The 103,510-nt window shown below is 40.6% G+C and overlaps 1 protein-coding gene and 1 pseudogene across 4 annotated transcripts; both read left to right on the forward strand.

Annotated features, from left to right (window-relative positions):
• Positions 1-31,218: 31,218 nt before the first annotated feature.
• On the forward strand, positions 31,219-88,382 carry LOC129500298 (solute carrier family 28 member 3-like). 4 transcript variants are annotated; one of them, XM_055310571.1, is made up of 19 exons: positions 31,219-31,418; positions 52,778-52,876; positions 58,116-58,198; positions 60,816-60,907; positions 62,478-62,667; positions 63,748-63,892; positions 65,128-65,241; positions 65,768-65,845; positions 68,102-68,182; positions 69,630-69,710; positions 70,970-71,095; positions 72,966-73,096; positions 74,238-74,406; positions 74,808-75,005; positions 82,650-82,731; positions 83,632-83,730; positions 83,969-84,089; positions 84,997-85,152; positions 86,026-88,382. In XM_055310571.1, the coding sequence occupies exons 1-18, from the start codon at positions 31,341-31,343 to the stop codon at positions 85,121-85,123; spliced, it is 2,094 nt and encodes a 697-aa protein (XP_055166546.1). In that variant the 5' UTR covers positions 31,219-31,340; the 3' UTR covers positions 85,124-85,152; positions 86,026-88,382. The 4 variants fall into 4 exon arrangements, 3 of the variants coding, with proteins under 3 accessions (XP_055166546.1, XP_055166545.1, XP_055166547.1); XM_055310570.1 differs by having other exon boundaries at positions 84,997-85,148; XR_008662534.1 differs by lacking the exons at positions 83,632-83,730; positions 83,969-84,089; positions 84,997-85,152; positions 86,026-88,382 and adding an exon at positions 76,035-76,175 and having other exon boundaries at positions 82,650-82,726.
• Positions 55,905-56,003, forward strand: LOC129501153 (U6 spliceosomal RNA; annotated as a pseudogene).
• Positions 88,383-103,510: the final 15,128 nt, after the last annotated feature.

Here is a 103,510-nt window from a genome sequence, read left to right on the forward strand (position 1 = left end):
TTTTCTCCTTAGCTCTGGATAACATATGAGCCTTATTTGCCTGACTGCCTATGGGCCTCATATTCTTAGAGAGGCACTGTATATATAATTAATCTTTATTTTCTCCCGTTGACCTGTTTCATGTTAGTTTAATTCCTAGACCATCCAAAAAAAATATTTAAAGGTAGAGGCAAAATTTTCCTACCTAATAAGAGAAAGTTCCAGACTAATTGGTTTAAAATTCCACTCCTTTACGGGCTGAAACCTTGATCAGGTGAGGTATTAAGTCTAGCAGTGGCTTAGCAAAAGTGACTCCATTATAGACATGTTGTCTCTTTTTAACAGGAATAAAAAGGAAAATTGGAATCTCGTTCTTTTTGTTTTCTAATTGGTCATATGTTTTTCCAGCACCAGGCACTAAATAAGTCATATTTTCTCAGCTAATATGATATGCCACCTTTTTCATGTAATAAATTTCTATATGTATCCAGGTCTGATGAATCCATGCTTTCTCATCTGCTGGACCTCATCTGCTATCAAGGGCAACTCGTGTCCTTAGAACATAGAGCTTGTCCAAAGAAAAAGAAAGCTTGCCCAAAGAAAGCTCATTAACATGGAGCTGCTAAGACCTCTCATTACAACTGTTTGTAAGATTAAATACAAAAGACATCTAGATATGGTCCAGCCTTCTCCAGATCCAGTGTGTAATGATCAAAAAGCCCTTCCCAGATTGGGTTTCAATCATTCCCTGCAAAAGACTGATACTGGATTAACAAAACATACCTTCTCCAGGCAACCAATTTGCTGCTGATTTTCAAGATTAGCAACATTTTAATCTATAAAGAGGGATATTGATCTCAACCCTGTGGGAATAGGACTTCACTAAGCACCGAACTCTGCTTTGAATCAGTTGTAATAGAAGCTTTTCTGAGGTACCTCTACCCACGGGAGCATTTTCTTCTTCCCTGGTCTTGTGGGTTAGCCTCGGAACCAACCTGAAATTCTTTTCTGATTTCTTGGCAAATTTTGCTATCAGCCAAGTTCTCTCATAATTACTCTTAAAACACCCCTCTTCACTATCAAAGGCTGTTAATAACCTTGAGAATTCAAAGTGTGCATATTAGACATTCTGAGTATCATGGACTCTATCACACAGATAGTATACCCCTACTATGTGTAAGATGCCATACCAAGAGCTATGGAAAAGATAAAGACATATGTGACATTGTCTTATTCCTCAAGGATGTTGGTAACCCACCAGGTAAACAAGTCACAATAGTACAAACTGTAATATGATCAGAACCATTCATGCAGATGTGAGAAGCTTAACTGGGGAGTCTTTCTGTATAACTGTTACTATGTGACTTAGTCATTCTGGGTGTCTCTCTTCTTACTTGAAAAATGCAGTAAAACCCATACTTCTAGTGTCAATGAGAGAAACAACTGAAACTTACATGTAGAAAAGTATGCTATAGTGCCTGGTGCACTTGTGGGCACTCATTACAGAACATCCTCATCATTACAAAGTGCTATGGGAATACATTGAGGGACCCCATCATTACTTCTTGGGCATTCCAGGATGAATAGCTTTCACAAAATTAAAGACTTAGAGTTCAGGTAAAGGCAACAGTTTGGAGAGAGTACAGAAGCTGGTTAGGGTGCCTGAAGCATGCTCTCCCTCCCAAGATCAGTCTGGGAAGGGAGTAGAAGACCAGAGAGGACCACGAAGAATGTAGTTAGAAATTCTGCTGTGAGTCCGTAGATGAGGCATTAGGTCCTGGATCCAACCAGAGAGCTCAGCAACCAGCCTATGCTAAGTAAGGGTGAGCATTCTCTTTTTCCTATGTAATCTTTTCCCACTGGCACTTTATCCCTTGTATTTGAAAGATGCATCTCCTGGGCTCTGCCAATCAGGACTGCACCTTCCCATGTGCATGATGCTAACCAGGATCTCGTTAGGGAATCATTTACTGTCCTCCCACTTTATTTCACTAAATACTAATATTCCTTTCCATCCTGACATAATAAAACTCATTTCCACCTTGTTCTTCCAGCCTCAAATATTCCATTTTCCTTCCTCTTTGAATGACAGAGGTTAAGGAAACACTATAAAAGTATACCTTAATTATGCTGTCAGACTGAAGCTTTTCTAAGGTATTTATCAGGTCTACAAGGGTGGAAGAGAACAAATATAGGGGAAAACCATGTTTTCAAGGATTTAAGATGCATGAAATTCATCATTATTAAGAAACAGATTTACTGTAACTAATTGAAGAAAAGTTTTTTTTAAAAATAACAAGGTTATTTTCAGTATCCCTAACTGGAACCTACCAGAAATGCCAAGTTTAAAGATGAGGGTTATGGGAGCAAAACCAAAGATAAATGGCAGCTACTAGGTTGACATCTGACATCACCTATAACCAGGCCAGACAGGGCCAGTATTTAGAACTCACTGGATTTGGAGAACCTAATCAAAAGCAGAAGGTGGCCCTAGAAGCATATCACCTCAGAGAGAATGGGTTCAGTAAGTCTACTTTCCACAGTAGCCACAATGATTTCTTTTAAAAGGTAAATCGGATCATGTCACATCCTCCTGTACCCTTCTCCGATCATCTTCACACTTCTGACCTCACCCTCAATCCCCTTGTCCACAACTCCATCACCCTGGCCACCCAGACACACCTCATGACAGACCATCATACTTTTGCACAGTCAGTGCCCTGACTATCCTTCTGCCAGACACCTGCTTGCACCATTCTCAGGGAGGCCACCCTATGAAGACTGAAGCCAGTGCTCCTACCCTCTGGTACCCCAATGCCCCTATTCTACTCAGTTTTTCCTTTTTTTTTTTCCATATCTTTGATCACTATCTAGCATTACAGGAAGTCCTAGCCATAGCAATCAGACAACAAAAAGAAATAAAAGGCATCCGAATCAGCAAGGAAGAAGCAAAACTTTAACTGTTTGCAGACAACATGGCACTCTATATAGAAAATCTGAAATATTTTCTAGAACTAGAACTAGAAAGATTTCTAGAACTAATACATGAATTCAGTAGTCACAGAATATAAAATCAATGTACAGAAGCCTGTTGAATTTCTACCCACAATAATGAATCAGCAGAAAGAGAAATCAAAGACCCAATCCCATTTATAATTGCACCAAAAAGCACATGATACTAGGAATAAACCTAACCAAAAAAGTAAAAGATTTGTACTCTGAAAACCATAAAACACTAATGAAAGTAATTGAAGATGATACAAAGAAATGGAAAAGCATTGCATGCTCACGGATTGGAAGAACAAATATTGTTAAGTGTCTATATTATCCAAAGCAATCTACACAGTGCAATCTTGATCAAAATACTAATAGCATTTTTCATAGAACTAGAACAACAATCCTAAAATTTTGTGTGGAATCACAAAAAATCCAAAATAACCATAGCAACCTTGAAAAAGAAAACTAAAGTTGGAGGCATCATGATTCCAGACTTCAAGTTATATTACAAAAGTGTAGTGATCAAGACAATATGATAAGGGTGCCTGGGTTGCTCAGTTCATTAGGAACCACTCTTGATTTTGCTCAGATCATGATCTCAGGTCATGAGAACAAGCTCTGCTTTGGCTCTGTGGTCAGTGTAGAATCTGCTTGTCCCTCTCCCTCTGCTCCTCCCCCTGTTCATTCTCTCTCTCTTTCAAATAAATTAAAAGTATTTTTTTAAAAAGTTCTTTAAAAAACACAATATGGTACAGGAACAAAAATAGAGTTCTGGATCAGTGGAACAGAATAGAAAACCCAGAAATGGACCCACAACTATATGGTCAACTAATCTTATACAAAGCAGGAAAGAATATCTAATGGAAAAAAGTCTCTTCCACAAATGATACTGGAAAACTGGTCAGTTATATGCAAAAGAATGAAAGTGGACCACTTTCTTACACCATACACAAAAATAAATTCAAAATGGATTAAAGACCTAAATGTGGGACAGGAAACCATTAAAATCCTAGAGAAGAACACAGGCAGTAAACTCTTTGACATTGGCTATAGCAGCTTCTTACTAGATATCTCTCCTGTGGCAAGGGAAACAAAGGCAAAAATAAACTATTTGGGACTTCATCACAATAAAAACTGCACAGCGAAGGAAACAATCAACAAAACTCAAAGGCAACCTACAGAATGGGAGAAGATATTTTGCAAATAACATATTTGATAAAGGGTTAGTATCCAAAATATATAAGAACTTATAAAACTAAAGCTCAGTAAAAAAAATAATCCAGTTTTAAAAATGGGCAAAAGACATGAATAGACATTTTCCAAAGAAGACAGGCAGATTGCCAACAGACACATGAAAAGATGTTCAACATCACTCATTATCAGGCAAACACAAAACTACGATGAGATATCACCTCATAACTGTCAGAATGGCTAAAATCAGCCACACAGGAAACAATAGATGTTGGCAAGGATGTGGAGAAAGGGAAACCCTCCCCACACTGTTGATAGGAACAACACTGGTGCAGCCACTCTGGAAAACAGTATATAAATATATATAAATAGAACTACCTTACAATTAAGCAACTGCACTACTAGATATTTACCCAAAGAATAAAAAAATACTAATTCAAAGGGATATATGCACCCTGATGTTTATAGCAGCATTATCAACAATAACCAAATTATGGAAAGAGCCCAAGTGTCCATTGACTGATGAATGGATGAAGATGTGTGTGTGTGTGTGTATATATATATATATATATATATATACACACACACAATGGAATATGACTCAAACATAAAAAAGAATGGTATCTTGCCATTTGCAACAACATGGAATCGAGAAAGTATTATACTAAGCAAAATAAGTCACAAAAAGACAAATACCATATGATTTCACTCATAAGTGGAATTTGAGAAACAAAACTAACAATCATGGGGTGGGTGGAGGGAGAGAGCTAGGCCAACCAAGAAACAAGCTCGTAACTATAAAGAACAAACTGATGGTTACCAGAGGGGAAGTTGTTGGGAGAATGGAAGAAATAGGTGATGGGGATTAAGGAGGGCACTTGTGAGGAGTTGGATGTTGTATGGAAGTGTTGAATCACTAAATTGTATACCTGAAACTAATATTACACTGTATGTGAACTAACTGAAATTTATATAAAAACCTATCTTTAAAAGAAAATCATAAAGTACATTTACAGTACCATACTGTATTTATGGGAAAAAATTTATATGTATGTGGGCCCAAGGAGTTCAAATTCATGTTGTTCAAGGGTCAACTGTAAAACCCTCATGTGTTTTCAACATGTACAAAACTGTAGTTCAACATGTTTTTAAAGTCTTATGGCCCTATCTTCCATTTTTGGAGGGACAAGATAAATGTTGTATTCATTATTTGTTAAAAGAACAAGCTGAAGGGTTGGGCCATAGCATTCTCCAAAATCAATAGGGGGGTGCTCATTTTGCCTGATCTTTTCATTCCTGTGTGTCAACAGCTTCCATAAAGAAAGAACATGTTTCTTTGGATAGTCAGGAAATTTCTGAATTTGACTTTCGCAGGGAGCAAACAAATCCCTTTGGACAACTGTACTGAGTTAGAAATTCGCCTCATTTTGTTTTTATTTTAATTTTTCATTGAAAAAGAAGTCATCCTTATTAAAGGTGGAAGAATTCTGTAATGCATACCTATATGTCTTCCAACTGGATTCACTGACATTTTACTACATTTCCTTTTCTCTCTCTCTTAGAATTAATTCTGTGAGAAGTTTTGAACATCAATTCCATCCCTAACTATTTCAGCTGTGTTAAAATTATAATGAGCTTTAAGGAGACAGCAAAATCACTTGACCTTCTTTGAGTTTAGTGTAGGTGAAGGTGGCTACCAAGCCAATAGTGTAGAGTTATACGAAGCTGTAACTAAAAGGGAACTAAAGGCGTAGCCGATCAACCCCCTTCATTTAATAGGCAAAGGAAACAAAGCCCCGAAATTAAGGGTATCATAGGTCTCATTATGGTAGGCCTGAAGTCAGTGTAAAGGTATCAGGATATGGGAGAAGTTGCACACAAGGTGGACAAACTGCAATGCATGCATGCATAAGTGGCCTTGGGTCCAGTCAAATAAGACATGACAAACTGCAGGCAGCAACGTGTCATGGATACAGGGTACAGGGTAATGAATCACCCTGGCTGGATACGCTTGTGTATTTGAGGAACTAAGGCCCTGAGCTTTGGTCAAGAACGAAAAGAAGTAGCAGAAACACGAAGATTCCCATATACCCCTACATTCAGATTTTTGGTGTGTGTGTGATACTGATGTTTGAGTACTTTGAAAAATAATTAAATTTAAGGTGGCAGATCTTTGCTATGTTCTGGCTTGTTTTATCTTTGGCACCGATCAGGAGCACGTAGTCAGCCACTTATGAGAAAGGCTTCTAGGCTATAGGAGAGCCATCATGGTAAACATAATAAATGTCTCAGATAGATTTTTCATTGGTGAAATTAGTAAGCTTAGTACTAAGCATAAGAGTTGTTAAAAGTGAGCTTTTTTAAAAAAAGAAAAAGAAGAGGTTTTATTTATTTATTTAAGAGAGCACGTGCAAGTGCGGGCAAGGGAGGGGTAGAGGGAATCTCAAGCAGACTCCACTGAGTGCAGATCCTGACACTGGACTCCATCTCATGACCCTGAGATCATGACCTGAGCCAAAATCAGGAGTCCATCACCCAATCTACTGAGCCATACAGGCACCCCAAAAGTGAGTTTTATTTAGGGAAATTAATGTTATTGGATCAATTAATGATATATGGATTGGTTCAAATATTTCAGAGACTCTACCCAATCAACAATAGCTCAAACAGAGGCACCTGGGTGGCTCAATGGGTTAAGCATCTGCCTTTGGGTCAGGTCATGATCCCAGGATCCTGGGATCAAGCCCTGCATCAGGCTCCCTCCTGAGTGAGAGGCTCCCTCCTCAGTGAGGAATCCGCTTCCATCTCCCTCTGCTCCTCCCCATCACTTATTTTCTTTTTCTCTCTTTCCCTCTCTCTTTCAAATAAATAAATAAAATCTTCAAAAACAAATAATAGCCCAAACAAATAAGGGAATCCAGGGAGATCTATTACCTGTGATCTTAAGGAAAATGCCCTGAGCTAAATCCTATGGGGTCCCACCATGATTTCAATGTGCTTGTTACCTGATGCCAATCATCAATCTAACAGACTCCTACCTTTGGAGCAGTTTCTCAACCTTGGCACTGTTGCTATTTTGGCCCAGATAATCCTTTTTGGTTTAAGACTATCCTAAGCACTGTAGGATTTTTTAGCAGCACCCTTGCACACAACCCTCTCTTTTGACAACCAAAAACATCTCCAGATATTACCAAACATTCTTGAGGGAGCTAAATTGCTCTCAAGTACTGTTATTAAATAGAATTCTCTGTGATGATGAAAATGTTCAATGTCTACACAGGTCCAACACAGAAGCCATTGTCACATATACCTTACTGACCTTTGAAATGTGATTGATTATTATGTCCAAGGAACTGAATTTTTAGTTTTATTTCATTTCAATTCATTCAAGTTGAAATCTGAATAGCTATATGTGGCTGAAGACTACCATGTTGGACAACACAGGTCTAGAATAAATCATATCTGTCTTGAGTAAACCCTTCATGGAAGGTGGTGGCCAGAGTATCTACAAAGAAAGAGAACTGAGACTTTATTAAGGTGCCAAACAAGTTGTATGAACTGTGTTTACAGCAGTTTACTACTAAATGTTTGTTTTATAGATTGAGAGGAGGAAAAAAACAAAAACAAAAACACTCCAACCAGATCTGTCCAGGGCAGTTTTCTTCCCGATTTTAGAAATAGGTTTGCTATTTTTGTGACCTGTTTCTATCCAACCATACCCTACACCATAATCAGAATCTTGCAGAGATTTTTTTCTTATACACAAAGGGAACAAAAGGAAATGAGCATAGGCTTTTTTGAGATTTGTTAGATCTGTTAGTTAGAGATGAATCCTCATCTTGCTTTTCCCTCACATTCATAATTTTTTCAGCTCACATTTTATCTATTCTTTATTTCTACTCTTGTAAAAAGTCTGTCCCCAAAGCAATAAAATTATTATTCAGCCTTCCATCTTTTATCAAAATAACCTTTCAATATAAACAAATAACTACACCAGGCAACTCTAAGTATCAAACAGTATCTGGATAAAGAGACTGACCCTTCCAGTGATAGAAACTGATGATTGGATATATTTGTAACAGTCATTCTGGAACTTTGAAACAGCTAATTATTCTAAGGTGGGGAAGAGGAAAGCCAATAGCACAATGAATCATGTCTCAATAGGGATTATGACAATTCTCATATCGTGAATGAGATAAAACTGAGATCCAGTCCAGAACTGGAAAATCACATCTATAAAAGGGACTGAACTTGGGTCTTCTGACCCATATCTAGTATTACTGCTTCTTCTATTTTCAGACATAAGATGGAAACAAGAGAATTGATCTTTATAATTGGTTTTCAGAATGTGTACTTTCCTGCATCCTTAATAACTGGTGAAATCACAGAAACAATCTCATTTTAGAAACGGAATTATCATAACACCCAAAGTATGAAAGGAATACTTTGTTGATTCTATTGTAACTATTCTATGGAAAAGTAATTTTTAAAATCCTAGCTAGTGCTAGGTTTAAAACTTTGGTCTATGCCAAAATCACTTGTGCCATTTACTTAAAAGCAGTGGTTCACGAGCATCCGACCATGCATTCTGACTCTGAATGTCTGGAGTAGGGCCTAGTCATCTTTCTTTTTTCTTCTTTGTTAACAAAACATTTACACAATTCTGATGCAGCCCAAAGTTTGATCATTAGTCTTCATATAGAGCATAGGAGAGAAAGAGCAGTGAGATAGAAGGGAAACCAGGAGAGTGTGATGGGTCAAAGAAACCGGAAGATGATGCTTCAAAAAAGTGGAATCAGGTTAAGAGAGAGAAGAGATAAAACGTCAACTGACACCAAAAACACAGGCAACAAAAGCAAAAATAAACAAGTCTACATCAAACAAAAAAACTTCTGCAAAACAAAAGAAAAACTCAAAATAAAGAGACAACCTAAGGAATGGGAGAAAATATTTGTAAATCATATTTTTGATAAGGGGTTAATATGTAAAATATATAAGAAATTCATACAACTTTTTAAAAACTCTGAATAGACATTTTTTCAAAGACAAACAAATAGCAAAAAGATACATGAAAAGGTACTCAACATTACTCATCATCAGGGAAATGCAAATCAGAACCACATTGAGACATTCCCCCGCACCTGTTACCATGACTATTAACAAAAAGACAACAGATAATAGGTGTTGGCATAGATGTGGAGAAAAAGGAACCCTTGTGCTCCATTGGTGGGATGTAAATTTGTTCAGCCACTATGGAAAACAATATGGCATCTCCTCAAAAAATTAAAGATAGGGGCACCTGTGTGGCTCAGTCAGTCAAGTATCTACCTTCACCTCAGGTCATGAGCCCAGGTTCTTGGGATCTAGCCCTGAGTTGAGCTCCCTGCTCAGCAGGGAGTCTGCTTCTCCCTCTTCCTCTGCCCTCCTCCTGCTTATACTCTAATTGTCTCCTGCTCTCTCTCGCTCTCTCAAATAAATAAATAATTTTTTTAAAAAAATTTAAAAACAGGACTATATAACCCAGCCATCCTACCTCTGGGCATATGTCCAAGGACAATGAAAGCAATACCTTGAAGAGATACGCCTGCAGCCCCATGTTCACTGCCACATTGTTCACAATAGCTGAGACATGGAAACTACCCTACTCATTCTTGAACAGATGAATGATCAAATAAAATGTGGTGCATGTATGTATACAATGGGATATTATTCAGCCATAAAAAAAATAAAAGGAAGAAAATCTCACCATTTGTGACAACATGGATGCATCCTGATGGTATTATGCTAAGTAAAATAAATCAGAAAAAGATAAATACAGTATGATATCACTTGCATGTGGAATCTAAAAAAGTTGAACTTATAGAAGCAAAGAGTAGGCTTGGTGATTGCTGAGGCTGGGTGGTGGAAAGGCGAGACGTTGGTCAGAGTATATACACTCCCAATTATAAGAAGAATAAGTTTGGAGGTTTCATGTACCATATGATGACTTTAATTAACAATATCATATTGTATACTTGAAATTTGCAAACAGATTAGATCCTAAATATTCTTAACATACACTCAAAAAATTCTAACTATGTGAGGTGATGGATGTGTTAACTAACTTTATTGTGATAATCGTTTCACATATATCAAATCATTATGAAACTTACACAAAGTTAAATGTCAGTTATATCTTAATGAAGCAGAGGTAAAACAACTTTAAATAGAATCATGAATATTCAAATCCTTAAAAAAAAAAAGATGTAGGGCTAAGGAGTCAGGTCTAAATCCAGGCTATATCCCTTTCTTTGGATAATTTATTTAACCTCTCCTGCCCTGATTTCATCTACTGAGTGGGAGTAATAATAAAAGAGTTGTTGTAAGAATTAATCATGAACATTGAGGGCGTGTCACAGAGTAATTGGCCATTACTTCTGTATTCCCAGAACACTTTGCTTGGTATTTTGTTGGAGTTGACAAAAATTAATAAACGGAAGGATTGGTGGATGGATGGGTGGATGAATGAATGAGTGGATGGATAGGTGGATGAATGAATGAGTGAATGAATGAATGAATGATGGAAATGGTCCAGTAGAGAAGAATCTAAAAGTTGTTCTACATAGCAAATCCCAATATGCAAACACAGGATTATAAACAATGCAGATCCTTGGATCCTCCCCCAGAGACATTCTCTTCACTTGGCTTCTCAACTCCGCCCTCTCCTCCACTACTCTCCTACCTCACTTCTGGTACCTTCTCAGTCTCTTTTGAGCTCCTCCTCCTCTTTTGCTCAATCTTCTAATGCCAGAATATCCCAGAGATTAGTTTTTAGAAACTTGTTCTTCTTCATCTATATACTACTAGTTGCTTTCATTGTGTTTTGTGGTTTTAAATACCAGTCAGGATATCTAGGACCTTGGACGGGAAAATATCTTATTTCCACTAATCTGTAACTGAAATTTGATATTTTTAAAATTCATGAATAAAAGACTTAAGTACTACCTTCAGTCAACTGAATTTGTCACCAATAGAAATCACAAACATTTTCACATGACATTACAGTTGTTCCAATTATCTGAAGACATTATTTATTTTTTTATTACTTTGAAACCATAGTCCTTAATTTCTCAGACCTCTGGTTGATAATTTAACACATATTTCTATTAGATCTGTTATTTAATGTGTTGATAAAAGAACACATTATGTTACTAATCACAATTTTTAAAACTTCTTTATATTTGATATGGTTTCCTGTATGATATTATGCATGTTATTTTATATTTAAAACATCCTTCCAAGAAAAATTCTAGGCTTCACTCGGTTCCCAAGGGGTCCATGGCATTAAAAAAGTTAATGACTCCTGAGTTAAGTGATTAGTCCTAAAGGTCTAACTTCAGATCTGAGTTCACTCTGGCTGCAACCTCATATATTAAGTTGCCTCCTTGGTCCCTCCACAAGAGGTGTCCAGGAGGCCCCTCAACATCAGAAACAGAGAAAACAACTCAAGGGCTCCACACTAGTTCCTCCCCCTCAAATCGCCAAAGCACAAAGACGACCACCTCCAGAACAGCACCTGAAATTCTCTAGTCTACAAGCTTCAGGAGAAAAAACAGAAGCCAGGTGTGCCCCCCCAAGAAAAGGTTAGTTGATTCTTATTTTGAAGTCAGAAAAGGATTGGAATAGCTACAATGAGCCTCTTCAGAAAAACCCCAAACCAGAAACCTCCCTTAGTAGTTACTAGGGATGAATTCCCCTGCACACACACCCTCCCACCCCCTGGATTGAAAATTCATATTGTCCATCCTTTTGAGGCCTACCCTAGGGTGGTACAAATCAGGATGGGTAGGGCAGAGTGAAAGAAGAAAACAAAGAGATCCTTTAAAACGAGTTTATCCACACCCAGCTGGTAGGACTCATAAGGCATTCCCAAAGGGTAGAAGGCATCATCACAGGTGAGCAAGATGGAGAGTCAACCTGGCTTCTGGCCCTCCAGTCAGATCCACCACGGAGGACACACCCTAAAGTGTAGAGATCATCTGTGGCCCCAGTGGGGGTACAGAGAACAGAACTTCCTTTCCTGAAATGCTTTTCTTTGTATAAGTCAGCAAGTACGTGATGGCTCATATCTTGAATAAGCCCCATCACCTTATTTTACGTTTATCCTTAAATATCAGTCTGGTTTCAGATTAATCATTGACTATGAGCTCAGTTAGCAAGTATTTCATGCGGGGAGGGAAACTAACATTTACTTAGTGTGTGCTCCATTCCAGGCACTATGCTGGGGTTTTTTCACGAGTGGTATCATTTAATCCCCAGTGAAATGTCAGATCTCTTGGGATTAATCCTGGACTACTGTCTCCTGTTCACCCTACATGTCTACACACTGTCAACTCATATTTCTACCCCCTGCTTGGCTTCTGAGGGCACATCCAAACGAACTTTAACTTCTTTCTCTTTTCTGCTCAGATCCCCTGTAAGAATCCCAAATGTTGCCAGGACTCTCCATGCCCTGACCTGGCCATCCCACCAAACTTCTAATCTCTGAGATTGCTTATCTAAGTAAATGATAGCCAGGTTACTTTTAAAGGCTTCACATTTTTTCCACCTTGCCACTATCCCTTGCTCCTGTCAGCAAATGCCTGCCTGACTCTCAACTGGTCTCCCAAGCTTCCAGGCCTGCCCCTTCGCACAGATCCATCCTCCCTCACTGAGAACCTCCCAGGGGTTTCTCACAGTTTCTTAGAACAGAATGCACATTCTATCTTAAGAGTTTGGCTTTATTTTCTGCCACTCTAGCCACAAAGGCCTTGTAGGTTCCAGAGCCCTTGTCAGAATCTTTACCTCCTACACACCCACAGAGATAAAACATGAGAGTAGTCTTTAGATTTCTTGCACTTCGATACTTCACAATGAGGTCCCTTTGTTTGCTCTTAGGTGCTGATACCAGCTGTAGCTTTCAGGTTAGGTTCAAAGACATTTTAATTTGGACACCCTGTTTTAGACCTTGATTTATATCTCATGTACATGCTTTCAAACACACCCACAAAAGGGATGACAGTACACATATTGTTCTCCAAGTTACTTTTTTTTCATGTATTTTGCAGAATCCTTTTATATCAGTTCTTATAGATGTGCTTTATTCTTTCTGGTGCTCACTCTCTCCTGGTATGAATGTACCAGAACTCACAGTTTCCCCGATAAGCAGTTCTACTGTTTTGCTTTTATTAATCCTACAATGAACATCTTTAGTACATGTGTCCCCGATGACTTGAATATTTCTGTAAGTCAGTTTCCTACAAGTGGAATGCTGGAGTGTGTATGAAATGTGCATTTTAACTGTTTTCTCTTTGGTCTAGCTGCCCTAAACTCAGTATTAGACAGTATGTGGTCTATTGTGCTTTGTAACAGGAGAGGAACATCTGGAACAAAAACACCTGGGGGCAGCTGGAGATGAAAACACGGTTAGGATGGGAGGAGGGGGCAAGGGAAGGTAGTTTGGAAAGCCAGCTGGTGGTGGTGGGATGGTGAATCCCCTGAGAGAGACTACCTCTAGAGGAGCAGCACCCTCCAAGATTGGGAGGAGAAGAGAAGACCTGGAGAGAAGGAAGAGCACCCAGGAGAGTGTCCAGCAAAAAGCAGCACCATCTGTAGAACCACAGGCCAGAGAAGTTCAGACTGGACCTGAGGGAAGATGCTTGCATTTGGCAACGACGTTTTCCATAGAGTGGTCTCTGAATTCTATTTTTTTTTGTCTTGTCTGTTTCAATTTTTCCTATTCTAAAAAGTTTTTATTTCAAATCTTAGAAGTTAAAATACCGTGTAATATTAGTTTCAGGTGTACAATACAGTGATGGTCTGGATTCTTATCAAGGACGTATCTGAGTTCGTGAATGCAGAACCCACTAACATGTATTGGCCGTTCACCCCTAAGCCCTCTAAGCCACCTCTGAGACAGAGAGGAGAGGTCAAGGACCCCCATCACACAGCTAGTGACGGGTTAAAGCCTCATGTGAGGGGATCCCTGGGTGGCTCAGCAGTTTGGCGCCTGCCTTTGGCCCGGAGTGCGGTCCTGGGGTCCCGGGATCGGGTCCTGCCTATCGCTCCCTGCATGGAGCCTGCTTCTCCCTCTGCCTGTGTCTCTGCCTCTCTCTCTCTCTCTCTCTCTCTCTCTGTCTATCATGAATAAATAAATAAAATCTTTAAAAATGAATAAATAAATAAATAAATAAATAAATAAATAAATACATAAAACCTCATGTGAACCACACAATGCTCCCTCAACACAGGAAGCGGTCTGTGTCCCTAGAACTAGCTCAGAAGACCCCAGCTCCCAACGCGTTGCGTTAGCTCGTCTTCCCCACCCCTATGCGGGCAGAAGCCTGATCCAACACCTCCAGACCATTTCCAGGTGGGGCTCAGGTCCCGCCCACCCTGGCCACCCACGCAGACCACGCCCACCAGGCACGCCCACTCCGGGCCACACCCACAGCCCACCCAGCTGACAGGTCCATTCCCGCAGGCAGGTGAGCCAGGCTCACCTGGAAGCCTAACTGGTTCCCTCATGGTGTCACTTCAGGGTATATTGGTCTCTGATTAGGCTACCATTGTTTGAGTTAAGAGAAAGGCAATATACATCGGGGTGGGTTAGAGTTGGGACTTGTGAACATTTGGCTTCCCCACTTATTGATCAAGTAATGAGGACCCAGTTACTTGCTGTCTCTGAGCCTGTTTCCTAGTCTGAAAAGAGAGGAAAATAGTAGAACCTGCCTCAGGGTGATTGCGAGGGCATGAGGAGGTAATATAGGTGCTAAGCTTAGGAAATTGCTCTTCATAGATGGATGAAAGCTGAAGGGGAGTAGCAGGAGCAGGGACTGGATGAAAAGGCAGTGTGGTCCAGAGGCTCGGAGCACAGACTCTGGGTTTTGTCTGTCTGGGTTTGAATCTGGCTCTAACGGGGAGCTAGCACGCTCTCTGGTCCACCTCATTGAGCTGCCTCTTTGATGAAGTGGGATCATGAGCAGCACCACAGACTGTGTGAGGATCCAGTAGGCAGTGGCATTAGAGCCAGCCTGGCACACTGCACCATCGAAGCATTTGCTGCCGTTCAGCATTCTCTCTCCAGCTGTGAGGAAAGAAGCCAGTGCCTGATGAGCACCCAAACGCACAATGAATTATCTTTATAAGAATCACTAGAAAATATCTTATTTTGGTTCCCCGTGTTGCACATTACTTCAGAAAATATATCAGTTTCTTATTACAGAAAAGAAATATGTCAGACAGAGAAAGATAAATACCCTATGATTTTGTCCTGTCCCCAGGTGACATAAGCCTGACCCCTGGGATCTGCCCACTTCCTAGTTAAGCCCACCTAGCTACATACCTCCAAGTTTCACACACCCCCAACTGCATTTGCATTTTCTACTGGAGTGAGGCTCTCCAACGTTAAATGATTTACACAAGCCAGCACTCTTGCTCTATATAGACAGAACCAGAGCAAGGTTAATGGAAGCAACACAAAGAAAACTGAGACCCAGTGGGGTCAGGGCATCCAAACCTCCCAAGCTAAAAGGGAGTGAAAAGGCTATATGGAAAATGTTACAATTTACATGTGGTGGTCACTCGTTTAATTTCATTTTTGTCATCCATCCCTCTATGACATGTTGAGATTTATTTGCAACTGTGGGTATTAAACAAAACAGCAATATGGTACTGTGCCCAGGGCTAAGCACACTTTGGGGTGATTATCTATTTCCATTACTTCCTCTGTTGGTCTATGACAGCCTCGAATGCAAATGCAATTTTTTCCCTCAGAGCCCAGAACTACCTAGGTAAAGAGCTCCATAAATTCCCTTTCCGCGAGGAAAGGATTCTTAACAACAGACAAACAAAGGTAGTACTTTTTTTATTTTTAAGAAATCAAGACCTTTTTTTTTTTAACAACTAGAAGCCTGTATCTCCCACTCCCCTTCATGTCCATTCTCCACCTACCCCCTCTGACAACTTCCAGTTTGTTCTCTGTGTGTTTATGTCACCTGGGAAAGCCAGGAGGCCTCACAGAGGAGGCATCCCTTGAAGGACAGGCTTGAAGCCTGGGGGAGCTTTGCCTTGTGGACATGGAGAATTAAGGGGGAGGTATTGAGGTGGAGGGTGAAGTTCCCTACAGAGAAGTTGCATGTACAAAGCAGAGTGAGAAAGCTTGGCATGTTCTACAGGCCACAAGAGGTTCAGCATTGCTGACCAAATCATGCTGAAGATAGAAAGATAACGAGAAGTGTAGGCAAAGACCAAGGCCTTCCTTAACTTGGTTCAGGTGCCTTTTCTGTGAGCAATGGGAAGCCACTGAAGAATAAGAGAAGTAAGAATGAGAGGCAAAGAAACTGTGGCTTTGATTTAGGTGAGTATGTGAACAGGGCAGATGCTGAAGGGTGGAAAGGAAGCAAGGACAGAGAGGGAAAACTGATTGGCCATGCATGAGGTGTGAGAGTAAAGTTAACAAGCTAAACTCTCCTTCAAGGTCCTGACTTGGGAAGCAGGGTGAAGGGCAATGCCATGCACAGGTGAAAGAAAACAGGAATGGGAACCTGTTTGCGGGGGTGGGGATAATTTAAGTTTTAGTCACAGTGAGCTGGAAACGCCTATGGGTTCGTCAGGTGGAGATGTCCAATGGACACTTTCCAAATATGGGTGTGGAGCATCTGCCACCTGCAAACTTGGATTTCATCTTCCCAATTTCCTCCCACCTTGTCCCCACTGGTTCTCATGGGGCCACGGATTCTTAAGAATGATGAGAGCTCCAGACCATATCCCCAGGAAAAAATATATGGACACATGCAGAAGAGACACCTGTTCTCTCCCTACACTTCCCCTTTACTCGACCACCAATCCATGACACTTCTGACACCAGAGGTGGGGGCTTTTACCCACACACCAAGCAATTCTGTGACACCATCTGGGTGTCTTAAAATTTAAGTCAATTCTGACACCATCTACCTGGTAGTAGCATCAGATTCCTCGGGTTAAGGGGACAGTCCCACCAGACTCCCCTACTCCCCATCCCTCCCCCAAACACACACAGACTTCAGATGCCAGTCACAAGTCCAGGTTGTCATCTGTGCTTCCCACCAACCTACAGGCTCTAAATCAGAGGTTTCCACAACCACCTTCCCAGGTTCATTTAAGTTGCTATAAGCCTCACAGAACTCAGGGAATCAGTACTTACTATTTACCAGTTTACTGGGAGACGAGATGATAAAGGATACAGATGAACATGCAGATACCTTGTATGCCTGAAGGGGTGCAGAGCTACCATGTCCTACCCACAGACACTATTCTCCCTGTGTGTCCATTTGTTCACCAGCCTGGAAGCCTTCTGAATCCCGTATTATTGGGATTTTTATGGAGGCATGATTGTATGCATGATAGATCAATAACTCCATTTCCAGGACCCTGTCTGGAGAATGGGAGTTGGAGTTGAAAATTCCAAGCTTCTAATCATGGTCAGGTCTCTCTGGGGGCCAGCTCCCATCCAGGAGCTATCCAGGAGCCCACCCAGAGTCGCCTCAATAGAAGAAAAGAAGTTCTTAGTGCCCTTATCACTTGGGGATTTACACAGGTCTTTGAGAGTTCTGGACCAAGAAGGAGAACAAAGCCCAACTCCATAGTTCTTATTTAAGTCACAGTATCACAGCATGCATGCAAAACGTTTGCATGATCTCAGGACATACTGTGATGGATCTATCTGTGAAAACTGAGTCACACATTCGAGGCAGAGCAAAAGGAAGCCCTAGGGACACTCCGAGGGTAGAGGAAAGGGAACCCCAAAGGCAACCAAGAGGGAGTGGCTGAGAAAGGAGCCCCGACAGACTGGGTGGCCAAAGTGCAGGACAATGTGGCCAGGGTGGGTCAAGGTTCAACATCACCAGAGCAAGGACTGCCAAGAGTTTATGAGCTTGCAAGGAGGAGTCGCTGGGGACACTAGAGCCAATTCTATAGTGTGATGAGGCACAAGGAACTAAGAAGTAACCTTCAGAGGAAGTGGATTGAATGAGGTCTGATGAGATCTGAGGTAATTATTAACAGATTGGCACTGAGCACCCTGCACACCATAGCTGCTTCCATCAGCCAAAAAATAACCAGTAACCAATATTTATCTCAGCAATTAAATTCTCTTAGGAAATGAAAGTCAGGGGGCACCTGGGTGGCTCAGTCAATTCTGCCTTTGGCTCAGATTATGATCTCAGGGTCCTGAGATCCAGTCTGGCATCGGAAACAGGTTCCCTGATCAGGTGGGAGCCTGCTTCTCCCTCTGCCTGCTGCTTCCTCTGCTCAATTTCTCTCTCTCTCTCTCTGTCTCTCTCTCTCTCTCTCTCTGTCTCTCTCTCTCTCCCTCTCCCTAACAAATAAATAAATAATATCTTTTTTAAAAAGGGGGGTTAAAATCAGGTTTAAAGTAGAAAATACTTTGAAGACAGATTAAGGAAACAGAGCAGAGAGTCAGGAGAAAAAAAATACAGAGAGATGTGATTACAGAAGGAATTATTCACTTAATATATGTGCATTCATGAGCATTTTTCCTTTAAAGACTAAACCCTGGGATGCCTGGGTGGCTCAGCTCTTGAGCACCTGCCTTCAGCTCAGGGCATGATCCTGGAGTCTCGGGATCGAGTCCCACATCAGGCTCCTTGCATGGAGCCTGCTTCTCCCTTCTCCTATGTCTCTGCCTCTTGCTCTCTCTGTGTCTCTCATGAATAAATAAAATCATTAAAAAAAAGGATTAAACCTGAGTTATTTGCTTTCTTCTACATGCAAAATCAGAAATTAATAAACATGCTGAGAGGGTCATGGCACTTAAGAGGCAATGTACAAGGAAGATATAATTTCTTCTTAGCAAAGGTAGTAGAAATGCATTTGGTTTGCAAACTAATTGAAGGAGAAAAAAATTTCTTGGCTTTAAGATAGACTTACATTTAAATAATCCACATCCACAATGAGGCCGATCCACTGCACACATAGATGGCAAGGGTCATCATTGAAAGTTTGACAATTTGGGGGTGGGGGAAGAGCCTTGTTGTGTAGAAGAGTGTGAAAACAGCCTTGTGTCTTACTTCTTGGAATTCATACTTCCTGTGTATACATTACTAATATAAGGAAAGGCCCTTTTTTTCTGGGATAGCACTGAGGGAATCAAGTAAATGGTCTGGGCATCGACACTGCTGGCCTTACCTCCACTCCTTGACTCCTTGCTCATGGTCTCGTGGGGCACTCTACACAGAGGCCCACATGGAGGGAGTCTTAGGGCCTTCCCAGAACTTCTCTGATCAAGATTGCAAGATTTCTTTGTACTTGTGTAATCCTGTGAATCCCTTGTTGATTAATTTATATTTACTTATAACTATGTTCTTCATTCTAAGAACAATAACAGCCAAACCTTCAATACACCTTAGCTCTGTGCTAAGCATTAGTCTATGAAACTCACACAGTCTTTATAACACACACAAAAAAAAGAGAGCCTGGCTGAGTCACTGCCCAAGGTCATACAGCTAATAAGTAACAGAACTGGAGCAGGACGCAGGTAATCTGTTCTTAACCACTACCACCTCGTTCTAATCTATATGCTTACCACACAGAAAATGCAAGGGTAAAATAATAAACAATCATGCTATCACCAGTCAGAAGTGGCTACTAACATTTAATCCAATTCATGCCAAGACATTTCTCTTTTGAAGAATCAAAACAGTACACACAATCAACCTTGTCAAGGATCCTTGGCCACTGACCCACCCTTCCTCCTCATGCTTGCAATGATTGTCACAAACTAATTCATATTCTTCTTATCTGATTTGTAGTGGTGCTGTGGGCATTTCCAGGTAAAATGGTCCCCTTTACTGTCTCCTGACTGCTGTATGTCTCCTGTTTCAAACACTACACTGTCACCCCCTCACTCCAAAAATCCTGCACTTGTTACTGCACTTGAAATGCCATTATCCAACCAAAGACTGAGATGAAACTGAAGTACAATGATTAATAGGGCTCCACGTGGAGGAGAGGTTTTAATGCTCAGGCAGACTGTGTACAAGAATATTCAGGGGTGAAGCAAGGAGTCCTTCTACAAGATGTTTAAAGAGTCTCTGTCCCAACGCTGCCCATCACAGATGCCCCCATCTCAGGCAACAGGGACTCCATTCAGGAGCTCAGGAAAAATCTTAGCATGATCTGTAGCTCTTTATTGAGAGCTGTATGGTCTAGCTCTGGTCCAACATCTCACAGATATTCTTATTACATCCTCATAAAACCTTAAGAGGTCTAGGAAACTGAGGCTAGGAGATGCTGCATAAACTGCTCAAGATCCCAACCCAGAAGTGGGGGAATTAAGAGTAGAAGTAGACAATCTCATTTCAGTGCTCTTGAGAAAAAAAAAGAAAAGAAAGAAACCAAAACATACACATGCAAAAAGAGAAGTGATAACTCATACATCATATTATCCCACATCAGAGGCTCATAATAGCTAGTGGCCCCACTTAAAAGAAATTTTGGGATACCAGGATGGCTCAGTGGGCCAAGCTTCAGACTCCTGATTTTGGCTCAGGTCATGATCTCATGATCTCAAGATCGTAGGATCGAGCCCCAAGTCAAGTTCCATGCTAAGCACGGAGCCTGCTTCAGATTCTCTCTCTTCCTCTCCCACTGCCCCTCCCCACTTACACACTCCCTCTCTCTAATAAAAATAAACTAAAGAAAAAAAAAGTAGACCCATTTTCATCAAAATTGACCTGATCTCCTTTTCCCACCCTTTCATGCTTCATGTGCCAGAATGTCACCTATGTGTAGACTTCAGCTCCATACCCTGTCCAGCACTACACCAACTACCCACCAAATAATTTAACGCCAACCAATCATCCTTACTCAAGGGGTCTCCAAATCACACCATTTGATTCTTATAATTTCTCTTATATTTGCTGCTAATATAAAGTATACCTCCTCATCAGCTGGGCTATTTGGTTACCTTGAATGCAATTCCTACAAGACAACGTAAATGTTTACTTTTCCCCTGTACGAACTTTCACAGTAAGGAATTAATCCTGCTTAAGTGATGACAAATGAGAGGTTTTTTCCTAGAGTTTTCTTTTTTAAAACTCATTATGGACTCATGAAATTTGATATACTTGATGTGTTTCCATTCCATTATAAACATTGTTCTTTTTGGTGTTAAATCACCTTGAGTTGGAGGCCTTTTGATGCCCTTTTCAGATCACTCCTTTAGATACAAACTCAGGCTTAAAAGCTTCCTTGTTTCCAGCACACGTTTTAGGGATACCTGTCCGGTTCTTTCCAGGGGGACAGCATTTAGAAGCCAAGATCTGAGCCCTCCAAGCTTCTGTTATAGCTCCTCTCTGCTGCCCCCAGGAAGAGTCCTGTGCCTGCAGGGGAGATTCAACAGTGCACGGACAGTCAGGCCCTTGGACTAGAGGCGGGCCAGCTAGAGGATTCAGAGGTTTGAGACAACCCACTTGGGAGCTGAGGACCAAGCAAGGTGAAAGAACCAGTCCAAGTTCAAGTGAAAATTCTCCAATCCAGAACAGAGTCTGAAGGGTCTGGAACATTTGTGAGCAAGGATGTGAACAGAACAAGATAGTCGAAGCCCAGGCGTTTCTGCCCTGTTCTTCTACCAACAGAGAACAATGGTGAACAACATTTCAGTATGTGCAATTCTCAGAAGAGGAAGCTGGGATTAGGATTTCTTTTTTTCTTTTACTCAAAAAAGTTTGAATGGAGTCGGGGTGCCTAGGTGGCTCAGTCAATTAAGCATCTGTCTTCAGCTTGGGTCATGATTCCAGTGTCCTGGGATCGAGTTCTGCATCAGGCACCCCGATCCATGGGGAGCTGCTTCTCCCTCACCCATTCCCCCTGCTTGTGACCTCTTTCTCTGTCAAATAAAGAGATGTTTTTAAAAAAATCTTTAGGGCAGACTGGGTGGCTCAGCGGTTTAGCACTGCCTTCAGCTCAGGGCCTGATCTTGGAGCCCCGGGATCGAGTCCCACATCAGGCTCCCTGCATGGAGTCTGTTTCTCCCTCCGCCTGTGTCTCTGCCTCTCTCTCTGTGTCTCATAAATAAATAAAATCTTAAAAAAAATCTTTAAAAAAATTTGCACAGAATGAATGAAGAAGTTCTGGAATTTTTATAAGTTTTGCATCCTTCTAATGAATGGTAACAAAGCAAATGATGACTAACACACTAAAGGTAGCATAAAAACTCAGAAACTGAGGTTTTCTTGCCTTATTTTACATAGTTTTGAGAATTTAGAATTGTGAAGGTTACCAGGCATATGCAGAATATAATCCTTTCCTGCTGCACAGTAGAGTGAATAGAATAAAATACAAATATTGCCTATTGTTCCCAAATAATGCTATAACTTCTAGATGTGCTCCCACCCAGTTTAAGAGCCCCAACACCATCTCAAGCTTTGATAATATGTGAAATTATAGCATAGTGATGGGTACGGCTGAAAATATAAGTGAGCTCAAGATCTCATTTAAACATTTACTTTTGCATTTAGAGCAAATGTTAGAACAATTGACAACATTTGGGGTACATGCTTAAGTTCTTTGAATTTAATGCCCCTGATTGAAATTTGATGTCACTGTTGGCATTCTGTAAATATGAGCCAGACTACTTGACCGAGTAATGACAGATCTTACCATTTTATGGATGTGTTATATGAGAAGAAACCCCTATACCAAATATCTTAACCCCCAATCCATAACAGAATTTTTGATGTTGTTATTAATAAATCCATCCCAACTCTGAACTCAAATGATAAAATTTGTATGGAATCTGCATTTAACCACATAGGAGAAAATATGTGGAATAATACAAAGATTCAAAGATTTTAAATATATATATAGGAGGAATTCTGGGAGTGGTGAAAAACAGGTCAGTAGCTGACCACGACAGGCAGCTCTTAGCTCCATCAGCTGGCTACAGCTCTGCGGCTCTACTTCTTCCAAGTGGGATATGAGTCCTTCAACTCAGAAGATACTCAGTGTTACATGACTGTCAAAACCGTTTCACAAGAGAACAGTGCAACAAGAGAGCCCTCGCCAGCCAGTGTGGGAAACCATTGCTCAACATCAGGTGAGGGCAGCCCAGTTGCAAGCCTTCCTTTCCTCAACCTTGAAAGAACCTACCATACATATAAGTGCAGGGTCCTCACCAAACTGCTTAGCAGCCTTCAGAGCAATGTCCACACCATCCTGCACATCACAGGCCACTGAGTGTCTCACAACAGAGCTCTAAGGCCAGCATGGCCCCCCTCCACTACACATGGATCCAACAGGAGGACAGCCATGTGGCTGACAGCAGCTCCCACTCTTAAGAAGCATAGACTTCGCTGACCGTGTCAGGGAAAAGGGAGGCAAGGTTTTGGGATCTCCTGTTCATCCATCATCTGCATGGCTTAGCTCATGAAGACCAAGTAGTCTGCCTGAAGGAGGCCTTACATTACCTCAAGCAGAAGAGTATGATCTCATCCAACTTTGGCCTCGTGCACCAGGTCCTGCAGGATGAATCTGGATCCTGCCTTCCAGAGCAACTGTGATTTTCTTTTTAACTCATGTGCATTTCATACCTGTGCCATAGTAAAGATTCACTCTGTTCCCCTACTTTGGAGGGCAGGGGAGGGGGTATAGTGAGCAGTCACCAGGCTTATGGATGAACTTCAGACCTACCTCCAGGGTAGTAGGTTCTCGAGTCTGAAGGAAGGTCAGGCCGTTATGAGAAGACAGTGAGTACTGACTCCAGCACTTCCAGAAGCCCTGCCTTCTGGACTACCTAGTACCTGCACCTCAGATTTCACATTTCATTTTGAGTATAAGGTAAAAAATATGAGGAATAACAGGGGAGATGGCAGCTGCTAGACCAGGAGAAAAGCCAGTCAGAAACCCAATTCATCTTGTCGGAAGCACAATTTCCATCTTAGTTGGGTTTTTTTTTTTCCATCTTAGTTTTTAATGTTGACACCCTCGGTGTCTGTCTCTGTTGCTTTAGGATATACATTGATCACTATCCAAGATAGTTAACCCTAGAGGGTTTGTAGGAACACCATATATATGCTGATTTGAGCCCTCAAAATTCTTGAGGTTCCCTCTTGACTCCAACAGAGACAGTTGGTTGAAGGAAGTATCCAGACATTGACATTCTGAGTTTCCTTTTCCCTATAGGTTCTTCCCTGACCCTGACCTTTGGCATGATTCTTACTCTTGAACATTTCTCCTTGCACAGCTCCTCAAAGACACTCTTGTGTCATTTGGGAAATGTTCTTCGACCATATATCAAAAATCATCCCTTTGTGGAACCTACTGTATATTCTGGATCAGTGGTGTTGAAAACAGAAATGACTGGTTTCCCCAGCTTGTGGTGCTTATGTGCTTGTCCCATCTTGTGACTCACTTGTGTGCTTTCCTGCCCTGGGGGTTGTCTTTGAGTGATTGACTTCTGTCATTCGCAGATTTCACAATGGGGTACTGTATTTTTGTCTGTAGGTTATTTCTCCAGAGGAAAAGGCAGTAATTTCCTAAAATCTGTATGAATGTGAAGAAAAGCATTATTATTGGTTCTTGTTTTCTACAGTGCAAAATAAAATAGTTCAAGGAGAAATATATATATGTATATATACATTATATATATAATGTATATATATAATGTATATATATATAAATTAACCATTTCGTTATTACAAACATAACTGGCAGAAGCTAAATTTATAAGTTCACATATGTGAATCATTCATAAAACATCTCTTTTTATAACTTTCTATTCTGAGATCATCTGAAACTTATAGAAATGTTGCAAGAATAACATAAACCCCTAGAACTTAATCAGATTCACCACTAACACATTGCCTCATTTCCTTTTTTTAATTTTCTCTCATACTTATGTATATTTATCATTTGCTTTTTTCCCTAAGCCATTCAGGAATAAATTACAGACATCATACTCCTCTAATTCTAAATATCCAATGTCTACCTAAGGACTTTCTCTTATATAACATGGCATAGTTATGAAGATGAAGAAATTTAACATTGGTATATTGCTATGTCCAAAATTTGGTCAATGTGTCCCTATATTGTCCTTTATAACAAACATTGCCCTTAGTCCAGGATCCACTCCAGGATCACCCTTTATCTTGGGTATCATATCATCTATAATGGTCTTTCTGCCTGCACTGCCTCCCACGACCATAACAATTTGAAAGAACACAGGCCATTTTAGTTTGTAAAATATCCTTTGATTGGTTCTAATGTCCTTATTGTTAGATTTGAGTCACGCATTTGGGGCAGGAATCCCTCGGAAGTGATCTGTGCATCATATCAGGAGGCACATGATGTTGCTTTGTCCCATGCTTGGTGATTATTTGGTTAAGAATGCATCTTTCAGGTCTCACAATTATAAAGTTTCAACATTATAAATGAGCTCTTCTCATCAAAATTTTCATCTATGTTTAACACCTGTTCAAGATTCTTGCCATGACAGTTATGAAGTGATGTAGAAAATATATTTGGGTGTTCCCTTTTCCAGAAATTGCAATTTTTTTCCCCCAGTAACAGCCCTATGTTAGCTGACTATCTAAAACCACCCACTGTTCCCTCATGAACTATGTCCTGGTTTCTCATCCATGATAAAGGACAATGAGTGTTTCCCACAGTAGAATGACCAGCACCGTGGTAACTTAGGAAATAATGCCTAAGTGTTCAGACCTTGGGCCAGGTCCATGGACCCTGAAATTGCATAAGATCCACTCACCTGATCATGTCAGAAGAACGCAGCTGACACTATTGCTAACCACTTTTATGGGTAAGAACTGTGGAGAATTTTTATGCAGACCCTGCCCAGCATGATGCTTTTCTGCAGACCACTTTTTTTCTCTAAACTAACAAAATGAAGGGGAAGGTTTTTACCTCTGGGAATCTCATATTCTCAGACTCAGGAACAGGCTTCCTCAAAAGCCTTTGTTCCTCCACAAGGATTACATTGGTATTACCATAAACCAGGCCAAAATCAATGTTTTTTTCTCACTCCCCACTCCTTTAGTTAACCTTATTTAAGGGACGTGTGATGGTACCTACCTAGCCTACCAGACACTTACTGAGCACTAGGAGTTCACTCCAGGCTGGCATGTTTCCCTCAGAATCTTGAGTATGCACATTCTCACTACCTAATGCCAGCCACTGTTCACGTAGTATTTCATTTAACCCCCACAGCAGGCCTGTTCTAAGTAAGAGAGGTGCCACTATACACCTCATTTTACTGGAATGTAGGGACTTCCATTTTCTTCCTTGATCAATGGACAAGCTATTCAGCCTCGAGCCTACTCTGTTCTAGAGCACAGAAGAGAAAGCAGAGACTAAGATGGGTACAGCTTAGATGGGGATAGCTTGCAGCCCAAATGTTCATTTCTGATGGAAACAATATGTCAAGCCATTACTTGGGCCTTCTTACAAATCACCTCAACTAAGCATTGGCACATTTTTTGAGGATTTCAAAATACTCAGATGGATGAGACTCTGCTGTTGAGCCCATCATTTTTCCATTTTATTCACTTTTTTGAATTTAGCTTGGGGATGGTTTGCTTTCTCAACTGATAGAATGAGTGCTTCTGGGTATTAACTCAGTTGTGCTTCCTCTGGACTGTATTTCTCCCCAGAACATAGAGCTCTTGATATGACCATCAAGAGGCATGGGCCCAATTTAGACTTTGCCACTTATTCATTATGTTCTTGGAAAAATCAGTGTGTCTCTCTGAGCCTCCAGTATTTCCTCTGTGAAACAGAGAGTGTAATACTTCATTTGCAGAGTTATGAAGATAAAATGGAAACAACATAAATACTTAAAAGACACATGGCAGTGCTCACAGATGCTAGTTCTCTCTCTTTCTTTATTGGTCATCCCTTGGGCCACAATCATCCTTCCCAGGATTCTAACTAAAGTGGTGCAGACAGACAGAGGCACCTGGCTGGCTCAGTGACTGACTCAGGGGGTCCTGGTATCAAACCCCAAGTCAGGCTCCCTGCTCAGTGGGGAACCTGCTTCTCCCTCTCCTTCTGCTTGTCCCCCCCCCCCCAATTTGTGCACTCTTTCAAATAAATAAATAAATAAATAAATAAATAAATAAATAAATAAATTGATACAGTCTGCCAGACAATCTTAAATCACAGTTAAGTATTCCTCAGGCCAAAGATCCTCTGACCCATCTTTGACTATAGGAAGTACCGTGGCTAGCTATCCTTAGCACAGCAGGAATGTTGAAAAGCAAAAAGTTTTCTTGTTTGAAAACATCCCAAAGTATTTATTTCAACTACATGTTATTGTGGGTTTTTTTTTTTCCGCTCTTGAATATCTGAATAGAGTTGGTTAATGAGATTAAGCTTTGTTAGCCTCCCAGGATTACATTTTTGGTTTATTAAACTACAAGATGTATAAACAAATGTCACTCTGTAATACGTGATGAGTCCCTTAGGGGAAAACAGCAGGGAGCAGATAAAACTCATGTTATAACACATTGTTCTTAATGTGGGACAAGTGTTACACATATTTTGAAAATTCATTTGACTCCTTCTGGAAACACTCTCACCAAAAAAGAAAGAGTAACCTTACTCTAGAATCACACTCACAAGGCAACATGTATTGTCATATATTTCATTTTCTTTACTTTCGTATTTTTAATAAACTTTGAAGTCCTTGCATTTTTTCCATTTGTTTTTCTTTGATGAGCTTGTGCATGCAGTCTTTATAAAGCCAATTCTTGGGGTATGGAATGTAGAAATTATTTGATTAAAAACACCAGTGACTGGTGGCCACACAATGGTTTATTTTTTTAATTATTTATTTATTTATTCATGAGAGGCACAGAGAGAGAGAAACAGAGACATAGGCAGATGGAGAAGCAGGATCCTTGCAGGAAGCTGATGCAGGACTCGATCTGGGGAACAGAAATCATGCCCTGAGCTGAAGGCAGACTCTCAACCAGTGAGCCACTGAGAATCCCCACACAATGGTTTCAAGTTTAAAATTGAGTTTGGGGATCACGGCAATGAAAATAGCTCAGACTCAGAGTTAAGGGACCATTCCTCTGGCCCGGGCACCAGCTATTCCTTACAGATAAGATTCTACATGGCCGAGGAAGGATTTAAAATACAGTCTTGTAAAGTTCAAAGGGTCCTTCACCTCATTTTCTGATCACAATTTCTATTTCCAAATTGGGCAAAATGAATCATAGATCTACAAAGCTATCAATCATTTTAACCAATGTTGCAAAGAAAATCTGAATTTCATTAGTTTTTAAAGCTTTTAGCAACAGGTTTGAAAGAGATACGTTTTAAGTTAAAACTTCTCTATGATTGACAATCACTTTTGCATTTTAGCATCATTGTTGTACATATAATTTTTTCTAATTAGCTCTCCATTTTTCCTTCTCACTGGTGTAGGTGGAACACAGAAGGGGCAAGTATGTGTTTTCCATTAACACTATAGTGTTCTTGTTTGCACAGTGATATATTCTCAAAAATGTTTGTACTCTTTTCAAACTGAAGTTTGAAAACAGCCTGGGGGCAAAGAAAACACTGGGTTGTATGTTATAAAAATTTCTTATAAGAGTATCTGCAGGAGTGTCAACCATGTCAGTCAAGCTACCTGTGCTTATAACCTCATATATCAGAATAAAATTTGAGTTTTGTTTTGTTTTGTTGTTCCCTCCAGAGAGTAAGACGTTACCTAAGCTCTAACTAGATTGAATCATGAGCTCATGGTGGTTTTGATATCTGGTTGTAGCAGCTGGTTTCTTCCAACAAATTTACAATGAAAGCTCCCCATATGATCTGCTTTCTGTTTATCTCACCTTTCTCAATCACTTCCAATTGGACTTTTAGCATCTGGTAACATGGTGCCTACTTATGACGGCATATCACAATTATGGGGAAGAACTGATCAAAATTCCCACGTCTCCATTACTCAGTGAGAATCAATAAAGAGCATGTCCATAAAGCAAGCTCTGATGGTGTTGAAACATGGTGAGGACTTGGAACAGGGGTGTGTACAGGAGCACACAGTGAGAAGTCAGAGATCACCCTTCCCACACTGCCAATACAGTGGGGCTTTGGGGAGACTGGACTGACAGTCTAGTGGGAGTGCTAAGCCTTCCTGTGTAAGCACATGTCACCTGCTCAGCCAGAGGTGTACCTGGCCTCAGGGAGAAAATTGTCCCTAAAATACATGCAAACTACTGTTTAGAGATCATCGTGGTTTTTTTTCTTTTTTTCTAACATCTTAAGATAAGTATTATCATATCACAACAAATTTAGTATGTGCCCAGCACCAGTCTATTTTTAGTTGTACGTCTTGTCATCTCAATTATATACTGTAAAATGACAACTATTATCCCAATTTTATAGATGAACTATTGAGCACAGAAAACACTGTACCTTGTCCAAATTCACATGGTTAGTCAGTCAAGGATCAGCACACATTTTCCATAAAGAGTCAGGTAGTGAATATTTTAGACTTTTAGCCATCAGTCTGTGGAGCAACAGCAGCCGTAAATGATACATAGTGCATGGGTAAGTTGGTGTCCCAACAAAATTTTATTTATGGACACTGAAATTTGAACTTCATATACTTTGCTTGTGTCATAAAATACTTGTACCTTTGATTTTTTTTTCCAACCATTTAAAAACCTAAAATCTCACACAATGAGATGAGTACTGTTATACTATTTGTTGGCAAATTGAATTTAAATATTTTTTTAAAAAAATAAATAAAAATAAAAATTACAGAAAGTAAAATAAAATAAATTAATTAAAATACATAAAAATCTAAAACTATTCCAAGCTCTTAGATTATATGTATAAAAATAAGCACCTTGGAGCACCTGGGTGGATCCGTTGCTCAAGCAAACAACTCTTGGTTTTGGCTCAGGTCTATTTCATGAAATCCAGCCTGCATGGGGGTGGGGGGAGTGGGTGTCTGTACTCAGCAGGGGGTCTGTTTGAGATTACTCCTCTACACCTTCCCCCTTCCCACATGTGCCTGCTGTCTCTCTATCTCTCTTTCAATCTCTCTTAGATAAATAAATGAATCTTAAAAAAAAAAAAAGCAACTGGCTGAGTTTAGCTCTTCAGCTATAGTTTGCTGCAGGAAGTGGTAGAGACAGAATTTAAACCCAGAATTTAATCTCATCCAGGCAATGTGGATCCAGTGAGTTCTTAATCATTATAGTAAATCATGATAGAAATTGCAGCAAAGTATGAAACAGAAAATAAGAACCACCCATAACACCACAACCCAGAAATAACCATTAATAATATTTGATATTTTCTTCCATTCTTTTATCCACCTGTATGCAGTATATCGTTCATTAATTATAGATTTTCACTTCTTGCAAGCATATTCACATTTCCAAAAAGACCCACAATTGCCACGCATTTTAAAGGTACTAAGGGAAACTGCCATTTTTGAAAGAATTCTATAGCTAATAATTTCCTAAAATAAAGAATCTTTTTATTAAGTGAGCAGTTGGTCACATTCCCTTTATCTGCTGCATATTTGCATTTCTATGCAGTAGATTTTGAAAAGCAATCCAGTCTGTGGACAGGGATGTAGTCAAAAGGCTTTGGAATCATCTAGACATAAGGTTGGCCTCTCACCATCCCTTAATTAGCCAAACAACCCTGAGCAAATCACAACTTTACCACACCTGGTTTTGCTTGTACTGAACCCAAGACCACTGTAAAAGTGTAGACCTGGCACAGAATATTGGCAATAGATAAAAACCAGTCCTTAAGGTCTTTCCCTGTCCCCCAAGATTCCTAGTCCCCAGCACCACCCACAGGAAATAGATTATTTCACTCATCACTCTTGTGAAAGCATCCTTTTCTGTCCTGTTCACTGAAAGAGTTTTCCAGAGTAAAAACAGCCCAAGCTTAATGACGTGGGTGGACCTGAACTGGAAGGGTTTCCTTCCCTTAAAACCACTCCTTCCACCTACTCCGCCCAACAGATTCTTCAGTTTCCAGTGCAAGCCTTGCCCAGGTGCCATAAACAGCAGGTAGCAGCCTGACATCAGCAGAGTCTGTGATCCCTTTCAAGCTACTAAGGAACCTCTAGACCAGATCTGAAAAGAATTCAGAGCCCAGCCAATTCCATGAGCAGCAGAGACTTTGTGGAGCTGACGGGTATGACAACCCCCAGAGCCGAGGGCTGCAGCAACACTGGCTTCCAGGTGAGCAGACAGGCGTGTTGCCTTGTGTTTAAGACCGCGTCAATGGGAATAAGGCTCTTCTCTTACCACCTTGGCAGGTTTCTGAACAAAGCAGTGGGATTACTGGAATGCAATAAGATTTTCTCATAAAACTTTTTTTAAAATATTGTATTTTGCTTCTTGAGTTCTTCCTGTTGACAAACCTGAAAAGTCTCTTTTATTTGAACTTGTTTGCATTGCTGACTTGCCCTGTCACTTAAGAACAAGACTTTCTTCTCTGGCTTTTGTTTTGGGCTCACAGGCCCTGCCAGCATTTTCCAAAGAGCTAGTAAAATGGAGAGAATGGGGTGAGTCCAGCTCCTGAATGTAAGGAGCACACTTGAGGCTTTCTTTCTTTATACCAGGTCCCAAAGCCCCTGTCTGACAGTGGCCTGGGTGCTCCCCTCTCCAGTGCAGCCAGGTTATGCAAACTAGTCTCATGTCATCAACCAAAACTCACTGAGTGATTAATGCCACTTACCTCTGAGCTGGGTGCTACAGAGACCCAGAAGGAGCCCTGTTACAGGGAAATGCCGGGTGTTCTGACTGGGACTGGGATGGGGGTTTTCAGAGATATCCCGGGCTGTGGTCCCTTCCCTAAGCTAGCATGGGAGTCACACTAATGGGGGTCAGCAACCTCCTGGGATTCATGGTTACCAAAGAAAGCAATACAAACTTTTAGGCACTGGCAAAGAAAGGACTAAGCATGGTAAAAGGGCTTTAGCACACATCCTAAGTCTTCTACCCACAAGTTACCGTCCCTTCCCTGAGTTTCAGTTCAGCTGCCTGTACAGTAGTCACAGTGATCTTCTCTCAAGGTTAGTAGTGTAAGGGAAGAAAAGTTTTGTCCTCTTCCCTCTTAGATTCAGCACCTGAGGTCTGTGAATTAAACTGAGAAATGGCAGATTAAACAGAGAAAGGCATATAAAGTTTACTAATATTTTAATGTTAGGGGGATCCCTGGGTGGCGCAGCGGTTTGGTGCCTGCCTTTGGCCCAGGGCACGATCCTGGAGACCTGGGATCGAATCCCACGTTGGGCTCCCGGTGCGTGGAGCCTGCTTCTCCCTCTGCCTATGTCTCTGCCTCTCTCTCTCTCTCTGTGACTATCATAAATAAATCAAAATTAAAAAAATATTTTAATGTTAGGTTCATGTAGCTTCATAGAAAAGAAATAAAAAATTCAAAGAACCTAAACAACTCAGGGGCTTATATACCATTTTAACAAAGGAAAAAGAATTATGGAAAAGTGATTAGACAAAAGAGAAAGAGAGAGAAAGAGGTTAAGGGCCAAGAGATTGTGACTAGGAAATATTGGGGTAGCTAATGGAAGATAAGGTTTAATATGAGGTTTATGCAATCTTAACTCTATTACCAGTGATTAGGAGTATTCTCCTCTCACTGCTGGAAGAGAGGACAGCTGCACAAGGGAAATTCATGCCCTGCTCTCAGAAAAAGGGAGGAAGACTGAAGAGTTTTCTGTGTCTGCTTTTCCTTAATTGCTTACAGCTCAAAATTACTCTCAGCCAAAATGGCATCTTTTTGGGGTGTTATGTCCTAACTCCCTTCATAGGAGTTAAATGAGAAAAAGCATAAAGCAGAGGTTCTTTATGGTTCAAGAGAATGGAAGAAACAGAATGGCATAGAATTAAAGTCAGGATGAAGCAGGACCCCCCTTTTTCTGCAGTGTAAGGGGGCCCATATCACCAGTGGTTGGCATCCCAGTCAGTGAGCAGGACACACATCCATCAAATTCAGTGAGCAGGACACACATCCATCAAAGATAGCCCTGGTTTCCATGCTTCATTCTCTTCTATCAAACATAGCAGTTCCAGGTATCAAACTCAGGAGAATTCCACACACCAACACCCACAAGCTGTGACCAGGTTATTTCTTCCAACGCTTGCGGTTTGACAAGACACATGTTTACTCAGCAAAATCATTAACTTCCCCCCCCTATTTAAGACCACTGCTGGAAAGGGATATACCAAGTCAAGAAGGGATAAGACACTATTCTTGCCCTCCAGGAGCAAAGCAAGCAGAAACTAATATGCAATTGTAACATGATGTAAAAATAAACAAAAAATGATGTCAGAAGTTGGCAGAGAGTATATTGCCCATACAGATGCAGGTGAGCCGGGCTGACCAGGAAGCCTCTCAGGGTGAAAGAAGGGGCAGGGATTTCCCAGTTGAACAGGGAGAGCTGTCAGCAGAGCAATGCAAGCAAAGAGAACTTCTCGAAAGAGGGTATGTGCTTGGGATAGAGAAGATGAGGTACTGGAGCTGGAGAGTAGGCAAGCTGACCCCAGATCATGTGGACTCAACGCATGCTAACACATTGGGGACGAATCAACCAGAATTTGACTATCCAATTGTTAAAGTACTCTACTAGCCCTGTCGAGGGTGGACAAAATGGAAAGAGATTTGTGTGTGGTTGTGATGCCACTTAGAAGGGTAGCATGATAATCATGGTGCAAACCAGCATGGGCCAGAAGTACCAATACTGGTTGGAGGCCCTCTCAGCCGTGGAACTAGCGTTGAGTCAGGGTGAGGTAAGAGTTGCTCTGGCTGTGAATATTCCCATTCTCTCCTCTGAAAGGTAGGATAATGATAGTATATCTTGGGGTTGAGAGAATTAAATGAATTAATATATGTTAGGGGGAGAAAGTATTTGTTTTAAAGAACTGTGCTGTCTTAGTTCGTTCAGGCTGGTATAAACACCATGAACTGGGTGGCTTATAAATAAAAATTTATTTCCCATGGCGACTGAAAGTGCAAGACTGTGGCACCAACAGACTTGGGATCTGGTGAAGACACACTTCCTCATGGACAGCCATTTACTTCTTGTGTCCTCAAGGGCAGAAGGTGCAAGGGGCTCTCTGGAGTCTCTTTTATAAGGGCACTGATCCCATTGTTGAGGGCTCTGCCCTCATAGCCTAATCACCTCAAAGTCCTCACCACCTAAATCTGTCAAGTTAGTATTAGATTTTCCAACAGGAATTTTGTGAGGATAGCGGGGACACCTTCAGACCTTAGCAAGTACCTAGCACTCAGAGTGAACATAATAATAGTATCTCTTGGTGCTGGTGCACGTTAAAGAGAGTGACTAGCCAACATATCTGGCTTGAGAGCAGAACTTAGAAGTGATTCCCTTTATAGAAACAGGAAATCCAGAGGGATGATTAGAGCAAGGACGACCATGAATTCATTTTGAGGCCTGCTGGATGAAATTAGGGTGATTCCTCACCCCTAGATGAAGATGGGGAGGAGGCAGGAAACTCCAGGCATACATGCACCTGGAGGCTAGAAGGGGCCATCATGCATTTGGGGGCTGTTAGCACACTGATGATCCAGCGGCATGAATGAGACCAGCTTATAAGAGAAACCTAGGAAGCCCCAGTGTTTATGGAGCTGGGAGGTTGGAGCAATCAGAGGATCTTCATCCTCAGGGAGAGAAAGAGGAGCAGCACCAGGAGAGGGGAGAGTCTGGGGAAGCCAAGGGAAAAGAGAACTACATCAGCAGCAGCAAAGACAAATTCACTGGATTTGCCAACCAAGAAGTCTCCAGTGACCAGGAGTGGGGGAGGAGGACAGGTGGTGTTATGAGCAGGAACTGTGAAGGGGGGCAAATGAGGGAAGAGAGGACGTTCTTTCCCCTGGCAGAGAGCAGAGCAGGGAAGAGAGACAGACTCAGGGGAGGCAGGATTGAGACTGTAGACAGGAGGCTTTTTTATTCAAAAAAAAATTTTTTTTAAGGATTTTATTTATTTCTTCACAAGAGACACAAAGGGAGGCAGAGGCATTGGTAGAGGGAGAAACAGGCTCCCTGCCAGGAGCCCAATGCAGGACTTGATCCCAGAACTCCGGGATCACGATCTGAGCCAAACAAAAGCAGATGCTCAACCACTGAGCATCCCCCCCAAAAAATTTCATTCTGAAATATAACATGCATAAAAAAACACACAAAATCAGATAGACAACTTATTATAAAGTGCCATCCACATCAAGAAACAGGACATTGAGTCCCTCAGCTAGGACACCCCAATTCTGTACATCTGTCACAACTGCCACCTCTACTGGGGATGACAATGATCCTAACTTTATAGGAATTACTCCCCTGCTTTGCTTTATGTCTTATCTTATAATTATGAATCCCCAAGCACTGCTTTTGCCTATTTTTAAATTGTATATAAACAGAAAATTACAAGAAAATATTTGCTTATTTTAAAACATTTATATGGAATTGGGCAAGATGAATCATTTTGTGTCTGACTTCTTTTGCTCAGTTTTGGATTCCTGAGACTCAGCCATGGTATTGTGTGTAACTGGAGTTCATCCCATTTCATTGATATACAGTATTCTCCATAAACATTACACAATTTATCTCTTATACTGTTGGTGGGCATTTATGTCGTTAAGCTTGGAGCTTTTAGGAGCTTCTACAAGCAAACGCAGCTCTAAACACTCTCAGACATGTCCCCTGATGCGTATGTAACAGACTTGTTTGGCATTATATTTAGGAGTAGAATCGCTAGGTCATTGGGAATGCATCTATATTTTCAACTTTAGCGACTCTGGCAACCTGGTTTCTCAAGTGGTTTTACTAATATACACTTCCATCCAAGGAGTGTGAGTTCTTTTTATTGCAGAGCCTCACCAATATTTATCTGGCTTTTTAATTGCAATGTTTCTGGTAGATGTATAGTAAGTCAGTGCAACACTTTGGTTTCATTTTACTTTTCCCTTGTTATTGGCCACTAGATACCAACTTTATGGAATGCTTGCTCAAGTGTCTCACCTGTTTTCTCTACTGGATTGTGTCTCTTTTCCTACTGATGTGAAGGAGTTCTTTTTATGTTCCAAAGACAAGCCCTTTTTCAGTTATATGGTTTCCAAATGACTTCTATACTTCTTGTTGTCTTTCACCCTTTAATATTTGGATGCACAAAAGTTAATTACATTGTGGTCCCAATTATTTATTAAGTGTTTCTGTTTTATATATCCTGTTTAAGACATCATTTTCTGTCTCGCAAGATCATAAAATACCCCCCCCATATTTTCCAAAAATTTGTTGCTGACTTCCACATTGAGGACTCTGGTCCTCCTGAAATTAGATCTTATGAATCAATAAGGTGGGAATCAAGTTTTTGTTTTTCTACACAGGCATCCAGTTATTTCAGCATCACTTAAAAAACAATCTTTTCCCCACGTGACTAGTATCACATTTATCAAGCGTCCATATTTAGGGTATGTCTTTTTAGAATAGGGCAACTAAAAGATTTTCCCAAACTGAAAGCAGGGGGAAGGATCCAGAGGAGACAGAGAATGGAAAATTGACAGCAAGAGAGGTCAGGATTTCTAAGGGCGAAAATTGAGGCAATTTTTGAAAGAATACTCTTACTAAAGGGTGTTTTGTAGAAATGCAGGTGAGGTTTCATCCTGCCTATGAGTCATTGATTTTAGGACCTGTGGCCCTCAGAGCCACACAGTCCATGCTCACTCAGATGTCAGCTGCGTGGTACCCACTTACAAGAGTCTCAACACAGAACTGGATGGGAAATGTGACTCTGCACAACCACACACACACACACACACACACACACAAATTGACCTACTCCTTGAATAGTCTGGTGAGTTAGTCGAATTTGAAGAGTTTGTTAAATTATGGGGAAATTTTGGGAGGTCATCTAAGTGCAAGAATGTTTGACACAGATAATTTGAATAGAGAAGTTCTGTGGTTGGGAGTAATCATGAAAAGTAAGGAGGAAGAGCTTTATTTCTCTCTAATCCTCTGAGGGAGGTCCACATGAATCACACCAGGTGGTTGAGTAGGTTTCTGCTAACTCAGGACAAGCTTGGCCAGAACTATTGAGGTACTTTTCAGCCCACAGGTGAATTAAAACACAGAAAACACATGACAATAATTGCCTTTGTGAAGGACATTTTAAAAACTTCTCTCTCCTTTCCTCAAATCAGATCATACTTAATTTATTTCTAACAACCTAGATGGCTAGAACCCAAGGCATTTCCATGATGCCTCAGTGGGGAAGGATTTAGTGATCTAGTTTTGCCCTTTACTCCAGTCTCTCACTTTACTTGTGGGTTGTTTTTTGTTTTGTTTTGTTTTGTTTTTTCACATCTCTTAATTTAAAATGAAGATAGTGGCGCCTACTGGCCCATGCAGATAGAGCAGGTGAGAGCAAAGAAACCGACAAGGACATTTCCAGGAGGCACCAAAATTAGGCTTCCTGTTGACCCACATGGCTACTTCCTCATTCCCCTGCAGAGCGTGAGGTCTCGAGGTCAGAGTAGAGGGAAGAAAGAAGTAGGTGCGGAAGAATTTTAAAAGCACAGCTGGAAAAAGAGGTGGTCTGTAATGTTCCAAGAACTGACTATATGGCATGTGACTTTGACTTTGGTTAGAGATAACAAGGAGCCTCTTCTTAAGGAGGAAGTGGAGAGGGAAGAAAGGGATGAGCTTTTGAGAAAAAGCCACACTGGGGTGTGGTGGTGGTTAACCACAGATGCTAAGGTTAAAAGTCACATACTGAATCATTGTGAGGAGGACAAAACATAGGTTCTTTGGGTAAAGAGTTGAGACTTCAAAGCCAGAATGCCAGCCTACCATTAAGGCAAGTTACCTAACTCCCAAATCTGTTTCCCCATCCAAAAACCAGGTCCTAATACCCTACATCAAAAGACTAGGGGGGATAGTGGAAAGCTCTAGCACCTAACAAATGCTCAAGTATCAGCAACTATTAGCTAAACCATTTAGTTGGGGATGCTATTTTGGGTGCAAAGGCTAAACCAAAGTTTGAAATCCAGGTGTGAATTCTGTGTATCTACAATAAGAAACTATGGAAGATGCTAAGAGGCAACTTGGAATTATGTTAATGTCAGCCAAATGTAAACCTCAAGTCCCTTGGGTCCCTGCCAGACTGAGAGACCTTGGCTCTCAGCATCTGTGTCTCTTTAAAAGGACTTTATAAAGTTATTTTTATTTTTTTAAGATTTTATTTATCTAATCATGAGAGACAGAGAGAGAGGGAGAGACAAGACACAGGCAGAGGGAGAAGCAAGCTCCACACAGGGAGCCCGATGTGAGACTCGATCCCGGATCCCAGGATCATGCCCTGAGCCAAAGACAGATGCTCAACTGCTGAGCCACCCAGGCATCCCTACAAAGTTATTTTTAAATAACTTTTGGTTTATTCTGATCTATTTCTTATAAGTCAAATGCATCTCTAAAAAAAAATTTTAGGCTCTAAATTTATTCACTGTGTTTCTAATTAATTTACATTCATTTAGTCAGTGCTCTTTGGAATGATGTGCTTGATAACCAAAGTGATTTTAGGATTAGCCAAAAAGCAACGTTCTTCCTAATGTAAGCAAATTCAAATGCTTATGGCACACTGATGTATTCTCATTAATGCCTCACTGTCGAATGTTCTGACTTGAGATAGCCTGGTTCAGGATAAGACTAATACTTAGGAAGTGACCATGATTTCCCAAAATTGAACAAGAGTAAGGCAGGCCCAAGAAACCAAGATTTCATCCTGGAGGTGATTCAGGCTTTGGCATCAAATGCATTTTCATGAAAAAAAAGAGATCTATTATCATCCTTGATCCCTTTGGACAGACTGGAGATTTACCTACTAAAAACCAATCAGAGAGGGAATACAAAGAATTTTTTTTTCAATTGATGGCTTAAAAGGGATTATACCCTTGTTTATTTTTTCCTCAACTGTCGGAAGATGTTTGCTGTTAAGAACATTTCTGTTTCAATTTTAAAAACGTATTATAAGCAACTAAATGCCAACAAATCAGGCAATCTGGAAGAAATGGATACACTCCTGGAAACCTACAAATTACAAAAACTGAAACAGCAAGAAATAGAAAATGTGAACAGGCCAATAACCAGCAAGGAAATTGAAGAAGTCATCACAATCCTCCCAAGACACAAAGGTCCAGGGCTGGTTGGCTTCCCAGGGGAACTCTAAAAAACATTTAAAGCAGAAATAATACCTATTCTACTAAAGCTGTTTCAAAGGATAGAAAGGGAGGGAATACTTCCAAACTCATTTTATGAGGCCAACATTACCTTGATATCAAAACCAGACAAAGACCCCAACAAAAAGGAGAATTACAGACCAATATCCCTGATGAACATGGATGCAAAAATTCTTACCAAGATACTAGCCAATAGGATCCAACAGTATATTAAGAGGATTATTCAATATGACCACGTGGAAATTATCCCTGGGATGCAAGGCTGGTTCAACATTTGTAAAACGATCAACCTGTTACATCAATAAGAGAAAAGACAAAGAACTATATGATCCTCTCAGATGCAGAGAAGGCATTTGACAAAATTCAGCATCCATTCCTGATTAAAACTCTTCACAGTGTAGGGATAGGCAGAACATTCTTCATACAATAAAAGCCATTTATGAGAAGCCCACAGCAAATATCATTCTCAATGGGGAAAACTGAGAGCCTTTCCCCTAAGATCAGGAACATGACAGGGATGTCCATTCTCACCACTGTTATTCAACATAGTACTGGAAGTCCTAGCCTCAGCAATGAGACAAAAAAAAAATTAAAAGGCATTCAAATTGGCAAAGAAGAAGTCCAACTCTCCCTCTTCACAGATGACATGATAGTTTATATAGGAAACCCAATGGCTCCACTTCAAGATTGCTAGAACTCCTACAGCAAGTTGGCAATGTGGCAGGATACAAAATCAATGCAGAGAAATCAGTGGCATTTCTGTACACTAACAATGAGTCTGAAGAAAGAGAAATTAAGGAATCGATCTCATTTACAATTGCACCCAAAATCATGAGATACCTAGGAATAAACCTAACCAAAGGAGTAAAGGATCTATATCCTAAAAACTACAAAACACTTATGACAGAAATTGAGGAAGACATAAGGAAACACAGTCCATGGTCATGGATTGGGAGAATAAATATTGTGAAAATGTCTATGCTATCCAGAGCAACTTACACATTCAATGCAATCCTTATCAAAACACCTTGGTCTTTCTTCATAGAGTTGGAACAAATAATCTTAAGATTTGTATGGAACCAGAAAAGACCCCAAATAGCCAGAAGAATACTGAAAAAGAAGACCAAATCTGGGGGCATCACAATTCCTGACTTCAAGCTGCATTACAAAGCTATAATCATCAAGAAAGTGTGGTACTGGCACAAGAACAGACACATGGATCAATGGAACAGAATAGAGAACCCAGAGATGGACCCTCAACTCTATGATCAACACATCTTTGACAAAGCAGGAAAGAATATCCACTGGAAATAAGACAGTCTCTTCAATAAATGGTGTCGGGAAAATTGGACAATCATGTGAAGAAGAATGAAACTAGGCCATTCTCTTACACCATACACAAAGATAAATTCAAAATTTTGAGAGATCTAAATGTGAAATAAGAATCCATTAAAATACTAGAGGAGAACACAGGCAACAACCTTTTTGAACTTGGTCATGGTAACTTCTTGCAAGACACATCTGTGAAGGCAGAAGAAACAAAAGCAGAAATGAATTACTGAGACTTAATCAAGATAAAAAGTTTCTGCACAGTGAAGGAAACAATCATCAAACTAAAAGACAACTTACTGAATGGGAGAAGATATTTGCAAACGACATATCAGATAAAAGGCTAGTATCAAAGATCTATAAGAACTTATCATATTCCACACCGAAGAAACAAACAATCCAGTCATGAAATGGGCAGAAGACATGAACAGACTTTCTCCAAAGAAGACCTACACATGGCCAACAAGCACATGAGAAAATGCTCTATGTCACTTGCCACCAGGGAAATACAAATCAAAACCATAATGAGATACCATCTCACACCAGTGAGAGTGGCTAAAACTAATAAGACAGGAAACAACAAATGTTGGAGAGGATGTGGAGAAAGGGGAACCCTCTTGTGTTGGTGAGAATGCAAACTGGTACAACACACTGGAAAAACAGTGTGGAGGTTTTCTAGAAGTTAAAAATAAAGCTCCTCACCACCCAGCAATTGCACCACTGGGTATTTACCCTAAAGATACTGATGTAGTGAAAGATGGGACACTTTCATCCCAATGATCATAGCAGCAATGTCCACGATAGCCAAATTGTGAAAGGAACCTCAATGTCCTTCAACAGATGAATGAGTAAAGAAGATATGGTCTGTATGAACAATGGGATATTACTCAGCCATCAGAATATCTACCATTTGCTTCGACGTGGATGGAACTGAAGGGTATTATGCTGAGTGAAATAAGTCAATCGGAGGAGGACAATCATCATATGGTTTCACTCATACGTGGAAATTAAGATAATGAAACAGATTATAAGGGAAAGAGGGAAACTGAGCAGGAAAAATTAGAGAGGGAGACAAACCATGAGAGACTCTAATTCTGGGAAACAAACAGAGGGTTGCAGAATGGGAGGGGGTGGGGAGATGAGGTAACTAGGTGACAGGCACTGAATGGGCATTGAGGATGGCACTTGATGAGATGAGCCCTGGGGATTATAGTATATGTTGGCAAATTGAACTTAAATAAAATATATATTTTTAAAAAGTACATTTCTGTTTCCCCATGACTAAAGGAATTGCATCTTTGGAATTTCAGATGCAGCTAAGTTAATTCTAATTAATCTGTAAAAGCATTACAAAGTGTAGGAGTTGAACTTCTTAAGTCTTAATCATGAGTATAGTAAAATAATTAATTGTGTAACTTATGTTTGACAGTTTCTCTTCTAAATTCCCTGAGAACAGGGATGATATATGCAGTCTCAGCGACCAGCATTGCTAGCCCATTGACCATAGCAACCCATGACGTCAGACAGAAGACTGGTTTTTAACAGAAGGAAAGGATGCCTATGTGTGAATGCTTGGTTTCATGGCAGTAAAAAAATGATAAAGATTCAAATATTTGAGAAGCAAGGGAAGGAAATATTAAGTACAGTTGCGGGGAGGGAGGACTGCAGAGTGCTGTGTCTGGCCCAGGAAGTAAAGAGTCCAGGTATTGTCATATATTGCTCTAAGGATAACAGCTTGTCCGGGCTGAAATTAGACATTATCAAATACAAATTATCAATATAAATATCAAAAGTTAAAATAAGAGTGAAAGGCAAGCCAGGAGGAGAAGGTCAGTGATATCTTGGAGCACACAATTTTACATTTATATGACTTTTAGTTAGCTCCAGGCTCAGGAAACTCTGGGCATAAAAAAAAATAAAAATAAAAATATACACAAGTGCATTTGCAGACATTTAACTCCACTCTTCTGGTGATGACTTGGTTAGGATGGAGGAGAACACCCCACCACTACCAAGGCATGTTTCCCTGTTTGTAATTAGTAAGCTATCTGTAGAGGTGATATTCAAGGCTATGTGAATATCCAGTTGCCCAACACATTTCACCCAATGGTGTTAGCTTCCCTTCCTTGAATCAGTTATTACCTAGGGAGCTGCAAAATGCGGGTTTTCATTGCTTCATTGTTCCTACCCTGACATTCTTCTGAAAAGAATACACCTCCCATTTTTTTTTTTTTTAAGAATACACTTTGATCATCTTCTTCTCTCTGGACTAACATTCTTTCTTTTATTACATATTTTATAATCAATTCCCAACATTTTTTTATTTCTTGCAACATTTTATGATAAGGACTTTTAGACATAAAGGGAAGTTAAAAGACTTGCATAGCAAACATCTTTATATCCACCATCTGTGCTTCATAATTAATGTTTTGCCATACTCAAGTTTCTCACATATTTGTTCATCTACACTCCCCTCTATACACCCATCAGTCCGGCTCATTGTTTGATACAAATAAGTTGCAGGCATTATTCATGTTTTTGGCTTTTTAGTGCTCAACTTGCCCCAAACTTGGCCAGTGATCTCAGAATGCTTTTTGATAAGGACTGAATTTACTTATTAGATGCAACTATCCTAAACAATATATGAAGTAAACATTTATGGTATATAAAATTGAGGCCATGTTTTAGTATATGAATGCTTTTAACCACAGCCAGAATCAGAAGTGGGGCCACACCTTGGCCTTCAAGGCACCTCTATTTAGTGTTAGTGGACTGGCGCCACCAAGCGGACATTTCAAGCAGCAACCATTAGTGTCTGGCCTACATTGAGCATGTTTGGTCTGGTCCCACAATAACAGCAAAAGCTAATCTGCATTTTATCTTCCAAAGAGAAGCCAAGACTCTAATGAGTTCTGATGCAAAAAAAATGACCAGTTTTAGAAAATCATATGACATTCACTTCGATTAAGCAGGAAGCTTAAACATCACTCATTAAATGCTTATTTCAGAAATCTCTATGAACACGATACCAAAGCCTTTATTCCTGGGCATTATTTGTTATCCTCCACTAGTAGACTTGCTGGATGATAAGATGGACAGACCCGGAAGTAAAACCTAAATATCCAAGTGCAAATAAGAAGGAAAGGTATGTAATCTCCCAGATGTATGATGCTCACTCCTAACTATGAGATCCACCAGGTGGACCTGAGAGGGAGAAAGAAAGTCCCATCCCACAGAACTGCTTGTTTGAAATGGAGGTGAAAGATGCAAAATAACCCTCCCTACACTGAGTTAATGTATATAAGTAGAGAAAATATTTGGTATCTGTTGCAAATACCTCCAAATAAAATTTACATGATGGCACTGAAATTAAGGTAGTTAATAGAATTTTCCCCTGGACCTTGCTGGGGTTTATTTTCTTGATTTTTAAGGTGTTAATAAAGATGCATATGCACTATCTCAAATTAATTTTAATAACTAGATTTAACTATAACTGGTTCCCTTTTAGTATCATATATTTAATTTTATGTATTTTAAAACATTCTGAAAGGAAACCATAGGCTGTACCAACTGTTCTCCTTTGGGACACTTCCCAGAAGTTACACATAGCTTCAATCACAGGGGCAGAATTTAATCATAGCCACAGAGAGTTTAGAAATATACCTTGAGGCTGGGAAATTTGGGGCCCTGTTCAAATTCAGAGCCCTATATTTAAAGGAATTTGAGAAGGGGCACATGGGTGGCTCAGTCAGCTGGGCATCCAACTCTTGACTTTGGTTCAGGTCATGATCTCAGGGTCATGGGATCGAGCACTGCATTGGGCTTGGTGCTAGGTGTGGAATCTTCTTGGAATTCTCTCTCTCTCTCTCTCTCTCTCTCTCTTCCTCTGCTCCTGCCCTTTAAATAGAAGGGGGAAAATGAAATAGAAAATAATAGATTTAGTGACAACTAGGAGTCTTGACCACAATATATTTCCTACTGGGGTTATAGAATTCAACTTATGTTAATCAGATTGTATTATTTATTATTATCTTGATCTTCCTTATCCTTACTTTTGCCCACTTGATCTGTCATAGACTGAAAGAGTTTTATCAACCTTTTGCTAAACGTGTTTCTAGGTACTTGTCCCTCAGTTTCCTTTATATTAATCTATGCCATTTGTATGCAGAGTCCTCCTTCTCAGAGCGAGAGTTTGTACTCTGACCGTTGTTGTTTTGGAATAGTTTAATTGTTTTTTTTTAATCCTGTATTCAGACTTGGTAAATTAAGATCATGACCACTGCATGTTTTATCTTTCTGAGTTGCTACTGAGTCATTTCCAGTACAGATTCTCCTCAACTTACAATAGGGTGATGCCCCAATAAACCAATCAGGACTTCAAAGTATTGTATATCCAGATGAGGTATATGAAATGTACCTCATCTACCAAACATCATAGCTTAGATGTGCTCAGAACACTTATATTAGCCTACAGTTGGGCAATATCATCTAACAGAAAGCCAATTGTATAACACAGTGTCAAATATCTATGTAATGTGTACCGAATATTGTGAAGTGAAAAACAATGGTTGAGCAGGTACAAACTTCATTGTAAGCATATCAGTTGTTGACCCTAGTGACCTCAAGGCAATGTCCAGCATCACATCTGAGGATCATACTCCACATCACTAGCCCATGAAGAGGACAAAACTCAAAACTCAAAGTACAGTTTGTAACTAAATGCATATGACTATCACAACATCATAAAATTGAAAGACATATGAGTGTATGGTTGTGTTTGTTATTCCATCCACCTCAGTCAAATCCACTGATTTGCCAGATGGGTTTATTTGTTCTGAGATCCACCCATATTTTATATCCTGCTTTCTAAATATCTTTTCACTGTATGTTTTGCATATTTTTTACTTTTGTTTGGTTTCTTCTGAAGGCGTTTTTTTTTTTTAGTGGTTCCTTTTACAACAAGTTTAAGATTATAAGTCATCACAAAATTAACATATTTTCTAACTACTATTATTTTCATTCCTTCTCTTCTACCATTTGATCTTAGCTGGATATATATTTTAACATTTACCTTTCTATCTTAAACATTGCTGCTTATAATCTCTTTTAGCTCCTAGAAATCAAAGATAAAGTTGGCATACTCATCTTCCTCTAATTTTTCTCATTGGATATAGAACCCTGCCTTTCCTTACACTCCTATACTTAGGGGGTTCCACTTGCCCCTGGATCACAAAGATCATAAAGGGAGTATGTTACCAGTGTTTTGTGGTCCTGCCTCCTTTGCACCCAACTCAGAGCTGCCTTCAGAGCATTCAGAGGTGACAAAGAATTGTGCCAGAGAAGTGGGACCATGAACCACAGGCTGACCAGGTGGTTGCCTCGCACCGTACTGCTGCTCCTTCATTCAATCCATTACCCCACACAGGCCAGCAACAAAAACAGGAACTGCTCAGGGAGGAACAGTCCAGCTACTGTCCATGAACTACATTAAGGACTCCATAAACCTGAGACCTGAGGCAGAAGGCCACCTGAGACAAGAGAGTCATGCGCGATATGCAAAGAGCAAAGGCTTCTGGGATACCACCTTTGAAAACCCAATCCTTCCAAGGCAAAGCCCATACAATTATGAGGAAATGTGATAGAGAAAATGGTCTTAAAATATTTGACATTTGTAGTTTTTAAATGTACGAAATAAATAAATAGGGTAAATAAATAAATAAGGGTGAGCTACATTTCTAAACAATGCAAGAGATCAGACTCACCAAACAGATATTGGCATTTGCATTTCACCACAGAGAACAAAGTGACTATAAATGCACAAAAGCAAGTGAGTAAGTAGCAAACTCAAACATAAAATTAATCTAAAAGTCAACTGACAAAAGTCCATTACTATATGTGGCACTAGGTAGATAATGAATGCTGTGCTCCTATATAGTGGTGAATACAGCCTCAAGAGATTCTCAATGTGAACTCAGAAATAATGATGAAACACAGCCTTTTATCATAATGCAGCACCAATTAATATAGATAATTTGTCAATATTCCTGAAACCAGCCATCCTAAGATTTATGGTGAGCCGCTTCCTTTTATCTACTCAAGTTGGATTTTGGAATTTTAAGTCACTGTTTGAAGCAGTTGCTCCAATCTAGTCCCAATCCATGTCCATGGAAATGGATACAGAAATATTAAATGGATCACTTGAAGCTTTTAAGATAGAAGTGTATATCTGACATCTTCATTTAGGCACCTAATGCTTAAAATATTGGAACATATAGTAATCTTCTTGGAGGAGTAGAGAAAGCAGTCCTGTACCATTTTGTCTCTACTCAGAGGTAGAGACACTATTTCAGCTGCACTATAATGAGCTTAACTGTCCCCTGGACTATCTTTCCATTGCAAAACAGTTACCAAGCACTCCTGTGCCTGCCATTGCGTTATGCATGTGGTATTCAGAAGTGAAGAGGGAACAGAGAATCTGGCTTCTCAGCTTAGAGTTTAGGGGTATAATCTAGATTTATACAGATTTACACAGTTCCAAGTTTTTGAAGTAACATCATATTCCCATTTTTTCCACAAGCCTTGAGACTTGGGCATCCATAGCAACTTTTAAGGCATCACTCCTCAGAATGTACCTCACTGACTGCTTCTAGAGAGATTGCTTTATTTTATATATATATATATATTTTTTATTTTATTTTAGAGATAGAGCACACGTACGAGCAGGGGGAGAGGCAAGTAGGCTCCCCAAGGAGCAGGGAGCATGATGCGGGCCTCTATCCCAAGACCCTGAGACCATGACCTGAGCCAAAGGCAGATGCTTAACCGACTGAGCCACCCAGGCACCCCTAGGTAGATTGCTTGAAAGATGTTCAGAATGTGGAGATAGGTAGGTAGAAGGATAGATAAATACATACATACATACATACATACATAGACAGGCAGACAGACACACATACACAATACAATAAACAACTCTGATCACCAATCTAAATCTCTTCTGGTGCTATAAAGCCTTCCAGCCAAGGTATATTAGCAAACACTAAAACAAGCTTGCTGTGAAGTGTCAAGCTCTAGACTCAGGTAAATATCTCCATAGCAGCTCCTCAGAGTCCTTTTTGACATCATATTTGCCTGGTAGGCCATTCCCATCTGTCATTAACCAACATCATCTATGTCCCATCAAGGCCAAGATGCAAGTCTCTCCAGGGGTGAAGGTGTCCGTTCTTGCTCCAGGCTCATGCCCATCATTGCCTCCTTGTCAAGGTCAGTTATGTAGTCAGAGCACACCAGGCCAGAGCAGCTTCCATAAAGAAGCTCGAAGAAAGTCTCCTCTGGCACAATGACGTTCAGCTTGCAGCAGAGAAACCACAACCACAAAAACTGAGAAATGGACGCCACACAGTGCATCCAGGGCCATCATGGGAGGGAGAGACCAATAAGTGGAGCAGACACAGTTGCAAGAGAAAGCGCCAAACTAATCATGGACACAAGACGTGTTCAGAAAAGCAGGAGTGCCCACTTATGCAAATAAAGGAGAGCATCTACTTAAAACCAGTCTGTGAGGGGGAGGCCCACTACTCTGTTTGAGAAAAAACCACCAAGCCTAGGTATAGTTAGAAAGTGGCCACAAGAAATTTCAAGAATCCTTCACAATGATACACAATGATACAGTAGTTTCTGGTGTACATATAGTGATTCTGCAAGGTTCTATATTGTGCTATGCTCACGGATGTAGCTACCACCTGCCCCCATAAAATGCTATTATCATACCATAGACTTATGCTGTATCTTTCATGCCTGTGACTTCTTCACTCCATGACTAGAGCCTGTATCTCCCACTCCTCTTCACCCATTTTGCCCATCTCACCACCCTGCTCCCCTCTGGCAACTGGCAGTTTGTTCGCTGTATTTATGGGTCTGATTTGCTTCTAATTTGTTTACTTATTTGTGGGGTTTTTTGATTCCACATATAAGTGAAATCATACTGTATTTGTCTTTCTCTGTCTGATTTATTTCACTCCACATAACACCCTCTAGGTCCATCCACATTCGAAATGGCACGATCTCATCCTTTTTATGGCTGTGTAATATTCCATTTGCTATACAGATAGACCCCATCTTCCTTATCTATCCATCTATCGATGAACACTTAGGCTGCTTCCATGTCTATCTATTATACATAATGCTGCAATAAACATAGGGGTGCATATATCTTTTTGAGTTAGTGTTTGTTTTCTTCATATAAATATCCAGAAGCCAAATTAATGGATCTTATGGTAGTAGTTTGCTTTTTAATTTTTTGAGGAACTTCTATACTGTCTTCCAGAGTGGCTACACCAACTTACATAACCGTCAACAATGCATAAGGGTTCTTTTTTCTCCACTTCCTTGCCAACACTTGTTATTCCTTGTCTTTTTGATTCTAGCCACTCTGACTGGTCTTTTAATATCCTGAGGTCAAATCAGATATTCTTGATGGAAGCAGAATTTAATCTGTAGGTGTACCACTACCTTCTAGACACTCCTGAGGCCAAAGTGTCCTGGCCCAATGTTCAAACTCTATAGGCACAATACAGTTTGGGTTGGACAGTCTGAGTTCACATCCCATCTCAGCTACTGTGGTTATATAACCTGAGTCACGTAAATGGCTTATCTTGGCCTTAGTCTCTTCATCTATAAAAATGGAGATCACAGGACTTTAAAGAGATTAACCCTGTGTCTTGTGCCAACTACATATCATATCAACCCAGGTGCAGATAAAAACAAAAACCAAAAGTAGCAAGAGAGAAGCTTATTTCCTTCAGCTAAAAGTCAGGAAGGAGGTAGTACAGGACTGGAGTGGAAGCACTACTCAAGGTTATCAAGGACCCAAGTACCCTGCAACTCACCACGCTGACATCCTCACGGTGGGGCTCTTTTTTTTTTATAAATTTTTATTTATTTATGATAGTCACAGAGAGAGAGAGAGAGAGAGAGAGAGAGAGAGAGGCAGAGAGAGAAGCAGGCTCCATGCACCGGGAGCCCGACGTGGGATTCGATCCCGGGTCTCCAGGATCGCGCCCTGGGCCAAAGGCAGGCGCCAAACCGCTGCGCCACCCAGGGATCCCACGGTGGGGCTCTTGTGTTCATGGCCCAACTGGAACCATCCACCACAAGGTAGCACGACATAGGGAAAAATGAAATGGACAACGGGCATCTGCTGTCATCTCTGAAGGAACATTCTGAGCTGCCCCACTCAGAGCACCACATGTATTTATATTTCAACTGGCCAGAATCTAGTTATAAGTGGAAATGTAGCCTCTCCTCTGGGTGGCTTCATGTTCAGCTGTAATTCTATTAAAGGGAAATAGCACAAATAGATGGCGTTGAGGGGATGATTTCCAGAATGTTTTAGAAGTTGTATCGTTTAGAAACTGAATGAACGGAATAAATTAATCATTTTTAAAAATCTTCTGTCCAACTGTACTCCCCACGACACCCATTGAGGATCTGTAGTTGCTCAAACAGCACGGAAAGTGCAGGATCAAAGTCCAGGCACAAGGGACTCCAGGCTCAAGGATCTGCCCTTGAGAATCTCAAGCCAGGACTGAGTACACCCAGCAAATAACAGTAACTATGGAAATTAAGTGATGTGCCGTCAACTGCCTAGAATTACTCATACACAACCCCACAACGTAGCCACCCACTCAGCGGAGTGACCAGCTTGCATTTAGAACACAGTATTGGTTGTAGGTCAGTGCCCTAAGGTATGTAGTAATCTGTACTAACGGATCTACTTAATCTGAAATGCTGAGTATATGTAAAGAAACAAGGAGCTAAGAAGTACTTATGGACACCCATTCAGGCTTATGACTCCAATTTAAAAAGAAGCGATAAAACAAAGCCAAGAGACGTCTTAAGGGTTATTTTTCTAGCACCGACCAACACCCACAAGAGCCCCATTATTCCTGTCGGAGATCCTCAAATGGGAGATATTGTTCTTGAAATTTTTTCTTTAATTTTGTTTATTTATTCATGAGAGACAGAGAGAGAGAGTCAGAGACACAGGCAGAGGGAGAAGCAGGCTCCTCGCAGGGACCTTAATGCGGGACTCGATCCCAGGACCCCAGGATCAGACCTGAGCCAAAGGCAGACGCTCAGCCACTGAGTCACCCAGGTGCCCCTTCTTGAAAATGTTAAAAAGCCAAGACAAACACTCTACTGGGGGTAAATCAATCTCACCACATGTCACAAAATCCATCCGGAGGTGCCTCTGTCGCCACTTACACCTTCTCTACCCCATCCCCAAACACACACACACACACACACACACACACACACACACACACACACACTTTCTCTTTCATTAACTTTAAAAACGCAAGCCCCTTCCTTGTGTTCCCCAACTTCCAGCTTCTGCCACCAGGTGGCAGGAATAATCAAGAATTAGCAGGAATTACCAAGGAGGTTGCCCTGGCTCCTCTGGAAACCAGAAAATGTCAGGTTTCTGGAAGGGATCAGAGCAGCAAATCGAAACTGTTAGACTGAGGCTGAGAAGATGTGATCTACCCAGCATCACACATGAAATTGGGAACCCCGAAGACCAGCACCCTCACCCATCTGTGTCCTATATTTCCAAACCACCTCACGCTGAGTTTTATTTTTAATTTTTGGTTAAGGAAATTTTCAGCATCCATGAAAGTGAGAATAATAAAATGAGTCCCGGAGTGCCTACCAGCTGGCTTCTGCAATTAGCAACACTCTGTCATCTTTCCATACCACATACAGTGCCCCCGACTATATTTTTTACCAAATACTCGCATGTACTACATTGCAATACCAGTTAACGCAACATTAAAATCACTGTGGTTCATTCATTCAACAAATAACTGTTAGTGTCTGCTACATGTGGGGAATTGTGCAAAAGTAAGATACACAGCTGTAACCAAAAGGGCAGTACGGCAACAAGGCTTTCATGCATAAATCACGTTCTGTGCTGGAAATTAGGGTTTTTGCTTTTTTTTTTTTTTAAGAATTTACTTATTTGAGAGAGGGAGTGTACAAGAGAGAGCACAAGCAGGGGGAGTAGCAGAGGCAGAGGGAGAAGCAGGCTCCCTGCGGATCCCAGGACCCTGGATCATGACCTGAGCTGAAGGCAGGTGCTTAACCAAGTGAACTAGATAGAGAATTAACCCAAGTTGGAACTGTATTATTTTTATAGATCCTTGGAGCCAGCCTGAGATCTAAAGTTAAAATCAAAGCCATAGACTTGTTTTTCTTTCAAAGACAAGGTCACAGCCAACAGGCCTCACAGAGGACATTTCCTGGAAAGTTACAGAGACTTACCTAACACAGTTTATCTATCTTGTTGCCTTACTCAAAATGAAGTACCTGAGGAAGGAAAGTTGGGATGAGATGGGAGAAAGACTGGACTGCCTCAAAAAGGTAAAAGAGAAATGAGCCAGGTGTCTGTCACATCTGGAAATAACTGCTCCGGGGTGAGGACACTCCTCCAAGAACACAGCTTACTCACGTCCTTAAAGTCAAATCAAGACAGCCTGACAAAAGAAGGCATTTTTCTTATTCTCATTACTACCAGAGTTTGCTTTAAACCAAACAAAACACATTTTAGCATCTCAAAAATCTAACATCTAAGAAGAAAACTCTCTGGCCTACATTATGCTTCATTTATAAATTGGAAGCCTGTGTTAACATGATATACCCTAGTCTCAGCTATGCTTATTATAAAGTCACATGACTTAGATGGGGGCACCTGGTCCTCCTTTCTTTCTCTCTTTCTCAAGTTAGACCACACCATTCCTTCTCTCAGAACAGAACAAAACAGAAATCATGTTTCATTGAGAGTCCAAGATTCACTGGCCTGTCTTTATTCAGCTGATCCGTCTGAATACCTTATCTTTGCCGCCCCATTCCTCAAACGTCTTCTAGGTAATATTTATTGACAGATCATTTGTTTTTTTTTGTTCTAAAATTGTATTTTTTGCAATCTGTACATTTTTCGTAGAATGACGAAGACCTTGATGAAAACCAGAACACATCAGGAAACAACAATTCACTAAGGTGTAGAGTTTCAAAAAGCAGAGAACACGAAAACGCCAAGCAGGTACTCCAGTGATGGTTGAGTGAATCTATTACCACGTAACTGCTGTGCAAAAGAGACTGAGCTATGGGGACAGAAAGCGTGCGCTCAGCTGACACTCAGAGGAATGAATTAAATGGTAATTAAAATGTGTAAGGCAGGGTCATGAAGAAACCACACATGCTCAAAGAAAGAGATGTTGTGTTTATAAACCTGTCCTCAGAGTTTTCTGCTGGGGAGGGTACAGAGGCTTTCTCCAACACTTCACTAGTATAGATTCCAAACTCCATCCTAAAGCAAAAAACACTGGTTTAAACCAAAACATCTCAATGTTAAAGTAAGTGAGGCAGATGAGGAAAGTTCTAAGATCTGTTTTTTAAACTGTCCATTGAGCCCTCATGTTATCCAGGGACACCTAAATTTACAGCAGACAGGTGTACAAGGCCACTCTCATTTTTTTTTAATATATTGAATTCTGGCTAAGATCTCATTTGAAGAAAGCCTTCTGCTGCTAAAAATCAAGCCTATTATCCATGTAGATCATCCTTCTTTTTTGGGGGGTGGGTAATTCTGGGTGCCTACTATCAACCCATTTATTGGAGAGAATTATTCTCATGATAAAAAGAATAACTTGCTTGAAGTGGAAAGTGTGGGAAATTATCATAGTAAAATTTGGAAGACAAAAAAATGTTACCTGTATAATTCCAGGGGAAAAAAATCAATGCCTAGCATTTTAAATTTGTCCTTTCAAGGCAAATATATACCCACATGCACATGTCACCTATATTGGGATCATGCTATCCATATTATTACTGTCTACTGTACTTAATATATTGTAAAAAAAGTGTCCTTTTCACTCATTGTTCAACAAAAGAAGAGAAAACAATACTTCTGCCCTACAACACCCACACATAGAAGTTTATAGTACCTTTATTCCTAACTTCCAAAACTTGGAAGAGGCCAAGATGTTGTTCAGCAAGTGAATAGAGAAATGAACTGTGGCTCATCCAGACAATGGAATATTCTTCAGCACCAAAAAGACATGAACATTTGAACCATGAATAGACATGGTTGCACATTAAGTATGTATTAGTAATTAAAAGAAGCAGTCTGAAATGGTTATATACTATATGATTCCAAGGAAAAGGCAAAATGGTGGAGACAGTAAAAAGACAAGTGGTTTCCGAGAGGGAAGGACATGTGGGCAAAGCACAGAGGATTTGGGAGCAGTGAAACTACTCTATGTGATACTACTATGGTGAATACATGTCATTATGCATTTGTCCAGATTCATAAAATGTGCAACACTAAGAGTGAACCCTAATGTAACTATAGACTTTGGGTGTTAATGTGTCACTGTAGGTTCATCAATTGCAACAAATGTACCACTCTAGCAGGAGATGGTACTAATGGGGGGAGGCTATGCATACATGGGGGCAGCAGGTACATGGGAGATTTCTACTTTTCCTTCAATTTTGCTGAGAACCTGAAACTGCTCTTTAAAAAATGAAGTCTTTTTTTATTGTTTCACAAAACAGCCAAAAACAAAACAAAATAGATACTTTACTATTATAAACAAGAATATAAAGAGGGAGGAGGAGTCACCAGATTTGGCAACAGTGGACCTTGGGTGATCTTGGCAGCAGCCATCTCAATAGAAGTCTGATCACAGTTGGCTAAGTGAATAGGATGTGAGGGTCACTAAAAGTAAAGGCAATAATTTCAAGTGGTTTGGCTGTGAAGAGAAAGAGGGAGAGTAGATATCCCATGACTATGAGGTCAGGAAGATTTTGTGTAGTTTTATCATTTTTGGTTTGTTTTAAAGATGGGGATGGGGACAGCCACATGCAGAAGAATGAAACTGGACCAGTCTTCTACACCATGCACGAAGATAAACTCAAAATGGTTGAAAGACCTAAATGTGAGACAAGAATCCATCAAAATACTAGAGGAGAAAACAGGCAACAACTTTTTTGAACTTGGCCACAGCAACTTCTTGCTAAAAAGATCTATGAAGGCGAAGGCAAGGGAAACAAAAACAGTCAACAAAACTAAAAGACAACCTACAGAATGGGAGCAGATTTTTGCAAATTAAATATTATATAAAGGGCTAGTATCCAAGATCTATGAAGAACTTATCAAACTCAACACTCAAGAAACAAACAATCCAGTCATGAAATGGGCAGAAGACAAGAACAGAAATTTCTCCAAAGAAGACCTACACATGGACAACAAACAGATAAAAAAATGCTCCATATAACTTGCCATCAGAGACATACAAATCAAAACCACAATAAGATACACCTCACATCAGTGAGAATGGCTAAAACTAACAAGACAGGAAACAAATAATGTTGGAGAGGATGTGGAGAAAAGGGAACCCTCTTGCACTGTTGGTGGGAATGTGAACTGGTACAGCCACTCTGGAAAACTGTGTGGAGGTTCCTCATAGAGTTAAAAGTAGATCTGCCCTATGACCCAGTAATCGCACTACTGGGTATTTACTCCCAAAGATACTGATATAGTGAAACGTGCAGACACCTGCACCCCAATGTTCATAGCAACAATGTCCATAATAGCCAAATGCGGAAGGTGTCACAATGTCCTTCGACAGATGAATAGATAAAGATGTGGTCTATATATACTGTGGAATATTACTCAGCTATCAGAAAGGATGAATTCCCACCATTTGCTTTCACCTGAATGGAACTGGAGGGTATTATGCTGAGTAAAGTAAGTCAATCGGAGAAGGACAATCATCATATGGTTTCACTTAAACATAGAATATAAGAAATAGTGAAAGGGACTATAAGAGAAAGGAGGGAAACTGAGTGGGGAAAAATTAGAGAGGAAGACAAACCATGAGACACTCCTAACTCTGGGAAACAAACAAAGGGCTGCAGAACATGAGGTGAGTGGAGGGATGGGGTTACTAGGTGACGGCACTAAGGAGGCCACTTGATGGATGAGCACTGAGTGTTATACTATATGTTGGCAAATTGAATTAAATTTTAAAAACTGAAAAAATAAAAAAATAAAGATAGGGATGGGAGCTCACTTTGGCAGCACATATATTAATTGGAACAATAGAAGATTAGCATGGCCCCTGCACAAGGATGACATGCAAGTTTTTGAAGCATTCCATATTTTTAACACCAAAAAACATAAACCGATTAAAAAATGGGCAGAAGACATGAACAGACATGTCTGTTGGCCAGCAGACCCATGAAAAGATGCTCAACATCAATCATCAAAAGGGAAATGCAAATCAAAACCACAAGGAGATATTACTGCACACCTCTCAGAATAGCTAACATCAAAAACACAGGAAATGACAAGCGTTGGCAAGGATGAGGAGAAAAAGGAACCCTTGTGCCCTGTTGGTAGGAACACAAAGTGGTGCAGCCACTGCAGAAAAGAGTATGGAGGTTCCTCAAAACTTTAAAAATAGAACTACCCGGTGATCCAGTAACTGCATTACTGGGTATTTATCCAAAGAATACAAAGGGATACATACACACCTCTGTTTATTGTAGCATCATCTACAATATCAAACTATGGAAGCAACCCAAGTGTCCACTGATGTAGATGAATGGATAAAGAAGAGGTGATAAGTATGTATATATATATATATATGCATAAATATTATTCAGCCATAAAAAAGAATGAAATCTTGTCATTTGCAACAACATGGATGGCTCTAGAGACTATAATGCCAACTGAAAGAAGTCAGTCAGGGAAAGACAAATACTGGATGATCTCACTCATATGTGGAATTTAAGAAACAAAATAAATGAACAAAGAAAAAAAGAGATAAGCCAAAAAACAGACAACTATAAAAGAGATGGGTACCAGAGAGGAGGTGAGGGGGGTGTGAAATAGGTAAAGGGAATTAAGAGTACACTTACCCTGATAAGCACTGAGTAATGTAGAGAACTGTTGAAGACTATATTGTACACTTGAAATTGATATGAAGTTGCATGCTAATTATCTTAAAATTAAAATTTAAAAAAAGAAAAAATCTGTGCCAATCTAATAGGTAAGAATAAACAAACAAATAAATAAATAAAGATGGGAACAGGTTGGGGGGGCAGACAGTTAATACCAGACATTCCATAGACAGTAGGTAACTTGAAATTTCAATGAAAGAAATTTCAATGAAAGACATTTCAATGAAAGAAAGATGATGAAGATGAATTTCAATGAAAGAAAGATGATGAAAGAAAGATGAAATTTCAATGAAAGAAGAGATGGGGTATGGCTAGAGGGAGAGAGAATCCTAAGCATGCTCCACACCCAGCACGGAGTCCAATGCAGGGCTCAGTCTCATAACCCTGACATCATGACCTGAGCCAAAATCAAGAGTCGGACACTTAACCATCTGAGCCAAGGTGCCCCACTTATGACTTATTTCTGAGTTTGCACAGTACAGAGAACCAATGTCTACCTGGAATATGACAGAAAACAGAAGCTGAGATTTGACATTATCCTTTTTAGAACCTGTTCAAAACTGCTCCACATCTGCAAACTGCCTTGCCACCTGTCTTTGCCACACTTAAAATAGCTGGAACTATTTGAGACATTATTGCAAAATGGAGGGAGGCAGGCAATCCTCTATGCTATCCTGAGAGCAGAATGGGTCATGGATCTTGAAAAGCTCAAATGGTACCTTCAAAGATACCCAGGTATATACTTCACTCCATTCCTTAGAGCAAGGGTTAGTTGAGAAAGGGCACTACTTCCAAACTTTAGCCCATTGATAGGAGGACCCTAGTTCCCAAGGGAATGTTTATCAGCCCTTGAAGATACTGGGCTAGTGCTTACATCTGCAGACCAAGCCTTGGGCTGCCAGGAAAATAAACTGGCATTGGTCTCCGCCCTCTGGAAACCACGTCTGGCAGAGTATAAAAGGAGACTTATGCAGTCTCTGATATTAACTTCATTGAGCTCATGCCCAAAAACAGAGCAGGGGTTGAAGGATTAGAGTAGAGACAGGAGCAAGAGGCAGAGATATGAACCTATTTCCTAAAGAAAAGGAGGAAACACTACAGCTCTTTTGGAGAAAAGAGAGAGAGAAGTGTGATCCTGTATTTTTCATGATAAAAGGGAAAATGTCTGCACAACTAGGTAATAGGAGCTATATTCTTGCATAATAATTTTAAAAGACCTGTTGTCAATCCTTTGCCAAAATTCTGGCAAAGATTAGGGGCTGTTATGCCCCAGATTCTCATTATTCCATCTCTCCTACAATGCTTGATTTCAGGATGAAGAGCAGATCACCATTGAGCAGGATTCTTTAAGAAACAAAGAAGATATGGAGGATGATCCAGAGACACATCCAAAAGGGTACAGGTTTAAATCAGAGAAATAACCATACTGATCTCCTAATTGGTTTTGTCACTTTGTTTCATCCTCCTCTAATTTTAAACATTTATTACTATTTATTAGCTATTATCACCACCACCACCAATCCCTCTTCCCAACTACCCACCCAACACCATTTTCAGAAAATTTAATGGATTTCTATAATAACTGTAGTAAATTCAAACTACAGATGTCCTGAGAACCCAATATCCTGGCCAGTCATCTAATTAAATGCATACATTACCAACTAATTGCTCCAGCCCATGCAAAAGTAGTTAATTCATCTTCTCAATGTCAATCAATAAGCAATTGATTTCTCAAAATCCAATCCATATTAAGTCCCAGCGAATTCGCTCTTACATTTTCATATCCTGAAGGTATTCCTAGTCCTTATTGCCTCATGAGGTAAGAGAGGCAAATTATTTTCTTTATTTCTTGAACCAGGAAGATGAAGCTAGAAGTGGCTTACTCAAAGTTAGTCAGCTTGAGAGGAACAAAACTACCTTCACAATTTCAGCTTCTGATTCCTAGTCTAAGATTGTCGGGACTCTGTCTTAACACTCAAGTATTTGTCAAGTTTCTGAATGTCCATTTAAGTTTTATTTCAATGTCTAAGTCTCTGAGGAACTTTGTTTTTATGCATCAAAAGATATCTCTGGAGTTGGTGAGAATTGGGATCAAAAGCTCTTGTCACTTATGCACCATCGGAAATATTTACCACCTCAGAAACCTGAGCTTACTTCCATCTTTCATTTTACTTTATGGATCTCTGACCCCATTGGCTCAGAAATTCTCCTGGGTGGTCAAAGGCATCAGACTTTGCTAATGTTAATGGGATGGAAGCAATCATCAGGAGGTTGGGAGTCATCTAACCAAGATAACCAAATGGCTGAAGCCTCTATTTTGAGCTACTTTATTTTATGCGGTGTGAGATTGCTATTTGGGACCACATATATTCTTTGCAATTAAAGAATATGATGAATCCAAACTAAAGTACACGAATGCACCCAATTAAATGCTGCCTTCCTCCATGGCCACTGTAAAACTCTATCAGAAACTAAGGATGAAGCATCATCTACCTTTCCAAATTCAACCATGAAAACTTAGTCTCTACTGAACTTGTATTCCCTTAATATCTTCTAGATCAGTGTTTCCACTGCTCAGTACATGTATTCATACATTAAAGTTTTCATGAAATAAGACTCATCGTTACTATGTGTGATATGCTCTGATACATCCTCTTCTTTCTTATTAAAAATGGGTGTCCTGCAGTGTTCTTCATAACCCACAGATGGGTCCCCCTGCCCAGGGGTAGAATACTGTTCCAGAGAAGCAACACACAGTCCCACTTCATTTAACTAGTAATTCAACATATGCTGGTCAAGCAGCCTAATGTCCAAGATCCTAGTGGTATTGAGCTCACATCTAATCTCCAGAAAGTTAGCCAGTTGAGGTTTCATCACAAAATATGATCAAGGAAGACAGTAGGAGTGAAGCACAGAGGAATGCCTCTGTCCCTGTCCGAGGAGATGCAAGAAGGTGTTGTAGGAGTGAGGGGCTTGGGCCATGCCCTGAAGCAGGCAGTGGGTGCTGGTACTTGGCACAGCTGCTGCAAGGTGGAGAAGGAGGGTGTTAACAAGTAGAGGGGAGGTCCCAGCTCAGGGATGAGTCCTTTGTGATCCTGGAGATAAGGAATCTCCTTTAGGGACCAGAAGTGACCTAGAAGTGGTCTCAAATTAGCAATGATTAAATGTGTGAATAAATTCCTTCCTCCAGTGGGAGAAGAAGAGGTCTCCATTTTAGGGGGCATAGAGGAAAGAGGTGAGTGCAGGGAAGCCAGATTTCAGGGCAGGTGTGGAGGGAACCAGGAGGACCCCAGGAGAAGTAGAGGACAGTCGTCATGTGTATGGCCCTGGGGCCCCTCCAAACTCACTCACTGATGGACACCAGACTCCGCAGCAGAAGTGATCAGATGCACATATTGCTCACTCACTACCCACGACCCCCTAACAAAGCTCTGAACAGAAACAAAGGCATGCCAACAATGCCAGAACTTTCTGGAAAGCTATATTACAACCTGCTGGTTAATAGCTCTGAAATCCACAAAATCCTTCTTTACATTTCAAGCATCCAGTGAAGTGTGTCAGTCTCCCCTAAAACATACGGTGAGCCAGGACAGGGAATGACCAACTTACTCAAACTTTGTGAGACCAGATGGCTTGAGAGTTTCTAAAATCAGATTCCATAACTGTGGCCTAAAAGCTGTCAGAGGCCCTCCTAGTCCAGTGAGAAACATTCTTGTCTCGTGATTTTTTTATCAGCGTCTGGTTAGTTATCCATCCCCCCTGCTCTATGTCCAGAAGCATGTTTTCTACATTTCTGTAAGCCCTCAGGGCTTGTCATATCCATGCGGCAAAGGTCGACCCAAGCCATGGTTGATTGTAGTCTAAAATGAGATCAGTATCCCCCTTCGGTCTAGTAGGACATACACCTCATCAATTTGTTTGATTGCTTGTTTAATTTACAGAGCCTCACCTAGCTCAGTATGTCTGTTTGTTTCTTGTTTTCTTTCAGTGTTTTTGCTTTTGTGTTGCTACAGGTATCTGGAAAGGAAATATGATACAGTTTGTGATTTTTATAAGAAACACAAGACCATCTTTCAGTACATCATCCGGGGCATCTTAATACTAGGTAAATAATGAAAGGAGGATGGATGCCAGTGTCTTTATTCAAGAATCCCCCATATATTATCTTTCTGTAGAAGGAAAATAAATCTTTCTAATCTTTCTGTTCCCCCAGACTTCAGCGAATCCACAGAAGCAGAGAGGTTAATTGAGAAACCCTGAGTAGTGGGTCTCAACTGGGGTTGAATATACAGATCGTTTCCTTGTTTGACTTATGCAGCCAGCAGCTAATTATTTAGGTCCCCTGCTCTAATGGCCTTTGTTGTTGTGATATGGATTTAAGGGTTGGTTAATGCAAATCCAGGTAACTAGAAAATATGGTCATTCTCACAAGGTGGGAACCTAATTACAGGAGGGAATCTAAGCAATTAACACTTCATGCAAATATAGCATGAGCAGGAGTCTAGGGTCATGTAGGCTATTCTTCTTTCCTGTCTTCACAGATGAGAAGCTTCCCTATTTTTACTCCTTCCAAAGCAAAGGATTCTGCAGCCCATTTTGACGAACACTCCTGTCTATAAAATATGAACCCTCACACCCAAGTCCACTGACATTAATCCAAGACCAATGCCCCTCTAGGGTCAGTGGCTTTTTTGGTGTTCAGATCTCAGAAACAAGGAACAACAGGGTTGAAAGCTTCCACTGTACTGGGCCACATAGTATTTTAGACTTTTCAGGCAAGGCATCAAAAGCCACACAACTCTACAGTTTACAAAAGTAAACAGACAGGCATGGCTGTGTTTCCAAACAATTTTATTTGTAGAACACAGACACGAGTATACAAATACAATTGTACCTACCACCTACAAAAACAAGTGGTAGGCCAGATATGACCTGCAGACCATGTTTGCTGACCCTTCTAGGAAAACTTGTTCTAGAACCTCCTCCTCAAAGCAGCCACCTTTGTAATTATCCCTCAGCCCTTTCTTTAGAGATTCTTTGGAACTCTGAAATTTCTGGTAAGTCTATTTTCCTACTAAAGCTTAGGCCAAATCTGAGCTGCCAACAAGGAGAATCAATACTTTTTTGCCAGTGGTTGCTTCACACCTGACGTTTCTCTGCTAGAAGCTCACCTGCTGAGTCTGAACACACACAAAAAAGCTATTAGTACTGAGAGACCCAACAATCTAGCATCAAGATTCAAGAACTCAAGTTTCCATGAGAAAACAGATCTAGCACTCTGTCCTCCCTGCATTCATGGTGAGACTCTTAGGGGATTTCTTTGAAAAAAGAAAAAAAAACGGGGCACCTGAATGGCTCAGTTGGTTGAGTATCTGCCTTTGGCTCAGGTCATGATCTCATGGTCCTGGGATCGAGTCCCACTTTGGGCTCCCTGCCAGAGGGGAGCCTACTTTTCATTCTCCCTCTGCCCCTCATGCTCTCCTTCAAACAAATAAAATCTTAAAAAAAAAACCCCTCAAAACATAGTACTAATAATTACTGGAGCCAATAGCTGTATCAAAAGCTCTCCTGCATTTGGTGACCTCTTGACTGAACCTACTTGTGACAGCACTGTCAGTGCTGGTTAGCAGCTGGTGTTGGTGATGTTCTCTGCTCTGTACTCACTTTCTCAACAGGTTATCTGGCGATGGTGATTGCAGCTTGTGTGCTGAACTTCCAGAGAGCTCTTGCCCTTTTTGTGATCACTGTGGCTGCCATCTTCTTTGTTATCTGGGATTACTTTATGGCCAAATATGAGCATCAAATCGATGAGTGTCTGTCTCCTGCCAAAAGGCTCCTAAACAGCTCTTGGTTCTGGATGAAGTGGTAAATGCACCCAGTCCTCTTGTTGCATTTGAAAGGGATGTTAGTCTTTCCCAACACTGTTCCAAACACGTGTTCTGAAATCGCTCCTTCATTTATGGGCTATTGAAACTAGAAGTAACCTAGTTATGATGCTTGTTATAATGCCGTCATTTTACAAACAGGAAAGCAAGGTCTAGATAGGGCAATGACTCATTCAAGATATGTTCAAATGTCCCTACAAGTGCCTGTAATTCAAGAGCCACCAAATGATAAAATGATGGGATAGTTCTGACTTGAGGAGGCAGCTTTCTGCTCTGGGCCTGAAGCTGACCTCTTGGAGAGAAAGACCCTGTGCATTATTAAAGCCAGCTCTTCCCTATAGAATCTCATATCCTATGAGTGACCACTCAGGGCTTTTCCTTCTGCCTCTTTCTGTGGGCCTCCCTTTCCTCCAGGTGGCCCTAGCGGATTGCACACCAGACAGGATTGCCCTAGTGGATTGCACACCAGACAGTATTCTCCCCAGAATGGCTCATAAGGAATGTACCAGGAAAGTTCACATATCCTTGGCTTATTTACACAGTTTCATGCAATCCCAACACAGCATGTTTTCCACCTCTGTGATCCAAACTGAGTCAAACATGTTATGCCCACTAGATCCACCAAGGAGTCAGAGCCCTTAGCTCTCTGAGGCCCATCTGAAGTCCCCCAGCTTCAGAAACACATTTCAAGTTCTCCCCTAAAACGAAGAAAAGTAAAATCTCTCCTATCTCCCAAAATGGAAGCGAGGACACACAGCAAATCTCTCAAAGAAATCACCAGACTTCCATCTCTAAACATCCTTTCTCATCTCTGACCCCTTTGTATGTCCTTGAACCAGCAAAGAGCCCAAAATTTGTGGAAGGTGTTTAACACAGCACGTAATTTTTTGTATATTTGCCTTTATAGCCATAATGAAAGAGTCTGTGTAGTTTCTAGAAGCATAACTTCCTGGTGCCAGGGTGTGTTACACTTAATAAATTTTCTGTTTGTTAAAGCCTGCTTAAGATTTTCAGGGTAGCACAAAAAATGATGTCGATGCCTCCTTTCTGATTCTCTTAGGGTGGTTTGGAGCTTACTGATCCTGGGAGTTATTCTCTGGCTGATCTTTGATACCGCCAAATTGGGCCAACAGCAGCTGGTATCCTTCGGTGGGCTCGTAATGTACATTATCCTGGTATTTCTATTTTCTAAGCACCCAACCAAAGTAAGTATGAAATAGATTTAGACTTAAACTTTTCCTTCTAATTTTCCCCTCAATGTCTAAATTGTTCAAAATAATGAGTTTGAGAGAATTTCACTGTTATTCAGATTTTGTCTTACCTTGCTATGCTGTTTTAAGTAGCCAGGGACCTTTCTTCACGAGCTTTCTTAGAACTGGTACTCTCATTTTTCATTCCCAGTTATCTTCCAATTACAACACCAGTGAGGTGTTCTCTCTACCTAGTCCAATTTCTACTCACATGCACCACCTCCCTCAATCAAGCACAAAAAGAAAATATATCTATTTTGATCACATTTTCCCCAGGCCGGTAATAATCTAATATTTCACTGCTAGATTCTGAAGTTTATCAAACTTCTATTTGCAACTTAGGCTATTTTCCTTCCAAACTCTGTCCTTAAACAGTTTCGTTTCCTTGAATTCAGTTCTCATCCTCATTCTGCCAGCCTGTAACCCGTGAAATGGGCAAGAATCCGGAGACATTGAAGCCTTCACACGTGACTCAGAAAGCAAACTCCAGTAGACTTTACTGGCTTTCTGAAAGCTTGACCCAAGAAAAACCAGTCACCTAATAGGATCCAAAGCCCTTGGCCACCTCCAATCAACATCTCTGCCGGTTTCCATGCCTCCAATCCCACAGTTCTTTGCAGCCCACTCATCTCCACACCACAAATGAAAGCAGATGATTGTCCATTGCTGCTGCACCCCCTGGGTCTGCATTAGAGTTAATTGGTTCCTTTTACAATGAAAGGAGAGCCCCTCAACGGGGGGAGTTTCACTTAATTCACTTACAAATTGTCAGATTAACAAACCTTGGGCACACAGGGAAGCCATGTTCTGCCTTTCCATTTTCCAGACAGAGGAAATAATTATAGGTCTCTAGTATTTACAGCACCATGAAGAGAACCAGATCCCTCCTCTTTTAGGGCCCGCTAAGACTATGCTTTGTGTCTAAGTTATTCTATCATGCCATAATAGTTACATCTCTCCAGAGGCTGGAGAACTCAGACTCGGGATTTGAACCGGGAAATGCAACCCTGAGATCTGGGGGCATGATTCTATCAAGGGATCGTCTGTTCACAACTGCCTTGGCCTCCCAAAGAAGGTGGATCATAGGCCACATGTGAGAAGCTTCCAAGGAAATAGTCATCCTCTGGGTGTTTATGCTGACCTTCGCATTCATTTTCTAGTAAGATCTATCTGTTCATCTTTCTGCATAGGTTTACTGGAGGCCTGTCTTTTGGGGAATTGGGTTACAATTTCTTCTTGGGCTCTTAATCCTGAGGACTGATCCTGGATTTATGGCTTTTGATTGGTTGGGCCAACAAGTTCAGGTAAGTTGAGTTCAAATGAACATCTTGCCAATAAGTGCTTTTAGTAATTGGATACAATCCTCAAGACATGTCAGAAATAGGTTCAGCTTGACACAGCTGGCACCTCTGGGGCGGGATGGAAGGGACAATCAGGATAGGATAGTGATGTCATGGATGATATGGGGGAGAGACAACAGTTATTAATTAATAATTAAACAGATTAACATATTCTAGACAAACAAAAATGTAGGTCAACTAATGCAGATGAATAAACCTATTTCTGACATGTCTTGAGGATTATATCCAAATTGACACAGCGGGCTCCTTCTTAAGCATCCCAGAGTCATACTGAATGTCACAAATGACAGGAAATCTGTATGCAGTTATAGCTCAAAAATATACTTCCACGCCATCTACCGGAGCTGGGAAAGCTATGAGGATAGTCCTTCCACAACTCACCAGCAAGTCTGCTGGGCTCCTCCTTGGTGGACTGTAACCACCAATTCCAGGTTGTAATGATTGTCGGCTCTTCCTTTCTTTAACTCAGACCTTCTTGGAATATACTAATGCTGGTGCAGAATTTGTCTTCGGTGACACGTACGCAGACCACTTATTTGCATTTAAGGTAAAACCAAATCCCTTTTTGAAGTAGTTACCTCCTTTTCAGGACCGTCTGGGTCTTTATAGACATTCTGATAGAACCTGACCAGAAACCAGATATACACCTGCTGGTCATGTCCTACATAGATAGCACAGCATTGCCTTTTTCCACTTATCTGATTTTATCTGAAGTCCACAGATTGAAAACATTTTCTTTGTGACTACAGCACTGAGAGAAAGATCTAGAGGAAGTCAGAAATATACAAATAGTTTTGAGGGGGCTCCTGGCATTGCCTGAGATACTACTGAAAAGACCTATGGGGTAATAGTATCTGTGACATCAGGGAAAGGAACATCTGGTACCTGGCCATGATCAGGCACATGGCCACTGAAGGCTTCTAGGCCCAGGATCAGTGACAGCTCTGTGCTCAGGAACCCCATCAGCCTCCCAACAGAAGTCTGCTGCCCACCCACATTCACCTCTGTTCTTCCAGAGCCATTTCCGTGCAAAAACTTTCGTGTCCTTCCTTCAGCACAGCAGACCTGGAGGCTGGCCCTTCTCCCGACCAAAGGAGGGACATTATTCTCCAGGGGAAAAGCATTCTGGCCTCCCTGCACTCCCACAAACCCAGGAAGCACAGTTTCCCTTGTCAAGACCCTGCAAATACTTGTTGACGAGTTCCCAAGGATAAATTTGGCTTTTTCTACAGCGTTCTTTCTTGCAGTGCTATTGTTTCTATACTTCTAAGTTGTTTTCTCACTTAGGGACTCTAAGCTTACCTCCAAACTACCCAGTATAAAAGGCCATCTTTTATACTGATTCTTGACTTGTTGATTTTTTTTTAACTGCTGATTTGATGCTTTGGTGCTGAGATAACTAAGCCATCTCCAAAAGGCCAAAGGTTTGGAAATATGCTGCTATCAAGAATTGAACCTACACCTGGGAAAAAGAAAAGTCACTGGGAAAGCCTAATTTGCTACTCTTTAGACTTTTCCTGCCCACCCACCCACCACCTCCTCTTCCCCAGAGCAGTGGCCTCCATCCTTTCTGCCAAAGCAGAATGCCTGTGGGAACATTCACGAGATAAGCCCCAATAATTCCCTGAAGCTTTCAGGAAGGCTCTGCTTGCCCATTAAAGCCAATAAAAGCACATAAGTGACTGAGCTCTGAGTAATGGCACAAAATGTCTTTTAATATATATTATTAATAGATATTTTAAATTAGATTCCATATGAATTGTCCTTGGTCATTCTATGTGTCTGGTGGCAGCTTGTCCCTGGACATTTAGCTGGAGAACAGAAGGGAAGGGGTACATAGGGGCAGGAGTGCGGAGGGACCCAGCCCACAGCTCTGTGTGTTCTCTGCAGGGTAGAAACCACTCACTGTAGAAACAGGCTGCATTGAAGGCACCCAAAAACATCAGGGAAACAGGATCCAAAAAAAGACAATTGTGGTATCACAGAAGTAAACTAGCTTCCAAAGTTCATTTTTTTAGCAATTAAAAAAATATATATAAATAAAATAATTGTTATTTTAAAAGGAGAGAAAATGAGTGGGAAAAATCAGAGAGGGTGACAAAACATGAGACACTCCTAACTCTGGGAAACGAACGAGGGGTAGTAGAAGAGGAGGTGGGCGGGAGGATGGGGAGATTGGGTGACATGAACTGAGGGGGGCACTTGACGGGATGAGCACTGGGTGTTATACTATATGTTCTCAAATTGAACTCCAATTAAAAATATACAAAAATAAAAAACAAATAAAAGCTAAACGAATAAGTGCTTACTCTCTGGAAGGCAGTGCATGTAAGCACATATCATGCCATATCTGATCCCTGTAGCCTTTCTAAATAAGAAATCTGAGAGGTGACTCGCACTCAATTTTGACCAGGATATTCTGCTAATGAGGCTGTTTAATATCAGAACTTCAAGAATATCTGCCAGTGGCCTTTAGTTTGTTGATCTACTTGTTACAAATCCCCCCAAAACTGCATTCCTTCTCTGAGTAACTACAGTAAGAAAACTCATCATCGCAGAGAAACCAAAAAAGTCAAGTTTCCTGTGAAATATACTCAAGCTTATCCAGAGCAAATTCAAATAAGAGATTATAGATGGGGAAACTGCCTGATTAAAGTGTCAATTGATTCAAGAGGAGTTTCCAGTATGTTGTGATGTTTCAGCAGGGCAAAGGAGGCAGGAGAGAGACCTGATCTGAATCATACTAATATACCGAGGCCAACATCAACTCATGATTGCTTTCATCCCCCCACCTCACCCCCAGGTCCTGCCAATCGTGGTTTTCTTCAGCACCGTAATGTCCATGCTTTACTACCTTGGATTGATGCAGTGGATCGTTAGAAAGGTACTGGGACTTGAAACGATTGGGTGACAGGTGTACAGCTGGTTATTTGGGGACAAAGTCTTAAATACCTTTTATCTAGGTTTTCCCAACATGCCTTTATGTTCATACCAAGATCCTCCATCACCTCCTCTTCCACCCCAAGTTATTAGACCCTCGCCAAAAAATCCTACATGTAGCCATAGAGCAAATTTTATCTCAGAGACTTTTATCGGGGCTTTGACCTGCTGGCTATCTTCAGGAAACCTTAGTAATTACTTCTTTGACCAAAGTATTGACTCCAGCAGAGCAGACATCTGTGGGGAGAACAGCACCCTTCCTTCATCCTGGCTGTGTTTCCCTGTGCCTTACACGGAGTCCTGGCTTTCCCTCAGGATGTTGCAAAAGTGGAGACGCCTGCGCTAGTTGTTGTTAGAAGATCAAAGCAAGAAGGGGAAGCTGCTTTGTGTTTCTGAGGGACTTGATAAGCACACACAAGTATTTTTTTTTTAAATAAAAAACGTCTGAAAAGTTCATCTCATTCCTGCCACCTCAGCATCTGTCAGTTCTACTAGACTTGTGTTAAATCAGAACCTGAGGAAATGTGTAAGTTAGTGCAAATGCACACCCAAACCAGAACGTGCATACAGAGATTGGGCACAGCCATAGCCCTCCCTTGATCCTTGTAAATACATAACTGAGAGGGAAAGAGAGACAAAGGAGAAGGAGAGAGAGGGAGTCAGAGAGGCAGAGAGAAAGAATACCAGCTGAATTCAGAATTTCAGCAACAGTGTAATTTTCTGATTGTTGACTTGAACATTCAGCAGTACTGGGCTCATGTCTAAGCAGAAAGGAAGGACAGAATGCAACAGGATGTCCCCATTCTGAAGCGGGCACCACAGTCTCTAGCTGGAAGGGCTAGTGTAGAAGTGGGACCATAAACCATGTTCATTTGAGAGTTTAGCACAAAAGGCCAAACCTCAACTACAACCCACTACTTACTAGCTGGGTGATCTTAGACAAAACAACTAACGTGTTCTGTTAACTACGTGTCTTGGATTCCTTTGCTATAAAATGGCTCTGTTTACAGGACCTCTCAAAACGGGTGGTTGTGATCATTAAATTCATTACCTGAATCAAGAGCTTAAAACAATGCTTGTAATGCAGCAAAGCTTGTCATGACTGTTAGCAATTATTATAATTTATTACTCTTATACAACATTTTGATAGACAATAGTTTGTATAATGAAAGTATGAATTCAGAGGATATACAGTGACTCGCCCTACCATTCACATAGGAGGATTTGATGGGTCCACTTTGTAGGCTAAATAACATACGCTCACATTATGCACCATCGCTGGCCTGCCAACAATTATTGAAAGCATTTTCCTTGAAAGATTTTCATCCCTACTTTGAAGTGTCACATATACAAACAGCTCTTCACTGACTTTGTTCCTTTTCCCCTTTTAGGTTGGATGGGTAATGCTAGTTACTATGGGATCATCTCCTATTGAATCTGTAGTGGCTGCTGGCAATATATTCGTTGGACAGGTAAGTTGTAGAATCTAACACCATCTTGACTCGATTACTCCTACCTGCGGGGTAAAAGGGTTCATGTACTGAGTTTCTATTTAGTCCATGAAGTGAAGCTCAACACATTCCATCTTATAGAACAATTACAAATAATAAGGGGAAACTTGTAAAACTGCACACATGCTTCTGTGGTGCTCAACTGAATACTTACTATGCTAAAAGTACAGCTATTATTTATAGAGAGTCCCATGTAACAGGCCACCTGTCCTCCTTAATGGGATTCAAGCCCTTACAACTACACTTTCTCTAACTCCTTTCCACCCAAGGAGAAGAGTGGGGTATATGATTCCCAATTAGGATAGCCCCTGTGGGCACCTGTAACCTGTCCTTGTTGTTGATGGTATGTTCTTAGGCATCTCTATTTCCCTTTGGTGTAAGCAAAGAGGTTTATGGTCGGTCACGATGAAGCTGGAAGATGTGAAGTCACCAGTTCACAAGGCTAGGGCTCGGTTACTTGGGCAATAGTGTTCCATCTTTAGAAAAGTGTACCTGGCCAGTAAACTAGGCTAGTGGAGACCTTATATGAATTGGTCCTGTAAACTCTGCAAACTTTACACCTGACTCAATATGCACACTGACATATTGAACTCTAGTTCAATGATCCAGACATCAATGGTGTGAGTTCTCAAATGAATATGCATCAGAACCACAACTGAAGGCTTGTTCTAACAGTATGATAGTTGGTCCTATTCCCATAGTTTTTGAATCAGTAAGTCTAAGAATTTGCATATCTAGTAAGTTCCCAGGTGATGCTGATGGAGCTGTCTGTGGTTCACATTTAGAAATACTGCTTTACATCTAATTCTTGGTTTTGGCTCAGGTCATGATCTTCTATGAGTGCTGGGATTTAGTCCCGAGTCATGCTTCGAGCTTGTTGTGGAGTCTGTTTGAGATTTCCTTCCCTCTCCCTTTGCCCTTTCCACTTGTGCTCTCTTTCCCTTTCTCTCTCTCTCTCTCTCTCTCTTAAATAAATAAATCTTTCAAAAAATAACAAAGCAATACTGCTTTAGATAATGGAATCAGGGAGACCTGGGTGGCTCAGTCAGTTGGGGGTCCGACTCTTGGTCTTAGCTCAGTTTTTGATCTCCGGGTCGTGTTTTTAAGCCCTGCACTGGGCTCCATTAAAAAAATAAAAGGGAGAGAGAATCTTTAGTAGATTGGCACACATTCCTATGATTTAAAAGAGAGCATTTAATCTTGTCTTGCTTTGTTTCTAGACAGAGTCTCCACTGCTGGTCCGACCGTACCTACCACACATCACCAAGTCTGAACTCCATGCAATCATGACAGCTGGGTTCTCTACCATTGCTGGAAGTGTCTTGGGTGCATACATTTCTTTTGGGGTAAGAACATTTGAAGATAAATTTATGGAAAATTCAACCTCTTCTTTCTTTGCTGATCTATAACTATCCTCTATATCTCTGTCTTTTGTTGACCACTGCTGTTGGAATAGGAGGCCAAAGAATGTCCTTTTGCTGTATAGTTGGTTATTCTTCCTCTGGCCTTGGAATGGAGTGACCCTGGGGATCTCTGTGGCTTCACTTTCAAATCCTGCCACCTAAAACTGAATTGTATTCAAGTGTGGTAGAATGAAATCATATTATGAGGTTCCCTTGGCCAAATATCTAACAACATAAAACAATAACAAAACCATTATTACTGTCACTAGTAAAGGCAGTCTAGACTGAGGGTCGGCAAAGTGTGACTCGTGGGCCAAGCTAGATTGCTCCCCTTTATGATAACTAAAGTTTCACTAGAAACCAGCTACTCTATTCATTCTTCTATGGCAGCTTTCATGCTACAGATTTGAGTAGTTGTGGCCTGAAAAAGCAAAAAATGTTTACTCTCTGGCCCTTCACAGGAAAAGTTTTATGACCAGTGGCTTAGAGCAGTGGTTCTCAAAACTTAACTGCACATTTAGAATCATCCAGGAATGTTTAAGAACCCGGACATCCAGGCCCATGCCACAGAGTAATTAAACCAGAAGCTCTTGGGGTGAGACCCAGGCATCAGTAATTTTTTTTAAAAATTCCTCCTGTACATTCTTATGTGCAACCCAGTTAGAGAGCTGCTGGTGTGTGGCACAGAGCCTCAGAGCATTATAACCGAGCTTGTGCCCCAAGCACAGAGCTTGTAAGCCCCAGAGAGGGGCAGCCTCCAGTGCAGACACGGAAAAATGAAGAGGTGTGGCCCCAGGTGAGTAGGAGCTCTTACTAGAGAGGGGGGTTTCATCCCTCCACCTCAACCAGTCCTCAGAGAGCAACCAATAGGAAGAGGGAAGAGCAAAAGTGGAAGAGGGGGTGCCTGGAAGGCTCAGCCAGATAAACATCTGCCTTCATCTCAGGTCATGATCTCAGAGTACTGAGATGGAGCCCGCATCCAACTCCCTGCTCTACAAAGAGCCTGCTTCTCCCTCTCCCTCCACCTGCTTGTACTCTCTGTCCTTCCCTCTGCCAAATAAATAAATAAATAAATAAATAAATAAATAAATAAATAAGGGGAGGAGCTGAAAGAGATCTCAGGAATAGCAGTTTGGATCTGCAGATGGTCCACTCAGCCACCGCTCTAAGAATGCTGCCTGTGAAAATGTGCTGGCTGGACTGGGAGTGGGGAGGGAAGTGCAGATTCCAGCATTCTGAAAATATAGGGAAGAGAATTCAGAAACAAAATAAGCATGTGGGGACGAAAGGCAAAAGAGTTTAAGTAGGTGAGGGAAACAGAAATCACTTACAGATTAAAGGGACTCTGGATAAATGAATATTATATAAAGGCACCACAGAATTCAGAAGACTGAAAGGAAGACAGAGAGGGGTGTACCTGTGCCTGCACCCCAGACACTTCCCTTGTCTAAACTGATGATCTAATGAAATACGTGCTTTCGGGACTATTTAAACATTCATCAGATCCACAGGGAGGGAGAGGAATCTTCTTCGGAAGTTTTTACCAGGATTCATTCTCTTCTGAAATGATTAGATTTTGGTTTTGGGCTTCTCACCAAAGGATGTGGTCAATTAGCACAAATTCCTCCCTTCGTCCTCTGACTCTCAAGGTGATGCTGACATGGCTCACTGAGTGCTCCCAAGCCTCCAAAAATACACTATTGTGAGGCAGGCTCCATTCTGCCCTTCTCTCCCCTTGTAAAGCTTTTGGGCTGTTCATTCTGAGCACAACAGAAAAGCTACACTTCAGCTGGCCCTTCTCCCAAAACCACAGGTTTCACCCTCCCACCTTTTAACTGCTTCAGTGATGTCCGCGCCTGCATCGTTGGCTGTGGCTAAACTCTTCTGGCCTGAGACAGAAACACCTAAAATAACCCTCAAGAATGCCATGAAAATGGAAACTGGGTAAGTGGGATACCTCATTCCTACAAGCTGGGGAGGTGGGATGGGGGTGTCCAAATTCAAAGCACAGACAAAAGTTGATCATTGGAGAGCCCATGATCTTAAAATGAATGTAATTTCCCAGTGACTATCAGGCTTCATTAGACTTCCAAAAAAAAAAATCCTTCTTCAATACTTGAAAAGCTTCCTAAATACTTGAATGTCAATACATTTCCTTAACCGTTGAATGTAGATATTTCATTTTAAATGTGGTGTAGTGTTTATTGAGCACTGATTTAAGACCGTTGGAAAGCAATGGGACAACCATTTCTGGAAGTTTCTTATATAATAGGGAGTATGAAGGTATGATATAGATATCTTTAACCCCTCTTCAGTTCATTTTTTTGCCCTGTGCAAAAGAAAGGAAGAAAGGGTGAAAAGGATAAAGGGGTTCAAGGTAGTCAAAATAATCAAATTCAATAACAGAATCCATCAACAAACATGTTGCTGGGATTCATCCCCTGTTTGTATATAGGTATAGTCAGTAAAAAGCAACTTGTCAAAGAATACATCTATGGAATAGGTGTGATTCCTCTTGTAAAGTTAAGCAAATGTGTAAATCTATGCAACATATTATTTAGGTACACACTCACATAGGAAAAGGGAAAAGAAAGGGAATGATAAGCAACCTCTAAGGAGCCAGGTACCTCTGAGATTAAAGAGAAGAGGATAAGATTAAGGAAGAGGGGGTACTCAAAAATGATGGTTGCATTCCATTTCTTAAATGAGGTGATGGATATTCAGGCCTTCTTTGAATTATTAGTTCTTATGCCATGAACTAATATTTTACTAATATTTTCTAGTAGCTACCTTAATATAATTTTTAAACCTATAATATTTTTATCTTTTCCCAAATTTTAATTATAACCTCTTCCCCAATTAACAGAGTAGTATAACCATGAGACACCCATATGACCATCACCTACACTCAGGAATTATAAGCAATTATAAGTGATGTCATAGAATTTAGTTATTTTGACCAAGGCATGAGCTTGCGAGGTTGTGTCTCCACCCAAATGAGCTCTGATTATTCCATTCTTACACCTGTGATGTCCATCCACTGACAACACCTTGGTAATTCTGAAATTGCTATTTTTTGATAAAGTGATTCAAGGAACCTCCTAGAAGCTGCAACACAGGGAGCATCCTCATCCATCTCCCTTGTGGCAAATATAGCTGTGAATCTGATTGCCTTCCTGGCCCTGTTGTCTTTTGTGAATGCAGCCTTGTCCTGGCTTGGAAACATGTTTGACTACCCACAACTGAGTTTTGAGGTATAATTCTATCATGTCTCTCTCCATTTTGTTTCCACCTATCTTTGTTTTTTTTTTTTAAAATAGGTTTGTGAATTGCCTTCCGTAACCACCTGTAGTATACTCTTACACAATGCACACACTCATCATGTATCTCCCATCTTCCCACCTCCTCCTGCCCCCCAACTCCTATCACCCTCCTGGAGAGAATGATTGACCTCATGCCAGAAATTCAGGTGACTTCATATAACACAATGCCAACCTTGACTCCTAATGGAAAGAGTTGAGCAAAGCAATGTGAAGAAATTTCTACACCTAAAGGACATATAGAGAGATTGAGAAAAATCTTGTAACAAGGGTGAGGCAGAGAAACAAGAAGCAAATCACCACTCTAATAAGGAATCTGTTTTTGAGTTTTGTAGATAATATGCTCCTATGTCTTCATGCCCTTTTCCTTCATGATGGGAGTGGAATGGCAAGACAGCTTCATGGTGGCCAAACTCATAGGCTATAAGACATTTTTCAATGAATTTGTCGCTTATGAACACCTCTCAAAATTGATCAGTTTAAGAAAGGAGGCCGGACCCCAATTTGTGAATGGTGTGCAACAATACATGTCGGTGAGTAAATACATTGATTTCTCAATACACTTCTTTTTCACATATCTACATTGGTCAAATAGTCACTGGTGCTTGTGCATAGTAGGCCAGGCATTTGGGTATACATAAGAGAAAAAAGACAAACCAAAAATCCCTGATCTCATGGAGCTCATACTGAACATAGCACCTCATAATTTTCAATTATGTTGAATTAATCCGTGTGTGTGTGTATCTCTGTGTGAAGTATATACAGCTAGTCCTTACTACTATGATCATTTACTTTTGAGACCTGTGGATCCAAACCTAGAGTCAGATGAGCTGGGACAAGAATCAATGAAAAAATATTTGCCACCTATCTTCTGGGTGCAAAGCACCTATATACACTGAGGCCACAACATGGAACAAGTGATGAGGTTTCTGCCCTCATGGGATCATAGTCTAATAATGTCAAGGGTCTCTTCCTTCCAGCCTTAGAAAGTCTATGAACTCTGAGAAACTGCCCAAATGCAAAATAGTGCCTGGAAATCCTAAGGAAATAGTGAGACACAGTTGCTACTCTTCAAGTGAATGAAGGAAGAGAAGAGCTTGGGTTGTGGTCTGAATTTTTGAGACAAGCACCCTATAACTATGTCAGGACTTCAGATCAATACACTCCAAGCCTTTGTTCATGTCTGCTTGACCTCAGATGGGACAAGGGAATGTGGGTGAAGCCATTACTTAGGTCATATTTTACAGCCGAGTCTCCAGCTTTTCTTTCCTGAAAAACAGAATTGTCCCACACACGGAAACTCTTAGGAAAATGGGCAACCTTCTGACCAAAAGAAAGTAGTTTTTATACTGAGCAATGGAAGCTCATAATCCTAGCAGTGCCGAGCAGGTTTGTGCACATTATTACAAGAATAGAAACAGAACAGTAGGACTGATTTGGGTTGGGAGTGATCCCAACCAGAGGCAGATCCACAGAGGATATTTGAAGACAGGAGCCCAATAGCTTCTGCTACTGTTTAGTCAAAATGGCAAAAGCATCTTTTCCCATTTTCCTATTTACAGGCAACAAAATGGGGATGAGTACCTGCAATTTTTGTTTACCAACCAACAAGTGGTGGGGGTGTCACATCATCCCCGGGAAAAGGCACCACATGACCAATGCATAAGATCTAGGTCCATGAAGCAAAGCCCAATGTTATCCAGGTCAGAATATGTATGTAGCATGTTGTCCACAGGATGAGCTCTTCATTATGCCAACATCTCTTCTTTCTTAACATAAAAGAAATACTGTGCATGTTTGTTTGTTTACACTTAATTTATACACACCCTGGTATAGTATTAAAAAGGTACAAAAAAGCAAGAGGGACAAGTAAGTCATCCTCCCTATTTTTCTGCTGCTCAGCTATTCTCCTTGTACCGTATTATGCTCTTACTCTTGCTCTTTGCACTTAATAAGATATCTTGGATGCCATTCCCTATCAGTGTCTGTGAAAGAGTATTCTATAGACTGAACACAATTATTAATTTTAAGCTGTCTTTTGTTGATGGACACTGCTACCAATTTTCTGCTATTGGAAGCAGTGTTACAATGACTATCCCTGTATATCCAGCAACGTTGCTCAGGCTCTGGGAGAACCAAACGATGTATTATTGATTTCCTAGTGCAATGTAGCTCTTTCCATCACTCAAATATGGGAAAAGGAAGAACAGTAACATTTTAGCCTCCTGTTCCCTTATTATAAAACTCCAGATGGAACCCACTCTGGAGTAGAGTGGTTTCTCAGATCTGAGGGAGTGTGCTCAACATAGTTTCAGTTGACCAAGATTAACCAGGGTTCAGAAGTAGATGCTCCTCCTTCTGACGTATCATCTAACATTACATCAGAACACCTACATCATTTATTACCCTTTATCACATCACAGAGGCATTTTATCATTTCATATCACCACAAGAAGAGGGCCATTCTGCACTGGACAAAATAACTAGAAAGAAGAATTCATCACAAAAGAAATAAGCAGAACAATACTCTCTGCCATAGAGTTACAGAATTAGGATTTAAATACAATTTCAGAAATTCAATTCAGAAGTTTAATTATAAAGCTACCAGTGGTTCTGGAAAAAAAGCATAAAGGGTTCTAGAGACTTCATTATTACAGAATTGAGATCTCCTCAGGCCAAAATTTAAAATAGATTAAATGAGATGCAATCAAAACTGGATGCTCTAACTGCTAGGGTTAATGGAGTGGAAGAGAGAGTGAGTGATATAAGAGGCAAGTTGACAGAAAAGAAGGAAGCTGAGGAAAAAAGAGAAAATTAAGAACCCATGAGGAAAAGCTTAGGGAAATAAATGATAGCTTGAGAAGGAAAAAATACATCTAACTGGGATTCCAGAAATGGCTGAGAGAGAAAGAGAGGACCATAAAGGATATTTGAATAAATAATAGCTGAGAACTTCCCTAATCTGGGGAAAGAAGCAGGCATTCAGATCCAAGAGGTAGAGAAGACCCTCCCCCAAATCAATAAAGATCATTCAACACTTCAGCATTAAATAGTGAAACTTGCAAGTTTCAAAGATAAAGAGAAAACCCTTAAAGCAGTGAGGGACAAGAGATTTTTCACTTATATTGGGAGAAATATCAGATTAACAGCAGACCTCTCCACAGAGCCTGGCAGGCCAGAAAGGTCTGGCATGATATTTACAGGGTATTAAATGAGAAGAACATGCAACCAAGAATACTTTATCCAACAAGGCTGTTATTCAGAATAGAAGGAGAGATAAAGAGCTTCCAATAGGCAGCTCTGAACGAGCTAGGCAGAAACTGAAAGAATATGTGACCCCAAAACCAGCTCTGCAAGAAATATTAAGGGGGACCCAGTAAAAAGAAAGAGGGAGCCCAAAGAAACAATCCACAAATACAGGGACTGAATACATAATACAATGACACTAGATTCATATCTTTCAATAGTTAGTCTGAACGTAAATGGGCTAAATGATACTAACCAAAGACACAGGGTATCAGACTGGATAAAAAAGCAAGACCCATCTATATACTGTCTACAAGAGACTCATTTTAGACCTAAGGACACCTCCAGCCTGAAAATGAAGGGGTGGAGAACCATTTATCTTTCAAATGGGGGGATCCCTGGGTGGCGCAGCGGTTTGGCGCCTGCCTTTGCCCCAGGGCGCGATCCTGGAGACCCGGGATCGAGTCCCACGTCGGGCTCCCGGTGCATGGACCCTGCTTCTCCCTCTGCCTGTGTCTCTGCCTCTCTCTATCTCTCTCTGTGTGACTATCATAAATAAATAAAAAAAATTATCTTTCAAATGACCCTCAAAAGAAAGCTGAGTTACCAATCCTCATATCAGATAAACTAGAGTTTATCCCAAAGACGGTAGTAAGAGATGAAGAAGGACACTATAACATACTTAAAGGGTCTATCCAACAAGAAAACCTAAGAATCATGAATATTTATGCCCTTAATGTGGGAGCCACCAAGTATATCAATCCATTATAACCGAAGTAAAGAGATACTTAGATAATCATATACTAACAGTAGGAGACTTCAACAGGGCGCTCTCAGCAAGTAACAGATCTAAGCAGAACATCACCAAAGAAACAAGGGTCTTGAATGATACTTTACCAAATAGTTTTTACAGATATATACAGAACATTGCATCCAAATGCAACTGAATACACATTCTTCCCAAGCGCACATGGAACTTTCTCTAGAATAGACAACATATTGGGTCAGAAATCAGGTCTCAACCAATACCAAAAGATTGGGATTGTCCTCTGCATATTTTCAGACCACAGTGCTTTAAAACTAGAACTCAATCACAAGAAGAAATTTGGAAGAAACCCAAAAACATGGAGGTTAAAGAGCGTCCTACTAAAAGATGAATGGATCAGCCAGGGAATTAGAATAGAACTTAAAAGATTCATGGAAACTAGTGAAAATGAAAACACAAACATTCAAAATCTTTGAGATACAGCAAAAGCAGTCCTAAGAGGGAAATACATTCCAATACAAGCCTCCCTCAAAAAACTGGGAAAAAAACTCAAATACACAAGCTTGCACCTTCCTTGCACCTAAAGGATTTGGAGAAACAACAGCAAATAAAGTCTGAACCAAGCAGAAGAAGAGCGATAATAAAGATTAGAGCAGAACTCAATGAGATAGAGATCAGACGATCTGTAGGAGAGATCAACAAAACAAGGAGCTGGTTCTTTGAAAGAATTAATAAGATAGATAAACCCCTAGCCAGCCTTATTAAAAAGAAAAGAGAAGACTGATATTATTAAATCACGGATGAAAGAGGAGAGATCACAGCCAATATCAAGAAAATACAAATTTTGAAAATATTAGCAGCTATATGCCAACAAATTAGGCAATCTGAAAGAAATGGATGCATTTCTGGAAACTCACAAATTACCAAAACTGAAACAGGAAGAAATAGAAAACGTGAACAGGCCAATAACCAGTGAGGAAATTGAAGAAGTCATCACACTCCTTCCAAGACACAAAGGTCCAGGGCCAGATGGCTTCCCAGGGGAACTCTAAAAGACATTTAAAGCAGAAATAATACCTAGTCTACTAAAGCTGTTTCAAAGGATAGAAAGGGAGGGAATACTTCCAAACTCGTTTTATGAGGCCAACATTACCTTGATCCCAAAACCAGACAAAGACCCCAACAAAAAGGAGAATTACAGACCAATATCCCTGATGAACATGGATGCAAAAATTCTCACCAAGATACTAGCCAATAGGATCCAACAGTATATTAAGAGGATTATTCAATATGACCACGTGGAAATTATCCCTGGGATGCAAGGCTGGTTCAACATTTGTAAAACAATCAACCTGTTACATCACATTAATAAGAGAAAAGACAAGAACCATATGATCCTCTCAGTAGATGCAAAGAAAGCATTTGACAAAATTCAGCATCCATTCCTGATTAAAACTCTTGACAGTGTAGGGATAGATGGAACATTCCTCATACAATAAAAGCCATCTATGAAAAGCCCACAGCAAATATCACTCTCAATGAGGAAAAACTGAGAGCTTTTGCCCTAAGATCAGGAACACAACAGGGATGTCCATTCTCACCACTGTTATTCAAAATAGTGCTGGAAGTCCTAGCCTCAGCAATCAGATAACAAAAAGAAATAAAAGGCATTCAAAAAACAAGGCATTCAAATTGGCAAAGAAGAAGTCAACTTCTCCTACTTCACAGATGACATGACACTGTATATAGAAAACCCAAAGACTCAACCCCCAGATTTCTAGAACTCATACAGCAAGTCGGTAATGTGGCAGGATACAAAATCAATGCAGAGAAATCAGTGGCATTTCTGTACACTAACAATGAGACTGAAGAAAGAGAAATTAAGGAATCAATCCCTTTTATAATTGCACCCAAAGCATAAGAAAGCTAGGAATATACCTAACTAAAGAGGTAAAAGGATCTATATTCTAAAAACTACAAAATACTTATTAAAGAAACTGAGGAAGACACAAAGAAACAAAGTCCATGCTTGTGGATTGGGAGAATAAATACTATGAAAAAGTCTATACTTCTCACAGCAATTTACACATTACATGCAATCCTTATCAACACCTTGCTCTTTCTTCACAGAGTTGGAACAAATAATCTTAAGATTTGTATGGAATCAGAAAAGACTCTGTATAACCAGTAAAATGCTGAGTAAGAAAATCAAAGCTGGGGGCATCACAATTATCTGGCCTGAGCAACACCTCTTGGTTGTCAGAACAGAACTAGATGGCTATGCTCACACTTCCACAAATTCACCCTCCATCTTTCTACTGCCCTGTAAACGTGGGCACCTGACATTCCCAGGGGATGGTTAGAGCTGAGGACCAAAGAGAGGCAAGGACACACCACAGCCAGAATGAAAGGAACTCCTATTATATCTGTGAGTTTCCTCTTTACTAAATTAATCTCTTTATGAATGAAAGGAACTCTTATTATACCTGTGTTTCCTCTTAACTAAATTAATCCCTTTCCTTTTAAGTATAATTTATGTACAATAAAGTTCCTTTTTTTGTGTATATACGAGTTTTGACAAATGTATCACCTGTGTAACCACAACTGCAATGAATATATAGAACATTTCTATCACACCTGGAAAATTTCTCTCAGGGCCACCTGCAGTCAATAGTACCCCAACCCACCCCCTTTTTCCCAGACAGCCTGATCTTTCATTCACTATAGATTACATTTGCTTGTAAAGTCATACAAATGGACTCACTTAGCTTTCATGTAGTTGCATGTATATATTTTCCTTCTTACTATTACTATACTTACTAAGAGTAGTATTCTATTTCATAGATATCCATAATTTGCTTATCGATTTGTCTGTTGAAGGGTATTTGCATTGTTTCTAGCTTGAAGCTATTATAGCTGCCATAAATACTCATGTACAATCTTCTTGTGGATATAGATTTTTACTTCTCCAGGGAAAATTCCAAAGAACATTTTTGCTGGATAATGTAGGCTATGTCTACCAACTTGATAAGAAACTGTCAAGCATGTTTGTACTTTATAAACAGGTTGTGTCAGTTTATATTCCCACCAACAATGTACAAGAAATCCAATTATTCTACATCCTTGTCAACACTTGGTATTGTCTGATTTTTTAGCCATTTTAGTGGATGTGTAGTATTATGTTACTGTTTGTTTTGCATTTCTCTGGTGACTAATGATGTCAAACATCTTTTGATGTGATATATATATATTATATATATATATATATATCTTGTAAAATCTAGAACTCAATCACAAGAAGAAATTCTGATGTGATATATATACATATATATATATATATCTTGTAAAAACATTTTAGTCATTTTTTATTAGGTGCTTGTCCTCTTATTATTAAATTATAACAGCCCTTTATAGATTCTAAATAAATCCTTTGTCAAACAAATGTAATGTGAATACTTTCTGGAACCAATCTTATATCTTCAGTAGCTAGCACTGGGCCTGGTACATTATAGCAGGTGGCCAGGTCATACTGAATATTAGAAGTTATCATTGGGGGTGCCTAGGAAGCTCAGTTGGTTAAGCAGCTGCCTTTGGCTCAGGTCATCATCCTGAAGTCCTGACCTAAGCTTGCTTCTCCCTCTGCCCATCCCCCAGCTAGTGCTCTCTCTCACATAAATAAAAATATTTAATAAAAACAAGGAAGAAGGGATGCCTGGGTGGCCCAGCAGTTGAGTGTCTGCCTTTGGTTCAGGTCGTGATCCTGGGGTCCTTGGATCCAGTCCTGCATCGGGCTCCCCATGGTGAGCCTGCTTCTCCTTCCACCTATGTCTCTGCCTCTCTCTGTGTGTCTCTCATAAGTAAATAAATAAAATCTTAAAAAAAAGAATGTTTTCATTGGGCTGAAAGTGGCATTTGTAGAGGCCAAGATTATCAATTCCAACTCCTTTGTAGAAAATCTCTGAATCCACACAGCCCTTTTCCCTCTCTCAAAATTCAAGGGGAGACAAAAAAAAAGTCTATGAAACAACAGTTGTTTGACATCATGCACTGAATATTTATTTGTCAATATTAATTCCATAGTCAGAAAAGGAAGCCTGGTTAGGATGTCAGATTTACTAAGCTAGTCACGCCATGTATACTTCTAAGTGTTTATGCTTGTTTACAGATTCGTTCTGAGACAATTGCCACTTACGCTCTCTGTGGCTTTGCGAATATCGGTTCTCTAGGAATAGTGATCGGCGGACTTAGTAAGTGAAAAGAATTTTCTTTAATAATGTATGTGACATAAACATACATTCAATCTCCATCTGGCTCTGTAACATTATTTGTGTCAGGGGAAGAAAAGGCCCTAAGGACAGTAGTAAATCCTTTGCAGTCTATTTTTATCCCTGTTCTGCCATATAGTTTTCCTTTGTATACCCAAGCTAAACTCAGAAAGAATTTGTTCAAATGTACAGGTGCTTGTCTACCCAAGGATGACACTAGGTCTCACTTTGTATGACAATTCCAGTCAATTTTTAAGGGCCCCTGGAGAAGGATTCTGAGGCCTGGTGAAAGTAGAAAAATGCTGTTATTAATTAGTGATGTCTTCCATAGGCATAGAAATAAATGGTGACGATGAGTTGCAAATGTTTGGATCTTTCCTTGAAATCTGTTTGCCTTGCCATGCCCTCCATACACTATGATAAAACTTAGGACTTGCTTCTTCTTAGAAAATGGAAGCTTCTGGGCCTGTGGAAAAATGTCTTCCTTTCCTCTCCCACCAGAGAACTTCTCTGGATGTAAAGCTCATCATTAAGTTCTAGAATCTTTATTTTTCCCAGCTAATTTGGAAAAAAAGAAAGGAAGGAGGAAGGAAGGAAGGAAGGAAGGAAGGAAGGAAGGAAGGAAGGAAGGAAGGAAGGAAGGAAGAAGAAGAAAGAAGAAGAAGAAAGAAAGAAAGAAGAAAGAAAGAAAGAAAGAAAGAAAGAAGAAGAAGAAAGAAAGAAAGAAAGAAAGAAAGAAAAGAAAGAAAGAAAGAAAGAAAGAAAGAAAGAAAGAAAAGAAAGTCATGAGACTCCCAGCCCTAGAACAATTCTCAGAGGCTGGAGATTTGGAATTCCCAATCAATTACCTCAACATTAATCTCCTTCTTCCATGTTTCCCAGCATCTATGGCTCCTTCCAGAAAGCGTGATATCACATCGGGGTCAGTGAGAGCTCTGATTGCAGGGACCGTTGCCTGCTTCATGACAGCCTGTATTGCAGGTACCACATGCCATCCTTTGTGTCCTGTCTTCCAGAGCCCACAGAATGGCAGCTTTCAGGGGGGCCGTGCCTCCAACCTGCAGATGCAGCATATGCTACTGTCGGAAGCTGAGACGCAGAGCTGCTGCTGAGCATATTGTAAAGTGAAATGTGTGGAACATGGTTGAGAAGCTAGGAACAGGAGGGCACAGTAATGTCGTAAATTAACAAAATAGATGACACTCTATTTCACTTCCAGGACTACTCTCCAGCAGCCCCGTAGACATCAACTGCCATTACATTTTAGAGAATGCCTTCAACTCCAGTTCACCTACGAACACAACAGATGTGGTATCTTGTTGTCAATCTCTATTGAACAGGTATTGTATTCTTGAGTCTAACTTCTTCATATCCATTATTAATAAACAAATTAGACCTATAGAGCCCATCCACTTATTTTTATAACTTCATAAATCTGTTTAAAAATAAGAACCTGTGGGACACCTGGGTGGCTCAGTCAGTTGAGTGTCCAATTCTTGATTTCAGCTCAGCTGGTGATCCCAGGGTGCTAAAATGGAACCCTGCCTCAGGCTCAGAACCTAGTGGGGAGTCTGTTTGTCCCTCTCCCTCTGTTCCACACCCCACTCACACTCACACTCTCTCTCTCTCTCTCTCTCTTCTAAATAAATAAACTTTTTTTAAAAAATAAATAACTCGTGCAAAAATTTATTTGGATTAGATCACCCTTCATTTTGACTTTTCTCAGCTGAGACTAGGAACTATAATACTAGCTAGTGCTATGCAAGCATTTCTTTTGCCCTCAGCTTTGTGATAGGCACTTTGTATGAATTAGCTCATTTAACCCTGGAAACCACAGTATAAGGTAAGAACTATTGCTCTTTTTAGTGTTCAATAAAAATAGGCCTTGAGGAGGCTATACCACTTTCCCAAGGACAATAAAGATGCAAACTTTAGGTCTTTCTGTCTATAGAGTCCATACCCTTAACTTGTACCCAAGCACTAATTCTTTGTTACTGCCTCTCTTTCAAGGGCACCAAGCAGTGCAGGCTGTCCTGAAAACATGGTGATAGTGATAGTGGTGGGCTACAGTGCATGAGGTGCCACCAGTGACCCATCTGGCCACTCCCACTCTGTACAGTTTCTATCTGCAAAATCAATATCCCTACCCCATTTGCCCTTTGATGCTATGTTTAATCTGACTTCTCCTGTTTATCTACTTTTTCTGTTCTACAGCCCAACTAACTGTTTTATTACACTTTTCACCAGCACTATTGTCAACGGTCCTGGTGTCATCATCCCAGGAGGAAACCACAGCTTGTCTTCTTTAAGGGGCTGCTGCAAATTGTTAACTCCACCAACACTGAACTGCAGTTGGATCCCTGATGCATTTTGAGTGCAGCTGCTTCTCCAATGGAACTGTAGGTATAGATGCTGAATTTTCTGCTTTGGGAAGGAAAAAAAAACTATTCTTCACAGATTGATACTTTCATTGTGGAATCAGCTTTAATTGGAAAAAAGGAAAACAGGAGTGAATCTTTCGGATCTCCAGAATCACGCTCCTCTCCTTCCTTCCCTTCTGCAAACCCTTCCCCACTAACAACTACTATGACAACTACTATGGTATCTTTTTTTTAAATTTGTATTTATTTATGATAGTGAGAGAGAGAGAGAGAGAGAGAGAGGCAGAGGGAGAAGCAGGCTCCATGCACCGGGAGCCTGACGTGGGATTCGATCCCGGGTCTCCAGGATCACGCCGTGGGCCAAAGGCAGGCGCCAAACCGCTGCACCACCCAGGGATCCCACTACTATGGTATCTTAAGATGAGCTCTTGTCTCCAGTCCCAAAGATGTTTTCTGACCCTAGAATTTTATGGCATTTTACCAGAATACAGGCATAAATGAAGGGTAACAACAATGGGGCTGTGGCTCAGCCACACCCAGAGTGGCTCCCTTCTAAAATGACTCAGGGAGGTCACTGCAGTCACCCTGGCTGACCTAAAACAGCCAGAAGTTGAATCTCACATGGAAAAGAATCAATCACTTATCACCCGCTCATTGCCTGCCTGAGGAATTCTTACAGAAATCAAGCATTCCCTAAGAGAACTTTTTGACCATTCTAGAATCAGGTTTTAAATACTATATGCTTAGAGATTTATACCAATCAGCTTACCCTAAATTTTGCTGCAATAGGATATAAGCCAAAAAACCTTGGTGACTTGCAAGTTTATTTTTCTCTTACACCATATGCCTATTGAGGGTCAATTCTGGTGGTAATTCATATTGTCTTCACTTCTAGGACCCAGGCTAAAGGAGCAGCCACTATGTGGGGTATGTTGTGAGAGGTGGAAAAAAAGGTGGCTCTTAAAACTTCTGCTACAAAGGACCCTTCACTTCTACTACATTCCATCACCCAAAGCTAATCATGATGAGCGCAATGTCAATGGTTATGGATGAATTATCCTGTCCTAGGGAAGGATAGTGAGCATTTTGGGAAAAAAAATATGATATACTACATGGATGCACGATATCCATGTCTCCCTTCAAGGAGTCACCTGTCCCGTAACAGAAAGTCTACTCTTGTGTAAAATTGGTTTGTTCCTGTTGACATTACTGGAAAATAGCACTACTTTTCTGTCGAAATGTCCCTTAAGAACCATTGGAGGGAGAAAACTAAGTCCTGGTTGACATTCGAAGCCTTCCACAGACACTTCCATTCACCAGGAAAGCAGCAGCACCAAAGCTGCTTCCTGGGTATCAGATAAGAACCTTCCTCAATGGGTTCTGAGATTTAATGTGTGTCAGAAGAAAATTCCTGAGACAATGACAGGGTGCTCTTAAATGAAATGCTCATCACCAATTCTCTTAATAACACAAAGACCACATTGTGTGAGGAAACAAGAACACCAATGACTGAGTCAAAAGGTGATTCTCCAGAAAGAGATACGTGAAAAGGGTTTTGGAATACTTGAATTTATTTTAGCTATGGTTTCTTTCTTGTTCGTGCACAATTTTTTGAAATGTATATATAAGTAGCTGGTGTGTGTGTGGTGTGTGTGTGTGTGTGTGTGTGTGTGTGTGTGACAATAGAGGTGAAGAATGATATTAAAGTCCCAAAGGACTCTTTATCTCTAAAGTATAATATACTAGGATACTCCTAACTATTGATCATTTGAATCAAATTTTTCTTAAAATTTATATGCCCTTTCAGTATTTAGATTTTACTTTAGGAAACTACATTTACATGTTTTTTCCCTCTCTTCTCTATGATCCTTGTGGCAATATTAAAAAAAAAATTCTTCATTATGTCAGGTGTTCCAGTTATTCATATGTTGGTTCTTTTGGTTTACTGTGGCTATTATCTTTCTAACTCCTTTTTATCGTGTCACTTCTTTGCAGTTTTCTATTTTGCTGATACCTGAGACTCTCAAAGAGAATTTCTTTCCTCTTTCTGTGTGCTTCTATGGCCAACTAATTTTCAAATTCTGTCTGTTGCCATTACTGTTCTTTGGATACTTATAGCTCTTCTCTGAGGTCTCTTATTTCAAAGAAAGCAATAATTACTGTCCTGTTTTTAAAGTTTTCTTTTTTTTCAGTTGCAGAAAGTAATATCCATTTGTAATAAAAAGTGACAAACACACACACCTTCCTTCAAACATATATAAACACGTAGAGGATTTGTTGCTTCTATGGAACTAGAAAGAGTCCACTTAAATATCTTGTTCAGCTTCTTTTCATCTGGCAATATATCTTGGACATTCCTACCAAGTCATTTTATATCGTTCTAACTCTATGCTTCCCTTCTTATTCTGTGTGTGCGTGTGTGTGTGTGTGTCTGTGTGTACGATACCACACAAATGAGGTAATATATATGCTGGGAGAAGGAAGTAATTAAACATCTTACATTCTTGCTACTTGCTTTCTTCCTCTTCCTTATCCCTGGCCCACCACATACACGCAACCCAGGTAAAATAATTTGACATATAGCTTTCTGTACTTTTCGTTCCTGTTCAGGTCCTGTTTTACAAACGTATCTTATTGAGGATTGGTATGGTTGTTTTACCATACTGGGATATTCTGGGACCACTCACATTTCTCTGCAGCTTACTTTTCTTCAATAATATTACTTTCTGTGGGATGCCTGGGTGGCTCAGTGGCTGATCATCTGCCTTCAGCTCAGATCGTGATCCCAGAGTTCCAGGATCGAGTCCCACATCAGGCACCCCATGATGAGCCTTCTTCTCCCTCTGCCTGTGTCTATGCCTCTCTCTGTGTGTCTCTCATGAATAAATGAATATAATAATAATAATAATACTTTGTGGATATTCAGGTCCACTGGCAAAACTTTATTTTTGTCAAAGGCTTCATAATATTCCATGACATATTATGTATATGTATTAACCATTCCTCTAAAGACAAGCATCCACTTTTGGGGATTTGGTTTTGGTTTTGACTACTTGGAACAATACCTGCCCATTTACTTCACATATTATTAGCTTTATTCTATAGCAGTGGTAGCTGATAAAAATATAATGCAAGTCACATGTGATTTAAAATTTTCTAGTCACCATGTTAAAAATGTAAAAGGAAACTGGTAATATTAAATTTAATAGTATATTTCACCCAATAAACCCATGATATTATCATTTCAATGAATTATTTCATATTCTTTTTATTGAACTAATCATTTAAAATCCAGTATATTTTTTTATACTTAGAACACATCTTAAGACACATTTTCATTGGCAATACTTGATCTGTATTTAGATTTCATAAAATTTAGTTGAAAGTAAATACACATGCCCAAATTGTTCCAAATACACTTAAAGGCTTTCCAATAACTGAAATGAGCATCAGTTTTTTATTTTTATTTTTTTTTAATTTTTTTTATTTTTTTTAAATTTTTTTTTTAATTTTTATTTATTTATGATAGTCACACAGTGAGAGAGAGAGAGAGGCAGAGACACAGGCAGAGGGAGAAGCAGGCTCCATGCACTGGGAGCCTGACGTGGGACTCGATCCCGGGTCTCCAGGATCGCGCCCTGGGCCAAAGGCAAGTGCCAAACCGCTGCGCCACCCAGGGATCCCCGAGCATCAGTTTTTTAAAGTAAAATTTTAGTTTCCTCTGTTCCACATATAAAATAGTTCAATAGTTCAATTAGCAGCTTGACCATATTGGGCAGGACAAGTCTATATGGTGGTTTCCTAGGTGGACTGACGGGAGTGTGTATATTTGATATTAATATACATTGTCAGATTGCTTCTTAGAGAAATATGTTGTCTTAATTTTTACTGCTTTGTGATCTAATCTTTCTAATGTGTTTTATTCATCTACCTTTGTGTGTATATGTGATATTTCTTTTCAAATGCAACCCTGTTCACATAAATCCCATGCTGATTTCTTTTTTAATATTTTCCATCCTTGAGCTGAGGAGGGCATATTATTCTTGAGCCACATGAGAAAGAAGAGTAAGGGCACAGACCAGACAAATGAGCTGATGATAACTTTGGGCTTATTGTGTCCAGAAATCTTACCAATCCCCTGTAAATGTTGAATGGGCTCTGGACTGGCAGAAAGTTCCCCTCCTCCCCTTATTGGAGTTTTGGGTACATGGTGATGTCTCCACTCATCTTTAGCAAACATAAAAGCTGGGAAGCTGCTTGTTCCCCTCAGTTCACCCTACACCCACCTACCTGTAGTCTTCTAAGATGGCCAAGATAGGGTATCCATGTGCTTCCTATACATCTGAGGTCCCTCGGTGCTGACAGAACATTGCTGTGAATCTATGCACCCTAAGCCTGTTTCAAGACAAGGCTGTGACAACTATTTTGAAGAATTCTGCACTCTGTCTAGGCAGCCCAGGAAATTTGAAGCTGCCATACTTCTCTGTGCTTGTCTTCACATCAGTACAGTTTTCACTAGTCTGAAACACCTTTTATAAACACTGTATCATGAGTCCAGATATGAATATTTCCTAATTTTAATGAAGATGGAAGCTTGCTTTATTGCTTATTATTCTGTTCATTGTTTTCTATGGGCTTGAAAAGGAGAGGGGGCAGAAATGGCATTTCTGTCACCAAACCAGAAGCCATGGCTATACACAAGTTCTCTGGCCCTGAGAGGCCTTATTGTCTCAGCAAAGAGCATACTGTAGTCATGGGATGTGGAGAATGTTCTCTGATTTTTCTTCATTTCGTTAATAAAATCAGCACCCCCAAGCAGTTAGATCTGAGTAAGAAGGTCTCTGTAACTATATAGATTACCAACATGCATTCATTTTGCAAGTGTTCCCAAATAATTGCTTTAATATTTCTGAGGCTTAATTAGGCTGGAAGGCCATGTGAAGAGCTTAAGGTGTGCTCTTGCCCATGAGGCTGACTTCCAATTACAGAACAATTCCCAAATCAGGCATGCTTGTAAAGAAGGTATTGAAGGACACAGCGTGCCAGGAAGCATTAAACTACCCTAGATGTACTGGAGGCAGGGATGGGAGGCAATCATTCACATGTTAAACAGGCAGGAGTACAGGACTTAAGAAAGAAACGTCTGGTACATGTGCACTGTATGGTACTAATGAACCATATGGTCCTGAGAAAAGCAACTTTTTACAACCTGTTGCTTAATTTTAAAAATTGTTTTAAGCTGAAGGAAAGCATACACTTAGGTATTCTCTTTCAGGATCTAAAGACAGCATAAACCTAGGATCATTATGTTTTCTTTTATATTACAAAGGCGATGTGATTGACCTCTGGAGGCAGAGTGAGTAATTTCAACCCCAGTCCTTAGTGGACTACTTGGCATTTTCATTTCAGGGGACTCTAGAAAGTAAACAATGAATCTGCATCAAGCCAGCCCCTCTCACCTGTTATGCCTTTTGCAAAATGGGAGGACAAGTTTCTGATAGTAGGGATGCAGCCTATAATCATGGAACTGAGAAAAGTATTTAAATGACAACCTTGAAATGTAGTCCTCTGGCAACTGAGAAGCAACCAGTTTGCCATGAGAAACCAGGATCAGAGAAAAACTGATATCTTGTGAGCTATATTAATATGCAGAACCAGGCCTACATCTTCCATGTGCTGGGCATGCTTCCAGTAATTTCCATAAGATAAGAGAATTGTAGAACCCTAGGTCATTCATAAATGCTTCCATCTCCTCTAGCCACCCTATCCCAGTCACATAGAGCCACCAAACCCATAGATTACTATGGCTAAAAGCAGATTTGGGGATAGTATTCCCTGGTCTAATCTAAATCCCTTCAACTGAAGAGTATCTACCTCATTCCATAATTGTTGGCCCTTATGTCTGTCTGACCACTAGACTACTAATTCCTATGTATCTCCAGTACCTCGCACCTGGCATCTCATTGACATTCAGTAAATATTTGCTCATTCAATGAATAAATGAATTACAAAATGGCTCATCTTCACATAGGTAGGAATTGTTAATTAGATCACTGTTAAAAACTTTTTAAAATCCCATCAAAAATGCATACTCCTAACAAAAATTGCAAGTGATAGACAAGTATGTAACTGAGAAATTGGAACTCTTCCTCACACCTCTATCTGTTCCCCATAGTCGGCAAAAGGTAACACATTGGTGTTGCTGCTAATTTTTCCCTTTACATGATAAACTATAGTAAGTTATAACAAACTGAAGTGGGTCTTCTTTCAAGCCCGATGTCTAAATCACCTTCACATCCCCTTTCTTGGTAACATAGGGCACATGGATTTGTCTGTTGTGCAACACTGTGTTGTACCATGACTAGTGGCCTTCCTGATACTCTTCAAGGCCAATCTGCAATTTAGTGGTGTTTTCCATGTTAAAGCTAAATGGAATCATTAAAAGCATCCTAATGCCCAACATAAATAGGTGTATTTTAGGTAACCAGATTCCTTCTGCTTAAATGAACAATTGTTGTGCTATTGGATTTGGAAAAGCTCTTACAGAAAATGGAAAACAACAAAATGGTTGCTACTTCTGTTGGGGGTGGAAGTTTATTTCGGTAGCTAGGAGTCCAGCTCTGGAGCTGAGCTGCCAGGGTTCAAACTCTAGTCCCAGGCACTAGTTCCATTACCTTAGAAATTTATGAAACCTTTCTATGCCTCATTTCCCTATCTATAAAATGCAAATAAACCTATTTCTGGGATTGGGCAAGATGGCTGAAGAGTGGGGTTCCTCATCTAAGTTAGTCCCACAAACCTACCTAGATAACTTTCAAAACATGCTGAACACCTAAAAATTCGACCTGAGATGTAAGGAGAAAACATCTGGAATGCTACAGAGAGAAAAGCTTTCACTTCAAACAAGGTAGGAAGGTGAAAATATTAAAAAGAAATAAAGTGGGGGAGGGAAACTGTGACTAGCAGGGTTAAAGCTGAGTGGTGAAAGCCTCCGGGACATGAAAGCCCAGCCCTGGAGAAGCAGGAACTTTAAAAATCTGTGCCTGAGTTTTCCCTGATGGAAAAGTGCTTAGCAGGGCAGTTGGGCAGAATCACAGGAGGGGCAGTGAAGCCTCAAGATTCCTGGAGTCACTGTAAGAGGAGGAGTATCCAGAGGAAAGCTCACCAAAAATCAAGGTCTGATATCAGTAAAGGAGCACCGCAGTCTTCTGGGGCATTTGGGAGAAACCCACTAGTTATGCAGGCCAGCTCTGGAGCTACCTTTACACTAGAGCTGGGCAACAGACAGAGGTGGCTGTCTTCTGTTCCCTTTGGGAGAGGCAATCCCCAAGATCATGGATCCAGTGGTGCAGGGCCCTCCATCCAAGGTCACCAAAGCAGACAAAGCCAGCTGTCTTGGGACAGGGGAAAGCCAGGAGGGCACAGGAAAGCAAGAACTCTCCTGCCACTGGGTGCTTGGCAAATGTGCGGATCAGTGCACCCACACCTGCCACCAGGAGCAACTAGGCCAGTGTGGACTGGGAGACTCTGGTTTGGCACTTGCAGGGAGCTTGACTCCAGAGATGGAAGTCTGCTGGCTGCCATTTTCCCCCCTCTTTGTTTTACCTTGTGCCTGGGAGAGGCAGGGTGTCTAGGGAACAAAGGTCTCAGAGGATACACAGCTCACACTGAGGGCAAGTGTGAGTCCTCACACTGAGGGGTGGGATATCTCCACCCAGGCACAGACATCTAAGAATCAGTGCAGCAGACCCTCCCCCAGAAGAACAAAGGAGGAGTAAGAGAAAAGCAAATTTACTGACCAAGCAGCACTGGAAAGCTCCAGGACTGAGGGACAATAGCATAAAGAACTAGAGGATTTTTTTTTCATTACAACTTGTTTTCATATCACACTAAAAATTTCCAGTATTTTTCTCTTTTCCCAACTTAACTACAATATTTTACCAACTCTACATTTTTAAGTTTTTTTTTCCCTTTCGACGTTCATATTACTACAATTGCATGTCTTAGGTATCTTTTTCACTTCTGGATTCCCTTCAATCTATTCAATTTGATTTTGGAAGATATACAAGATATGGGTATTTATTTTTGTTTTTCTGCCCCATTTTGTTTTACAATGGTGGAAGTTAGTACCTTCCAACACACAACAAAAATACACCCAGAACCAAGTGGGACACTCTGGTGTTTCATTCTGTGAGATTATATTCTCTGTTCCTTCCCATTCTGCCCTCTCTTTTATCTTGTTTAGGATTTTATGGTCAATGTTGGGTCTTTATATAAGTATTGCTGGTTTATATAAATTTGGAATTAAGCACCTTCTAATGTACAGAAGAAAATACACTCAGAACCAAGATGATCATCCTCTAGGACCCCTCAGGGAGACTACATTCACTCTCCACTACAGCTTCCTCCCAACTACTATTTCCAGCCCTTTTTTTTCTCTCTCTCTCTCTCTTTTCCTTTTTCTTTTCTTCTTCTTTGTTTTTGGTATTTTATTTTAGCTACTTTGTTTCACTATTTGTTTTTCACTTTAGAGATCTCATTTTATTTTGTTGTGTTCTTTTTTTTAATTTTTTTGACTCTGACTGCTTCAGAATCATCTACAATGTATTTAATTTAGGTCGTGGTTGATATTTTTAATCAGCTTGCTCATACAGCCACTATGCAATGGACAAAATGAATAGAAAGAAGAATTCATCACAAAAGAAATAAGCAGAACAATATTCTCTGTCCTAGAGTTATAGAATTAGGATTTAAATACAATGTCAGAAATTCAATTCAGAAGTATAATTATAAAGCTACCCGTGGTTCTGGAAAAAGGCATAAAGGGTTCTAGAGACTTCATTATTACAGAATTGAGATCTCCTCAGGCCAAAATTTAAAATAGATTAAATGAGATGCAATCAAAACTGGATGCTCTAACTGCTAGGGTTAATGGAGTGGAAGAGAGAGTGAGTGATATAAGAGGCAAGTTGACAGAAAAGAAGGAAGCTGAGGAAAAAAGAGAAAAACAATTAAGAACCCATGAGGAAAAGCTTAGGAAAATAAATGATAGCTTGAGAAGGAAAAAATACATCTAATTGGGATTCCAGAAATGGCTGAGAGAGAAAGAGAGGACCAAAAGGGATATTTGAATAAATAATAGCTGAGAACTTCCCTAATCTGGGGAAAGAAGCAGGCATTCAGATCCAAGAGGTAGAGAAGACCCTCCCCCAAATCAATAAAGATCATTCAACACTTCAGCATTAAATAGTGAAACTTGCAAGTTTCAAAGATAAAGAGAAAACCTTAAAGCAGTGAGGGACAAGAGATTTTTCACTTATATTGGGAGAAATATCAGATTAACAGCAGACCTCTCCACAGAGCCTGGCAGGCCAGAAAGGTCTGGCATGATATTTACAGGGTATTAAATGAGAAGAACATGCAACCAAGAATACTTTATCCAACAAGGCTGTTATTCAGAATAGAAGGAGAGATAAAGAGCTTCCAATAGGCAGCTCTGAAAGAGCTAGGCAGAAACTGAAAGAATATGTGACCCCAAAACCAGCTCTGCAAGCAATATTAAGGGGGACCCAGTAAAAAGAGAAGAAACAATCCATAAATACAGGGACTGAATACATAATACAATGACACTAGATTCATATCTTTCAATAGTTAGTCTGAACGTAAATGGGCTAAATGATACTATCCAAAGACACAGGGTATCAGACTGGATAAAAAAGCAAGACCCATCTATATACTGTCTACAAGAGACTCATTTTAATTTTTTTTATTTATTTATGATAGTCACAGAGAGAGAGAGAGAGAGAGAGAAGCAGGCTCCATGCACCGGGAGCCCGACGTGGGACTCGATCCAGGGTCTCCAGGATCGCGCCCTGGGCCAAAGGCAGGCGCTAAACCGCTGCGCCACCCAGGGATCCCCAAGAGACTCATTTTAGACCTAAGGACACCTCCAGCCTGAAAATGAAGGGGTGGAGAACCATTTATCTTTCAAATAGGGGGATCCCTGGGTGGCGCAGCGATTTGGCGCCTGCCTTTGCCCCAGGGCGCGATCCTGGAGACCCGGGATGGAGTCCCACGTCGGGCTCCCGGTGCATGGACCCTGCTTCTCCCTCTGCCTGTGTCTCTGCCTCTCTCTATCTCTCTCTGTGTGACTATCATAAATAAATTAAAAAAATTATCTTTCAAATGGCCCTCAAAAGAAAGCTGAGTTACCAATCCTCATATCAGATAAACTAGAGTTTATCCCAAAGACGGTAGTAAGAGATGAAGAAGGACACTATAACATACTTAAAGGGTCTATCCAACAAGAAAACCTAAGAATCATGAATATTTATGCCCTTAATGTGGGAGCCACCAAGTATATCAATCCATTATAACCGAAGTAAAGAGATACTTAGATAATCATATACTAACAGTAGGAGACTTCAACAGGGCGCTCTCAGCAAGTAACAGATCTTCTAAGCAGAACATCACCAAAGAAACAAGGGTCTTGAATGATACTTTACCAAATAGTTTTTACAGATATATACAGAACATTGCATCCAAATGCAACTGAATACACATTCTTCCCAAGCGCACATGGAACTTTCTCTAGAATAGACAACATATTGGGTCAGAAATCAGGTCTCAACCAATACCAAAAGATTGGGATTGTCCTCTGCATATTTTCAGACCACAGTGCTTTAAAACTAGAACTCAATCACAAGAAGAAATTTGGAAGAAACCCAAAAACATGGAGGTTAAAGAGCGTCCTACTAAAAGATGAATGGATCAGCCAGGGAATTAGAATAGAACTTAAAAGATTCATGGAAACTAGTGAAAATGAAAACACAAACATTCAAAATCTTTGAGATACAGCAAAAGCAGTCCTAAGAGGGAAATACATTCCAATACAAGCCTCCCTCAAAAAACTGGGAAAAAAACTCAAATACACAAGCTGCACCTTCCTTGCACCTAAAGGATTTGGAGAAACAACAGCAAATAAAGTCTGAACCAAGCAGAAGAAGAGCGATAATAAAGATTAGAGCAGAACTCAATGAGATAGAGATCAGACGATCTGTAGGAGAGATCAACAAAACAAGGAGCTGGTTCTTTGAAAGAATTAATAAGATAGATAAACCCCTAGCCAGCCTTATTAAAAAGAAAAGAGAAGACTGATATTATTAAATCACGGATGAAAGAGGAGAGATCACAGCCAATATCAAGAAAATACAAATTTTGAAAATATTAGCAGCTATATGCCAACAAATTAGGCAATCTGAAAGAAATGGATGCATTTCTGGAAACTCACAAATTACCAAAACTGAAACAGGAAGAAATAGAAAACGTGAACAGGCCAATAACCAGTGAGGAAATTGAAGAAGTCATCACACTCCTTCCAAGACACAAAGGTCCAGGGCCAGATGGCTTCCCAGGGGAACTCTAAAAGACATTTAAAGCAGAAATAATACCTATTCTACTAAAGCTGTTTCAAAGGATAGAAAGGGAGGGAATACTTCCAAACTCGTTTTATGAGGCCAACATTACCTTGATCCCAAAACCAGACAAAGACCCCAACAAAAAGGAGAATTACAGACCAATATCCCTGATGAACATGGATGCAAAAATTCTCACCAAGATACTAGCCAATAGGATCCAACAGTATATTAAGAGGATTATTCAATATGACCACGTGGAAATTATCCCTGGGATGCAAGGCTGGTTCAACATTTGTAAAACAATCAACCTGTTATATCACATCAATAAGAGAAAAGACAAAAACCATATGATCCTCTCAATAGATGCAAAGAAAGCATTTGACAAAATTCAGCATTCATTCCTGATTACAACTCTTCAAAGTGTAGGGATAGGGCAGCCCTGGTGGCTCAATGGTTTGGTGCCGCCTCCAGCCCAGGGTGTGATCCTGGAGACCCGGGATCGAGTCCTCTATGTCGGTCCCTGCATGGAGCCTGCTTCCCCTCTGCCTGTGTCTCTGCTCTCTCTCTCTCTCTCTCTCTCTCTCTCTCTGTGTGTGTGTGTGTGTCTCTCATGAACAAATAAATAAAATCTTTTTTAAAAAGTGTGGGGATAGACGGAACATTCCTCATACAATAAAAGCCATCTATGAAAAGCCCACAGCAAATATCCTTCTCAATGAGAAAAACTGAGAGCCTTTCCCCTAAGATCAGGAACACGACAGGGCTGTCCATTCTCACCACTGTTATTCAACATAGTACTAGAAGTCCTAGCCTCAGGCATCAGACAACAAAAAGAAATAAAAGACATTCAAATTGGCAAAGAAGAAGTCAACTTCTCCCACTTCACAGATGACATGACACTGTATATAGAAAACCCAGGGCAGCCCCAGTGGCTCAGTGGTTTAGAGCCACCTTCAGCCCAGGGCCTGATCCTGGAGACTGGAGATTGAGTCCCACGTCGGGCTCCCTGCATGGAGCCTGCTTCTCCCTCTGCCTGTGTCTCTGCCTCTCTCTTTCTCTCTCTTCTCTCTTTCTCTCTCTGTCTCTCTGCCTCTCATGAATAAATAAATAAATTTTTTTAAAAAGGAGTAAACTTTTTTTTAAAAAAGAAAAAAAAAAAAGAAAACCCAAAGACTCCACCCCAAGATTTCTAGAACTCATACAGCAAGTTGGCAATGTGGCAGGATACAAAATCAATGCAGAGAAATCAGTGGCATTTCTGTACACTAACAATGAGACTGAAGAAAGAGAAATTAAGGAATCAATCCCTTTTATAATTGCACCCAAAGCATAAGAAACCTAGGAATATATCTAACCAAAGAGGTAAAGGATGTATACTCTAAAAACTACAAAATACTTATTAAAGAAACTGAGGAAGACACAAAGAAACAAAGTCCATGCTTGTGGATTGGGAGAATAAATATTGTGAAAAAGTCTATTCTTCCCAGAGCAATTTACACATTACATGCAATCCTTATCAACACCTTGCTCTTTCTTTACAGAGTTGGAACAAATAATCTTAAGATTTGTTGGACTCAGGAAAGACCCCCAAATACCCAGAGGATTATTGAAAAAGAAAACCAATGCTGGAGGGCATCTAATGCCTGGCTTCAGGCTGCATTACAAAGTTGTGATCATCAAGACAGAATGGTACTGGCACAAAAACAGACGCACAGATCAATGGAACAGAATAGTGACCCCAGAGATGGACCCTCACCTCTATGATCTACCCTTCTTCCCCAAAGCAGGAAAGAATATCCACTGGAGAAAAGACAGTCTCTTCAACAAATGGTATTGGAAAAATTGGAGAGCCATGTTAAGAAGAATGGAATTGGATCTTCTCTCACACCACACACAAAGAAAAAAAAATCAAAATGTTTGAAAAATCTAAATATGCGGGTAGGGAGGAGGGGCAAGATGGCGGAAGAGTAGGGTCCCCAAGTCACCTGTCCCCACCAAATTACCTAGAAAACCTTCAAATCATCCTGAAAATCTACGAATTCGGCCTGAGATTTAAAGAGAGACCAGCTGGAATGCTACAGTGAGAAGAGTTCGCGCTTCTATCAAGGTAGGAAGACGGGGAAAAAGAAATAAAGAAACAAAAGGCCTCCGAGGGGGAGGGGCCCCGCGAGGAGCCGGGCTGAGGCCGGGGCGAGTGTCCCCAGGACAGGAGAGCCCCGTCCCGGAGAAGCAGGAGCTGCACCAACCTTCCCGGGCGGAAAGGGGCTCGCAGGGAGTTGGAGCAGGACCCAGGAGGGCGGGGATGCCCTCGGGCTCCCGGGGACACTAACAGACACCTGCGCCCCGGAGAGTGCGCCGAGCTCCCTAAGGGCTGCAGCGCGCACGGCGGGGCCGGAGCAGCTCGGAGGGGCTCGGGCGGCGGCTCCGCAGAGGGGGCTGCTTGGCTCCGGGAGCAGCTCGGCGGCAGCGGCGGCTCAGGCAGAGGAAGAGGCTCAGCGCGGAGGGGGCTGCGCGGCTGGGAGCAGCTTGGAGGGGCTTGAGCGGCTCCGCAGAGCGGCGGCTGCGCGACTGGGAGCGCGAATCCAACAGCGCAGGCCCCGGAGCACAGGGCGCCGGGACACAGCCCAGGATCCCGCCTCCCCCGGGGACAGGCAGAGGCCGGGAGGGCCCAGGACAGCAAGGACGCTCCTGCCCTGAGCTGAGCAGATCAGCGGCCCCGCCCCGGAGCATCCAGGCCCTGTGGACGGAGAGCCCCGGAGTTCCTGCGGAGGCTGAATCCAGGCTTCCAGAGCTGGCCCCGCCACTGGGGTTGTTGCTCCTGGGGCCTCACGGGGTAAACAACCCCCGCTGAGCCCTGCAGCAGGCAGGGGCAGAGCAGCTCCCCCAAGTGCTAACACCTGAAAATCAGCACAGCAGGCCCCTCCCCCAGAAGACCAGCTGGACGGACCAGTTCCAGGGGAAGTCAAGGGACTTAAAGTCTACAGAATCAGAAGATACTCCCCCGTGGTTTTTTTGTTTTGTTTTGTTTTTGTTTTTTGTTTTTTGCTTTTTGATTTGTTTGCTTCCCCCAACCCCTTTTTTCCCTTTCTTTTTCTTTCTCTTTTTCTTCTTTTTTTCTTCCTTTTTTCTTTTTTCTTTTTCTCTTTTCTTTCCTTCTTTCTCTCCTCTCTTTTTCTCCTTTTCCCAATACAACTTGTTTTTGGCCACTCTGCACTGAGCAAAATGACTAGAAGGAAAACCTCACCTCAAAAGAAAGAATCAGAAACAGCCCTCTCTCCCACAGAGTTACAAAATCTGGATTACACTTCAATGTCAGAAAGCCAATTCAGAAGCACTATTATACAGCTACTGGTGGCTCTAGAAAAAAGCATTAAGGACTCACGAGACTTCATGACTGCAGAATTTAGATCCAATCAGGCAGAAATTAAAAATCAATTGAATGAGATGCAATCCAAACTAGAAGTCCTAACGACGAGGGTTAACGAGGTGGAAGAACGAGTGAGTGACATAGAAGACAAGTTAATGGCAAAGAGGGAACCTGAGGAAAAAAGAGATAAACAATTAAGGGACCATGAAGACAGATTAAGGGAAATAAATGACAACCTAAGGAAGAAAAACCTACGCTTAAATGGGGTTCCCGAGGGCGCCAAAAGGGACAGAGGGCCAGAATATGTATTTGAACAAATCCTAGCTGAAAACTTTCCCAATCTGGGAAGGGAAACAGGCATTCAGATCCAGGAAATAGAGAGATCCCCCCCTAAAATCAATAAAAACCGTTCAACACCTCGACATTTAATAGTGAAGCTTGCAAATTCCAAAGATAAAGAGAAGATCCTTAAAGCAGCAAGAGACAAGAAATCCCTGACTTTCATGGGGAGGAATATTAGGGTAACAGCAGACCTCTCCACAGAGACCTGGCAGGCCAGAAAGGGCTGGCAGGATATATTCAGGGTCCTAAATGAGAAGAACATGCAACCAAGAATACTTTATCCAGCAAGGCTCTCATTCAAAGTGGAAGGAGAGATAAAGAGCTTCCAAGACAGGCAGGAACTGAAAGAATATGTGACCTCCAAACCAGCTCTGCAAGAAATTTTAAGGGGGACTCTTAAAACTCCCCTTTAAGAAGAAGTTCAGTGGAACAATCCACAAAAACAAGGACTAAATAGATATCATGATGACACTAAACTCATATCTGTCAATAGTAACTCTGATCGTGAATGGGCTTAATGACCCCATCAAAAGGCGCAGGGTTTCAGACTGGATAAAAAAGCAGGACCCATCTATTTGCTGTCTACAAGAGACTCATTTTAGACAGAAGGACACCTACAACCTGAAAATAAAAGGTTGGAGAACCATTTACCATTCAAATGGTTCTCAAAAGAAAGCAGGGGTAGCCATCCTTATATCAGATAAACTAAAATTTACCCCGAAGACTGTAGTGAGAGACGAAGACGGACACTATATCATACTTAAAGGATCTATCCAGCAAGAGGACTTAACAATCCTCAATATATATGCCCCGAATGTGGGAGCTGCCAAATATATCAATCAATTAATAACCAAAGTTAAGACATACTTAGATAATAATACACTTATACTTGGTGACTTCAATCTAGCTTTCTACCCTCGATAGGTCTTCTAAGCACAACATCTCCAAAGAAACGAGAGCTTTAAATGATACACTGGACCAGATAGATTTCACAGATATCTACAGAACTTTACATCCAAACTCAACTGAATACACATTCTTCTCAAGTGCACATGGAACTTTCTCCAGAATAGACCACATATTGGGTCACAAATCGGGTCTGAACCAATACCAAAAGATTGGGATCGTCCCCTGCATATTCTCAGACCATAACGCCTTGAAATTAGAACTCAATCACAAGAAGAAGTTTGGAAGGACCTCAAACACGTGGAGGTTAAGGACCATCCTATCCTGCTAAAAGATAAAAACCAGGAAATTAAGGAAGAATTAAAAAGATTCATGGAAACTAATGAGAATGAAGATACAACCGTTCAAAATCTTTGGGATGCAGCAAAAGCAGTCCTGAGGGGGAAATACATCGCAATACAAGCATCCATTCAAAAACTGGAAAGAACTCAAATACAAAAGCTAACCTTACACATAAAGGAGCTAGAGAAGAAGCAGCAAATCGACCCGACGCCGAGCAGAAGAAGAGAGTTAATTAAAATTCGAGCAGAACTCAACGAAATTGAGACCAGAAGAACTGTGGAACAGATCAATAGAACCAGGAGTTGGTTCTTTGAAAGAATTAATAAGATAGATAAACCATTAGCCAGCCTTATTAAAAAGAAGAGAGAGAAGACTCAAATTAATAAAATCATGAATGAGAAAGGAGAGATAACTACCAACACCAAGGAAATACAAACGATTTTAAAAACATATTATGAACAGCTCTACGCCAATAAATTAGGCAATCTAGAAGAAATGGACGCATTCCTGGAAAGCCACAAACTACCAAAACTGGACCAGGAAGAAATAGAAAACCTGAACAGGCCAATAACCAGGGAGGAAATTGAAGAAGTCATCAAAAACCTCCCAAGACACAAGAGTCCAGGGCCAGATGGCTTCCCAGGGGAATTCTATCAAACGTTTAAAGAAGAAATCATACCTATTCTACTAAAGCTGTTTGGAAAGATAGAAAGAGATGGAGTACTTCCAAATTCATTCTATGAGGCCAGCATCACCTTAATTCCAAAACCAGACAAAGACCCCACCAAAAAGGAGAATTACAGACCAATATCCGTGATGAACATGGATGCAAAAATTCTCAACAAGATACTAGCCAATAGGATCCAACAACACATTAAGAAAATTATTCACCATGACCAAGTAGGATTTATCCCCGGGACACAAGGCTGGTTCAACACTCGTAAAACAATCAATGTGATTCATCATATCAGCAAGAGAAAAACCAAGAACCATATGATCCTCTCATTAGATGCAGAGAAAGCATTTGACAAAATACAGCATCCATTCCTGATCAAAACTCTTCAGAGTGTAAGGATAAAGGGAACTTTCCTCGACATCTTAAAAGCCATCTACGAAAAGCCCACAGCAAATATCATTCTCAGTGGGGAAGCACTGGGAGCCTTTCCCTAAGATCAGGAACAAGACAGGGATGTCCACTCTCACCACTGCTATTCAACATAGTACTGGAAGTCCTAGCCTCAGCAATCAGACAACAAAAGACATTAAAGGCATTCAAATTGGCAAAGAAGAAGTCAAACTCTCCCTCTTCGCCGATGACATGATACTCTACATAGAAAACCCAAAAGCCTCCACCCCAAGATTGCTAGAACTCATACAGCAATTTGGTAGCGTGGCAGGATACAAAATCAATGCCCAGAAATCAATGGCATTTCTATACACTAACAATGAGACTGAAGAAAGAGAAATTAAGGAGTCAATCCCATTTACAATTGCACCCAAAAGCATAAGATACCTAGGAATAAACCTAACCAAAGAGGTAAAGGATCTATACCCTAAAAACTACAGAACACTTCTGAAAGAAATTGAGGAAGACACAAAGAGATGGAAAAATATTCCATGCTCATGGATTGGCAGAATTAATATTGTGAAAATGTCAATGTTACCCAGGGCAATTTACAATGCAATTTAATGCAATCCCTATCAAAATACCATGGACTTTCTTCAGAGAGTTAGAACAAATTATTTTAAGATTTGTGTTGAATCAGAAAAGACCCCGAAGAGCCAGGGGAATTTTAAAAAAGAAAACCATATCTGGGGGCATCACAATGCCAGATTTCAGGTTGTACTACAAAGCTGTGGTCATCAAGACAGTGTGGTACTGGCACAAAAACAGACACATAGATCAATGGAACAGAATAGAGAACCCAGAAGTGGACCCTCAACTTTATGGTCAACTAATATTCGATAAAGGAGGAAAGACGATCCACTGGAAGAAAGACAGTCTC

This window comes from Nyctereutes procyonoides, unplaced genomic scaffold (assembly GCF_905146905.1).
Source record: "Nyctereutes procyonoides isolate TBG_1078 unplaced genomic scaffold, NYPRO_anot_genome, whole genome shotgun sequence".
In the NCBI taxonomy this organism is placed as follows: Eukaryota; Metazoa; Chordata; class Mammalia; order Carnivora; family Canidae; genus Nyctereutes; species Nyctereutes procyonoides.

Bases quoted from the DNA above. Each gene is read 5' to 3' on its own strand.
- LOC129500298 (XM_055310571.1), top strand. From the start codon at position 31,341: ATGAGCAGCAGAGACTTTGTGGAGCTGACGGGTATGACAACCCCCAGA. The intron at 68,183-69,629 runs GTACTGGGACTT...TTCCCCTTTTAG, and splicing joins TGCAGTGGATCGTTAGAAAG to GTTGGATGGGTAATGCTAGT. The intron at 75,006-82,649 runs GTGAGTAAATAC...GCTTGTTTACAG, and splicing joins GTGTGCAACAATACATGTCG to ATTCGTTCTGAGACAATTGC.